General features: G+C 44.6%; 1 protein-coding gene across 2 annotated transcripts; it reads left to right on the top strand.

Moving 5' to 3' along the window:
• The first annotated feature begins 27,040 nt into the window (after nt 1-27,040).
• SYT10 (synaptotagmin 10) lies at nt 27,041-130,512 on the top strand. Of its 2 annotated transcripts, none has more exons than XM_063446700.1 (7): nt 27,041-27,716; nt 53,167-53,524; nt 71,166-71,727; nt 106,961-107,081; nt 110,560-110,731; nt 128,186-128,315; nt 130,169-130,512. In XM_063446700.1, exons 1-7 carry the CDS (start codon nt 27,575-27,577, stop codon nt 130,235-130,237), a joined length of 1,554 nt encoding a protein of 517 aa, XP_063302770.1. In that variant the 5' UTR covers nt 27,041-27,574; the 3' UTR covers nt 130,238-130,512. The 2 variants fall into 2 exon arrangements, with proteins under 2 accessions (XP_063302770.1, XP_063302768.1); XM_063446698.1 differs by having other exon boundaries at nt 130,166-130,512.
• Nucleotides 130,513-144,179: the final 13,667 nt, after the last annotated feature.

Here is a 144,179-nt window from a genome sequence, read left to right as displayed (position 1 = left end):
ACTGCCTTTTACAGCATCTAGGCAGGAAGTTGTCATCGGACACTCCTCCGGAACGACCTGTCACTCAATTGCTGCAGGACCAATCAGGACGCCTCGGAGGCATGGTTACTGCTCTGAACAGGGTATTTAACAGAGCTTCTTTCATTAGCTCATTGCCCTGTCGTGGTTCTAGCTTGTTCTAGTCACTCAGTGCTTGTGTATTCTATTATTCCCTTTTGGTTTTTACCCGGCTTGTTTACCTTACTCTGCTTATCTCAGTTACCCTTGATTCGGCTTGTCTCTCGCTTACCTGTCTTCTGTTACCCTCGACCTCGGCTTGTTTTTGACCATTCTATACTGTACTACTACTACTACTTACGTTAGTCCGGCCATTCTAAGGTCCGGTATACGTATCTGGCTACTGTTTGTACTCTGCGTGTTGGATCCCTGTCCCGATCCTGACAGAAGGGGGTGGTAATACCCCATAGCAGTGAGAAAGGAACCAGCTACAGCCCCTAATACCACCAAGTAGTTGGTGGCCCCCAAGAAATATCGGTATGAGCTGCTGAAGCAAGCCGGCGATATCCCCTTGGCAGGTCATTTGGGAAGGAGTTGTACGTGAGCAATATATGGGCAGAGACTGTGGCTGAAGCCCTGATGCGGGTGTTCTCCCGGATGGGTTTTCTCATCTCCTGTTCGCTTACTGGGTTTTCCTCGTTCTAGCTAATATTTGGGCGGAGAGTGAGGGGGACCCTAGACCGAGTTCGGGAACACTGGGAGAAGGTTGGGGATCAGTAAAGGACCCCCATCATCCTATATGTGCTGGAGTTTAGGGACCGACTACGGGAACTCACCCATCTAGTAAGGGAGAACCTCCAGGAGGCCCAGAGGCGCCAGTGCGCAAGGTATGATCGGGGTGCCAGGAGCCGGAGCTTTCAGGTTGGGCAGAAGGTTTTGGTACTGAAAGGGCCCATACCGGGTAGTGGAACAAAAAGAGGACACTACCTATGTGATCGGCCCGTGATTGGGTACCGGAGTCCGACGCCTGTTACATGTTAACATGATGAAGCCCTATCACTAGTGGACAGAGGATGTTGCCGCCATTTGTGCGCCAGCCTAGGAAGATTGCGGCAATCTTAGAATCTTAGAATGGTTGTTTGGAACGTTCGCACCTAGTTAACGAGGTGTGAAAACCACAAACCGCAAGGGAAGCCTCAGCACGTGCTGACCCTGGGTGGCATCCAGGAGGAGCATTTGCGGATTGCTCCCCCCCCCCTGCCGAACAGGGACCCCCTCAGTGCCCCTTGGAGTGTACACACCAATCAATTAGAACGTTGGCAGTTCACAACATAACTATGAAACCGCAAGGGAAGTAATTAGTGAGTGCTTCCCTGGGTGCCCGCCGATCGTATAGACGGACGGCAGCCAGGGGGAGCACTCGTGTCCCGAACAAGGACGCTTCCGTTGCCCAGTTTCACCTAGGAATCCCACGAACGGAGGCAGTTACCGTTCGGGGGGATCCCTGAGATTGGTGGGGACACTCTCTCTTGGGGACAATGGCGGTTTGGCGAGCTTTCTGGGCCTGGGAGCCCAGGAGGTGGGAATCTTGGGAAGAAGACCCCTTGGCACGGGAAGTGGGAAACCCTATATTTGGGTGGCGGGAACTGGGGACAAAGGGACTGGAGTCCCTGTCACACGCACAGGCCCCTGTCTTCAATTGTCTTCAATTAAACTGTTAGCAAGTTTTTATCCCCCACCCCCATGACTCCTCTCCTGCAACTGTCAAAAATTACCTACTAAGCCCTCAGTGAATACTTTTCTAGCAACCTACTTTGTACCCCTACTTTTACCCTTTGTGTCACTATACTCCACTCGCTCTAGAATGTAAACTCATTCAGCAGGACCCTCCACTCTCTCTGTTCCTGTACGTCCAGTTGTCTGGTTACAATTACATGTCTGTTAGTCCACCCATTGTACAGCGCTACGGAATCTGATGGCGCTATATAAATAATAAAATAAGTATAATGTGTGTGCCACCCCTTGTATGGGGAAAGTATAAAGCCTAGTGTGGTCAATAAAGTTGTTGTTGTACCCTTGGAACTGCGTTTCCGGTTACTGGGGAAAATGGGTCCGTCCTCCCTTACTAGCAGGGGTAACAAGCCGGGTTACCCAGATCCTGCTACACAATGTTCTAAAAAAATTCAATAAACAATATAAAATAAATAAAAAAAATGTATTCCATAAACCGTATAGAGGCTGATTTATACCATTAATAAAATAAATCATTGTCTGGAAACTAAAAACACTTCTGAGAGCTACCAGTGAATACATTCCATTCACACATTCAATGTGAGTTGCCGCTTTAAATATCCCAGCATGCCCCGCCTTCTCTATGTAGCCGCTCTCAGTAATTGTATCCACGTGTTTCCCTCCCTGCGCTCTGCTCTCCTGTCATTGGCCAACCGGCTCGCTGGGCTCAGCTATAAAGCGTTGCTAAGGATTCCCAGCTCAGCTGCAGACAGAGGGAGCTTCACGGTCCTGGCGCCCAGTGCATGCAGAGCAGCTCTCTCTTACCCAGTGCATGCAGAGCAGCTTTCTCCTAGCCAGGTGCACGCAGAGCAACTCTCCCCTACATAGTGCATGCAGAGCAATTTTCTCCTATCTATTGCATGCAGAGCAGCTTTCTTACACAGTGAATGCAACCAACCCCAGATTGCCCCTTGCTTTGCCCCGTGCATGTAGCCAACTCCAGATTGCCCCTGTGCATGCAGCCAACTCCAGATTGCCCCTGTGCATGCAGCCAACTCCAGATTGTCCCTTGCTTTGCCCCGTGCATGCAGCCAACTCCAGATTGCCCCTTGCTTTGCCCCTGTGCATGCAGCCAACTCCAGATTGCCCCTTGCTCTGCCCCTGTTCATGCAGCCAGACCCAGATTGCACCTGTGCATGCAGCCAGCCCCAGGCTGCTCCTTGCTGTCTCCCCAGTGCATGCAGCCAGACCCGGAGTGCCCTTGCCCTTGTGCCCGGGATGCTGTGGCTGAGCATGGCATAGTCCGCCGGGGACATGAGTTTTCACAAGGAGGACGGGGTCAGCCTGTGCCAGAAAGCGCTGCACTTAGTGTCCGAGCTCTGCCGAGGGGGGCAGGTGGATTGGGACAAGTGCACTGGGATCTTCCCCAGGACCAGCCAGGGTGCAGGGAGCACAGGTAACACACCTAGGGTGCATGGAACCCGCATACATGACTTCGAACATACTTGAGACACAGGAAACCCACATACATGTTTCCGAATATACATGGGGCACATGTAACACGCATACATGTCTCTGAATTCACTTGGGAACAGTTATACCACATTCATGTGGCTAAACATACTTGGGGTACGGGAAACCCACATACATGTTTCTGAACTCCGAGACAGGTTTATTGAAAGTACATGCCTTTTTTGTACATGAGCTGCACGAGTCTGATTATACAGGCATCATAGCTTTGCAACATGTTTTATACAGAGAGTGCAGGGCTGTTGAGGAATTGGCTGTCTGCTATGTACTATAGACCTGTTGATGGGGGGGAGGGGGTACATTCCATGAATCCGGGAACAATCTATTTCATATGATCTATGTTGTGTTCCCACTCTTTATTAGCCATATGTGTGTATATAGAGTGTGCCAGGTGTGTATGACGAATGTAACTAGTGCATGTGTCATTTGTGTATATCCTATGTGCAGTGCATGCATGTACTGTGTACAATGTATCGAAGTGCTGTTTACTATGTGTGCATACCTGTTAACACTTGTGCATATGTTCCAGGTATAATTTGCACATGTCACACAGGGTCTGTTTGGGGGTATTTAGCATGCTTTCTTTCAGACATCGTATGAAGTAGAAATCCATAGAGAAACCATCTTTTACTGAAATTCCTTATTAGATACAAATTTTACTTATTTTAACCGAGCCACTGCTAGGAACTTTTTTTTCTTTTTCTTGTAATCCTGTCAAACCATTGCAAACCAAATAAATAAATAAATCGGATATCATTCATATTGCTTAGGAATATTCACAATAATTTCTAATGAAAATGCAAAATAAAACAATAATACAAATAAGTTTGGTTGTAATAATATACAGATTAAGGCTGCCGTATATGTGTAGATATACATTTATTTGATTTGCGGTCTTACTGGGTCTTCTGTGCCTGGGGGTGCAGAGCCTCTCTGTGCCCAGGGTGGATTTTAGAGCCTCTCTGTGCCCGGGGTGGATTTAGAGCCTCTCTGTGCCCGGGGTGGATTTAGAGCCTCTCTGTGCCCGGGGTGGATTTTAGAGCCTCTCTGTGCCCGGGGTGGATTTAGAGCCTCTCTGTGCCCGGGGTGGATTTTAGAGCCTCTCTGTGCCCGGGGTGGATTTTAGAGCCTCTCTGTGCCCGGGGTGGATTTTAGAGCCTCTCTGTGCCCAGGGGGGTGCAGAGCCTCTCTGTGCCCGGGGTGGATTTTAGAGCCTCTCTGTGCCCAGGGGGGTGCAGAGCCTCTCTGTGCCCGGGGTGGATTTTAGAGCCTCTCTGTGCCCGGGGTGGATTTTAGAGCCTCTCTGTGCCCGGGGTGGATTTTAGAGCCTCTCTGTGCCCGGGGTGGATTCAGAGCCTCTTTGTGCGGGGGGGGGGGGGGGGGGGGGGGGGGGATGCAGAGTCAGTCTGCCCTGTATCCCAGGTGATGAATGCTACAGAGGTTTGGTAATATCACTCGATGCTGGTTTGACATCCAGATCAATGGCTGTGGGATTCTTACTGTCACTGTTGGCTTCTTGGTGTTGTCTAATTATTACTGGGGTACTACATACGCAAGGAATAAAGACCTATTCATATTCAATGTGAAGCTGCTATAGTAACCAGCCTATTGTCATCACAATAATTGAATGCTTCTTCTGTCATTGATTTGTGAAGGGTGGTTTGCTTGTCGTGTGTGTGTGTGTGTGTGTGTGTCAAGCTGCTTTATAAAGAGTTTAATCAATATCTGTTCTCAATATATGTAATGAAATCAGCGCCCTTTTGATGAACTGGGGGCATAACCACGAAATCAGTTATGGGTGGTAGCTATTTTACAGATTAACCCCATTACCAGACCATTAATTACAATGACCACCACTCTTCATGTATGAGGATTGTGTTCTTGTATGCAGGCAACTGCCCAACTTCAAACAGGTGGAGACAGTTGGACAGTCACCATGGAAACCAATGGAATGTTTTTGCAGATTGCTCCACTTTTATAACTTTGCATTTAATACAGATGATTTTTATAGAGCCACGTCTTGAAACCCACACTCTTGTCCCAGAATTACTTGTCCATTTATAGCGACAAATAATGCTTGAGATAAGTTGTTACATGTTTATTCATAGCTACCTCCCAAACATAATCAATTGTATTACTTGTAGGGCAATATCCTAGTCATATTCCTGACAGCCTACAGCCACTACCTTACCTACCTGATATAACCAATTTCAGTCATTACAAAACAGCCACAAATCTGCTCACAGCCACTACCCAAAATAATTACTGCAAACAAAAAAAGTGTTTTCAAAAGATGCTGGTTTTTGGTTAACGTAACCATAACTGTGCTGGCCCTCCCAGCACATTAAAATAAAGCTAAAAATGACCTCCGTTCCAGCGAAGAGGCCAAGTTTCCCCATTATTATTATTTATTGCCATTTATATAGCGCCAACCGATTCCGTAGCGCTTTACAGTATTTAGCTGGATGCTCCTCTGCTGATGTTACTGAGATCAGACTGAGGGGAGAACGTCAGCATGCTGACATCAGACTTCATCTAATATGTGCAGAATTGGCATTAGTTAGACCGGCTGGCTAATAATACCCTAATGACACTGCCGGTGGTGGAGTTACACCTCCGGTACTAATAAGCTAAACTCTGTATGTGCAGTGTTTCACAGCAAAACATTGCACATACAGAGTGCAAGCAACATGATCACGTTAAATGACTAAAGTGGACCTAGTGTTTGGAGTAATCGTTTAACCATCACAGGGTATAACTAATCATATGCCTTACATCCCGGCTATATAAACTACCTACAAGCATTACATTACAGGTGCACACCTCTAAATAAATATAATTTTATTGGAAGCTGGAAAAAATTACAAACGGCTACATTCATAAAAAAAAACATGCTGTTCTAGCACACAAGCTCTTCCATAGCAACTCAGTCGGGAACCACTACGAGTTATTGTAAACTTGTATAACTTCAAACACGTACTTAGAGAAATCACTGCACTGTGTGTACTTTCAGAGGAAGGTTTTGTCACCAGTGGTCCCAGAAATAACGCCCGTGTGTTTTTTTTTTTTTTTTTTTTGTTGTGTTTTGTTTTTTATTTATTTAAATTTTCATGATGCACAATATACCCCAAAATACTTGCACCTTTGTCTTCCTTACTGAACAGGAAGTTGGAGATAAGGTACAAGCACAACTATAACTGTATGTTCCATAAAGTGTTTCCACTCATACTTTGACATGCTTGTTGTTCATCTTTTATTTTTTTACAATGAATAATGAATGCTCCTAGTTCTGTACTGATCAATACAATGTTTGCGGTCATATCCCCCTACATTTAGCACTCATATTGAAAACCATGGGAGCATCAACGATAGCTGAGAGAATTCCTGCTTTCTTTTGTTAATGCTGTGCATAGAGTGATGCTTTAGATGGTTGTCATAGAAACATAGTCAACAACAACATCTCCGTTGGTAGTTTCCGCCCTTATAATACAAATATTATTATTATTATTAGCATTTGGCTGTTGATTTATGTAGTTCACCTGAGAAGAATCAAGCACATTCGTCCTGCAACTGCACTTTGACTGTTGGAATTGTGCTCCTGGCTCCCAGGTTTTTGTTGGTGGGCTTTTATGAAGGTGATTTAACTCCTGTTATAGCACCTGGTGAATTGGCTCATTTATTAAAAGGGAAGCGCCAGCAATTTTTATATATATATATATATATATATATATATGTGTTTGTACTGGCATTTGGAAACCATTTACTTATTTATTTTTCTTAATTTTTTTTTTATTCCAGACATAATTCCTTTTATTCTTTTGTCCATTCTTTCTTACTCACACTTCTATTCCATCACCCCTCCTCCTTACTCACACTTCTATTCCATGGCCCCTCCTCCTTACTCACACTTCTATTCCATGGCCCCTCCTCCATACTCACACTTCCATTCCATCGCCCCTCCTCCTTACTCACACTTCCATTCCATCACCCCTCCTCCTTACTCACACTTCTATTCCATCGCCCCTCCTCCTTACTCACACTTCCATTCCATCGCCCCTCCTCCTTACTCACACTTCTATTCCATCGCCCCTCCTCCTTACTCACACTTCTATTCCATTGCCCCTCCTCCTTACTCACACTTCCATTCCATCGCCCCTCCTCCTTACTCACACTTCCATTCCATCGCCCCTCCTCCTTACTCACACTTCCATTCCATCGCCCCTCCTCCTTACTCACACTTCCATTCCATCGCCCCTCCTCCTTACTCACACTTTCATTCCATCGCCCCATCTCTTTACTTAGTAGTAATTAAAATCAATGTGCCTTATTGAGCATTAGTAAGTAGGTCCTCCCCCTTTAATACTGTGACAGATCCATCTGTACAGACTAGTAATACTGGTTCGTCTGTTTGCCCTTATTTTGTTGGATTTCCTGTCCGTATGCCCCTGTTCGTGTGGTTCCGGGATACCGATTGAAACTACCGAACGGACCCAGGAGAGGAGTGTGCTGCTGGTTAACCTCTTGGCCCCAATTAGAACGTTGTGGTTAACCGCAGACACCTCTCCATTCCATTCGTACGGGTGGTCGACGTTCATATGCCGACCACGAGGCGGCGGACATTTTGGGACACGAGGAAGATCAGCGGTGTTTGGTGTCGATCCTATGGTGTTTGGTGTCGATCCTATACGTAATATCGATTGTAGGGGTGTACCAAGACACCGCTACCCACCAGTTCCAGTGTAGGGTGTACCAAGACACCACCACACCCTCAGGTTGGAGCCACCGATGGGCTCGAACCTACCAACCACGTGCAACACTGCCTAATCCACACTAAACCTCATGAAGCCCACTTTCTCCTCCATCTACCCTCCGATTTTAACCAGGCCATTCCCCGCCACAGCTCAGGACTTGACACCTAAAGCGCCTGAGCGACCCCCACCACACCGGCATAAGGCCTGTTGAATTTCTTCCTGAAGGCCCAATTTAAACAGATCACACCTTACATCCGAAAACGTACCCCATCCACCCTGGAGTACCCAGGGAGCTTGCCTCCCAGTTTGTTGTGTCGCACTGTTGCACCACCACCAAATCTGATAAATACAGCAATAAATATTTTATTAATTCGTCCTCGCCACCGAGAACGGGTACCTAGTATGTCTCCAATGTAACCGAGGAACCATCTCGGACCGCACCACGACCACACCTGTGGCCAGCTCCCATAGCCAGTCCACCTCCTTCTGCCTCCACCTGTTCAATTCCTTTTCCGGGACCATGCCGATATCCTTCCTGCCCTTGCGGATTACCAGAATGTCCTGGACAGTACCCCTTGTTACCTTCCAGAAAATTTTCTCCACTATTGCCTTGCCACCAAAACCCCCGAAAACCAAAACCACTCCAGCTCCACCAATTCCAAAGGAAAGCCCAGTTGCGCTTGACCCGAACCGCGGCTCCCTTCTGCGCCCCTTAGATGTAAGAGTGGCCCACCAACCATGTCACCAAACCTGAAACGAAAGTAATTAGCGACAAGGCATAGCCCCAAACACAAACCCATACGTCCATAGCCTTTAAACCAAACAGACCGCCCGTAAACAGGACTTAAACTGTACTGACTCCCACCTGCCTAAACGTTTCCCCAGGTCCTCACTTAAAACCAGGCAGGAGGCCTCTGTCGCCACCATTATCCGGGAAGCATGGACCCCAAAGTGCCCGGGATCCAAACCCAACATTGTCAAACCCCTCATAACAAACCCCTGCAGGAATTGAATCGTGACAGCAAGCCACCCGGGATGTCCGGGCAAAGCTCCAAGTAACATGATGCGCTTGACGCCGGGCGTAGCCCTGACCCCGGCAAGGAATATAGCTTTACCAAACCTCCTTTACCAGACACATCCGTTCTCGTACAACCCTACCGAATCATTACTTTAACCGACTGAGGTTCGACAACCGAGCGTAGAACCCCCCAACAACCGCCTGAAAGGCACTCACCAGCTCCCCAATCCGAATTGCTCCAAGCCCCCGAGAAGGCCACCGCAAACAAACTCACCGCAAAAGTAGAGTAACACACCACCAGGCGTTGCGTTACCCAAGGAAACCAGCCGCCCGGCACCAACATATTTCATACCTTTCCATAAGACCCGCGATGCCTGACGGACGTGACAACATTCTGTCACTTCCTCCCAATCGGTCAGTTTGAGCCCTAACGCCAATGCCGCCATGCTCCTGTCCGTTGCTGATGGAGCTAACGCTGAAAGAACAAGTGGCTTAGGAACCACAGCAAGGTATCCCTTCGCCCCTCCTTTGACTGGGACCCCCCAGTGAAACCAACCGCCTCGTCCCACATATGCCAAACCTTCACATAGGCAGTCCCCGTGCCCGGTGCCCGGTGCCATAGGATTCCGTATCAATCCTCCAAGCATGGCGTCTCGAGCTGCCACATTTTCTCCAGACCGGCCTGTCCCTTCTCCCGCGCCCCCTGGGGCCGTCATTCGCAGCTTGTCCCCTTGGGCACGAGCCAAGTAACCAGCCCCTACCTTCCGCCAACCAGGCACGTGGCGTGCCTGCACCCAATATTAAACGACCTGCACAAAAATATGAGTCGCCGCCATTGGTGTACCTCCTGAACCGAGGACCCGGCTGGATGGTAAACCGCATGAACCCCGTCGTATTGTCCGTGAATTACGACTTTTTGTCCCTTAATCCTTCACCTTTTAGAGCCACGGCCACTCCCAATGGAAATAACTCAAAAGATACCAACTTCGAACTAGAGGACTTACCTTTCATGCCTCCTGCCACCGCTCCGCGCACCACCTGCCTTCCAGGTATGCCCCGGAATCTATGTTCCCAGAGGCATCCGTGAACAACTCGATACCACCCGCAATGGCTCCACAAGTAGCCTTCGCCATGAAACGGCTACAGACCCATTCCTCGCGACTAACCTGACATGCGAACTTGAAACTGCCTTATGAACAACTGCGATTTCTCAGCGTGACCTTCTTGGACCTGTGAACCTTCACCCTGAACTCCCGAAGTGCAGTCAACTGATCCCCAAACAATTGACACTCTCCTACCACCGAAACAATTTCCAGCCTAAGCTAAGACGCGCGGTAGGATTCCCGCGACCGTAAGGTATGTCCACAACGGCCCGGCCCAGCTGAGCCCACACAGCAAGCTATCTTACAGATAATGTACTAAGGAACCCCTTCCTGATTCCTCTTTCACCACCCACTCCCAGACGGAGACAACTTCCTGAAGTAGGAACATGAAATGGAACTGCCCCTTGGCAAGCAGAGGTTACCGATAGGCACCTGCAAACATGCAACCCAAAAGATGGACGGGTCATCAATAATCGAACGCGTCCCGCTCCCCCGAACCAACTCGACGGCAAGGCCGAATGATGCCAAAGATACAGAACAGGTCCGTGTCGATGTCCTAATTTACCGATGCCCCTTTCGGGTTTTGTATCAGACGGAATTTGCCTGCCCCTTTCTAGGGGCCACCCCCACGGAGACACCCACAGATCCGCTAATGGCGGGATGTAACGGACCCGCCATCTCCCCAATTGGGCTTCCTCGCGTGACCACTCGACTTTGAATGGAAAAGCGAAAACCCCCCCAACAATCCCAGCCATAAAACTAGCGCCTTCATGGGAGGCTTACCGCCTTAGCCACGGCAGCAACGCACTGATCGTCACCGGTGCCGCTCCGAGCTGAAGCCCCGGCGAGTACCCCTCCTGCCTTTGGTTTTTCTTTCTTGACGCGTCAGTTGACACCGTGACTCCCACCTCCACCGGAACACCCGTATCCAAGCCTACCCGACGGTCCCCAGTGGCATTGACCTTTCTTCTGGCCGGCCAGCACCGCACCTCCTGGGGGCGCGCCGGCAGCCCCCGGAAAGAGCGAATTTCCTGCACCATCATTAGGAACCGGGTACCTTACCCCGATTACGCCTACTAGGATACAAAAGCCCTAAGCCAATTCCCAAAGTCTTCAGTATCTTGCGATACTTCTGCCTTTCCCCTCCTCTTCTTTTCCGGCCTCCTTCCTATCATCCCCTTTTAAAATCAAGGAACTCCTCTAGCGGAAGAAAGGAAAATGTATTTATTCATTTTTTTTAGAAATCCCCTTAATCAAATCTTATCCTCCGCCTTCAAGTGACCCCCCCAATGTCCCCGCGATGGACACATGCCCATTTCGTCGCGCCGCGCCTGGAATATTGCCACACATCTAACTGTTCTCCTGCCCCGTCAAATGTCCCCAGTACCGGTACACCGTATTCCCCTTCCCGGCACGCCATCACCACCGCCCTAACTTCTGCCTCCCGACCGCCCTCCGGTAACCCCACCCTTCCGCACCGCGGGGACGGACCCTTTTTTCCTTGATCATGACTCTCTAAAAGGATTTTTGCAATTTAAAAAGTGTTGGTGTGTTTATTGACTCACTGCTGGGAGAAGATAACCTGGGTAGTCTGTTCTGATATAGCCTTACCAGCCCTTCCTCCCTGCGTTCTGTTCTGTCGTCCTAATCTCTGCTCCTTCTTGCTGCCTGACCTTCCTGGCCGCAGGCGTCACACCTCTGCCCTAGTGAAATCCTGCCAGATGAAGCTGAAGCACTGCACTGAGACCTCCTCCTCTCCCAGGAACTGGACCACCTCCTACCACACCGACTTCTTGACGGGCTCCTCATCTGCTCCTCCATCCCTCATCCGACCTCCTGCTGCTGTTGTGCCTGTCATTGTCCCTGCGCTGCTCCCTCCCGTACTCACACCTGCTGACGCTCCTCCTGTGTTCCTGCTCCTGAGAACGCCCCCAGGGGGCTCCCGCTTGCCTCTGTCCCTTACGTCCATTTCCACCCGTCCTTGTCCTCTCTTCTGCCCTCTGCTTGCAGTACCTGGCCTCTCCCCGGCCGCCTCATCCACTTGTGGCCCCTTTAATTAATCCTGGTTGCTGGCCTTCCCCTCCATAGCTGCTCTGCGAAGACTCCGCCTGCTGCTTTCACTATCCCCTTCCTTCACCTCTGACCTGACCCTGGCCCCATCCAGGGCCGCCTCCGTCTGTGTCCTGCCGACCTGGACTCCCCCCTCCCCGCCTGCCCATTGGGAGGGGGACCGCTTTTACACTGCTGGCCCCTTGCATCATTCCCCCTGTCCCTCAGGTATGCCACCAGGGGCAGACTCACCAGGACGCCTCTTGCCGCTCTCCCTTCCCGGCAGCCATCATGTCATGCTGGATTCCGCTGTCCTTTGTGCTTTCCCGCCTTACGGCAGGGGGCGCTCTTACTGTGCGGCCTCATCATGGCCTGCCACCTTGCCTGACCGGCGCCGCGTCGAACAGACTGCGCCGGCCGCCCTCCAACTCCAGCCTGCTTTCCGACCTTGTTTTCAGCTGTCCCCTTGCCGCCTCCTGACAGGCTCTTGCGCTGCCGAACTGCCGATGTCACTCCCGGGCTGCCGCTGGGACGGCCTCACTCTCCTTGCCGGCCTCCGTTCCGTCGCTGCGTGTGGGGGGAAAGCAGACGTGCTTGGGGCCCCCCAGCTGCTCCTGCAGCCACCAGCCACGATTTCTGCCACAACCTTTGTGTCCAGGATGGTTGCTTGCTTGGAGTTCTGTCTGAGGCTGATGGGAGTGAGCATATACAGGGTTATGGTACCGTGCACTATGATACAGCAACACACTATTAACACTCTCGCTAGACGGCTGAGCTCGCGCTATCTAACAAGATATACACTTTACTAAACAATCTTTAACACATTTACAATCCCAACTAAACTATTGGCCAGTACCTTGAATGGACTACCTAAAACTATATACATCCGTTTTGGTTAGCCACACTGCCCAAGCACCACATATAGCGAGCTAGAGGACCGAATTTACACAGACGCCTCTTAGTCGATTACTATCAAAAATCTAGTGGGTTCCAAATTTACACGCCTTCCCACTTAGCCAAGATAGGTTGAGAGCTAGCGAACCGAATTTACACAGACGCCGCTTAGTCTCCCGGTCCCTCCGACCTAGCGAACGTAATATACACCCTAGAACGCTAGTCTAGACAAGACACCGGTGTCCGGCTAGGGCTATTTACACCAGAACCCCGCCTGACTAACCAAATCAAACGGTCTTACTAAAGAGCGTTCGATTGAGCGGTGCGCCTTCGCTCCTTCCCTCCGACAGAGGGGGCAGATTCCATACACAGATTTAAACCCCTTTTGGGCCTACCGCACAATCGGTATACCCCTAGTGGGTCTGCCGTCTAAAACAGCAGTTGTCTTACCTCCTCGTTCCTGAACCTGGGTTCACACTCATCGACGGGGACACCCCAGCACTTACTACGTAGAGGCCGATGATCTCCTGGACAAAAGACCAGTGGCGCCGAGACGAAGGGAGGTCCACGCAGAAGTTCAGGGGTGCAGCCGTAGAGAACGTGGGCAAAGATAGACCGTCTCACGCCTCTGCTTCTCAGCTACCGTTGAACGATGAGCTTCCCGGCCCAATGCACCAAATGATACCGGAGAAACTGACGGAAGCCAAGCACAGAGAGATGGACACAGGTTTCTTCAGGAAGGAAGAGATTCTTTATTCGATTCACCGACCGGGGCTCAGAGGGACTTATGTCACCAAAATACAACAAGATCTGAGCCCAGAACTAACTGTGTAAATGCATGATATAGACATATAGCTCCTCCTATAGTTAACTCTACCCCCATATACTCTTTACACAATCAGCTGAACAAAGCCTAACTTCCCTTACTTATTAGACCACATGGCTCACCCAGAACAATGGAGGAGGGGGGAAGTGTTTTCAGTTTCTGCATTCCTGCATTTGCTCAATACGGTGTTGATTGTATCTTAGCTACGTGAAACTAACTAACTGATACACCATTTACACATATGCCACATGGCAATCTTGTCCTAGTAAATTTATTTTTACTGAGATTCCACCACACAAGTATTACCTATTTCATTAGCAGGATTGGCCTTCCTAAATAAACAAACCCATAAGGGGAGCCTAGTAGGGGGGCAGTTCTGGGCTATAGCCCTGAGTGTGCCCCAAAAGACCCAGGTCTAATTTCAGAAATTCATTCATGTTTGCCCCAAGTACCCTGTTCTGTGCTAGCCCAAAACATGGTTCTCAGTCCTCACAGTGCTAAATTGCAAAATGCAGAAATAAATGGGGTGGTTGGAGGGACAAGAGCACCTCTGCTGGGAGCAGACTGCTGGCATGGCTTCCATGGGCTCTGGCTGTTCAAAGCATTGCCGTAGGTTACCATGGCAACGCTCTGAAAATCGGAGCTCGCGAGATGAGCAATTCCTTCACCTGATGGAGGTGCAAGGCAGATACACTGGACCACGATGTGAGTGTAATATGTGTGTAATAATGTGTGACTTTGTGAGTATGTGCAACAGTTTGTGTGTGTAAAGGTGTATATGTATCTATCTGTGAGTTTGTATATGTGTAATAGCGTGTATTTGTTAGTATGTGTATCTGTGTGTCTATATGTGTAACACTGTGCGTATCTGTAAGTATCTATGTGATGGAGCCCCTGTACTTCAACTGAGTGCCTTTGCAAGGTCAGCTTCTTCACTGCTACCAGGGGACCCAGTCGCCAAAGCATGTCTGGAGTCAATGAGGACCTCTTCCACCAGACCAGCTGCTCCAGTTATAGCTCTGCAGAACTTCTTTCCTATAAAGCAGTGATAATAGCCTTTCCCACAACACATTTGGTTGACACTGAATGTAGGGGGTAGAATGATCTTTATTGCACATAACACAGCTATTTATACAGAGCAGTATTGACTCTCTCTACAGTGGCTCCTCCATACTGCGCAATACACTCTACAAATGTCTCTCCAACTATGTCTGGGGGCTTAATTACATTATCCCCAGCTAACACAATAGGATCCTTGCTGTGCCCTCATGGTGCAAGAGGCACAGCACACAAAATGCTGGCCAATACCTAATTAACTTGGACCATACCCCACACAATATATATCATGAATGCTCGTCACCCACCACTCTCTCACTGTCCAAATAAGGCCCTGATTGTGAAATCTGCGTCTGATTATCAGCATGTTAAACTTTTACTAGGTCGCGGCTCTTCTCCGATCTTCCAGGCGTGAGGATTTCCAGGCATGAGGTATTTTAGGCCCAGTCTCACAGAAGGGGTTCCTGGACCTCTGGGAAGTGCCAGGTATCCTCTGATGCTTTCTCACCTACTTGATCGAGCAGTACCGGCTTAAAGGGACACTATAGTCACCTGAACAACTTTAGCTTAATGAAGCAGTTTTGGTGTATAGAACATGCCCCTGCAGCCTCACTGCTCAATTCTCTGCCATTTAGGAGTTAAATCCCTTTGTTTAGGAACCCTAGTCACACCTCCCTGCATGTGACTTGCACAGCCTTCCATAAAAGCTTCCTGTAATGAGAGACCTATTTAGGCTTTCTTTATTGCAAGTTCTGTTTAATTAAGATTTTTTTTTATCCCCTGCTATGTTAATAGCTTGCTAGACCCTGCAAGAGTCTCCTGTATGTGATTAAAGTTCAATTTAGAGATTGAGATACAATTATTTAAGGTAAATAACATCTGTTTGAAAGTGAAACCAGCTTTTTTTTCATGCAGGCTCTGTCAATCATAGCCAAGGGAGGCGTGGCTAGGGCTGCATAAACAGAAACAAAGTGATTTAACTCCTAAATGACAGTGAATTGAGCAGTGAAATTGCAGGGGAATGATCTATACACTAAAACTGCTTCATTTAGCTAAAGTAATTTAGGTGACTATAGTGTTCCTTTAAAGATTTACCAGAGTGTGGCACAGTGCCGATCCGTGTAACAGTTCCAGAGTGTTTCAGCCAGGGTATCTCCCGAACAGGCACTCAATATGTAAGACGAGTCTAGGCGATCCACAGAGGTCCCTTAGTCTGGCTGGGAGGCACAATAAGCATCTGGGGCCCCCATATCCCTCCCCACAGTGAATGTGTTAGTGCACGATTGTGTATTTGTGTAACAGTGTGTGCATTTGTAATTTTGACATTCTTTGTTTATGTGTGTAAGCCAGTAAGAGCATGTGCTTTATTTTTGGCCATTTACTATACATATAAACAATATGGGCTTAACATGCAGTCTCTCAGCTTTAATTTGAGGGTAGAGGGGTGTTGGTTGACATAAGAAGTCTTTATAGTTAGAAAGATTTTTTGGAGTATCCATTTTTTTAAAAAACTTCCGTCTTGTGTTACCTCCTTTTGTAGAAGAACGAAAAGAGGGGACACTTATAACTTCTTTCCCTCCTTTAATAGTATGTCCCCCTTTTCGTTCTTCTACGAAAGGAGGTAACACAAGACGGAAAAGTTTTTTTAAAAAAATGGATACTCCAAATAAAATCTTAATCTAAAAAGAATTGTCAATCGACAACCCTCTATTTCTATTAGATCTAAAGAGACTCAGGATGTTTTTTTAGACAAGGACCGAGACCAAAAGCAAGACCAAATTCATCCATTATTCCTCTCCCAAAGCAGATTTCAAAGTCTAAGAACCGCACTTAATTTCAGGGTATTCACATCCAAATTGGCAGAAGGGTTTAGGAATTACAGCTTTTTAATAAGTAGTCCCCTCTCTTTCAAGGGACCAAAAGTAATTGGACAATTGACACAAAAGCTGTTTTCATGGTTTTCCTTTGTTATTTCTTCATCAATTAAGCAGGTAAAAGGTCTGGAGTTAATTCCAGGAGTGGCATTTTTATTTGGAAGCTGTTGCTGTGAACCCATAACATGGGTCAAAGGTGCTCTCAATACAGGTGAAACAGACCATTCTGAGGCTGTAAAAAAATAATCCATCAGAGAGATAGCAGGAACATTAGGAGGGGCCAAATCAACAGTTTGGTACATTCTGAGACTCTGTAATTTGCATATTCAGTATTTTGTGTTAGTTATTGTTTTCCACACAACTTTATAAATATGTCATGGTGTTATTGTGAGTTCCTAGTTGTTTCCCAATATGATTTGATTATTTGTATTTCATTGAGTTGTTACTGTAAGTTTAATGTAATGTGCATATGGGCTAGTCCTGAGTTAAACTAAAGCTGTGTGTGTTAGTTCCATTTGGAACTGTGTGTCCTGCTGAATTTGTTCAGGGACCCCAGTAACAGTCTTCAGACCTCTGTAGCCCGGCACAATTCAAAAATAGAGCTAGGACTGAGAGCCACATGTGCCTTTATAAAGGCAGAAGCTAGTCACATTACAGGCAGAGGTGTGGATACCCAGGGCCAGCGCTACCATCAAGCGGCCGCCTTAGGGCGCACCGGCCCTGGGGGTGCAATGTCAGGCTGTCCGGCAGGGAGAGCATTCGTGTCCTGAACAAGAACACTTTCCTTGCACGGTTTCACCCAGGAATCCCACGAACAAAGGCATTTACCATTCGGGGGGATCCCTGAGATTGGTGGGGACACTCTCTTGGCGACAATGGCGGTTTGGCGGGCTTGGGAGCCTAAGAGGCGGGAATCTTTCCCACGCTGGGACTCCCAGATACAGAGGGTCTTGGGAAGAATACCCCTTGGCACGGGAAGTGGGAAACCCTATATTTCGGTGGCGGGAACTGGGGACAAAGGGACTGGAGTTCCTGTCCCATGCACAGGCCGCTGGCACAGGAACCCTGGGAGGGGGCATTGTCTTCATGTGTGTGCCACCCCTTGCATGGGGAAAGTATAAAGCCACCTGTGGCCAATAAAGTTGTTGTTGTACCCTTTGAACTGTATGCCGTCCGGTTACTAGGGAAAATGGGTCCCGTTCTCCCTTACTAGCGGGGGTAACCAGCCGGGTTACCAAGATCCCACTACAACTGGTGGCAAGCGGCGGGATCTTACATCTCAGCCGAACTAACCCATGGACTACACGTCCCTAAAACGCCCAACACTACAAGATCTGTGTGAAGCCAGAGGGATAACCCCTGGCCATTGTACCAAGGCGGAATTGACCGCTGCCCCCATGGAAGACGACCACGCATGCAATGAGGAAGCTACCCCCTAGCCAGGGGCCAGAGAAGAAGATGAACTACATAAGGAGGTGGCCCGGCGCCTGGCATATTACAAAGAGCCACCCTCAGAGGAATCTGTGAATTGGATTTAGTCCAAGTTGCCCTTTGCCGCCTTTAAGGAATTCAAGGAGGCAGAAGAAGGCATCAATGATTTCCTGCAGGATTTTGAGCGCCAGTGCTTATTGCAGGAAGTCGCCCCGCAGACTGGGTCAGTATCCTGGCCAGGACCCTAACAGGGAGGGTGACAGAGGCTTACCAAGATGTACCAGCAGACAAGACCCAAGAGTACGAATCAGTCAAAGAAGTCTTCCTAGCCCGGTATGCTGTAACCCCGGAGGTGTACCACAGGAAGTTCAGGGGGACCAAGAAGGACTCCCATGCGGAGTGGGCATGCCGCATCATCCGAGCCACCCACAGCTGGTTGGCCTCGCACCAAGCCAAGAACCCCGAAGAGATTCTCCAAGTGGTCATGCTTGAGCATTTCTACTTCGGGGTCCCCACCGAGGTACAGGAATGGGTGAGAGACCGGTAGCCCAAGACCATGACTATAGCAGCCAAACGGGTTGAGAGTATGCAGATACTCGCCAGCCCCAATGCCCTGCTCCCTCTCCCAGCTACCGACCCCCCTCCCATTCGACCTCCTACAACCAAACCCCACTACTCCGGCCCCCCTTCGTGGCTTCCCGGTCCGGTCACCCCTCCAGCGAACATTCCCCGGGGCAGACTGGTGGTGCTACCAGTGCCTCCGGCCTGGCCACATCAAGCTGAACTGTCCCTAAAACCAATGCAACTCCAGCTCATCCCCGAAAAAGAAAGGACGTGTGAGTACCGTCACCGTCTGGGTGGCCGGAGGGAATGTTCACTACCTACCCATTGGCCATGTTCAACTGGATTGGGGTGCGGGGGCCCTCATGAATTGACTGCTTGCAGAGGTACTGCTCGGCAATGACCTGGGACACCTAGCCTCCACCTTTGTCTCTGTCCAGACCCTGGAAGAAGCCTACCCCGTGATGACCTGGCAGCAAGACTGCACCACCCAAGGCGGCTCACACTCTGAGGCTCAGGTAAGCGAGCCCCCCATGTCAGTCCCCCTCCCTCTGGGCGCCATTCCTGTCCATACACCTGGGCCGCCCGTACTCATTACCTACCCCCAGAGCCCCGGGATACTACCCCTGACCCGGGTCCCATACTCTGGAATACCCCAGCTGAGTTTGAGAGGGAGGTAGCCTCTGACCTGACCCTGCAGAGTTACAAGGAGAAGGCAACCACAGGGGAGGTATGTAAAGAGGGGGAGAGGTACATCTGGGAAGGTGTCAGGGTACCTGCGGTCTCTACCTCCGAAAGAGGTAGAGACTTAGCTGTTCCTCCATCCAGACGGCCTGATGGCTCCCTTTCCCACGGTCTATCCGGTCATGCAAGGCTGGCCGCGAGGGAGTGACTGCCTTTTACAGCATCTAGGCAGGAAGTTGTCATCGGACACTCCTCCGGAACGACCTGTCACTCAATTGCTGCAGGACCAATCAGGACGCCTCGGAGGCGTGGTTACTGCTCTGAACAGGGTATTTAACAGAGCTTCTTTCATTAGCTCATTGCCCTGTCGTGGTTCTAGCTTGTTCTAGTCACTCAGTGCTTGTGTATTCTATTATTCCCTTTTGGTTTTGACCCGGCTTGTTTACCTTACTCTGCTTATCTCAGTTACCCTTGATTCGGCTTGTCTCTCGCTTACCTGTCTTCTGTTACCCTCGACCTCGGCTTGTCTTTGACCATTCTATACTGTACTACTTACGTTAGTCCGGCCATTCTAAGGTCCGGTATACGTATCTGGCTACTGTTTGTACTCTGCGTGTTGGATCCCTGTCCCGATCCTGACATTACGACAGGGCCAATGGATCCTGCGAGTACAAACAGTCAGCTTGCCTCTCCTGATCCTAGGTTTGAAGCCATGGATCACAGAATGGATCAGATGGCGCTTGCGCTACAGGCTCTATTATCTCGTGCCAATAACCCACCAGAGGAAATACGTAATACCCCTGTTTCTCCTGTCGGTTCAGGTCTAGAGGTAGCCACAGTGGGTGCTTCTTCTCGCATTACCCCCCCAGTACGCTATGGTGGGGTTCCTGAGAAGTGTCGTGGTTTCTTAAACCAAATTAGTATCCATTTTGAATTGCAACCTCGCTCTTATCCTACAGATAGGGCAAAGGTAGGATTTATTATCACCCTACTTATTGAGAAAGCTCTGAGATGGGCCAACCCATTATGGGAGAACGATAACCCATTAGTTTATAACTATAACGCCTTTGTAGCTGCTTTTAGAAGAACATTTGACCCTCCAGGTAGAAAGGTTAATGCAGCCAGATTACTGTTGCGTCTGAGACAGGAGAACCGAACACTGGTGGATTATGCACTAGAGTTCAGGTCTCTGGCGTCAGAGGTCAAGTGGAATGAGCAGGCGTATATGGATGTATTTTTGAATGGCTTATCTGAAGTAATCCTTGATGAGGTTGCTACCAGAGAACTCCCTGAGAATTTAGAGGATTTAATTTCGTTCATCTCTCGTATAGATGAACGTTTAAGAGAGAGACAGAACACTCGAGAGAGGAACCGGAGACCTTCTTTTAGGTTAGGCCCCGCTTTTCCAAGTCCTGACTCCACGGTATCTTTGCTTCCTAAACCTATGCAGATAGGGTATACCCGCCTCTCTGAGGAGGAAAGACAGTACAGGAGAAGAGAGGGTTTGTGTATGTATTGTGGAGCTAAGGGTCATTTACTCTCGAACTGTTCTAACCGCCCGGGAAACGCTCGCACCTAAGTCTCTCTAGAGGACAGGCCTTGGGTGTTTCTATTTTGTCCTCTACTCCTAATTATAAAGATCACAGGCTTCTGCTACCAGTTTCCTTAACTTGCGGGAGGGAAGTAGTAAGGGCTATGGCTTTGATAGATTCCGGTGCGGCTGAGAATTTTATCGACCAAGCCTTTGCTAGTAAAAACAATTTCCCATCCCAGCTAAGGGAGACACCCTTGGCCGTTGAGGCCATAGATGGTAGACCATTACTAGACCCTGTTATCTTTCGTGAGACCATACCCATTGAGTTAAATGTTGGTATCCTACACGTGGAGAATTTATCTCTTCTGCTCATTTCGTCTCCTTCCGTTCCCATAGTTCTGGGGTACCCCTGGTTGAAAGAACATAACCCTATTATTGATTGGGAGTTAGGGGAGATACTCTCGTGGGGCCAGGGCTGCCAGGATCGGTGTTTGTGCAAGGTTTCTCCATTAGCTAATATTAACATACAGGAGAATCCTACTCAGTCCACAGAAAGACAAATACCAGACCTTTACCTAGACTTAAGGGCAGTGTTTGACAAGAAGAATGCAGATTCTTTGCCGCCACACAGGTCATTTGACTGTAAAATTAAGCTTCTACCCGGGACTATGCCTCCGAGGGGCCATGTATATCCTTTGTCTGTTCAGGAAAACTCGGTTCTAGAGGAGTATATTCAGGAGAATTTAGAAAAGGGATTCATCAGGAGGTCTTCTTCTCCGGCCGGGGCGGGGTTCTTTTTCATTAAGAAGAAGGATGGCACGCTGTCAGAAATGCCTATCCTATCCCACTGATTACCGAGTTATTTGATCATCTTAAGGGCTCCAAAATCTTCACCAAGTTAGATCTCAGAGGGGCTTACAATTTGGTGAGAATCCAGCAAGGTCACGAGTGGATGACGGCATTCAATACCCGGTATGGCCATTACGAATACACTGTTATGCCATTTGGACTATGCAATGCTCCTGCAGTATTTCAAGAGTTGATTAATGAAGTACTTAGGGAGTTTCAGCATGATTGTGTTATTGTTTACCTGGACGACATACTAATACACTCTAAGGAGATTGAGACTCACCATAGACAGGTCAGAAAGGTGTTACACAAACTTCTGCAACATGGTCTATACTGCAAATTGGAAAAGTGCAGTTTTGATCAGTCTCAGGTAGACTTTCTTGGGTACGTGATTTCTGGGGAAGGTTTTAAAATGGATCATGGTAAACTCCAATCTATTTGAGACTGGCCTTTGCCCAAAGGACTCAAGGCTATCCAAAGGTTTATTGGTTTTTCCAACTACTATAGGCGCTTCATTAAGGGTTACTCCTCTATCATTGCGCCTATTACCAATATGACCAAACAAGGGGCTGATACTAAGTTCTGGTCTGAGGAAGCTCTTGGTGCTTTTAAGACTCTCAAGGAACTTTTTGCCTCAGCTCCCATTCTAGTTCATCCTGATACGACTCTGCCTTTCTTGCTCGAGGTCGATGCTTCTGAGACAGGAGTTGGGGCTGTTCTGTCTCAAAGGTTAGGGGTGGATAAACCATTACACCCTTGTGGTTTCTTCTCTAAAAAATTTTCTGGGCCTGAGAGCAGATATGACATCGGGGAGAGGGAACTGTTAGCGGTCATTAAGGCTTTAAAGGAGTGGAGACATTTACTGGAAGGGACACTACACCCTGTTACTATCCTAACGGATCATAAGAACTTGTCTTATATTGGGGAGGCTAAGCGCTTGTCCGCCAGGCAGGCTCGCTGGGCTTTGTTCCTCACTCACTTTAATTATGTACTAACGTATAGACCTGGTTCTAAGAACTCTAAAGCCGATGCTTTGTCTCGTCAATATGAACCATCCACTATAACTGAACCACTTCTGTCCTCCATAGTTCCTAAGGGGAATATCATCGCGAACACGAATCTCAGGATTCACTCTCCATTGCTTTCTGAGATCATGAAGTTTCAGCATTTGGCACCCAAACAGACTCCTGGGGATCGACACTTCGTTCCTGCCGCTCTCCAACTGGAGGTGCTACGCTGTCTCCATAACAGCAAGGTGGCTGGGCATCCTGGCATCCGCAAGACTTATGCGCTGGTCTCTAAAGATTTTTGGTGGCCTGACTTACACAAGGATATTGAAGAATTCATCGGGGCATGTGAAGTTTGTACCAAGACCAAGCTACCCCATTCGCTTCCATGCGGATTTCTGCACCCTTTAGAGGTTCCTGAAAAGCCTTGGTCCTGCCTGGCAATGGACTTCATTGTTGATTTGCCTATCTCTAAAAAGCAGACTGTCATCCTCACTGTGGTAGACAGATTTACTAAAATGGCTCACTTCATTCCCTTACCTAAACTCCCATCTTCGCCCGAATTAGCGGAGATATTCGCCAGGGAGATTTTCCGTTTGCATGGGATACCTTCCCAAATTGTCTCTGACAGAGGCTCCCAATTTGTTTCCCGTTTTTGGAGATCATTCTGCTCCCAACTAGGCATCAAATTGAATTTCTCCTCTGCCTATCATCCTCAGTCCAATGGAGCTGCTGAACGCACTAACCAAAAGGTTGAACAATATTTACGTTGTTTCGTTTCAGAACACCAGGACGATTGGGTCGGTTTGATTCCTTGGGCGGAGTTTGCACATAACTATCTCATTTGTGATTCTACGCATTCTAGCCCTTTTTTCTTGAATTATGGCTTTCATCCTTCCTTCGGAGTCTTCTTCTCAAGGGATACCGTCGGTGGATGCTCATGTTGCCAATTTAAGAGAGTTGTGGGATCAAACTCGACAAATCCTTTTGCACAATTCTACGCTGGTTAAAAAACACGCTGACAAACGCAGAAGGGCAGCACCGGTGTTTGTTCCAGGCGATAGAGTATGGTTAAGTACTAGAAACATTCGGTTAAAAGTGCCGTCCATGAAGTTTGCTCCTCGATATATTGGACCTTACAGGGTACTGCCTCAAATTAACCCAGTTGCGTATCGTTTAGCGTTGCCTAATGCTTTACGCATTCCTAATTCATTTCATGTTTCCTTGCTAAAACCATTAATATGTAACAGGTTCTCCTCCACGATCGCCCCTCCCCGCTCAGTTCAGGTGGAGGGTCAGGAGGAGTATGAGGTCAATTCCATCGTTGATTCTCGAATCTCCCGGGGGAAACTGCAATATCTGGTCGATTGGAAGGGTTATGGTCCTGAGGAGAGAAGTTGGGTACCTCAGGAGGAGGTGCATGCTCCCCGTCTCCGCAGGGCGTTTCACTCTCGATTCCCTTGTCGCCCTGGTGTATTCCGCCCGGTGGGCGTATCTGAGAGGGGGGGTACTGTCAGGGTACCTGCGGTCTCTACCTCCGAAAGAGGTAGAGACTTAGCTGTTCCTCCATCCAGACGGCCTGATGGCTCCCTTTCCCACGGTCTATCCGGTCATGCAAGGCCGGCCGCGAGGGAGTGACTGCCTTTTACAGCATCTAGGCAGGAAGTTGTCATCGGACACTCCTCCGGAACGACCTGTCACTCAATTGCTGCAGGACCAATCAGGACGCCTCGGAGGCATGGTTACTGCTCTGAACAGGGTATTTAACAGAGCTTCTTTCATTAGCTCATTGCCCTGTCGTGGTTCTAGCTTGTTCTAGTCACTCAGTGCTTGTGTATTCTATTATTCCCTTTTGGTTTTTACCCGGCTTGTTTACCTTACTCTGCTTATCTCAGTTACCCTTGATTCGGCTTGTCTCTCGCTTACCTGTCTTCTGTTACCCTCGACCTCGGCTTGTTTTTGACCATTCTATACTGTACTACTACTACTACTTACGTTAGTCCGGCCATTCTAAGGTCCGGTATACGTATCTGGCTACTGTTTGTACTCTGCGTGTTGGATCCCTGTCCCGATCCTGACAGAAGGGGGTGGTAATACCCCATAGCAGTGAGAAAGGAACCAGCTACAGCCCCTAATACCACCAAGTAGTTGGTGGCCCCCAAGAAATATCGGTATGAGCTGCTGAAGCAAGCCGGCGATATCCCCTTGGCAGGTCATTTGGGAAGGAGTTGTACGTGAGCAATATATGGGCAGAGACTGTGGCTGAAGCCCTGATGCGGGTGTTCTCCCGGATGGGTTTTCTCATCTCCTGTTCGCTTACTGGGTTTTCCTCGTTCTAGCTAATATTTGGGCGGAGAGTGAGGGGGACCCTAGACCGAGTTCGGGAACACTGGGAGAAGGTTGGGGATCAGTAAAGGACCCCCATCATCCTATATGTGCTGGAGTTTAGGGACCGACTACGGGAACTCACCCATCTAGTAAGGGAGAACCTCCAGGAGGCCCAGAGGCGCCAGTGCGCAAGGTATGATCGGGGTGCCAGGAGCCGGAGCTTTCAGGTTGGGCAGAAGGTTTTGGTACTGAAAGGGCCCATACCGGGTAGTGGAACAAAAAGAGGACACTACCTATGTGATCGGCCCGTGATTGGGTACCGGAGTCCGACGCCTGTTACATGTTAACATGATGAAGCCCTATCACTAGTGGACAGAGGATGTTGCCGCCATTTGTGCGCCAGCCTAGGAAGATTGCGGCAATCTTAGAATCTTAGAATGGTTGTTTGGAACGTTCGCACCTAGTTAACGAGGTGTGAAAACCACAAACCGCAAGGGAAGCCTCAGCACGTGCTGACCCTGGGTGGCATCCAGGAGGAGCATTTGCGGATTGCTCCCCCCCCCCTGCCGAACAGGGACCCCCTCAGTGCCCCTTGGAGTGTACACACCAATCAATTAGAACGTTGGCAGTTCACAACATAACTATGAAACCGCAAGGGAAGTAATTAGTGAGTGCTTCCCTGGGTGCCCGCCGATCGTATAGACGGACGGCAGCCAGGGGGAGCACTCATGTCCCGAACAAGGACGCTTCCGTTGCCCAGTTTCACCTAGGAATCCCACGAACGGAGGCAGTTACCGTTCGGGGGGATCCCTGAGATTGGTGGGGACACTCTCTCTTGGGGACAATGGCGGTTTGGCGAGCTTTCTGGGCCTGGGAGCCCAGGAGGTGGGAATCTTGGGAAGAAGACCCCTTGGCACGGGAAGTGGGAAACCCTATATTTGGGTGGCGGGAACTGGGGACAAAGGGACTGGAGTCCCTGTCACACGCACAGGCCCCTGTCTTCAATTGTCTTCAATTAAACTGTTAGCAAGTTTTTATCCCCCACCCCCATGACTCCTCTCCTGCAACTGTCAAAAATTACCTACTAAGCCCTCAGTGAATACTTTTCTAGCAACCTACTTTGTACCCCTACTTTTACCCTTTGTGTCACTATACTCCACTCGCTCTAGAATGTAAACTCATTCAGCAGGACCCTCCACTCTCTCTGTTCCTGTACGTCCAGTTGTCTGGTTACAATTACATGTCTGTTAGTCCACCCATTGTACAGCGCTACGGAATCTGATGGCGCTATATAAATAATAAAATAAGTATAATGTGTGTGCCACCCCTTGTATGGGGAAAGTATAAAGCCTAGTGTGGTCAATAAAGTTGTTGTTGTACCCTTGGAACTGCGTTTCCGGTTACTGGGGAAAATGGGTCCGTCCTCCCTTACTAGCAGGGGTAACAAGCCGGGTTACCCAGATCCTGCTACACAATGTTCTAAAAAAATTCAATAAACAATATAAAATAAATAAAAAAAATGTATTCCATAAACCGTATAGAGGCTGATTTATACCATTAATAAAATAAATCATTGTCTGGAAACTAAAAACACTTCTGAGAGCTACCAGTGAATACATTCCATTCACACATTCAATGTGAGTTGCCGCTTTAAATATCCCAGCATGCCCCGCCTTCTCTATGTAGCCGCTCTCAGTAATTGTATCCACGTGTTTCCCTCCCTGCGCTCTGCTCTCCTGTCATTGGCCAACCGGCTCGCTGGGCTCAGCTATAAAGCGTTGCTAAGGATTCCCAGCTCAGCTGCAGACAGAGGGAGCTTCACGGTCCTGGCGCCCAGTGCATGCAGAGCAGCTCTCTCTTACCCAGTGCATGCAGAGCAGCTTTCTCCTAGCCAGGTGCACGCAGAGCAACTCTCCCCTACATAGTGCATGCAGAGCAATTTTCTCCTATCTATTGCATGCAGAGCAGCTTTCTTACACAGTGAATGCAACCAACCCCAGATTGCCCCTTGCTTTGCCCCGTGCATGTAGCCAACTCCAGATTGCCCCTGTGCATGCAGCCAACTCCAGATTGCCCCTGTGCATGCAGCCAACTCCAGATTGTCCCTTGCTTTGCCCCGTGCATGCAGCCAACTCCAGATTGCCCCTTGCTTTGCCCCTGTGCATGCAGCCAACTCCAGATTGCCCCTTGCTCTGCCCCTGTTCATGCAGCCAGACCCAGATTGCACCTGTGCATGCAGCCAGCCCCAGGCTGCTCCTTGCTGTCTCCCCAGTGCATGCAGCCAGACCCGGAGTGCCCTTGCCCTTGTGCCCGGGATGCTGTGGCTGAGCATGGCATAGTCCGCCGGGGACATGAGTTTTCACAAGGAGGACGGGGTCAGCCTGTGCCAGAAAGCGCTGCACTTAGTGTCCGAGCTCTGCCGAGGGGGGCAGGTGGATTGGGACAAGTGCACTGGGATCTTCCCCAGGACCAGCCAGGGTGCAGGGAGCACAGGTAACACACCTAGGGTGCATGGAACCCGCATACATGACTTCGAACATACTTGAGACACAGGAAACCCACATACATGTTTCCGAATATACATGGGGCACATGTAACACGCATACATGTCTCTGAATTCACTTGGGAACAGTTATACCACATTCATGTGGCTAAACATACTTGGGGTACGGGAAACCCACATACATGTTTCTGAACTCCGAGACAGGTTTATTGAAAGTACATGCCTTTTTTGTACATGAGCTGCACGAGTCTGATTATACAGGCATCATAGCTTTGCAACATGTTTTATACAGAGAGTGCAGGGCTGTTGAGGAATTGGCTGTCTGCTATGTACTATAGACCTGTTGATGGGGGGGAGGGGGTACATTCCATGAATCCGGGAACAATCTATTTCATATGATCTATGTTGTGTTCCCACTCTTTATTAGCCATATGTGTGTGTATATAGAGTGTGCCAGGTGTGTATGACGAATGTAACTAGTGCATGTGTCATTTGTGTATATCCTATGTGCAGTGCATGCATGTACTGTGTACAATGTATCGAAGTGCTGTTTACTATGTGTGCATACCTGTTAACACTTGTGCATATGTTCCAGGTATAATTTGCACATGTCACACAGGGTCTGTTTGGGGGTATTTAGCATGCTTTCTTTCAGACATCGTATGAAGTAGAAATCCATAGAGAAACCATCTTTTACTGAAATTCCTTATTAGATACAAATTTTACTTATTTTAACCGAGCCACTGCTAGGAACTTTTTTTTCTTTTTCTTGTAATCCTGTCAAACCATTGCAAACCAAATAAATAAATAAATCGGATATCATTCATATTGCTTAGGAATATTCACAATAATTTCTAATGAAAATGCAAAATAAAACAATAATACAAATAAGTTTGGTTGTAATAATATACAGATTAAGGCTGCCGTATATGTGTAGATATACATTTATTTGATTTGCGGTCTTACTGGGTCTTCTGTGCCTGGGGGTGCAGAGCCTCTCTGTGCCCAGGGTGGATTTTAGAGCCTCTCTGTGCCCGGGGTGGATTTAGAGCCTCTCTGTGCCCGGGGTGGATTTAGAGCCTCTCTGTGCCCGGGGTGGATTTTAGAGCCTCTCTGTGCCCGGGGTGGATTTTAGAGCCTCTCTGTGCCCGGGGTGGATTTTAGAGCCTCTCTGTGCCCAGGGGGGTGCAGAGCCTCTCTGTGCCCGGGGTGGATTTTAGAGCCTCTCTGTGCCCAGGGGGGTGCAGAGCCTCTCTGTGCCCGGGGTGGATTTTAGAGCCTCTCTGTGCCCGGGGTGGATTTTAGAGCCTCTCTGTGCCCGGGGTGGATTTTAGAGCCTCTCTGTGCCCGGGGTGGATTCAGAGCCTCTTTGTGCGGGGGGGGGGGGGGGGGGGGGGGGATGCAGAGTCAGTCTGCCCTGTATCCCAGGTGATGAATGCTACAGAGGTTTGGTAATATCACTCGATGCTGGTTTGACATCCAGATCAATGGCTGTGGGATTCTTACTGTCACTGTTGGCTTCTTGGTGTTGTCTAATTATTACTGGGGTACTACATACGCAAGGAATAAAGACCTATTCATATTCAATGTGAAGCTGCTATAGTAACCAGCCTATTGTCATCACAATAATTGAATGCTTCTTCTGTCATTGATTTGTGAAGGGTGGTTTGCTTGTCGTGTGTGTGTGTGTGTGTGTGTGTCAAGCTGCTTTATAAAGAGTTTAATCAATATCTGTTCTCAATATATGTAATGAAATCAGCGCCCTTTTGATGAACTGGGGGCATAACCACGAAATCAGTTATGGGTGGTAGCTATTTTACAGATTAACCCCATTACCAGACCATTAATTACAATGACCACCACTCTTCATGTATGAGGATTGTGTTCTTGTATGCAGGCAACTGCCCAACTTCAAACAGGTGGAGACAGTTGGACAGTCACCATGGAAACCAATGGAATGTTTTTGCAGATTGCTCCACTTTTATAACTTTGCATTTAATACAGATGATTTTTATAGAGCCACGTCTTGAAACCCACACTCTTGTCCCAGAATTACTTGTCCATTTATAGCGACAAATAATGCTTGAGATAAGTTGTTACATGTTTATTCATAGCTACCTCCCAAACATAATCAATTGTATTACTTGTAGGGCAATATCCTAGTCATATTCCTGACAGCCTACAGCCACTACCTTACCTACCTGATATAACCAATTTCAGTCATTACAAAACAGCCACAAATCTGCTCACAGCCACTACCCAAAATAATTACTGCAAACAAAAAAAGTGTTTTCAAAAGATGCTGGTTTTTGGTTAACGTAACCATAACTGTGCTGGCCCTCCCAGCACATTAAAATAAAGCTAAAAATGACCTCCGTTCCAGCGAAGAGGCCAAGTTTCCCCATTATTATTATTTATTGCCATTTATATAGCGCCAACCGATTCCGTAGCGCTTTACAGTATTTAGCTGGATGCTCCTCTGCTGATGTTACTGAGATCAGACTGAGGGGAGAACGTCAGCATGCTGACATCAGACTTCATCTAATATGTGCAGAATTGGCATTAGTTAGACCGGCTGGCTAATAATACCCTAATGACACTGCCGGTGGTGGAGTTACACCTCCGGTACTAATAAGCTAAACTCTGTATGTGCAGTGTTTCACAGCAAAACATTGCACATACAGAGTGCAAGCAACATGATCACGTTAAATGACTAAAGTGGACCTAGTGTTTGGAGTAATCGTTTAACCATCACAGGGTATAACTAATCATATGCCTTACATCCCGGCTATATAAACTACCTACAAGCATTACATTACAGGTGCACACCTCTAAATAAATATAATTTTATTGGAAGCTGGAAAAAATTACAAACGGCTACATTCATAAAAAAAAACATGCTGTTCTAGCACACAAGCTCTTCCATAGCAACTCAGTCGGGAACCACTACGAGTTATTGTAAACTTGTATAACTTCAAACACGTACTTAGAGAAATCACTGCACTGTGTGTACTTTCAGAGGAAGGTTTTGTCACCAGTGGTCCCAGAAATAACGCCCGTGTGTTTTTTTTTTTTTTTTTTGTTGTGTTTTGTTTTTTATTTATTTAAATTTTCATGATGCACAATATACCCCAAAATACTTGCACCTTTGTCTTCCTTACTGAACAGGAAGTTGGAGATAAGGTACAAGCACAACTATAACTGTATGTTCCATAAAGTGTTTCCACTCATACTTTGACATGCTTGTTGTTCATCTTTTATTTTTTTACAATGAATAATGAATGCTCCTAGTTCTGTACTGATCAATACAATGTTTGCGGTCATATCCCCCTACATTTAGCACTCATATTGAAAACCATGGGAGCATCAACGATAGCTGAGAGAATTCCTGCTTTCTTTTGTTAATGCTGTGCATAGAGTGATGCTTTAGATGGTTGTCATAGAAACATAGTCAACAACAACATCTCCGTTGGTAGTTTCCGCCCTTATAATACAAATATTATTATTATTATTAGCATTTGGCTGTTGATTTATGTAGTTCACCTGAGAAGAATCAAGCACATTCGTCCTGCAACTGCACTTTGACTGTTGGAATTGTGCTCCTGGCTCCCAGGTTTTTGTTGGTGGGCTTTTATGAAGGTGATTTAACTCCTGTTATAGCACCTGGTGAATTGGCTCATTTATTAAAAGGGAAGCGCCAGCAATTTTTATATATATATATATATATATATGTGTTTGTACTGGCATTTGGAAACCATTTACTTATTTATTTTTCTTAATTTTTTTTTTATTCCAGACATAATTCCTTTTATTCTTTTGTCCATTCTTTCTTACTCACACTTCTATTCCATCACCCCTCCTCCTTACTCACACTTCTATTCCATGGCCCCTCCTCCTTACTCACACTTCTATTCCATGGCCCCTCCTCCATACTCACACTTCCATTCCATCGCCCCTCCTCCTTACTCACACTTCCATTCCATCACCCCTCCTCCTTACTCACACTTCTATTCCATCGCCCCTCCTCCTTACTCACACTTCCATTCCATCGCCCCTCCTCCTTACTCACACTTCTATTCCATCGCCCCTCCTCCTTACTCACACTTCTATTCCATCGCCCCTCCTCCTTACTCACACTTCTATTCCATTGCCCCTCCTCCTTACTCACACTTCCATTCCATCGCCCCTCCTCCTTACTCACACTTCCATTCCATCGCCCCTCCTCCTTACTCACACTTCCATTCCATCGCCCCTCCTCCTTACTCACACTTCCATTCCATCGCCCCTCCTCCTTACTCACACTTTCATTCCATCGCCCCATCTCTTTACTTAGTAGTAATTAAAATCAATGTGCCTTATTGAGCATTAGTAAGTAGGTCCTCCCCCTTTAATACTGTGACAGATCCATCTGTACAGACTAGTAATACTGGTTCGTCTGTTTGCCCTTATTTTGTTGGATTTCCTGTCCGTATGCCCCTGTTCGTGTGGTTCCGGGATACCGATTGAAACTACCGAACGGACCCAGGAGAGGAGTGTGCTGCTGGTTAACCTCTTGGCCCCAATTAGAACGTTGTGGTTAACCGCAGACACCTCTCCATTCCATTCGTACGGGTGGTCGACGTTCATATGCCGACCACGAGGCGGCGGACATTTTGGGACACGAGGAAGATCAGCGGTGTTTGGTGTCGATCCTATGGTGTTTGGTGTCGATCCTATACGTAATATCGATTGTAGGGGTGTACCAAGACACCGCTACCCACCAGTTCCAGTGTAGGGTGTACCAAGACACCACCACACCCTCAGGTTGGAGCCACCGATGGGCTCGAACCTACCAACCACGTGCAACACTGCCTAATCCACACTAAACCTCATGAAGCCCACTTTCTCCTCCATCTACCCTCCGATTTTAACCAGGCCATTCCCCGCCACAGCTCAGGACTTGACACCTAAAGCGCCTGAGCGACCCCCACCACACCGGCATAAGGCCTGTTGAATTTCTTCCTGAAGGCCCAATTTAAACAGATCACACCTTACATCCGAAAACGTACCCCATCCACCCTGGAGTACCCAGGGAGCTTGCCTCCCAGTTTGTTGTGTCGCACTGTTGCACCACCACCAAATCTGATAAATACAGCAATAAATATTTTATTAATTCGTCCTCGCCACCGAGAACGGGTACCTAGTATGTCTCCAATGTAACCGAGGAACCATCTCGGACCGCACCACGACCACACCTGTGGCCAGCTCCCATAGCCAGTCCACCTCCTTCTGCCTCCACCTGTTCAATTCCTTTTCCGGGACCATGCCGATATCCTTCCTGCCCTTGCGGATTACCAGAATGTCCTGGACAGTACCCCTTGTTACCTTCCAGAAAATTTTCTCCACTATTGCCTTGCCACCAAAACCCCCGAAAACCAAAACCACTCCAGCTCCACCAATTCCAAAGGAAAGCCCAGTTGCGCTTGACCCGAACCGCGGCTCCCTTCTGCGCCCCTTAGATGTAAGAGTGGCCCACCAACCATGTCACCAAACCTGAAACGAAAGTAATTAGCGACAAGGCATAGCCCCAAACACAAACCCATACGTCCATAGCCTTTAAACCAAACAGACCGCCCGTAAACAGGACTTAAACTGTACTGACTCCCACCTGCCTAAACGTTTCCCCAGGTCCTCACTTAAAACCAGGCAGGAGGCCTCTGTCGCCACCATTATCCGGGAAGCATGGACCCCAAAGTGCCCGGGATCCAAACCCAACATTGTCAAACCCCTCATAACAAACCCCTGCAGGAATTGAATCGTGACAGCAAGCCACCCGGGATGTCCGGGCAAAGCTCCAAGTAACATGATGCGCTTGACGCCGGGCGTAGCCCTGACCCCGGCAAGGAATATAGCTTTACCAAACCTCCTTTACCAGACACATCCGTTCTCGTACAACCCTACCGAATCATTACTTTAACCGACTGAGGTTCGACAACCGAGCGTAGAACCCCCCAACAACCGCCTGAAAGGCACTCACCAGCTCCCCAATCCGAATTGCTCCAAGCCCCCGAGAAGGCCACCGCAAACAAACTCACCGCAAAAGTAGAGTAACACACCACCAGGCGTTGCGTTACCCAAGGAAACCAGCCGCCCGGCACCAACATATTTCATACCTTTCCATAAGACCCGCGATGCCTGACGGACGTGACAACATTCTGTCACTTCCTCCCAATCGGTCAGTTTGAGCCCTAACGCCAATGCCGCCATGCTCCTGTCCGTTGCTGATGGAGCTAACGCTGAAAGAACAAGTGGCTTAGGAACCACAGCAAGGTATCCCTTCGCCCCTCCTTTGACTGGGACCCCCCAGTGAAACCAACCGCCTCGTCCCACATATGCCAAACCTTCACATAGGCAGTCCCCGTGCCCGGTGCCCGGTGCCATAGGATTCCGTATCAATCCTCCAAGCATGGCGTCTCGAGCTGCCACATTTTCTCCAGACCGGCCTGTCCCTTCTCCCGCGCCCCCTGGGGCCGTCATTCGCAGCTTGTCCCCTTGGGCACGAGCCAAGTAACCAGCCCCTACCTTCCGCCAACCAGGCACGTGGCGTGCCTGCACCCAATATTAAACGACCTGCACAAAAATATGAGTCGCCGCCATTGGTGTACCTCCTGAACCGAGGACCCGGCTGGATGGTAAACCGCATGAACCCCGTCGTATTGTCCGTGAATTACGACTTTTTGTCCCTTAATCCTTCACCTTTTAGAGCCACGGCCACTCCCAATGGAAATAACTCAAAAGATACCAACTTCGAACTAGAGGACTTACCTTTCATGCCTCCTGCCACCGCTCCGCGCACCACCTGCCTTCCAGGTATGCCCCGGAATCTATGTTCCCAGAGGCATCCGTGAACAACTCGATACCACCCGCAATGGCTCCACAAGTAGCCTTCGCCATGAAACGGCTACAGACCCATTCCTCGCGACTAACCTGACATGCGAACTTGAAACTGCCTTATGAACAACTGCGATTTCTCAGCGTGACCTTCTTGGACCTGTGAACCTTCACCCTGAACTCCCGAAGTGCAGTCAACTGATCCCCAAACAATTGACACTCTCCTACCACCGAAACAATTTCCAGCCTAAGCTAAGACGCGCGGTAGGATTCCCGCGACCGTAAGGTATGTCCACAACGGCCCGGCCCAGCTGAGCCCACACAGCAAGCTATCTTACAGATAATGTACTAAGGAACCCCTTCCTGATTCCTCTTTCACCACCCACTCCCAGACGGAAACAACTTCCTGAAGTAGGAACATGAAATGGAACTGCCCCTTGGCAAGCAGAGGTTACCGATAGGCACCTGCAAACATGCAACCCAAAAGATGGACGGGTCATCAATAATCGAACGCGTCCCGCTCCCCCGAACCAACTCGACGGCAAGGCCGAATGATGCCAAAGATACAGAACAGGTCCGTGTCGATGTCCTAATTTACCGATGCCCCTTTCGGGTTTTGTATCAGACGGAATTTGCCTGCCCCTTTCTAGGGGCCACCCCCACGGAGACACCCACAGATCCGCTAATGGCGGGATGTAACGGACCCGCCATCTCCCCAATTGGGCTTCCTCGCGTGACCACTCGACTTTGAATGGAAAAGCGAAAACCCCCCCAACAATCCCAGCCATAAAACTAGCGCCTTCATGGGAGGCTTACCGCCTTAGCCACGGCAGCAACGCACTGATCGTCACCGGTGCCGCTCCGAGCTGAAGCCCCGGCGAGTACCCCTCCTGCCTTTGGTTTTTCTTTCTTGACGCGTCAGTTGACACCGTGACTCCCACCTCCACCGGAACACCCGTATCCAAGCCTACCCGACGGTCCCCAGTGGCATTGACCTTTCTTCTGGCCGGCCAGCACCGCACCTCCTGGGGGCGCGCCGGCAGCCCCCGGAAAGAGCGAATTTCCTGCACCATCATTAGGAACCGGGTACCTTACCCCGATTACGCCTACTAGGATACAAAAGCCCTAAGCCAATTCCCAAAGTCTTCAGTATCTTGCGATACTTCTGCCTTTCCCCTCCTCTTCTTTTCCGGCCTCCTTCCTATCATCCCCTTTTAAAATCAAGGAACTCCTCTAGCGGAAGAAAGGAAAATGTATTTATTCATTTTTTTTAGAAATCCCCTTAATCAAATCTTATCCTCCGCCTTCAAGTGACCCCCCCAATGTCCCCGCGATGGACACATGCCCATTTCGTCGCGCCGCGCCTGGAATATTGCCACACATCTAACTGTTCTCCTGCCCCGTCAAATGTCCCCAGTACCGGTACACCGTATTCCCCTTCCCGGCACGCCATCACCACCGCCCTAACTTCTGCCTCCCGACCGCCCTCCGGTAACCCCACCCTTCCGCACCGCGGGGACGGACCCTTTTTTCCTTGATCATGACTCTCTAAAAGGATTTTTGCAATTTAAAAAGTGTTGGTGTGTTTATTGACTCACTGCTGGGAGAAGATAACCTGGGTAGTCTGTTCTGATATAGCCTTACCAGCCCTTCCTCCCTGCGTTCTGTTCTGTCGTCCTAATCTCTGCTCCTTCTTGCTGCCTGACCTTCCTGGCCGCAGGCGTCACACCTCTGCCCTAGTGAAATCCTGCCAGATGAAGCTGAAGCACTGCACTGAGACCTCCTCCTCTCCCAGGAACTGGACCACCTCCTACCACACCGACTTCTTGACGGGCTCCTCATCTGCTCCTCCATCCCTCATCCGACCTCCTGCTGCTGTTGTGCCTGTCATTGTCCCTGCGCTGCTCCCTCCCGTACTCACACCTGCTGACGCTCCTCCTGTGTTCCTGCTCCTGAGAACGCCCCCAGGGGGCTCCCGCTTGCCTCTGTCCCTTACGTCCATTTCCACCCGTCCTTGTCCTCTCTTCTGCCCTCTGCTTGCAGTACCTGGCCTCTCCCCGGCCGCCTCATCCACTTGTGGCCCCTTTAATTAATCCTGGTTGCTGGCCTTCCCCTCCATAGCTGCTCTGCGAAGACTCCGCCTGCTGCTTTCACTATCCCCTTCCTTCACCTCTGACCTGACCCTGGCCCCATCCAGGGCCGCCTCCGTCTGTGTCCTGCCGACCTGGACTCCCCCCTCCCCGCCTGCCCATTGGGAGGGGGACCGCTTTTACACTGCTGGCCCCTTGCATCATTCCCCCTGTCCCTCAGGTATGCCACCAGGGGCAGACTCACCAGGACGCCTCTTGCCGCTCTCCCTTCCCGGCAGCCATCATGTCATGCTGGATTCCGCTGTCCTTTGTGCTTTCCCGCCTTACGGCAGGGGGCGCTCTTACTGTGCGGCCTCATCATGGCCTGCCACCTTGCCTGACCGGCGCCGCGTCGAACAGACTGCGCCGGCCGCCCTCCAACTCCAGCCTGCTTTCCGACCTTGTTTTCAGCTGTCCCCTTGCCGCCTCCTGACAGGCTCTTGCGCTGCCGAACTGCCGATGTCACTCCCGGGCTGCCGCTGGGACGGCCTCACTCTCCTTGCCGGCCTCCGTTCCGTCGCTGCGTGTGGGGGGAAAGCAGACGTGCTTGGGGCCCCCCAGCTGCTCCTGCAGCCACCAGCCACGATTTCTGCCACAACCTTTGTGTCCAGGATGGTTGCTTGCTTGGAGTTCTGTCTGAGGCTGATGGGAGTGAGCATGCAGCAGCAGCTCACTCCAGCCTCTCCTGTACCTCCATGCTGCCTCCTGCCTCAATACTGCTCTGTTCTTCCATGCTGCCTCCATGCTGTTGCCTTCTCCCTCCAGGGCAGGCAGCTTTCACAACTGACAGGTAAGCTTAGGTTCAGTTAAAATGGCCACTTCATATAATGGCTGGTGTAAATACTCCCCTTATGGCTCCGCCCTACCCAGCATGCTAGCTGTCACTAACTTCCTGTGGCTGCTATGCCTACCTCCTGGCTCTGTCAAGGCCTATTCCTCTTAGCTGCGCTGATCCATGGGCTACAGGAGGAGCAACAGACGGCTCAATGAGACAGAGGGAAAGACTATGATGCAGCCAAGATGGCGCTGAGTCCCAGAGTTCATTATGTAGATGCGGTGGGGCACCGCCTTAAATCGTTGGGGGGCCAGTCATGTGACTGGTTCAGCCAATATATACCCAGGCGCTTTCGTCAGCCAGTGCTTGGTTGTTCTGGTACCTTGCTATTGTCTCCTGGTGATTTGTGCTTTACTTCTACAGTTCCTGTCCTTCCCTCCAGTATTGTGATTTTTCCCACTTTTGACCTTTGGCATTGATCCTGGCTTTGCTCACTAGCTACCTGCCTTTGATCTGCATGACTTGGATTCCCTTTTGGATGCCTCACATTTCTGTCCTTTAATTAAAAGCCCTCTGTGCCACCATATATCTCACAGGTTTCTGTACCACTTCCAGGTGTACCAGCGGAGGTCGTGTTTTGTAAGGGGTGCTACAACCGAGTTCCTCTCCAAACACCCTAACCAATAGGTTGTCACAGGAAGCAAAGTGAGAAAATCGGAAATTTTAATTTAAAGTCTAGAGCAAACTATTATTTTTTTTTAATTATTATTCTTTACTGGTAAATAAATGTTTGTCATTGTTTTATCAAATCCCATTTACCTTGGAAATGCCATTCGAGATGACCTTTGCAGTGATTCCATTATTCATAGAAGGTTCGGCACATTGAAAGACTATAAGTACATGGCACAGAGAGGAGTCGTGATCACTGCTAGTCACGCCATCTCGCTATATTACTGGATTAACTGTGTGGAACTAACTAGAATGGGTGAGGTCACGAAGTTCATTCTTCTCTTAATTGACTATATAATTATTTAAACATTGCTTTGCTCTTATTAACCTCCATAAAATTCAGAATTTAAATTCTAAATGCTCTCCCACCTTAACATATCTCCAGACCTGTCCTGCGTTTGCTGACTTAATTGAATCTTTTTAGGATTTCTTTCCCTTTAACGTTAAACGTAACCCCTTCACAACCATGACCTTGTCATTAAATAAATGTAAGGATTATTGTTTTAATTTACTTATTTTTAAGCATGGTGTACATAGCGAGCACATAAAATTAAAACAAAGTGGCAATTGGTATAGTTTCAAGAAATCCTAATAACTAAAGCGATTTTAAACTTACAGAATTGATTGCTTTTCATTTATCATTCTTTACAGAAATGTTGTATGTTATATAACTGTATCACATGCCTTACATTACCTCATCCTGGCTCCAAAATATTAGGGAGAAGCAAACTTACCTTTATAACATCCTGTAGTTGTGACAAAAAATATTAATAAAAATCTGTTTGCGGTTATTTTTGTGGTATATTGATAAGGAATTTGAAAATTCAGAATCTCAAAATCTCAGAAAAAAAAGTGTCAAATCAAACATAAATACAGGTGCCTGTCTAAAACCAGGGCATTGTAATCTGGTCGTGGCATCTGCTGAAATGTTCAAATGTGTGCCAAAATTCCTGTCTCCACTTCCCTTCTCTTCGTGAGCCATGCACACATTGATGCAAGCAAGTTATTCTACAGGGCAAAAGGTGACTTTGTTTACAGACTAGTGACCGTTTTTAAAATGTATTTATTTTTTTGTGCAATGCAGCTTTTCCATATGTATGTAGCTCCCTCAATAAAATGGTGATGCCATCTTCATTTTTCCCTTCTTGCTGCCCATTTCAGCTTCTCTCCTCAATTCGTTTGTCTCCTGCACTCACTTTATGTAACTAGACCATCGCTCCCGCTCTCTTATGCTGCACTTACTTTTCTCCCATTATTTCCTCTTTTGTTCCCTCTCTCAGAATCTGTTTCTCTTTCATTCATTTCTAATCTAGTTTTCTTTAAAACCTAAGATAAAGTAGCGACTTCTTTGTAGTATGTATTTTTCCTACGCCTCTCTGACCCAAGGAGGAGTCTAAGTCCGCTCATTTTCCTCTCAAGGAGAAGATTGAGTACTTTCTCTGACACAGAAAATGGAGATGACTTAAGCTCTTCCTTTGGTCAAAGAAAGTCAAGCGTAGGAAAAATACATAATTCAAATAGTCGCTACTTTTAGATTAAGTTTTAAAGAAAACTAGATTAGAAATGAAGAAAAGAGAAAATAGGCGGAAGGTGAGTTCAGCATGACAGTGCCACTTTAAGTCCTGCTACACGTCTACCAGCCCACTCTCGCTCACGGTAACATTTGTTGCTGTTTCGGTCACCATAGCAATTCATCTTTATATACTGAATTGCTATTGCAGCAGTTTTTGATTCTATCAGAACAATTTTCAACAACATTATTTATCTTTTAAATCAGAATTTTACACAATGCGCACTTGACTGCTTCCTCAATGAATGTTCATTTATTATCCTTACAAATCTTTGTAGCTTGGTTTCATGTCTGACTCCAGAATTGGGAGCTCTTCTCTGTATTTACATTTTACCTGGCAGGACCCCAATCGTATATTTTTAGTGGAGCTAGCTTAACTCAGCCTTTTCCAATTTGAATAAAATATATTTATTAAGTTGGGAAATAACATCTAGACCTGGGGTGTATTTAAAAACTCTATATCCGGATCTGATAGTTGTTGTAGACACACATTGAACGGTTTGAGTATTTAACAATGGATTAAAATCATATATTAATTTAAAGTATTAAACTATAACACATTAACTGACTCCATCAGACTGTGATTGATTGACCTGCATTGAGCCATTCTGTTTGTAAAAATAAAAAAGGGAGAAATAAACATTAAGGCCATATGCCCTAAATGGAAAAAGAACAAGTGTGCAAATAATAAAGCTGGATAAAAGTATAGTAATAATAATAAGACCGGTACTAGGAACTAAAAGGAAGAAGATAACACCTTGTTAATAAATATGTTCAGCAATGCCCAGATAATGATTTTGCAGAGTTGTATAAATCAGGTAGGCAGGTTAAAGCAGAGATGTAGGTTATCCGGGTCGGTATGAAGCAGGGTTGTATAAATCAGGTAGGCAGGTTAAAGCAGAGATGTAGGTTATCCAGGTCGGTATGAAGCAGGGCTGTATAAATCAGGTAGGCAGGTTAAAGCAGAGATGTAGGTTATCCAGGTTGGTATGGTGCAGGGCTGTATAAATCAGGTAGGCAGGTTAAAGCAGAGATGTAGGTTATCCAGGTTGGTATGAAGCAGGGTTGTATAAATCAGGTAGGCAGGTTAAAGCAGAGATGTAGGTTATCCAGGTTGGTATGGTGCAGGGTTGTATAAATCAGGTAGGCAGGTTAAAGCAGAGATGTAGGTTATCCAGGTTGGTATGAAGCAGGGTTGTATAAATCAGGTAGGCAGGATAAAGCAGAGATGTAGGTTATCCAGGTTGGTATGTAGCAGGGTTGTATAAATCAGGTAGGCAGGTTAAAGCAGAGATGTATGTTATCCAGGTTGGTATGAAGCAGGGTTGTATAAATCAGGTAGGCAGGTTAAAGCAGAGATGTAGGTTTTCCAGGTTGGTATGAAGCAGGGCTGTATAAATCAGGTAGGCAGGTTAAAGCAGAGATGTAGGTTATCCAGGTTGGTATGGTGCAGGGTTGTATAAATCAGGTAGGCAGGTTAAAGCAGAGATGTAGGTTATCTAGGTTGGTATGAAGCAGGGTTGTATAAATCAGGTAGGTAGGTTAAAGCAGAGATGTAGGTTATCCTGGTTGGTATGAAGCAGGGTTGTATAAATCAGGTAGGCAGGTTAAAGCAGAGATGTAGGTTATCCAGGTTGGTATGAAGCAGGGCTGTATAAATCAGGTAGGCAGGTTAAAGCAGAGATGTAGGTTATCCAGGTTGGTATGGTGCAGGGTTGTATAAATCAGGTAGGCAGGTTAAAGCAGAGATGTAGGTTATCCAGGTTGGTATGAAGCAGGGTTGTATAAATCAGGTAGGCAGGATAAAGCAGAGATGTAGGTTATCCAGGTTGGTATGTAGCAGGGTTGTATAAATCAGGTAGGCAGGTTAAAGCAGAGATGTATGTTATCCAGGTTGGTATGAAGCAGGGTTGTATAAATCAGGTAGGCAGGTTAAAGCAGAGATGTAGGTTTTCCAGGTTGGTATGAAGCAGGGCTGTATAAATCAGGTAGGCAGGTTAAAGCAGAGATGTAGGTTATCCAGGTTGGTATGGTGCAGGGTTGTATAAATCAGGTAGGCAGGTTAAAGCAGAGATGTAGGTTATCCAGGTTGGTATGAAGCAGGGTTGTATAAATCAGGTAGGCAGGTTAAAGCAGAGATGTAGGTTATCCAGGTTGGTATGGTGCAGGGTTGTATAAATCAGGTAGGCAGGTTAAAGCAGAGATGTAGGTTATCCTGGTTGGTATGAAGCAGGGTTGTATAAATCAGGTAGGCAGGTTAAAGCAGAGATGTTGGTTATCCGGGTTGGTATGAAGCAGGGCTGTATAAATCAGGTAGGCAGGTTAAAGCAGAGATGTGGGTTATCCAGGTTGGTATGGTGCAGGGCTGTATAAATCAGGTAGGCAGGTTAAAGCAGAGATGTAGGTTATCCAGGTTGGTATGAAGCAGGGCTGTATAAATCAGGTAGACAGGTTAAAGCAGAGATGTAGGTTATCCAGGTTGGTATGAAGCAGGGCTGTATAAATCAGGTAGGCAGGTTAAAGCAGAGATGTGGGTTATCCAGGTTGGTATGGTGCAGGGTTGTATCAATCAGGTAGGCAGGTTAAAGCAGAGATGTAGGTTATCCAGGTTGGTATGGTTGTATAAATCAGGTAGGCAGGTTAAAGCAGAGATGTAGGTTATCCAGGTTGGTATGGTGCAGGGTTGTATAAATCAGGTAGGCAGGTTAAAGCAGAGATGTAGGTTATCCAGGTTGGTATGAAGCAGGGTTGTATAAATCAGGTAGGCAGGTTAAAGCAGAGATGTAGGTTATCCAGGTTGGTATGGTTGTATAAATCAGGTAGGCAGGTTAAAGCAGAGATGTAGGTTATCCAGGTTGGTATGAAGCAGGGTTGTATAAATCAGGTAGGCAGGTTAAAGCAGAGATGTAGGTTATCCAGGTTGGTATGAAGCAGGGTTGTATAAATCAGGTAGGCAGGTTAAAGCAGAGATGTAGGTCATCCAGGTTGGTATGAAGCAGGGTTGTATAAATCAGGTAGGCAGGTTAAAGCAGAGATGTTGGTATGAAGCAGGGTTGTATAAATCAGGTAGGCAGGTTAAAGCAGAGATGTAGGTTATCCAGGTTGGTATGGTGCAGGGCTGTATAAATCAGGTAGGCAGATTAAAGCAGAGATGTAGGTTATCCAGGTTGGTATGAAGCAGGGTTGTATAAATCAGGTAGGCAGATTAAAGCAGAGATGTAGGTTATCCTGGTTGGTATGAAGCAGGGCTGTATAAATCAGGTAGGCAGGTTAAAGCAGAGATGTAGGTTATCCAGGTTGGTATGGTGCAGGGTTGTATAAATCAGGTAGGTAGGTTAAAGCAGAGATGTAGGTTATCCAGGTTGGTATGAAGCAGGGTTGTATAAATCAGGTAGACAGGTTAAAGCAGAGATGTAGGTTATCCAGGTTGGTATGAAGCAGGGCTGTATAAATCAGGTAGGCAGATTAAAGCAGAGATGTAGGTTATCCAGGTTGGTATGGTGCAGGGTTGTATAAATCAGGTAGGTAGGTTAAAGCAGAGATGTAGGTTATCCAGGTTGGTATGAAGCAGGGCTGTATAAATCAGGTAGGCAGGTTAAAGCAGAGATGTAGGTTATCCAGGTTGGTATGGTGCAGGGCTGTATAAATCAGGTAGGCAGATTAAAGCAGAGATGTAGGTTATCCAGGTTGGTATGAAGCAGGGTTGTATAAATCAGGTAGGCAGATTAAAGCAGAGATGTAGGTTATCCTGGTTGGTATGAAGCAGGGCTGTATAAATCAGGTAGGCAGGTTAAAGCAGAGATGTAGGTTATCCAGGTTGGTATGGTGCAGGGTTGTATAAATCAGGTAGGTAGGTTAAAGCAGAGATGTAGGTTATCCAGGTTGGTATGAAGCAGGGTTGTATAAATCAGGTAGGCAGATTAAAGCAGAGATGTAGGTTATCCAGGTTGGTATGGTGCAGGGTTGTATAAATCAGGTAGGTAGGTTAAAGCAGAGATGTAGGTTATCCAGGTTGGTATGAAGCAGGGCTGTATAAATCAGGTAGGCAGGTTAAAGCAGAGATGTAGGTTATCCAGGTTGGTATGGTGCAGGGCTGTATAAATCAGGTAGGCAGATTAAAGCAGAGATGTAGGTTATCCAGGTTGGTATGAAGCAGGGTTGTATAAATCAGGTAGGCAGATTAAAGCAGAGATGTAGGTTATCCTGGTTGGTATGAAGCAGGGCTGTATAAATCAGGTAGACAGGTTAAAGCAGAGATGTAGGTTATCCAGGTTGGTATGGTGCAGGGTTGTATAAATCAGGTAGGTAGGTTAAAGCAGAGATGTAGGTTATCCAGGTTGGTATGAAGCAGGGTTGTATAAATCAGGTAGGCAGATTAAAGCAGAGATGTAGGTTATCCTGGTTGGTATGAAGCAGGGCTGTATAAATCAGGTAGGCAGGTTAAAGCAGAGATGTAGGTTATCCAGGTTGGTATGAAGCAGGGTTGTATAAATCAGGTAGACAGGTTAAAGCAGAGATGTAGGTTATCCAGGTTGGTATGAAGCAGGGCTGTATAAATCAGGTAGGCAGGTTAAAGCAGAGATGTAGGTTATCCAGGTTGGTATGAAGCAGGGTTGTATAAATCAGGTAGACAGGTTAAAGCAGAGATGTAGGTTATCCAGGTTGGTATGAAGCAGGGCTGTATAAATCAGGTAGGCAGGTTAAAGCAGAGATGTAGGTTATCCAGGTTGGTATGAAGCAGGGCTGTATAAATCAGGTAGGCAGGTTAAAGCAGAGATGTAGGTTATCCAGGTTGGTATGGTGCAGGGTTGTATAAATCAGGTAGGCAGGTTAAAGCAGAGATGTAGGTTATCCAGGTTGGTATGAAGCAGGGTTGTATAAATCAGGTAGGCAGGTTAAAGCAGAGATGTAGGTTATCCAGGTTGGTATGGTTGTATAAATCAGGTAGGCAGGTTAAAGCAGAGATGTAGGTTATCCAGGTTGGTATGAAGCAGGGTTGTATAAATCAGGTAGGCAGGTTAAAGCAGAGATGTAGGTTATCCAGGTTGGTATGAAGCAGGGTTGTATAAATCAGGTAGGCAGGTTAAAGCAGAGATGTAGGTTATCCAGGTTGGTATGAAGCAGGGTTGTATAAATCAGGTAGGCAGGTTAAAGCAGAGATGTTGGTATGAAGCAGGGCTGTATAAATCAGGTAGGCAGGTTAAAGCAGAGATGTAGGTTATCCAGGTTGGTATGGTGCAGGGTTGTATAAATCAGGTAGGTAGGTTAAAGCAGAGATGTAGGTTATCCAGGTTGGTATGAAGCAGGGTTGTATAAATCAGGTAGGCAGGTTAAAGCAGAGATGTAGGTTATCCAGGTTGGTATGGTGCAGGGCTGTATAAATCAGGTAGGCAGATTAAAGCAGAGATGTAGGTTATCCAGGTTGGTATGGTGCAGGGTTGTATAAATCAGGTAGGTAGGTTAAAGCAGAGATGTAGGTTATCCAGGTTGGTATGAAGCAGGGTTGTATAAATCAGGTAGGCAGATTAAAGCAGAGATGTAGGTTATCCAGGTTGGTATGGTGCAGGGTTGTATAAATCAGGTAGGTAGGTTAAAGCAGAGATGTAGGTTATCCAGGTTGGTATGAAGCAGGGCTGTATAAATCAGGTAGGCAGGTTAAAGCAGAGATGTAGGTTATCCAGGTTGGTATGGTGCAGGGCTGTATAAATCAGGTAGGCAGATTAAAGCAGAGATGTAGGTTATCCAGGTTGGTATGAAGCAGGGTTGTATAAATCAGGTAGGCAGATTAAAGCAGAGATGTAGGTTATCCTGGTTGGTATGAAGCAGGGCTGTATAAATCAGGTAGGCAGGTTAAAGCAGAGATGTAGGTTATCCAGGTTGGTATGGTGCAGGGTTGTATAAATCAGGTAGGCAGATTAAAGCAGAGATGTAGGTTATCCAGGTTGGTATGGTGCAGGGTTGTATAAATCAGGTAGGTAGGTTAAAGCAGAGATGTAGGTTATCCATGTTGGTATGAAGCAGGGTTGTATAAATCAGGTAGGCAGATTAAAGCAGAGATGTAGGTTATCCTGGTTGGTATGAAGCAGGGCTGTATAAATCAGGTAGGCAGGTTAAAGCAGAGATGTAGGTTATCCAGGTTGGTATGAAGCAGGGTTGTATAAATCAGGTAGACAGGTTAAAGCAGAGATGTAGGTTATCCAGGTTGGTATGAAGCAGGGCTGTATAAATCAGGTAGGCAGGTTAAAGCAGAGATGTAGGTTATCCAGGTTGGTATGAAGCAGGGTTGTATAAATCAGGTAGACAGGTTAAAGCAGAGATGTAGGTTATCCAGGTTGGTATGAAGCAGGGCTGTATAAATCAGGTAGGCAGGTTAAAGCAGAGATGTAGGTTATCCAGGTTGGTATGAAGCAGGGCTGTATAAATCAGGTAGGCAGGTTAAAGCAGAGATGTAGGTTATCCAGGTTGGTATGGTGCAGGGTTGTATAAATCAGGTAGGCAGGTTAAAGCAGAGATGTAGGTTATCCAGGTTGGTATGAAGCAGGGTTGTATAAATCAGGTAGGCAGGTTAAAGCAGAGATGTAGGTTATCCAGGTTGGTATGGTTGTATAAATCAGGTAGGCAGGTTAAAGCAGAGATGTAGGTTATCCAGGTTGGTATGAAGCAGGGTTGTATAAATCAGGTAGGCAGGTTAAAGCAGAGATGTAGGTTATCCAGGTTGGTATGAAGCAGGGTTGTATAAATCAGGTAGGCAGGTTAAAGCAGAGATGTAGGTTATCCAGGTTGGTATGAAGCAGGGTTGTATAAATCAGGTAGGCAGGTTAAAGCAGAGATGTTGGTATGAAGCAGGGTTGTATAAATCAGGTAGGCAGGTTAAAGCAGAGATGTAGGTTATCCAGGTTGGTATGGTGCAGGGCTGTATAAATCAGGTAGGCAGATTAAAGCAGAGATGTAGGTTATCCAGGTTGGTATGAAGCAGGGTTGTATAAATCAGGTAGGCAGATTAAAGCAGAGATGTAGGTTATCCTGGTTGGTATGAAGCAGGGCTGTATAAATCAGGTAGGCAGGTTAAAGCAGAGATGTAGGTTATCCAGGTTGGTATGGTGCAGGGTTGTATAAATCAGGTAGGTAGGTTAAAGCAGAGATGTAGGTTATCCAGGTTGGTATGAAGCAGGGCTGTATAAATCAGGTAGGCAGGTTAAAGCAGAGATGTAGGTTATCCAGGTTGGTATGAAGCAGGGTTGTATAAATCAGGTAGACAGGTTAAAGCAGAGATGTAGGTTATCCAGGTTGGTATGAAGCAGGGCTGTATAAATCAGGTAGGCAGATTAAAGCAGAGATGTAGGTTATCCAGGTTGGTATGGTGCAGGGTTGTATAAATCAGGTAGGTAGGTTAAAGCAGAGATGTAGGTTATCCAGGTTGGTATGGTTGTATAAATCAGGTAGGCAGGTTAAAGCAGAGATGTAGGTTATCCAGGTTGGTATGAAGCAGGGTTGTATAAATCAGGTAGGCAGGTTAAAGCAGAGATGTAGGTTATCCAGGTTGGTATGAAGCAGGGTTGTATAAATCAGGTAGGCAGGTTAAAGCAGAGATGTAGGTTATCCAGGTTGGTATGAAGCAGGGTTGTATAAATCAGGTAGGCAGGTTAAAGCAGAGATGTTGGTATGAAGCAGGGTTGTATAAATCAGGTAGGCAGGTTAAAGCAGAGATGTAGGTTATCCAGGTTGGTATGGTGCAGGGCTGTATAAATCAGGTAGGCAGATTAAAGCAGAGATGTAGGTTATCCAGGTTGGTATGAAGCAGGGTTGTATAAATCAGGTAGGCAGATTAAAGCAGAGATGTAGGTTATCCTGGTTGGTATGAAGCAGGGCTGTATAAATCAGGTAGGCAGGTTAAAGCAGAGATGTAGGTTATCCAGGTTGGTATGGTGCAGGGTTGTATAAATCAGGTAGGTAGGTTAAAGCAGAGATGTAGGTTATCCAGGTTGGTATGAAGCAGGGCTGTATAAATCAGGTAGGCAGGTTAAAGCAGAGATGTAGGTTATCCAGGTTGGTATGAAGCAGGGTTGTATAAATCAGGTAGACAGGTTAAAGCAGAGATGTAGGTTATCCAGGTTGGTATGAAGCAGGGCTGTATAAATCAGGTAGGCAGATTAAAGCAGAGATGTAGGTTATCCAGGTTGGTATGGTGCAGGGTTGTATAAATCAGGTAGGTAGGTTAAAGCAGAGATGTAGGTTATCCAGGTTGGTATGAAGCAGGGCTGTATAAATCAGGTAGGCAGGTTAAAGCAGAGATGTAGGTTATCCAGGTTGGTATGGTGCAGGGCTGTATAAATCAGGTAGGCAGATTAAAGCAGAGATGTAGGTTATCCAGGTTGGTATGAAGCAGGGTTGTATAAATCAGGTAGGCAGATTAAAGCAGAGATGTAGGTTATCCTGGTTGGTATGAAGCAGGGCTGTATAAATCAGGTAGGCAGGTTAAAGCAGAGATGTAGGTTATCCAGGTTGGTATGGTGCAGGGTTGTATAAATCAGGTAGGCAGATTAAAGCAGAGATGTAGGTTATCCAGGTTGGTATGGTGCAGGGTTGTATAAATCAGGTAGGTAGGTTAAAGCAGAGATGTAGGTTATCCAGGTTGGTATGAAGCAGGGTTGTATAAATCAGGTAGGCAGATTAAAGCAGAGATGTAGGTTATCCAGGTTGGTATGGTGCAGGGTTGTATAAATCAGGTAGGTAGGTTAAAGCAGAGATGTAGGTTATCCAGGTTGGTATGAAGCAGGGCTGTATAAATCAGGTAGGCAGGTTAAAGCAGAGATGTAGGTTATCCAGGTTGGTATGGTGCAGGGCTGTATAAATCAGGTAGGCAGATTAAAGCAGAGATGTAGGTTATCCAGGTTGGTATGAAGCAGGGTTGTATAAATCAGGTAGGCAGATTAAAGCAGAGATGTAGGTTATCCTGGTTGGTATGAAGCAGGGCTGTATAAATCAGGTAGGCAGGTTAAAGCAGAGATGTAGGTTATCCAGGTTGGTATGGTGCAGGGTTGTATAAATCAGGTAGGCAGATTAAAGCAGAGATGTAGGTTATCCAGGTTGGTATGGTGCAGGGTTGTATAAATCAGGTAGGTAGGTTAAAGCAGAGATGTAGGTTATCCAGGTTGGTATGAAGCAGGGTTGTATAAATCAGGTAGGCAGATTAAAGCAGAGATGTAGGTTATCCTGGTTGGTATGAAGCAGGGCTGTATAAATCAGGTAGGCAGGTTAAAGCAGAGATGTAGGTTATCCAGGTTGGTATGAAGCAGGGTTGTATAAATCAGACAGGTTAAAGCAGAGATGTAGGTTATCCAGGTTGGTATGAAGCAGGGCTGTATAAATCAGGTAGGCAGGTTAAAGCAGAGATGTAGGTTATCCAGGTTGGTATGAAGCAGGGTTGTATAAATCAGGTAGGCAGGTTAAAGCAGAGATGTAGGTTATCCAGGTTGGTATGAAGCAGGGCTGTATAAATCAGGTAGGCAGGTTAAAGCAGAGATGTAGGTTATCCAGGTTGGTATGAAGCAGGGTTGTATAAATCAGGTAGGCAGGTTAAAGCCGAGATGTAGGTTATCCAGGATGGTATGAAGCAGGGTTGTATAAATCAGGTAGACAGGTTAAAGCAGAGATGTAGGTTATCCAGGTTGGTATGAAGCAGGGCTGTATAAATCAGGTAGGCAGGTTAAAGCAGAGATGTAGGTTATCCAGGTTGGTATGAAGCAGGGTTGTATAAATCAGGTAGGCAGGTTAAAGCAGAGATTTAGGTTATCCAGGTTGGTATGAAGCAGGGTTGTATAAATCAGGTAGGCAGGTTAAAGCAGAGATGTAGGTTATCCAGGTTCGTATGAAGCAGGGCTGTATAAATCAGGTAGGCAGGTTAAAGCAGAGATGTAGGTTATCCAGGTTGGTATGAAGCAGGGTTGTATAAATCAGGTAGGCAGGTTAAAGCAGAGATGTAGGTTATCCAGGTTGGTATGAAGCAGGGTTGTATAAATCAGGTAGGCAGGTTAAAGCAGAGATGTAGGTTATCCAGGTTGGTATGAAGCAGGGCTGTATAAATCAGGTAGGCAGGTTAAAGCAGAGATGTAGGTTATCCTGGTTGGTATGAAGCAGGGCTGTATAAATCAGGTAGGCAGGTTAAAGCAGAGATGTAGGTTATCCAGGTTGGTATGAAGCAGGGTTGTATAAATCAGGTAGGCAGGTTAAAGCAGAGATGTAGGTTATCCAGGTTGGTATGAAGCAGGGTTGTATAAATCAGGTAGGCAGGTTAAAGCAGAGATGTAGGTTATCCAGGTTGGTATGAAGCAGGGCTGTATAAATCAGGTAGGCAGGTTAAAGCAGAGATGTAGGTTATCCAGGTTGGTATGAAGCAGGGCTGTATAAATCAGGTAGGCAGGTTAAAGCAGAGATGTAGGTTATCCAGGTTGGTATGAAGCAGGGCTGTATAAATCAGGTAGGCAGGTTAAAGCAGAGATGTAGGTTATCCTGGTTGGTATGAAGCAGGGCTGTATAAATCAGGTAGGCAGGTTAAAGCAGAGATGTAGGTTATCCAGGTTGGTATGAAGCAGGGCTGTATAAATCAGGTAGGCAGGTTAAAGCAGAGATGTAGGTTATCCTGGTTGGTATGAAGCAGGGCTGTATAAATCAGGTAGGCAGGTTAAAGCAGAGATGTAGGTTATCCAGGTTGGTATGAAGCAGGGCTGTATAAATCAGGTAGGCAGGTTAAAGCAGAGATGTAGGTTATCCTGGTTGGTATGAAGCAGGGCTGTATAAATCAGGTAGGCAGGTTAAAGCAGAGATGTAGGTTATCCAGGTTGGTATGAAGCAGGGCTGTATAAATCAGGTAGGCAGGTTAAAGCAGAGATGTAGGTTATCCAGGTTGGTATGAAGCAGGGTTGTATAAATCAGGTAGGCAGGTTAAAGCAGAGATGTAGGTTATCCAGGTTGGTATGAAGCAGGGTTGTATAAATCAGGTAGGCAGATTAAAGCAGAGATGTAGGTTATCCAGGTTGGTATGGTGCAGGGTTGTATAAATCAGGTAGGTAGGTTAAAGCAGAGATGTAGGTTATCCAGGTTGGTATGAAGCAGGGCTGTATAAATCAGGTAGGCAGGTTAAAGCAGAGATGTAGGTTATCCTGGTTGGTATGAAGCAGGGCTGTATAAATCAGGTAGGCAGGTTAAAGCAGAGATGTAGGTTATCCAGGTTGGTATGAAGCAGGGCTGTATAAATCAGGTAGGCAGGTTAAAGCAGAGATGTAGGTTATCCAGGTTGGTATGAAGCAGGGTTGTATAAATCAGGTAGGCAGGTTAAAGCAGAGATGTAGGTTATCCAGGTTGGTATGAAGCAGGGTTGTATAAATCAGGTAGGCAGATTAAAGCAGAGATGTAGGTTATCCAGGTTGGTATGGTGCAGGGTTGTATAAATCAGGTAGGTAGGTTAAAGCAGAGATGTAGGTTATCCAGGTTGGTATGAAGCAGGGCTGTATAAATCAGGTAGGCAGGTTAAAGCAGAGATGTAGGTTATCCAGGTTGGTATGAAGCAGGGCTGTATAAATCAGGTAGGCAGGTTAAAGCAGAGATGTAGGTTATCCTGGTTGGTATGAAGCAGGGCTGTATAAATCAGGTAGGCAGGTTAAAGCAGAGATGTAGGTTATCCAGGTTGGTATGAAGCAGGGTTGTATAAATCAGGTAGACAGGTTAAAGCAGAGATGTAGGTTATCCAGGTTGGTATGGTGCAGGGTTGTATAAATCAGGTAGGCAGGTTAAAGCAGAGATGTAGGTTATCCAGGTTGGTATGGTGCAGGGTTGTATAAATCAGGTAGGCAGGTTAAAGCAGAGATGTAGGTTATCCAGGTTGGTATGGTTGTATAAATCAGGTAGGCAGGTTAAAGCAGAGATGTAGGTTATCCGGGTTGGTATGAAGCAGGGCTGTATAAATCAGGTAGGCAGGTTAAAGCAGAGATGTAGGTTATCCTGGTTGGTATGAAGCAGGGCTGTATAAATCAGGTAGGCAGGTTAAAGCAGAGATGTAGGTTATCCAGGTTGGTATGAAGCAGGGCTGTATAAATCAGGTAGGCAGGTTAAAGCAGAGATGTAGGTTATCCAGGTTGGTATGAAGCAGGGCTGTATAAATCAGGTAGGCAGGTTAAAGCAGAGATGTCATATGGCAGCATGTACCCAACTAGGACATGGTTGCTTGTACCCCACTGTCACATGGCAGCATGTACTACTTATGTTCTGCCCATTTGACATTCACCAAAATTCACACTTCCCTTGAGGAAAAGAATTCCCACTTGTCTTGTGTTTAACTAAATATGATGTTTGTCCAATAAAAAAGGTACCATTGCATGCTGCATTAATCTGGTATTTTGGCATTTTAAAAACTAAGGTAAATTTCCAAAAATAGGAAAAAGTAGGAGCACAAAGTTGATTTATTAAAAATAAAGCCTACAAAGTGACTGCTGCTTTATCATTCGGTTTTCTGCAGGGTATCAGCCTGCTAATGGCTGCCTTTCTATGACGCGCTTTTGGTCAGGGCATCGATCACTCGTTGTTCAGTGGCTGGGATTGGTGTAGCATAGAATATATTTCCTGTTGCTCTATTACTGGCTCATGTTGGGTGCACCAGCCACAGTTCTGGGCAATACAGCTAATGAACGTGCACAGTTGAGTGACTGAAGGCCTGACCAGTAGCAGATCAGAAAAGAGCCATTGACAGGCTAAGATCATGCAGAGAAACTTATTTTAGAGCAGGAAGTGCTGGGGAAGGTATCTGTTATGCTTATTTGCATTACAAATTTAAAACTGAAATGGTCACCTTTTTTGGATAGGTTGAAATCTATTACAGGCACTCCTCACTTAGCGACCGGGTTCCGTTCTTTGATTAGGTCGTAAAACTAATTGGTTGGTAAGTGAGGATGCACTACAGAGCATGCGCACCAGTGCAGGTCTATGTCCGGGGACATTTCCACAAACCTAGATAAACACACCAGCGCAGGGAATCCGGCAAATCTATGTTCGGGGAAATTTCCTGTGCTGGAGAGCTAGTTGTAAGTCTAAGCCGTCATCAAATGGGTCAGTCGTAAAGTGGGGGCTACTGTATTAAAAGCATCTTAATAAATAGAACTGGTTAAACCACCGTTTGCAATACACTAACTTAATGTATTTTAATGTAACTTTATTAATGGTTACAGATTGGTTAGCCAAATGAAATCAGATTATTGCATATTTGTACAGGTCAAACTACTTATTTATGCTCGGTGTCTGCATGCATTTGTTCTCAATCTCTTTCCATGTCTAGGAAAATATATGGTTTGTCTATCTTTGTCTCTGATTCTTTGCAGATATATCAGTCAGTCTTCTTGCCGTGGTAGTTAGTTTCTGTGGCATTGCTTTGCTCATCGTCTCCCTCTTCGTCTTCTGGAAGCTTTGTTGGCCATGTTGGAGGAGAAAGCCGGTGACATGCACCACGCACTTGGTCCCACCTTGCATCCCTAGCGCACCTCCAGAAGTTGTGGAGACTAATGAGAAAAAGGATATTAAACAGAACGGGAAACACTGTGTGAAAGTCATGGAAGCCGCCATGAAAATCAGTCACACGTCGCCCGATATACCTGCTGAAGTCCAAAACGCGTTGAAGGAGCATTTGATAAAACATGCACGGGTTCAAAGACAGACCACTGAGCCAACCTCTTCCTCAAGGTAAGGAAACACACATCATTCTTAATCTGGTCACACAGGTCCCTTTAATTTTATGTGATTTTGTTGGCATGTCTGTGGTGTTGGTACAGTTTAGGATTGTGAGATTTATTCTGAGATTAATAACTGTGCATCCTACTCAACGATTCTCGAACTATACAAATACTGCTTGATCGTTGAATTTGCTAGTAATTTTTCTAGCACTATGTATAGATATTTACCCCAGTTAGTCATCCTATCATGTAAATTACAGTGCCAGCGTATTTGTTTAAATTACTCTGTGGGTTACAAGATTTCAACATGTATCCTGGAGAAGAAATGGCGGGTTTCACACATGAATACGGAAAGCCTCTTGTCAGCCACCCATAAGTGCAATAGAAATTTACTGTTTTACACTGACATTCAGTGTCTCCACTCTCTGCATGCAGATGCTGAACTTTCCTCGTAGAAATGCAGTGATTCATTACATCTCTATGAAGAGATGCTGATTGACCAGGGCTGTGTTTGCCTTGTGCTGGCTCTGCCCCTGATCTGCCTACTTGACAGTCTCAGCCAATCCTATGGGGAAGTATTGTGATTGGCTTAGGACAGGGGTCCTCAAACTCTGCCCCCCCAGATGTTGCTGAACTACAACTCCCATGATTCTTTGAATTACATAAATAACCAGAGAACCATGGGAGTTGTAGTTCAGCAACATCTGGGGGGCCAGAGTTTGAGGACCCCTGGCTTAGAACAAAACTTCTGATGTCAGCCAAGTAGGCATATGAAGGGCAGAGCCAGCAGCTGCACACTTGAATACAAGTAAGACTTTACTATTATTAGGGTGGCAAGGGGGCATTGTAAGGGACTAGATGGTGGTTTTAACACTATAGGGTGTTACAGTGCTTTTCCCTGAAACAGGATCCACATGCTCAATTAATCGGTCTGGATTAAGTGGTCCATTAAAGTAATACATTGCCATTTTACAAAAACAGCAATGTTTTCCTTGAAGGTTAGATACGACTCTAGTGGCTGTCATGCTGAAACTAATGAAAGGCCAAAAATTATCCAAGCTGGCCTTTTTAAAAAGTTTTTATTTTTTTTATTTTTTTATTTAGGTGTGTCTCTTATGTGCCAGCACTAGATCCATTTACTTTAACTCTAAAAGTTTCCAATTTAAGGCATAATTGAGCAAAATACATCTTGGAAACTAGCAATTTGTCTCATTATATAAATACAGTTACTGCTCTCTTTACTCAAACAGATATATTTTAACACAAATGTCCACCCCGAATAGTAGTGTGTGTCCGTCCGTATAGATGACCGTTCCTCCTCCAATCGCATGGGAAAGTTGTTTCTATTACTTTTTTTCCCATGCCTAGTCAGTCTTGCCGCAACTGGCCCATGGCTTTCATAATCAATCTTGATGATCTCAGCCAATCCATTGCTTTTCCATAGGAAAGCATTAGGAGGCTATTGTGCATGCAAGGCAAAACGCGGTGACATTCAGCTTCTCCTTAGAGATGTATTAAACCAATTCAATGCAGAGCGTGGAGACGCTGAACGTAGGTGCTGCAGCTCTGAACTAGAAAGCATCTCTAGTGGCCTTCTGAGGTGTTACTAGTAGATAGGCAGTGTTTTACATTGAAAAACCTGCAAGGACCGGTTATAGACACTAGAACTACTACATTAAGCTGGGGACTATAGTGTCCCTTTAAGAATTGTATTGTTATCGTTGAAAATAAAGCTTTGTTAGTTTAAAAAAAACCTGGCTCCTAACTTGTTTACTTGGCTTCTAGATTCAAAGCAAATTTCTCAAGCCATGTTTTAAACTGTCAAATTAGTAAAAACAAACAAGATATGTATATTTCTTTTTTTTTTTTTTTATTCTTGTGTATCTAAGTGGATGTGGTTTATACTTCAACATTGAATACACACTGTGTACCTTTCTTACAGTTAATACCGTGCGTCAGACAGACTGCTTTCAAATATCATTTCTCAGTCTCCTAGTGCCACTAGTTATGATTCTATTGTCAGTGCAGATAAAAAGCAAAATAAATATGGTGTAATGACAAAAGAGAAATGTCTGAACGATTCCAGGATCATTTATCAGGCCAACTGTTTTATGACTCGGAGACCACTGGAGGCTCAGGGTGATTAGGATTTTGGCATAACACAGTAAACATTCCATTGCGTTTTGCATCTACAAAGAACAAACCTGCAGATGTTGTGTTCTGCTTTCCAGCACAAGACTAAGCAATTACTGGGTAATCAGCACCAGTTACAGTTGCAGTTGGAATTGTATGTTGTGGATCTTGTTCCACGTAAAAGGAAGAGAAGTCTGATTGTATGAGTCAGTTTGCTCATTCACCGTTTTTCTTACCATTCATTGGGTTTTATTCCATTACTGCACAATCCAGCGTTTCTTACTAGCTGAATGTTGCTTAAAAGGACACTCCATTGTCCAAATACAAAATAAATAAAAAATCACTGTTTAGTAGATATAACCCAAACTAATACTTGCATTCATTTCATCCTCTTTTATTTTTCATTGGAGTTATAGCTAAAAACAGATTACAAAAACTGATGATATTTTGTCTGCAGCCTTTCCAAGCCCTCCCTTTCTTATCCCGCCCAGACTTTCTGTGACCGTCCAATCACAAACTTACCAATGCAGCTCAATGAGAAATCTTTGCAAGGCAGGGGCTCTGGACAATTGCTGCATTTTGAGTTCAGTGCAACTAAGCTAACCAAACCAGAAAGTAACAGGGCTGGTTTTCTGCTTGAAAAGCCAGGGGGTGTTACCAGTATAATTTATAAAAGTGTCAAATTCTATTCAATCTGTACTTTTTTCAAAATGAAAAAATAGGACACACTCTTCACCCATAAAGCTTTTCAGAAGGCTAAAGAGCTTTAGGTGTCTGGAGTGACCTTTTAAATGTGCCTGCGAATATTACAAGTCGTCTGACAAAAAATAGAGCAACACATGTTTGTAGAACGTATTCTGCAGTTCTTCAGCTGAATACAGCCAAGAAGATAGAACCAATGCTACAAAACCATTTGAGATGCAAAATATTTATTTGGATCCAATCGTTTGTTCTGGACACTCAGAATTTTACTGAATTAAAATTAAAATTGCTAAATTAGCCAACATAAGCAGAGTTAACTGGGCATTAACTAAACATTAACTGGGCATGCGAACGGGAATTTCATTCATTAATTCGTCAGCATGACGGATATATTAATAGAAATTTCAAACGAATGAACGAAGACCTCTTTGTTCGTTTGGTTTATTACAAGGAGGGTGCTCCCTGCCACTTCCTAAGCCCTCCCATGTCCTCCCTCACTCTATGGGGGTCAATATGACCCCCATAATAGCATAGGGGAGATTAAAATCTCCTGAATGCCCCTACTCGCTATGCCGCAAGTGAGGGCTGCTCGCTGTTTTTTTTTTGTTTTTTTTAAAAAGGCCTCTAGTGACCCGGGTATTATGGATTTTTTATTGGCCTTTTTTGGGTCTGAAAAAAGTTTTTTTTAGAAAAGACCTTATATGGTAAGTTTGTTGTATTTAGTTTTATTGTGCAACATTATGTACAGTAAAGCGTTATAAGGCAAAATGACAGACAAGCCCCTTCACTAGCTCATAGCTTGTAACCGTATGATAGTATTTGAAAACAAGTACCGCTGCGTTAACAACTTTCCATTACCGAGCATGGATAGAGATAGCAAAGGAAAAGAACAAGAAGAAAGTAGGGAAAAGAAAGGTTAGTGCTGTAGAAAGCTGAGAGCTGACCATGTGTATTAGTCTATTGGGTGGGGGTGTTAGGGGGGCAGGGCCACAGGGAGTTGCCCAGGCTACTATTCGGTGCTTTGCGAGAAAAACTGTGCCTTTTCCAGTGACTACGTGTGCGGCTAGAGCCAGCTAGTCTTTACAGGGGTATTTACCGGAATGCCTGCTACCTGAATCCAAAACTCTCTATATCCCTCACCTGCATACGTGGTTGTAGTGGCTTGTGTATGGGAGGTTTTCCCATCTCCGTGGGGAGGCAGAATATAACTGATAATGTTGTGACTGTTTTTTATTTTATTTTTTGTTTGTTTGCTAACCCTAGACTACCTGCGTAATCTCATTCCCCTCTCCAGTGCCTCTGGCGTAATCCTTTCAGGATGGCCAGGCCTCCATTATACCCTGGCCTCTGTTGGAACTCCTATATGCCACTTTCTTGTTAGCTGTAACCTGTTGGAGCACCTCCTCCCTCTGTGGTGTCGTGGTCGACTTCCATCTCCTGGCTATCGATAAGTTTGCTGCTACCAGGACGTGGAAAGTGAACATATTCTGTGGTTTCGATAAAGTGATAAGACAAAAAAGTATACGTAATACGTCAAATTGGAGTGATCCCAAGTGTACCTAACTAACACCAAATAGATAAATAGCTAACCGAAAGTGGGGGGAAAACACCCAATAGGCGTATAAAGAATACAAATACAACCTGGAAAAATGAATCCAAGGCAGAAAAATTCTATGCAAGAATTCTAAAGAATATAGAGTAATAAAGATACATATCATAGCGTAACACAATTTGAAATAAATATGAAAATGTGGTGCTAGTAGCAAACTCACAAACGTAAGTGGAAATCAGGCTTGTCACCTCCCTGGGGTTAAATAAAGTCTACAGTAAAGCGTGCGGTGACGCGCACAGATGGTATCTATACAAAAGAGTGTATACTGTTGCCATAAGAGTATACAAAATATAAATCCAGAAAACGATAAATACAGAATTCCACATTTTTACAGGAACTAAAAAAGTTATTAGATATTGGTCTAGAGAAAGAAATCCTTAACAAAAAATAATTCAATGTAATTTTCAACCCCATTTGCAAAATAGCGACCTTTTACTTCTTGCCGAAGATTCATAAAAATCTTTCAAAACCTCCTGGTCGCCCCATCATAAGTGACATTAATTCTCTATCTTGCAATCTTTCTGAGTATGTAGATTTTTTCCTTCAGCCTTATGTTTCCCTAAGTGATACCTATGGTAGAGATACCAGACAAATTTTACAAGATTTAATACCAGTTAAATGGAAACCAACTTATATTTTAGCCACTTTGGATATTGCAGCCTTATATTCCAACATTCCACACCAAAAGGGCATTTTGGCCATTAAAGATATACTCAATTTTCATCAACGCCTTCAACCCATTCAAACTGATTTTTTGGTGCAATGTATGTCATTTGTACTTACGAAGAATTTTCTTTTCGTTTGATGGAAAATATTTTTACAAAAATGTGGCGTTGGTACCAAATTTGCCCCTAGTTTCGCCAATATGTACGTTTGCCATTGGGAACAACGTCATGTTAGGCTAGGGGTTCATCCGGGGGGCAGTTTGGTCCTATGGTGATGCTACGTAGATGACGTATTGCTTATATGGGAAGGCACAACTGAAAGTCTAAATCTTTTCTTCGAATGTATCAATCAAAACGACTACAACCTCAAATTTACTTGATCTCACAATCTATATAGACCAAAATCAATTAAAACCAAAAACATTTAAACCAACAGATTGGCTCTCTAATATTCCAAGAAGCCAACTCATCCGCCTTGGAAGGAACTGCACAGATGATATAGTATTTTTACAACAAGCACAGACCATTAAAAAAACGTTATACAGACATAGGTTATAATTGTGAGAAAAATAACATAGATATACAAACTATATTAGACATGGACAGATCTCACCTTTTAATAAACAACCATAAAAAAACATCAAGATAAGAAAAATCTTTGCTTACCATACAAGGCTTTTTTTTTTTTTTTTTGCTGTGGTCATTGTTCCACATGCAAACACCCCCAAAAAATATACTTTTTATAGGTACGCATAGAAAAAAGCATAGAAAAAAACACACCAAATTAAGAAACCTATTCAGTGTTCCTCAACATTTGTAGTTGATTTACTACAATGCGGATGTGGAGCCCAATATGTGGGCCGCACCATCCGAAAACTCCATATTAGACTTCTGGAACACTTTAATAACCTAAAAAAAAGGAAAACTCGACCATAGTGTACCTAGACATTGCAGTACATGTCCTCTTTTTCGTTGGGACAATTTCCAGGCCTTCGGCATAGATCGCACTATACTAGGCTGTAGAGGAGGCGATAAACTCCAGCAATTACCGTATTTTTCGCTCCATAAGACGCACTTTTTTTTCCCCTCAAAAGTGAGGGGAAATGTCTGTGCGTCTTATGGAGCGAATATGAAGTTTTACTTACCTGTCTTGCAGCGTTGGGCGGCAGCACAGGGCGCACCGCGGTAGTGGAACTTGAATTTCATGTTCCGGTTTCCGGCGGGACTGAAAGGAAGTGTGCACAAGCTGAGTGCGCACTTCCTTTCAGTCCCGCCGGAAACCGGAACATGAAATTCAAGTTCCACTACCGCGGTGCGCCCTGTGCTGCCGGCCAACGCTACAAGACAGGTAAGTAATTATGGGACAAGGGGAGGGGGACAGTATGGGAGAGGAAAATATGGGGAGGGGGATGAAGTCTATGGGGGGGGGGATGAAGTCTATGGGGGGGGATGAAGTCTATGGGGGGGATGAAGTCTATGGGGGGGGATGAAGTCTATGGGGGGGGATGAAGTCTATGGGGGGGGGGATGAAGTCTATGGGGGGGGGATGAAGTCTATGGGGGGGATGAAGTCTATGGGGATGGGGGGGATGAAGTCTATGGGGAGGGGGTGGGTGAAGTCTATGGGGAGGGGGTGGGTGAAGTCTATGGGGAGGGGGTGGGTGAAGACTATGGGGAGGGGGTGGGTGAAGACTATGGGGAGGGGGTGGGTGAAGACTATGGGAGAGAGGAGAAGACTATGGGAGGGGGGACACTATGGGACAGGGGAGAAAAAAAATATTCTGTACAAACTGTCCCATAGTAAGAAACACTATGGGACAGTTTGTTCAGAATATTTTTTTTCTGGGTTTCTTCCTCTAAAAACTAGGTGCGTCTTGGGGGGGCGGGGCCGGACCGCCAAGCTGGCAGGTCGCACAACTGAACGGCTCCTGCAAAATTTTCAGTTTTCTCCTTAAAATCGGATCCTACACCTACCAAACGACCGATAACGGCAGCCCTGTGTGAAGGGACACCCTGGTTCCGAGGAGAGGCTTGTAGCTCAGCTCTAGTCCCTCGGTGAGAATACCTCCGTCTCTCGTGATGGGGAATGCTCGGGCGGTGAGTGGCATGGACGGCCGCCATCCCGCTATCCTGCCCACCAGCGGTCGGACCACAGCACGAGGTTAAGGGGGTCCGGCCCTGTTCCCCCCCCTCTGGACCGGCGGGGGTGATCCCGGTCCCCACCCTGGACCCACCAGTGAGCGGACACACCAATGAGCCGGGCGGTGTCAGTGCGGATCCAACGCTCGGAGGCCGCACCAAAATGGCGGACGTCGCATGGCGAGTAGCCCGCGCCAAAGAGGGCACACAACGACAGTCGGCCTAACAATCAGCCTGGGTCACACCACCCGGTGCAGGAGCAGACAGACACCACGCTGACTTCGGGCGGAAGGCTAGGTGCAGGACCAGCGAGAACCCCACAGTCCTGACCACCCAAGAGAGCCCACATAAGGAGCTACACCCAGCGATGAAGCCCTGCAAGCTGAGCCTCTCCCAGCAACTAGCAGAGACCGACACACCCGGACCGACAGCCCGCAACCACGAAGTCCAACACGACAACCAACACGGCTGCAAGGTCCTGGCTTCCACCAGAGGCAAGCACAGGACAAAAAAAAACCGCAAGTACACCACCTGGGGACTGTCACCAAGCCACTTGCCTGGACTATGCACCCTGGCTCCCGTCCTTCTGCAACCCACATGCTCCACAGGCAGACACCACAGCGACAAACCACTGGCCTCTGTCTGGCAGCTGGGGGGGGATTACCCTGGGGTGGTACAAAGCATGTCAAAAGCTACTCATATCCCAGCGATGGACTATTGTATTGTATTCTACCTGTATTTATCTGTTTTCGGGGGTTAGCCTGCTAAGCAACTTTTCTAAAGCGACCCAAAAGCATTCTCTCGTATGCCCCCCTGCTGGCAGTACCTAATACCCAATACTAGCAAAGCATACAACACAACCACTATGTATACACCTTGATTATGCCTTGTTTTAATGAAGATGCCAGTGTAGCTAAGTGGAATTACTTGTCCTCTTGTAATCTGTGCTCTCACTTTATATTTTTTCAACAGTTATTTGACAAGCACTGATTTTATTTAGCATGCATGTTCTCCATCTCAAACGCAGACTAAACGAGTAAATTTAATTGTAAGGTGTAAATGCATAATTATCTTAGCATGTCATATTGCAAGAATGAGCAAGTTATTCCTAAGCCATGTTTATAACCAACCTGATGTCAAACCATATGAATATATATATATAAAAAAAAAGTGCATTGTTTCTCTATTCCCCACTGTAACTAATGTCTTGCAACCTGCATATGGATTGCTGTTGGGGTACCATATGTATATGTATGCCTGTGATCAATATCTGCACTGCAAAAATAAAGAATTTTAAAAAAAAACTAGGTGCGTCTTATGGTGAGGTGCGTCTTATGGAGCGAAAAATACGGTAATTCGACAAGAGGCCTTTTGGATATATTATTTAAAAACTTTACAATATGGTCTCAATGCTGAAATAGACCTACAAGGTCTGATATAAATAAAACCTTAGAATATGGTCCTAATACTAGAATAGATTTTTACAGCCTCTTCTTCCTCTTATATTTCTTATATATGGGCATAATGCATTTCATTGTAATGTATTCTGTCATTGTATATTTAATGGATAGTCCCCATTGTCATGTGATTAGTTTGTTATACAGTATACATGTTTTGTATGTGTACTCAATTATCCTTATTTAAGGCCATATATTTTATTTTTCATTTTTTTTTTATATTTTAACTCCATTTCATTTTCTATTTACAATTTTTTAAAATATATTTTACACCTATTATATATTTTTATATATACTTTTTAATTTTTTTATATTTTTTTTTTTTTTTTTTTTTATATTCTTTATTTTTGTTGTGCATGAGAGAGCATACGTATGTTTACAATGTCACAATAGCATTTACAGGTTTGGAAGCAATTAATAGATAGCAGTTACATGACATTCTGAGTATCGCACAGTTTTTGGATTTATAAAACAAGCTAAATACAAGCTGGATAGTTACAGGCTTAGAGCGTTAAGACATGCAGTATTTCTTAGGAGTATAAGGGTATGTATGGGCATACACATAGTTTTAGACTAGAAGGGTTTTTCAACTTGGGTAGCTTAAGTTGGGCTGTGTCCAAGACACACGCTCTGATATTACAGGGTATTCAGACTTATAAGGTTTAATTCACATAATATCGTGCTGCTAGAGATCATTACTGATTATCAGGTACATTATGCAAGATTATGCAAGATATGCTTGGGGGTGCTTTGTCACCAATGCTGCTCCTGTTATGGGAAGTAAGCCTCCCCTATGGAGCCAGGTGCCTCCTAGTAATATGTGCCATTATTTGCTGCCTAGCACCACAGTGGAGGATGTGGAGTATGCACTGAAGAACAAAAGAGAGAGGGAAAAATAAAGAAAGCAAAACCAGTATAGAAGGAAACATTGCATTTCGATTAACTGTAGATGGATGTGCCACTGGAGTCTCTCAAGGCAGGCCGCGCAGACCTCCCGGCTGTGTCGCGGATAGCAAGCTGACAGTCCCGCCGGATCTTGCTACCTCATTCCTGTTACTCTGAGTGTCCGACCTGCACGCCCTGTGGAAAGTTAAGAGGTTGCCAGTCTCTGAGCGCACATGAGCGCACATCGCCTGTGTCTCCGGCTCCACTGCCAGGGATGGTCGGTAGGTGTAGTCAGGCAATGGTGCAGGGATGGTCATCAGGGTGCTCCAGGTCCCGGTGGGCGGTTGTTTGGACCGGGCTTAGGTGCCATGGACAAGGGCCGGTCAGCCAAGGCAGATCTGCTGCTTGGCAGGGTGAGTTACAGCGATAGTCCAGGGTTTGAAAGTTGGGTCTGTGTGTTACAGTACGCCACGTGAGCGCCGGTAGCGCGGTCAGCCGCCATCTTGTTGGTCGGGTGCTTAGGTCTGTTAGCTGCGCGGCCCCGCAATGAGGCCTACTCGGTGTCGGCTTCTTCCAGTGGAGGCCGGGATAACCCCCGCCGGCCCACAGGGGGGGGGAACTGGGGCCTGTGAGGGGCATCACACAGTCGCTGGGTGATTGTCAGGCGTACGAGCAGGGCAGCGGCCGCCTGCCCCGCTCCTCTCCCATGTAGGCCGCATTCTCCAAAGTCTTGTACCACCTGTAGGGCCCCCAAAACTCCCGATCTCGGAGTCCGCAGTGTCACCAACAGCTTCTTGTACCCTTGGGTATCCGTTACAGCTTAATTAGTCGTAGTGAGATTATAAGTTTTGCTGATAAGGCCAAGCTCAGCAGGAGCCTCTGCAGCATGCGACCGGTCAGCATTGCTGCCAGGCCCCGCCCCCTTTTTTATATTTTTATATGTGTGTGTGTGTGTGTATATATGTGTATATATATGTGTGTGTGTATAAAACCAAAGGGAAATTGTGTGTATATATATATATATATATATATATATATATATATATATATATATATACACAATTTCCCTTTGGTTTTTTTATTCACATGACTTGGGTACCCTCTTAACATGCTATCCCTTTTTTGTCATTGCTATTTCACATTTATGTGGAATTCTGTATTTATCGTTTTCTGTATTTATATTTTGTATACACTTACGGCGACAGTTCGCCTGTATTGTGTATTCACTCTCTTTTGTATAGATACCATCTGCGCGCGTCACTGCACACTTTACTGTAATCACGGATTAGTGTTTGGAACTCTACTCCTTACAACGCATGCGTCAACCATTCACCAAGACGCTACAGGAAGTACGTCACTGCGTTCCAACGATGGAACGCACGCCACCAGTGAAATGAATTAAGAACAACGGGTATAAGAAGCTCTTTAATTAGAAGAATTACCATACATCCCTGAAGAAGTCCTTTCTACTCCTCAGATTAAATGCGTCGGATTTACTGACTTTGCTTTGTTTTATTTATTTGTTTTATTGTGTATATTTCTTGTTTATTTTTCATATTCCTGCGGCCAGAGTTGGATTTCCAGACCCACCATACTGCGTTTTTATTCCACCTGGAGTGGAGCTATGCCTGTTAATATCTACCTGTCTGTAAGTGCAATCAAATAAATCGTTTTGAACTTTTTATACATACTTCACCATGTATGGTTCTCTTCCTTTATTCCTTTGAAGATATTCATATCATCAGGCTCTACTATCAATCCCAGACTTTATTTAACCACAGGGAGCTGACAAGCCTGATTTCCACTTACGTTTGTGAGTTTGCTACTAGCACCACATTTACATATTTATTTAAAATTGTGTTACGCTATGATATGTATCTTTATTACTCTAGATTCGTTATAATTCTTGCATAGAATAAATCTGCCTTGGATTCATTTTTCCAGGTTGTATTTGTATTCTTTATACGCCTATTGGATGTTTTTCCCACTTTCTGTTTGCTACTCTGGGGTTTCGTTAGTGTCCAGCAGCATAAATAGCCGGAAACATTCAGCCGACGGCTGCACCATCCGACCAGTTACTGTCGTCACCACATCCCCTATCAACTTTAAGAAATGGCGTATTTTCGAGCACTCCCACCTCTGCAGATTATCGACCCTTTCTCTAGGCCACATCTCCAACATTTTGTCCGAGGTGTGTTGGAACATATGTACTAATCTAGTCGGTAACAGATACCACCGTGTTGCAATTTTCCTCATAAATTCTAAGTGTGACATGCACCGGGTATATTTTTTGTGAATGAAAAAAGCCTTGCACCACTGTTCCTTGGGATATTGTGTCCTAGGTCTTTTTCCCATTCCTTAGTGTATCTAGGTAAAGGGGATTTTGTATTGTACAATAGAGCGTCGTAATATACCGAAATGCCTTTCTTTTTGGGTACTAGGCCGACACACATTTTCTCTATTATCGATGGATCAGAGGACTGAGATTCAATAGATGTTGCGTGTCTGTCTGGCTGTGCCCCAGGAGAGTGGATCTCAATTGAAGGTAAAACCGGAACTGGATGGGTGTAAGTATCTCTGTAAGCGATTTTAGGCTAGATCCCTCCCACAGGTGGATTAAGTGCGTCAGTCCCCTATCCTCCCATTCCCTGCTGTCAAACGTGGGTATCATGTGTTTGAAACACACTAAGGGTGTAGCCAATGATATTGGGCCCCAGGTGGTTATTTTAATTCTATACTTGACCCAAGTGCAGTAGTAGGTAGAATGCCTGTCACGAGTGGTCTGATGGGCTTCAGTATCCACAGTAAGGAGGGAATACCCCCGGGTGGTGCCCAGTGTGATTCAATCTCCGCCCATTGCGGAGATGTCTTTGGGTCCGTGGTTGTAATTGCCTGAGTAAGCAAGGAGGCGCTGTAGTATAGTAATAAGTGTGGAGTCCCCATCAACTTTCTCATCGCCGTACGCTTGGGAATCCTCGCTTCACATCTCCCGTACACAAACCAGTTCACCTGTTTCTGAATTGAGGGTAGATAGGGGGATGGCAAAGCCATTGGTAGTGATCTAAACATGAACTGTAGCTGTGGAAGAAGAATAACCTTAAATGCCACGATGCGACCTATCCACATTATGTTTATCTTTCCAATTTTCTAAGTCTGATCGGATTGTGGATGCAAGTGTGCCGTAATTGGCCGTAAAGAGGTCCTGAGGGTATTTGGTGATCTTCACCCCTAGGTATACAATGTAGTCCTCCCTCCAGACGTAGTGGTAAGTTTGTTTTAGGAGTTGTATCGCATCATGTTCTATGTGTATAGGTAAAGCCTGGGTCTTGGTCGTGTTCAGTTTGTAGTATGAGAATTTACTGTAGTCCTGTAATATCGTCGTTGGGGCCGAGATGGAGGTCAAGGGTTTTGCAAGTGTCAAGAGTATGTCGTCCGCAAATAGTAGTTTATGTTAACTATCTCCAATTTTGATGCCGGTAATTTCAGCTATCATCTTTAATTGTATGGCCAGTGGCTCCAAAACATACAGAAGGGGCGACAGGTGACATCCCCGACGCGTGCCGTGCGTTATTTGGAATAGCTCGGATAGAAAGCCGCTATACGCTACACTGGCTGTTTGGTCTTTGTTTTTGTTTTTTTGTTTTTTACTTTGTATTCGTAAATTTGGCTGAAAGACCAATTGCCTTCAATTTGATGTGGACTGTAGTTTTCCCATGCTTCTCCCAGGCAGTATAATTTTAGAAGCTTTTCCCCAAGCCAATGCTATCTAAACTGCCTTTAATGGTGCATCAAATCTGTCTTTGCAGGGCTTTGCTAATGTGACACTGACATTTGAAATTATTTTTATTTTATTTTTTTTATTGATCAGTGTAATGACTGTATGCTGCTTGTTGGGCACTGCAGCAGTCTCAGTGCCCACCGGCAAACAAAGCAGATGTCACCTAGTTCATTGAAGAGGTCAGTTTTATGTAGATCGCCAGTGATTAGTTAGGCAGTGGTCATATGGACCACCATCACATTGACACCAGTTGCAATGAATATCACATGTTTAACCCCTTAAGGACACATGACGTGTGTGACACGTCATGATTCCCTTTTATTCCAGAAGTTTGGTCCTTAAGGGGTTAAAAGCTCTTACCAACAATTTCATCCATCACAGCTACAGAGGGATGAGCAACACTTTCTGGTAACACTGGGATCCTTTCTAGCAATGCTATAATACGTCTGAATATCTAAAACAGAAATATATTAAAGGGACAGCCATGCCAAATAATGCCGTCCTGTGATTTTAGTTATTGTAGCAGAGTTCACCGAGAATCTCTTAATAAGACACTCCACAGCCTGAAAACAAACAAAAATAGAACTCACTAAGTAGATAAATCCCCTTAATGAAAACATACATTTAATTTTGCATTTTTTAAAAAAATTGTGGGTATATCTAAAACCAGCTTGCAAAAGCTGCATATCTTCTGTCTGCAGCCTTTGCAAGCTCTCCCAGACTTTCTGTGTCTGTCCAATCACAGACTTCCCAATGCAGCTCACTGAGAAGTCTGTGCAAGGCAGGTGTTCTGGGTAATTGCTGCTTCTTGAGTAGGGATAGACCGATAATTGTTTCGGCCGATATTCAGAATTTTGGCAAATATCGGTATCTGCCACTAATGATACCGATTTTTGCCGATAATGTGAGCGGAGGCAGTGGAGGCGGTGGCCCGGCACGTCCATCAGGTGGCTGCCTTGAAGCGCACTGACTCTAGGGGCGCAAAAATCTAGTGACCGGCAGGAAGGAAGAACACAGCACTCCCCCTACCAGTCACTCAGTGTCCCACTGATTGTCTTAACAAGGTTAATTTATAAAAGTAAAATTTGTTTACTGAAATCTGCCCTTTTTGTTTAATGGAACAAAAATAGGACACCCTGTTTACACATAAAGCACTTCAGCAATCTAAATATGCTTTAGGTGTGTGGGGGTGTCCCTTTTATAGAGCCAATAGGTAGATCAAGTCAGTAAAATCTGCAGGAGTTCTCTCCCCATTGATGATATGATAGTCCAACGGACCAATTAGGGGGCTACGTCCTAGAGCTGGTAAATGGTAAAACGCTATAAAATAACCTTAAGGTCATGGATGTGCCTGTTCTGTGTAGGGTGTCATGCTGTTCCTTTAATGTGTGCGTTTAATTGTTATTGAAACTGAGCGTTTGGGAAACAGAATAAATGAGATGGGGATTTTTAACATAATAGTCCTGACAGCCGTGAAATGTTTGTTAAACTAATTACATGGAAATCGCTAAAGATTCAGACAATGTGCGAAAAAGTTAAGCTCATTTCTGAAAGATTCAGGCAATTTCTTTATGGTAATTGAGCAGACAAAAGAGCAACATTAATTAGAATGAACAATGTCATACACTTTTATAAAAATATAAAAATTGCTTTCTAAACCTATATTTCATGTGTCAGATATCTGATATAGAGTCTGACCAGTTATAACCCACTGAGTGCCTTGAGGCTGTGTAAAACACTTCCTCACATCTCGCAATATGACGTGAGCATACACTATGACCAAAAGTAAAAGGATATCTGAGCAATGTTCCATGCTGACGATCTAGAAGATTCTACAATTATGCTTATGTGGGATTACAGCTGATCAACATGTGTGCACCTCCTAATGTAATACAGACTTTGATACCGTGTACAAAACAACAGTAAATAGTGCAAAATCCACAAGAGCAATTAACAAAAAGAGGAGGAAAATACAGTGTGATATTTAAAAAAATATTCCTTGTATTGCTGTCATCATGGATCGGTGCTGCTGTTCCCAATCAGCTCTACAATAAAATAAATTCGAAAGAGAAAAACTATAACTAGTAGGTTTGTATTTTATTAGCGAAATATAAAGCTATTTAGGTGCAGTTAAGATCAATAATCAATGCATGGTTTCGTTTAGACCCCAGGAAGAAGTCAAACCATTCTGGAATGGTTTTACGGTTTACAATGGACACTTGGGACACAACACTCTGCTAGGTATCTTTAAAGGTTTGTGTTGGTTGTTTATATAGATTAAGATCTATCTCCACTTTTATTATATTTTTGTTTCCAAGGCTATTCTGACACAATTTGGCATCCTGTGCAGTTTCCAAATTATTATTTATCCATCTCTGGCTGTTTGTGTGTGGGTAAACATGGGAAGACAATGGCCAGTATACGTATGTGTCTGCAATGCACCTTGGGAAGATGGCGGCACCGCTCACCCAGAGATTAATTAACTTATTTTTTAACATTCTTACCTCTAGTGCACAACTCACCCCAGAAAATACTTTAACAGCTTTTACTAAGGTGAAAAAAATAGGAACTGTCAATAGCAGACGAATGAGAGGATTTCCACATGACTGTAAATCCTATTTAATGAGGTTTAATTCTCATATTCCTCTTGTAATGGAAACAGCTGTCTATATTAAAGCGTGCCATCCGTTACTGGGAAATTACTGTATACGTGCTTGAAATGTAAATTATAACTACAGCATAGTTAATGTTACCAGAAGACACGTCTAATGCAATTAACTTATTTTTTTTTATTGATTAGATTAAGCCATTAATGTAACTCCCGTTAGCAGCATTACACGTGCATTATGAATGAAATACATTAAAAGGGAGAAAAAAAATCATGAAATAGCAAAGCAATTAAGATGGATGTAATAAAATTAATTTTAAAGTATGCTGTCACTTCCCGGAATCTTTAATATATATAACCTTTACCCCAATATTTAAAGGGATAATGGAGACCCCTAAAGCACTTTAGCTTGCTGAAATACTATGTGTGAAGAGTGTGTCAAAAGTGCAGACTTCAATAGAAATTACAACTTTTATAAATTCACATTGTTACACCCCCCCGGCTGTCAGTCAGACAACTGGTCCAGTTACTTCCTGGTTTGGTTAGTCCCTCATGTGCCAACATTTTATCCAAAGAAACAAGGTACCCAGCGCAAAACCTATAACAAAGAAACAATCCACTCCATGGATTTGATGAAGAAAAAGTGTATTCGCATGAATTGATCAACGTTTCGGCCGACAAACCGGCCTTTATCAAGACTGATAAAAGCCGGTTTGTCGGCCGAAACGTTGATCAATTCATGGAATGTGAATACACTTTTTTTTTTTTTTCTTCAAATCCATTGAGTGCTCTCGTTGTTTCTTTTTGTTTTGTGCTGGGATAGCATCTTGTTTCTTTGAAGCAGACTCCACTCACATGGCTGCTGCCAAAATGCGACTCCAGAGTGCGGCCTCTGGTATACCCCAAACTGCGCCGTCCACACCCTGTGCCAAAGCGGATCCTCCCGCTACTTCTTGAAACCCTGTGAAGGTGGAGCACGTCGACATTACGTTGGAACGTGACATGGCATTGCTTGCCTCCATGCACCTCCAGGTGCTCCACTTTTCCAGCCACGTTCATCGCAGCACTGACCGACACACACACTCTCACTGGCAGACACACTCACATCATTGTATTTATCTCTGGGGTCCAGTGGGGATCTTCTATCTGGATATCTCCTTCCTGCTGCTCCCTCAGGCATGCAATTTAGTGATGCCAGGTGCCTGAATATGACGTCATATTCCAGCACCCGGCATCACTACAGACGGCGTGCGCGAGGGAGCAGTAAGGAGCAGGAAGAATGAGCTCCTCTAGCGACCTCTCAGAGTCCCGGCTGGGTAAATTTTAGCAGAGTAGGCACCCGCAATGTGGGGAGAGCAGGTGCCTACTCTGCTTTAACACTAAACATGTACTTGCGGTTCGCCGGGCCGCAGAGATGCCCATTGTGGGCCGCATGCGGCCCACGAGCTTGACATGCTTGTCCTAGGGTGATCAAGAAAACTGTATTAATACAAATCCCAGTCTAGACAAGAAAAAGTAGGTTTGCAAAGCAAAAAACAATCTGTGAATAAAAAAAAATAGAATGTGAGTGTTCCAAAATTCAATAACATAAACAATTTTGAAACTTTGACAGTACAGTATGTTTTCTCTCATTATGAAATGTTGTTACTGTAATATTTACCTTTGTGATTCAGGCACAATTCATTCAGAAGGCATTTACCCCGGCAAATGCAAGTCTCCAGTGTGGATTTTAGCATGGGAGTGGAACCATTACAGCGCCGGGAGACAACCACGAGCATTGGACGTATAAAACCTGAACTCTATAAGCAGAAATCGGTTGACTCTGATGACAACAAAAAAGATGTAAAGATCTGCGGAAAGCTAAACTTTACACTCCTTTATGACTATGAAAATGAACTTCTAGTGGTCAAAATCCTAAAAGCGTTTGACCTACCAGCTAAGGACTTATGTGGGACCTCCGATCCCTATGTGAAAATCTATCTCCTGCCTGACAGGAAAAAGAAATTTCAGACTCGCGTGCACAGGAAGACACTAAACCCTGTGTTTGAGGAAACCTTTCAGTTCCCTGTTGCCTATGATCAGCTCAGCAGTAGGAAACTGCATTTCAGTGTGTACGATTTTGACCGATTCTCTAGACATGACATGATTGGGGAAGTGATTGTTGATAACTTGTTTGAAGTCTCAGACCTCTCCAGAGAAGCCACAGTGTGGAAGGACATCCACTGTGCCACATCAGTAAGTATATTGTCCCCCAAGTCTTGACATTCCAACTGTATCTGTATTTTCTTCCGTAAAGCAGATGGCAGTGGGCTGGGGAGTCACGTGGGTGGCAGAGATCTAAATTTGCTCCGCAGTAAATATAGTCTGCTTGTACTACAGGGGACCAGGTGATCAAATTACAATTTGACGATGTGACATTATTGGTTGTATTGTTTTTGATCTAATGAGAGGATAAAAACCTTCATATTAATTTTAGAGTATTTTAGAAGTTGAATAATTTACTTTTGAATATTTGAGCATATTGAACTCCCTTTTTAGTGTGTTTGATTTTGTTTGTGTTCCAAGTATTGAATATTCACTGCATGATGACTATTTGCAACTCTCTATAAATTGCCTCTGCCTACTTGCCCAAAGGCATTCTAATGCTATAGTGGCCCTGTCCCTATGTAGAATAGTGTGTCCCCTCGTTTTTCATAAAAGAAAGCGTTTTACTCCGTCATTCCAGTGCCAAGGCTCCCTTGGTGCTGCTGCTTCTGCTATGTCACCGAAGAGGCATGGCTTCCTCCACCTATGGCCAGTCAAATGCTTTTCATAGAGGAGTGTTGGAGAAACTTGGCAAGTGCCAGGAGCGCCTCTGATGCCCCTCATAGAAAAGCACCACGTGACCGAATGTTTACATTGCAGCTTGAAGTCTGCCCTCAGTGGCTGTCACTAGAGGGCTTCTGGAATCGTAACAGACTTTTGGTCCATTATCTGACGCTGGACCTCCAGTGCCAGATTTTTTTCCCCATAGGAAAGCATTGATTTAATGCTTTCTTATGCATAGGTCTATTGCACGCACTGCACTTGCCGTGCATGCGCATTAGCACCTCTCGTTGTGGGACGGAGGGGGCGGAGATTTGACCCAGCACCAAGGAACATCGACACTGGGATAAGGTAAGTAAATAAAGGGTTTTTAACCCTTTATTTACCAGGTAGGAGGGGGTGCGAGGAATGGGGGAGGCAGAGGGATCATACGTGCCAGGAATACAGCTTTGTACTGTATGACTACAATGACTACGTTATTGAGTTTTCGTGGTCTTTTAACTCTAAACTAATCAGTTACTTGACATATTTGAATAATTGGTGCACTTCTCATATCAGATCCTGAAGTTCCTATTGAGCTTCTGCTTGGACATCAGAAATGTTTGGTGAATATTCAATATATTGTACCTGTAAACTGACTGACTGATAATCAAACCAGGAAGTGGCTGAAAAACCTCCAGCCAATCCCAGTGCTTTTAACAGAGCTGTATGAGAGTGACCGTTTAAGGACTTGAGGGCTCTGTAACCACTTCATTGCAATGAGTGAGTGGTTGGAGTGCTTACATTTCCCTGCTGCTGTTTTTGATTGATTTGATACTGAAAGAGCCTCCATGGATGTCTGTGGCATTGCCACAGTTTAAAAAGTAAAACTTGCAGGTCACTGGCTTTATTTAGATTTTTTCTTTTCTTTGTTGGACTGAATCTCCATTTCTTGGCACAGCAAAGTTGTTCTCCTCTGTCCATGATGCCGCAGTTTGCCATCTGTGGGATGCTATTGACTGATTTTGGATAAATCAGGGTAGCATCTAAAATGGAACTCTGCTTAAGTTCTGCCCATTGCCAGAAATCACACTTCGCAAAACAAAAAAAATAAGGTGAATTTTATAAAAACAACAAGAAATAGAGGGGTAAAAAATAATGGGGTTAAAAGCAAACCTGGAAAGAAACACCTTAAATAGACAGGAAACCGTTTAGCACTGAATCGTGGCATGGCCCCAGGACTCAAGGTACTATAGGCAGTGGTTATGGTGCCTAGTGTCAATTTAATTTATAAAAATCTGAATTGAGCTTAATTTTTATTTTTTACAGTAACAGTTTCATTAATATTTTTTCTTGAAATTATCTGTGACGTAGTTTGTCACTCACTTTATACCTTTTTACTAAACATTGTATGGCTGACTTGACTGCAATTGGCTTCATTCATAAAAATCATGAATGGAGCTATTTGGCCTATTATTAGAAGCAGCATTTTGATGTCTTAAATCTTGTTTTGTTTTTTTCTTCTGTTTAAGGATGGGCAGCATTGTTTGATCTTGGGAACGGCACTGCACAGTGCAGCAAACCATTAAAAACCCACTCAATGCACATTACTTGTGTTTTGTTGCTGTGAAACTCTGTACTGAAATGTGGATTGTATATGTGTAAAAAAGTGTTCTTCGGCAATAAAACTCACACACAGTACGTTACTACACAATACTGTATCAAAGGACTCTAAAAAAGAGTTGTGCTGTTACTTTTACTGCTAGAGAGTTTTGTGATACACCCATAACCTATGACATCACAGTAGCCGTGATGCTGTGTGCCATTTCATCCTACGCTGTGTCCTTCTATTTTGTATCTTGATACGCCATGTCATTTTACCCGTAATCTCATATGTAATACCAATTTATATCTCGCCCCATGATCCCATACACGTCATATTTTCCCCATGATCTCTTACTCCATTTCATGTCATATTTACCCTGTGATCTCATACTCCATATTGTGTCATATTTACCCTGTGATCTCATAATCCGTATCGTGTCATATTTACCCCGATCTCATACTCCATATCGTGTCATATTTACCCTGTGATCTCATACTCCATATCGTGTCATATTTACACTGTGCTCTCATACTCCATATCGTGTCATATTTACCCTGTGATCTCATACTCCATATTGTGTCATATTTACCCTGTGATCTCATACTCCATATTGTGTCATATTTACCCTGTGCTCTCATACTCCATATCGTGTCATATTTACCCTGTGATGTCATACTCCATATCGTGTCATATTTACACTGTGATCTCATACTCCATATCGTGTCATATTTACCCTAGTATCACGTACACTGTGCAGAACATGTAGGGTACCATGAGAAATAAAACATTGTGGGTGGGAGGCACTGGGGGGAATTTGTTGGGTGGGAAACAATCTAGATCACCAGGTAGAGGCACTGGGGACACTGTTGGGAATAAATTGGAGGGCTGGAAGAATTGATTGGCATTGCAGGGAACAAGATCGACCTCTATAGTATTTTTCTCCAAAGTGCCGTCTCTTCTCCCAGCCTCCAACTTATTCACATCAGTGTCAACCTCTCAACCACCCACCATGTCACGTTCTGATCTAAATAGCTTGCAATTTGTTATTTTGAAGTAAACATTCTGATTACATTTTGAAAGGGCCCACCAAATGAAGTGTTCCCTTTAATTTTAGTGCTGCTTTCCCCTATATTAGTGTCCTTGTGGCTTATTCTTTGACTTAGCATGATGCCCAGACCGATCTTGCAAAAAATATAAGCCAAATATCAAGAAACTTTACAGATTTACCATTTTAAATACTATTAAACCAGTGAATACACCTTGCCTCCGAAGGATGTGTTAATCCTCCAGTATTATTTATTCCTTTACATTGTCATTGTAGTTTATGCACCGTGTAATTCAGTAATGCATAATCTATAGATTTCTTTTTTATATATATATATATACAGTAATGGGCTACAGTTCATATTCCTGTCATTTGTGATCTTCTATCTGTTCCTTCTGAAATAAATTTGTCATGTTTTGTCTTGTGTACATTTACTACTTTGTGCTGTGTCTGTAAGTCCATCTATGTGGTTACATTTATTTGTAATGAATTGTATCGCAAAGTGCCCCCTAAAAATGCAGTATAATCATAGGAGCTGTCATGTTATACTATTTAGTATTTTACACTTTTATGTAATGTGGGGCAATCACCATGGTAACTAGTGAATTATTCCAGCTGATTGTTCCACATTAAGCATTTTAAATGTGTTGCTTCCCTCTCCTAAAAGATCATGATTTTATCATAGGAGTCAAATTAGAATAACCCTGTGCACTCTTTTTATTATTTTATTTTTGTTTGCCTGTACCCCTTGCAGCTGCGTTTTGTTTTATCCTGGAACATCTAGTGATCATGATGTGTGATAACTTTATACAAATAAGGCAGATGGTACATTTGTTTTGTAACCTTTTTGCAATTAAATGTTTTCAAACAAAAGAGAATAGTCTTGGAATTTATTCTGTAACTAACCTTGTTCTCACAATACAGTAACAGCAATTCCTCTTTACACACAAATGTAACTGAATCGTAATAAAAATGAGCTGTGATTTATATTTCCTTGTCACTTGAAAATTGGTGCTAAACTGTGTGTATTTGGAAATAGGTGGCTTTATTGACAAGAAGAACAACTTATTTATTTGGAGATATATTTCTCCAATTTAACATTTATCTTGCAGTTGAAACCATTGCCTCATAACCCAGTGGATACACTGACTTCATTTTTGTTTTGCTTTGGAGCAAGAGGAAATGTAATGGGGGCTTTACAAAGGTGTTCTTTGCAGACAGACTGGAAATGCTGCTCCCGTCTCTCTATTACATCCCATTTCCCATCATGAAACTCATCAGTTTTTTTTTTTTTTTAGGTGTATAATGGAATATACATTTCATAGACATAAATACAAGATTGCTTCTACTGTTGCAGTCATGGGGATATATTGGTATAAATCCAGGACCAGGGGGACCTTAGGTGTACAGATGGATCGAAAATTATCCAAAATGATCAGACATGTCTGACAATGGAAAATAAAAGTGGGTTTCGAAGTGTAAAGAGGGGTCAATAGCAATTGCGAGGTCTTATCTGGTCAGAGTCTAGAACTGGCGGAGGGTTCTGGCATGGTTAAACATGTCTGAAGTAGACAAGGAGTCTGAAGGGAGCACAGTGATCTGAAATTGGAAGTCGCCCTGTAGCATTTAACCCGCACTGCTCTGATTGGTCATATTCAACTGCTGTGACTTGAAAAAATGGTAGACTTGGTATTACGACTATACCCATACCAGTAAACTTGTACCAACTTATTCCCAACTCGTTGCTGAGCTACCATCAGGCAAATAATATATATTTTTAATGAAGCTTTTAAAATAAATAGCAGATTCCAAAACACCTTGCTCAACAGATTTTCACAGTCCCCTTATGAACAAGCATACCCCCTCAATTGATTGATCCACTCTGAGAACAAGATGATTTGTCCCTCAGTAATAGGGTGGAAAGAAAAATGTGTGGCAACATTGTGGTTTAATTAGTTTTTTTTTTTTTTTTTTGTCCCATCTTACCCTTATCTGGAGTCTTTGTAGTCTGTTTAGTCCTAATTTGCTCCTCCTGGACATGTAACATTTTGTAAGCCGTGTCCCTTTAGCAGTCTGCACTAAAAGAGCTATGAGGATCAGGTTAGTATGTTTGTGCTTGTCTTCATTCACCTGACCTGCTTTCAAATAAAGGTTGAAAGTCTTAATGTAATACAAGGACTGCAGTGAGCTGGAATGAGTTAAAGGGAATCTCCAGTGCCAGGAAAACAATCCCACCCCCCAATCCCCGGTTACTGAAGGGGTGAAAACCCCTTCAGTGGCTTACCTGAGGCAGCGACGATGTCCCTCATCGCTGTCTCCTCCTCCGCGCCGCTCCTCCTTCTAACTCCGTCGGCTGGTGGGCGAGACTGCCCACCGGCATGCCCATTAGGTCTCCCCATAGGAAAGCATTGAAAAAGATTTTCAATGCTTTCCTATGGGGAAATGAGCGACGCTGGAGGTCCTCACACAGCGTGAGGACGTCCAGCGACGCTCTAGCACAGATAATCTGTGCTATAATCCAGGAAGTTCCCTCTAGTGGCTGTCTAGTAGACAGCCACTAGAGGTGGAGTTAACCCTGCAAGGTAATTATTGCAGTTTATAGAAAACTGCAATTATTACACTTGCAGGGTTAAGAGTAGTGGGAGTTGGCACCCAGACCACTCCAATGGGCAGAAGTGGTATGGGTGCCTGGAGTGTCCATTTAACAAGTGGGAAAGAGAAAATATGGAAAAAAAAATCACATTTTATAATTAAACTATTTTATTGTTCATTCTTAAACCTTTTTAAACTCCTGATTCATAGCTCTAGAGCAGGCTTCCCCAAACTCCGGCCCTCAAAATGTTGCTGATCTACAACTCCCATGATTCTATTAATGAATTCGGCTGAGAATCATGGGAGTTGTAGATCAGCGACATCTTGAGGGCCGGAGTTTGTGGAAGCCTGCTCTAGAGTTTGTCAGCTAATTAGTCTTTCTTTTTATCTGCCTGTCTCTGTCTGTATCTGTGACTGTGCATATCAATGTCTGTGTGTCTCCATTGCCGGCTTGTCTCGCTTTCTATTCATATCTTGATTGGTATAGTAAGAGGAGAACTGGATTGGAGGCAGACTTACATAACTGGGAGACAATCCAAAAGAGTGCACATGTTGTAGGTAAAATGGTGCTTAAGGAAAAGAAGGCGAGTCCCCAAAAAGTGTAAATAGAAGAGACAGTTGGGGCACACTGTGTACTTTCTCAAAGAGCCAGTCTTTGCTTAAAGAACAAGTACAGCATTTCAGCTACTGTATTTAGCCTTTGTCAAACCTTGATAAAGACTCAATACAGGAGCCAAAACGTTGCTGTACCTTCTTCCTTTGGAAATCTACTTGGTGTGCCGCAGCTGTCTCTTCTATTTATCTATAACATGGAGGCAGACTTACCTGTAATTGGGAATCAGACCAGTTTTATAAGTAGTGGTGTGATTAAATGGAAACCAGGACAGGATATGGCTGGCCTGTAGTCAGAACGCTATTACCATTCACCCTGATCTCTAGCTGACCATACTGGAGGATTGAATGAAGGCATCATATCCAGTGATAATTTAACTACTTTGGGGAATATTGCAATTGAGCACCTGGCAATTTGATGGGTAGACCGCAGACACAGGTATTGGGGAGAACATGTTTGCAGGAAATCCCACCACAACTGGTTCTCAGGGGTGTTGAAATTAAAAAAAATACTTTTCCAGGGGACTAAGGCGTTTACCCAATCTACTTGTCCTACTTGTTTTTTTTAATTTTTTTCATTCAAAACCATATATAAATAAGATCTTTATTGATAGTAATTTAGGAGACAGACCTGGTGTAGTGCACATAGTGTGAGGTGATAAGGATGTAGTGTGGTGTGGGAAATGGATGGCATAGTGAGAGGTGGAAGGGGGTGGCAGAGTGAGTGAGGTGGTGACTGAGGGGAGGTGGTGACAGAGTGAGCGGGTGACAGTGAGGGAGGGGGCAATTGGTGACAGTAAGGGAGAGAAGGGTGACTGGCGACAGTGAGGGAGGGGGTGACTGGTGACAGATGGAAGGGGTGACTGAGGTAGGGGGTGACTGGTGACTGCGTGAGGGAGGGGTTGACCGTGACTGAGGGAGAGGTTGATATAGTGACTGATGGAGGTGTGCCTGAGCGAGGAGATGACTGGTGACCGTGACTGGGTGAGGATGTTAGAAATACTTTTTTTTTTTTTTTTCTTTTTCATGGTGGCCCGGTGGGCTATCTCTCCAGTATGCAGCTCCGCCGGGAGTGAGCTGCAGACTGTGCTGTATCTCCAGTCAGAGCGTTGCTGTGGTAACCCTCTGCAACGCTCTGATTGGCCAGAGATCGTGAGTTACAGCACAGTCTGCAGCTCACACCCGGCGGAGCTGCAGACTGTGCTAGCTCTCTTCCCAGGTAGACGGGAGGGGCCTGGCACCCGGTGGCACACAGGGCAAGCCGTCTGGTCCTCGGTCCACCAGTCACTCTGCAGCTATCCCAAAGCAGGGCTAACATAAAACCATAACGACCTGCCTGGTGCCTGAACTGCATGTCCCGGGTGTTGGGCGATAAAATTCTGCATCCCTGTGGTTCTACTCTAGCTGTGGAGACACACTGTCAATTTTAGATCAGACTGGGAGCTCTTTATAGCCCGTTGTGGGTTTTATAATGAATTGCAAGCTCTTTGTAGTGCATTGTGTGCGTATTAAGAATTAGAAGCTGCGCCAACTAATTCAGCAGCGCTTTATCTAGAGCATAATTTAAGGTGTAAAATAGATGGCAAACCCCGTGGCACATACTGAAGGCAGATTGCATTTTCTCACAATGTATGATGGTTTTTGTACAAAACGCAAACTCTTCAGAAAACGTGGTGAAGTTTGAAATAGGTTTTCACCATAATATGCTACTTGATTAATAGCACAAAGCAGACCAGTCACTGTCATTATAAACTCGTGAGGTTAACTGTCGGGGAAGCAATAAGTAAAATCTTATTGGTTATCAGTGGCGTAGACTCGATCCATGGGGCCCCCCCACCCGTACTCTGCGCGGGCCGGGGCCGCAACAAATGGCGACGGGCACCTGGTCGCAGGGCTGCGATCCCTGCGACCGCGGTATGTACGCCAGTGCATGCAGATACACTTAAAGGGCCACTATAGGCATTCAGATCAATTAAGCTCAAGTCCCTCTAGTTTTAACCCTGCAGCTGAAAATATAGCAGTTTCAGAGAAACTGCTATGTTTCACTGAGGGTTAATCCAGCCTCTAGTAGCTGTCTCACTGACAGCCGCTAGAGGCGCTTCCGCGATTCTCACTGTGAAAATCAAAGTGAGAAGGTGCTGGACGTCCATAGGAAAGCATTGAGTAATGCTTTCCTATGGGCGGTTTGAATGCGCATGCGGCTGTTCCCGCGCATGCGCATTCGGAGCTGAGAGGCGGATCGGAGCGGAGAGATCCCCAGCGCCAAGTGAGCCCGGTGCTGGATAAAGGTAAGTGCTGGAGGGGTTTTAACCACACACACACTCTCACGAACAGACGCATACACACTAGCTAACAGACACACACTCAGTGACAGACATACATACACACTCACTGACAGACACACATACTCACTTACAAACATACACTCTCACTGACAAACACACACTCACTAACAGACACCAAACAGGCTCACTAACAGACACACACAAAGTAACACACTCTGTGACAGACACATACTCACTGACACACAAACTAACACACACACACTGACACTCACTAGCAGACACACAAACTAACACACACACAAAAACTAACACACTCACTAGCAGACACACACTCAATAAAAAACACACACACAGTAACACGCACACAGTGACAAACAAAAACTAACACACACACACACTAACATAGAAACATAGAAACATAGAATGTGACGGCAGATAAGAACCATTCGGCCCATCTAGTCTGCCCAGTTTTCTAAATACTTTCATTAGTCTCTGGCCTTATCTTATAGTTAGGATAGCCTTATGCCTATCCCACGCATGCTTAAACTCCTTTACTGTGTTAACCTCTACCACTTCAGCTGGAAGGCTATTCCATGCATCCACTACCCTCTCAGTAAAGTAATACTTCCTGATATTATTTTTAAACCTTTGTCCTTCTAATTTTAGACTATGTCCTCTGGTTGTGGTAGTTTTTCTTCTTTTAAATATAGTCTCCTCTTTTACTGTGTTGATTCCCTTTATGTATTTAAATGTTTCTATCATATCCCCCCTGTCTCGTCTTTCCACCAAGCTATACATGTTAAGATCCTTTAACCTTTCCTGGTAAGTTTTATCCTGCAATCCATGAACCAGTTTAGTAGCCCTTCTTTGAACTCTCTCTAAGGTATCAATATCCTTCTGAAGATATGGTCTCCAGTACTGTGTACAGTACTCCAAGTGAGGTCTCACCAGTGTTCTGTACAATGGCATGAGCACTTCCCTCTTTCTACTGCTAATACCTCTCCCTATACAACCAAGCATTCTGCTAGCATTTCCTGCTGCTCTATTACATTGTCTGCCTACCTTTAAGTCCTCAGAAATAATCACCCCTAAATCCCTTTCCTCAGATGTTGAGGTTAGGACTCTATCAAATATTCTATACTCTGCCCTTGGGTTTTTACGTCCAAGATGCATTATCTTGCACTTATCCACATTAAACATTTTTACTTTTTTTTTTAAACCCCCCCATCCCCTACCTTTGGGAGTGCTGAGGGGGTTCCAGCTTTCCCTGGGGTCCAGTGGGGCTGCTGCACGGCCGATTGAGCACTGATCCTCCTGTTCAGCTCCCTCGTGCGTCGCTTAGTCATGCCGGAGCCAGAGTGACGTCTTATTCCGGCTCCGGCATCACTGCGGTGCGCACGAGGGAGCTGGGCAGAGAGAATGCTGCCTCGCGTGCCCACCCTGTGACACCACTGCCAGCCTCGGGGGCCCTGAGGTGGCCAGCTCCTTGGCCCCCCAGGAGAAGAAGCTGGCAAACTGGCGAACATACCCGGTCGCATTTCAAAGACCCTAAAATGTATAGAAATCTTAATTATTGAGTTGTGTGTCAACCAATTGATTTGGAGGAATTTAAAATAGGTATCTGATGCTGAGGTTGAATGCTCTTTATCTTTTGGGAGGTTTTTTTTTTTTTTTTTTTAAACTTTAGGGTATCCTAGTGCTACCCATTTTTAACTTGTCCTGGTGATGGCAGCTTATATAATAGAAAAAGTATGGATGGTGTTAAGAGGGATTTTTTTAAATCATATTTTGAATGTAGTGCAGACAAATAGTGATTTTTTTAACCTTTTCACCAAGTGAAGCAATTCACGTGCACGCTTTGTCGTGGTGGTGTCAGTGACATCTGCTTGCTAGTGTTACAGCTCTGTGGAGTACTGTATCAGTGTGCAGTGGATGCTGGAAGCAGGACAAGGTCTAGGGGGCAGAAGAGAATAAAAGGCAAGTCAAGTCAGTGACTGATGGAGGTGTGCCTGAGCGAGGAGATGACTGGTGACCGTGACTGGGTGAGGATGTTAGAAATACTTTTTTTTTTTTTTTCTTTTTCATGGTGGCCCGGTGGGCTATCTCTCCAGTATGCAGCTCCGCCGGGAGTGAGCTGCAGACTGTGCTGTATCTCCAGTCAGAGCGTTGCTGTGGTAACCCTCTGCAACGCTCTGATTGGCCAGAGATCGTGAGTTACAGCACAGTCTGCAGCTCACACCCGGCGGAGCTGCAGACTGTGCTAGCTCTCTTCCCAGGTAGACGGGAGGGGCCTGGCACCCGGTGGCACACAGGGCAAGCCGTCTGGTCCTCGGTCCACCAGTCACTCTGCAGCTATCCCAAAGCAGGGCTAACATAAAACCATAACGACCTGCCTGGTGCCTGAACTGCATGTCCCGGGTGTTGGGCGATAAAATTCTGCATCCCTGTGGTTCTACTCTAGCTGTGGAGACACACTGTCAATTTTAGATCAGACTGGGAGCTCTTTATAGCCCGTTGTGGGTTTTATAATGAATTGCAAGCTCTTTGTAGTGCATTGTGTGCGTATTAAGAATTAGAAGCTGCGCCAACTAATTCAGCAGCGCTTTATCTAGAGCATAATTTAAGGTGTAAAATAGATGGCAAACCCCGTGGCACATACTGAAGGCAGATTGCATTTTCTCACAATGTATGATGGTTTTTGTACAAAACGCAAACTCTTCAGAAAACGTGGTGAAGTTTGAAATAGGTTTTCACCATAATATGCTACTTGATTAATAGCACAAAGCAGACCAGTCACTGTCATTATAAACTCGTGAGGTTAACTGTCGGGGAAGCAATAAGTTAAATCTTATTGGTTATCAGTGGCGTAGACTCGATCCATGGGGCCCCCCCACCCGTACTCTGCGCGGGCCGGGGCCGCAACACATGGCGACGGGCACCTGGTCGCAGGGCTGCGATCCCTGCGACCGCGGTATGTACGCCAGTGCATGCAGATACACTTAAAGGGCCACTATAGGCATTCAGATCAATTAAGCTCAATGAAGTGGTCTGGGTGCCAGGTCCCTCTAGTTTTAACCCTGCAGCTGAAAATATAGCAGTTTCAGAGAAACTGCTATGTTTCACTGAGGGTTAATCCAGCCTCTAGTAGCTGTCTCACTGACAGCCGCTAGAGGCGCTTCCGCGATTCTCACTGTGAAAATCAAAGTGAGAAGGTGCTGGACGTCCATAGGAAAGCATTGAGTAATGCTTTCCTATGGGTGTTTGAATGCGCATGCGGCTGTTCCCGCGCATGCGCATTCGGAGCTGAGAGGCGGATCGGAGCGGAGAGATCCCCAGCGCCAAGTGAGCCCGGTGCTGGATAAAGGTAAGTGCTGGAGGGGTTTTAACCACACACACACTCTCACGAACAGACGCATACACACTAGCTAACAGACACACACTCAGTGACAGACATACATACACACTCACTGACAGACACACATACTCACTTACAAACATACACTCTCACTGTCAAACACACACTCACTAACAGACACCAAACAGGCTCACTAACAGACACACACAAAGTAACACACTCTGTGACAGACACATACTCACTGACACACAAACTAACACACACACACTGACACTCACTAGCAGACACACAAACTAACACACACACAAAAACTAACACACTCACTAGCAGACACACACTCAATAAAAAACACACACACAGTAACACGCACACAGTGACAAACAAAAACTAACACACACACACACTAACATAGAAACATAGAAACATAGAATGTGACGGCAGATAAGAACCATTCGGCCCATCTAGTCTGCCCAGTTTTCTAAATACTTTCATTAGTCTCTGGCCTTATCTTATAGTTAGGATAGCCTTATGCCTATCCCACGCATGCTTAAACTCCTTTACTGTGTTAACCTCTACCACTTCAGCTGGAAGGCTATTCCATGCATCCACTACCCTCTCAGTAAAGTAATACTTCCTGATATTATTTTTAAACCTTTGTCCTTCTAATTTTAGACTATGTCCTCTGGTTGTGGTAGTTTTTCTTCTTTTAAATATAGTCTCCTCTTTTACTGTGTTGATTCCCTTTATGTATTTAAATGTTTCTATCATATCCCCCCTGTCTCGTCTTTCCACCAAGCTATACATGTTAAGATCCTTTAACCTTTCCTGGTAAGTTTTATCCTGCAATCCATGAACCAGTTTAGTAGCCCTTCTTTGAACTCTCTCTAAGGTATCAATATCCTTCTGAAGATATGGTCTCCAGTACTGTGTACAGTACTCCAAGTGAGGTCTCACCAGTGTTCTGTACAATGGCATGAGCACTTCCCTCTTTCTACTGCTAATACCTCTCCCTATACAACCAAGCATTCTGCTAGCATTTCCTGCTGCTCTATTACATTGTCTGCCTACCTTTAAGTCCTCAGAAATAATCACCCCTAAATCCCTTTCCTCAGATGTTGAGGTTAGGACTCTATCAAATATTCTATACTCTGCCCTTGGGTTTTTACGTCCAAGATGCATTATCTTGCACTTATCCACATTAAACATTTTTACTTTTTTTTTTAAACCCCCCCCATCCCCTACCTTTGGGAGTGCTGAGGGGGTTCCAGCTTTCCCTGGGGTCCAGTGGGGCTGCTGCACGGCCGATTGAGCACTGATCCTCCTGTTCAGCTCCCTCGTGCGTCGCTTAGTCATGCCGGAGCCAGAGTGACGTCTTATTCCGGCTCCGGCATCACTGCGGTGCGCACGAGGGAGCTGGGCAGAGAGAATGCTGCCTCGCGTGCCCACCCTGTGACACCACTGCCAGCCTCGGGGGCCCTGAGGTGGCCAGCTCCTTGGCCCCCCAGGAGAAGAAGCTGGCAAACTGGCGAACATACCCGGTCGCATTTCAAAGACCCTAAAATGTATAGAAATCTTAATTATTGAGTTGTGTGTCAACCAAGTGATTTGGAGGAATTTAAAATAGGTATCTGATGCTGAGGTTGAATGCTCTTTATCTTTTGGGAGGTTTTTTTTTTTTTTTTTTTTTAAACTTTAGGGTATCCTAGTGCTACCCATTTTTAACTTGTCCTGGTGATGGCAGCTTATATAATAGAAAAAGTATGGATGGTGTTAAGAGGGATTTTTTAAAATCATATTTTGAATGTAGTGCAGACAAATAGTGATTTTTTTAACCTTTTCACCAAGTGAAGCAATTCACGTGCACGCTTTGTCGTGGTGGTGTCAGTGACATCTGCTTGCTAGTGTTACAGCTCTGTGGAGTACTGTATCAGTGTGCAGTGGATGCTGGAAGCAGGACAAGGTCTAGGGGGCAGAAGAGAATAAAAGGCAAGTCAAGTCAGTATACACAGTAATTAATCAGAAAGTACTAGGCCTAGAGAACTCATAGGACAAGTGAGCACTGACTGCTGATATAGGAAAGCGGGTGAAGTCACTTCTCTTGGGGATGCCTGCTTGGGAGTAAGTCCCCCCCCCCCCCCCCTCCCTTCATTGTAAACCCCTCCACCATGTGATTACCCTGGCCCCTCTACATTATAAACCCCTCCCCCATGTCATTACCCTGGCCCCTCTCCATTGTAAACCCCTCCACCCCATATCATTGTCTTAGCCCCTCTCCATTGTTACCATCCCGTCCCCTGTGTCATTACCATTACCCGTCTCTATTGTTAACCCCACGGTGGCATTGCCATGGCCCAATGCCATTGTTAAAACCTCCCTGCCCCCTATGTCATTGCCATGACCCCTCTCCCTGCCCCCTATGTCATTGCCATGACCCCTCTCCCTGCCCCCTATGTCATGTGTACAGTTGTCATTTATAAACTAAACCTCCTCGCAATTCAATCCTCAGCAGTTATTTTATTACATGTACACTGATAATGATGACATAATACAAATATCAAAATCTAATTAAAAGGGATTTCTTTTTTCTATAAATGCTAATGTGCTTTTCTAGCTATGGATGTTAACTGGAATGTGTATGTTCCCAGCTGTTAATGATCTGAATTCAGATTCAGAGTTGGAATCTGGGTTACAGGGAGAGATTACATGTCAATCCATATTACAGGTTAGATATATTCCTGTTTTAATCACTTCTTACATGTTATTTTCGGTAGATTCGGTAAGCGACACCAAATTAACAAAGGGGCTATTGGAGCGGCAGCTACAGGTCCAAGTTTTAAAGTGTTACTCCAGCCAAAAAATTTGTTTTAATAAAACAGTGTTTCTTGTCAGAGTAAAACTTTCTGACTCCCCCCATGAAAAATAGAAATGGAACGAGAGTAAAACTTACCTACGCGTGCATACATTTTAAAGGGAAACTCCAGTGCCAGGAAAACAATCCGTTTTCCTGGCACTGGAGGGTCCCTCTCCCTCCCACCCCCCAATCCCCAGTTGCTGAAGGGGTGAAAACCCCTTCAGTCACTTGCCTCAGGCAGTGACATGTCCCACGTCGCTGCCTGCTCCTCCCCCGCCGCTCCACCTTCTTCCTCCGTCGGCGGGTGGGCGAGACTGATCCCGCCCACCGGCCGAGGAGTCACAATGCGCATGCGCGGCAAGGCCGCGCATGCGCATTGGCGCACCCCATAGGAAAGCATTGAAAATGAATTTCAATGCTTCCCTATGGGGAATAGAGCGACGCTGGAGGTCCTCACACAGCGTGAGGACGTCCAGCGACGCTCTAGCACAGATAATCTGTGCGATGATGCAGGAAGTGACCTCTAGTGGCTGTCTAGTAGACAGCCACTAGGGGAGGACTTAACCCTGCAAGGTAATTATTGTAGTTTATAAAAAACTGCAATAATTACACTTGCAGGGTTAAGGGTAGTGGGAGTTGGCACCCAGACCACTCCAATGAGCAGAAGTGGTCTGGGTGCCTGGAGTGTCCCTTTAACCCACTTACGTGGGAAAAACTTCCTTCTGGGACTCTGCAGTGCAAGTTTACATTGGGCTCAGCAATAAGGCACCTGTAACAGGGAAGGGTGCAGAACTAGAGACTGGAGTCTGGAATCCCAAATTTCACCCTTTTATACAATTCACTCTACATTAGATTGCACTGTTTCTTGGCCCATTGTATCCCCTCTGCCATGTCCCTTAATGTACAGATGCTTTAGCAGGAATTTTTGCACCCCTTTTCCATTCCAGGCCAGATCTGGTGGTAGAAAGGATCACAGCCCATGACTGTTGTTTATATTGTATATAATTAATGAATTAAAACAAATATAGAGCTCTTGGACTTTGAAGCTTCTAAAAATCCCCAGGATCATCTGCACTGACTTCAACCTAAACCAGGAAGTGGCTGAATATTCCCAGGCAATCCTTGGCGTCAATGGACGCTCTGAGCATACGCCATGAACCACCATGTTTTCACGGGACCTCCTCCATCCTAACCTGTACAAGAAAGTTTGGCAATAGGTAGGGGCTAGGTAACATATTTCAGTTTGAATCTAGAGAGCGCTAGGCCTGCGCCTGCTTCTGCCCATACAGAGACACATTGCTAATACTTAACTAAAGTTTTAATTGACGTTATATTTTCCCTTAAATAGTCCGTGCCCCACTGTTACACTTTCACACAATCAAATTAGTGAGACTAAGAGAGAGAATTAATATCAGCTTGAAGCTGATTAAAAAAGGACAAGTTTACTTCTACTTATTAACAGGCGCATAACGAGAATTTGCTGTGGATTTTATTAAGCCATATTATTTTCCTTTAATTATATTGTAATGATTTTTCTTTTTTTAAGGTAAATACAGCATGAGGATTAAATAGAATATCGTAGGGGGCATCCCACACTAGCATCTACTTATTTATAGTGTACACAGGTGTGCAAGCAACAAGAGGTAACCTTTTCAGAGCCAGAATATTCTGTGTAACTTTTGGCCATTTGTCAATTGTCTGATTGGACACAGCTGTCTCGCTTTTCGCTTTTAGTGGGACAGCTGTCTCGCTTTTAGTGGGACAGTCTCTGTTCTAGGATCCTATCTCATTGTCCCAATTTAGTTCCCTGGTGTCCTGCGTTTAGGGACACCAGGGAACTGTTCCCAGACATCACTGTGGTCTTAAATTTGTAGATTTCTCTAAAAGTCACAGGAATAAATGCACTATTATTATGTTTATCCTTAGCTTTTTTTTTTTTACGTGGTTTTGGAATAAATATCAGCATGTGGATCACACGGTAGGGATTGACCGATTATCGGTTTTGCCGATATTATCGGCTGATATTCCGATTTTTTTGTAAGTATTGGTATCGGTCAATAATCACCGACAATATGTCAGGGTACCTGAAGTCTCTACCTCGGAGGAGGTTAGACTTTCCAACGGCCGTCCTCTCAGGGGGGCTGATTCACCCAATCCTCACAGCTCTCATAACCGTTCACACGTCGGCCGCGATAGCCCCGCTTCCTTTTATGACGCGGCGCTCAGGAGCCGACGTCATGACGGCAATCACATCCCGACCTGTCAATCTAGTTCTGAACAACGAATCAGGACTCGGCAAGGGCGGAGTCATCAATTAAAGAACCAAGGTATAAAAGAGGGATGTGTGTAATGGTTCATTGCCCTGTCGTGGTTCTAGCTTGTCTGGTCCCTCAGTGCTCTTATTACTATTGTCTATTTGGTTTTGACTCGGCTTGTACTTTCGTTCCTGTTTATCTCTCGTGTCCTTTGACCTCGGCTCGTCTCTCGCTTACCTGTTCTCTCGTTCCCTCGACCTCGGCTTGTCTCTGACCATTCTTTGCTTTCTCCTTACGTTAGTCCGGCCATTCTAAGGTTCGGTATACGTACCTATCTCCTGTTTGTATTCTGCGTGTTGGATCCCTGTCCCGATCCTGACATTACGACAGGGCCATGGATCCTGCAGGTACAAACGCTCAGATTGGTTCTCCTGACTCGAGGTTTGAAGCCATGGACCATAGAATGGACCAAATGGCTCTAGCGCTGCAAGCATTGCTATCCCATCCGAGTAATCAAGCAGAGGAGATGCGTACACCACCCATCTCTCTTGCTAACACAGGCCTAGAGGTAGCCACAGTGGGAGCCTCTTCCCGTGTTACTTCCCCTTTACGGTATGGCAGTTCTCCGGATACCTGTCGAGGTTTCCTAAACCAGATAGGGATTCATTTTGAATTACAACCCCGCGCCTACCCTACAGACAGGGCGAAGGTTGGATTCATAATCTCGCTACTCATTGACAAAGCTCTTAGATGGGCTAACCCTCTGTGGGAAAATGATAATCCAGTAGTCTATAATTATAAGGCATTTGTTACTACTTTTAGGAGGACTTTTGATCCTCCAGGAAGAAAGGCCAGTGCAGCTAGATTACTATTACGTCTTAGACAGCATAGCCTAACCCTTGTGGATTATGCGTTAGAGTTCAGATCCTTGGCGGCAGAGGTCAAGTGGAATGAACAAGCCTATATGGACGTATTTCTGAACGGATTATCAGATGTGATCTTAGACGAGGTTGCCACAAGAGATCTTCCTGAAAATTTGGAAGAATTAATTTCATTTATCTCTCGAATAGATGAACGCATGAGACAGAGGCAGAACACTCGTGATAGAAGTTATAGACCTTCCTTAGGACTAGCCCCCGCATTTCAGAATTCTGAATCTACTACTCTAGCTCTCCCAGAACCTATGCAGATTGGTAACACTCGTCTCTCAGAAAATGAAAGACAATATAGGAGAAGGGAGGGTCTGTGTATGTATTGTGGAGTAGGAGGCCACCTACGCCTAAATTGCCCTAACCGTCCGGGAAACGCTCGCACCTAAGTTTCTCAAGAGGACAGGCCTTGGGTGTTTCTATTTTGTCCTCTACATATGATTACAAGGATCATAGGCTACTGTTACCTGTTTCTTTAACTTGGGAAAAGGGAGTACTTAATGCTATGGCATTAATAGATTCCGGAGCAGCTGAAAGCTTTATTGACCAAGCCTTTGTCAAGAACCACTCTATCCCATCTCAGCTAAGGGAGACACCCTTGGCCGTTGAGGCCATAGATGGTAGACCATTATCAGATCCTGTTATTTCTCGTGAGACTATACCAGTTAAGTTGACCATTGGTATTTTACACGAGGAGGATATTTCTCTCATGCTTATCTCATCTCCTTCAGTTCCTATAGTCTTGGGGTACCCCTGGCTTAAAAAGCATAACCCTATTATTGATTGGGAACAAGGGGTGAGAGTCTCCTGGGGTCAGGGTTGCCAGAAAGGTTGTTTACAGAAAATCTCACCGGTTTGCGTAGTGGACACACCTAGTAACTCTAACCAGCCCACAGATTTACGGATACCATCTCAGTACCTGGATTTAAAGGCAGTCTTTGATAAAAGGAGGGCTGATACTTTACCCCCACACAGGTCCTTTGACTGTAATATTAGACTCCTACTTGGTACTATGCCTCCGAGGGGTAATGTATATCCTCTATCCACTAAGGAGAACTTAGTCTTAGAGGAATACATACAGGAGAATCTAGACAAAGGATTTATTAGGAGATCCTCTTCTCCAGCCGGGGCCGGTTTCTTTTTTGTAGATAAGAAAGACGGCACACTACGGCCTTGCATTGATTATCGGGGCTTGAATAAGATAACGATCAGAAATGCTTATCCTATTCCCCTGATTACTGAGCTATTTGATCGCCTGAAAGGCTCCAAGATTTTTACCAAGTTAGATCTGAGGGGAGCTTATAACTTGGTGAGAATTCAGCAGGGTGATGAATGGAAAACGGCTTTCAATACCCGGTATGGCCACTATGAGTATACGGTAATTCCCTTCGGGCTTTGCAATGCTCCTGCTGTATTCCAGGACTTAATTAATGAGGTTCTTAGGGAATTTCAACATGAATGTGTTATAGTTTATTTGGATGATATACTAATACACTCTATAGAGCCTGAGACTCACCACAAACAAGTCAGAAGGGTATTGCATAAGCTTCTACAACATGGTTTGTACTGCAAATTGGAGAAGTGTAGCTTTGACCAATCTCAGATAAACTTTCTTGGTTACTTTATTTCTGGAGAGGGGTTTAAGATGGACCCGGTTAAACTCCAATCAATCTTAGATTGGCCATTGCCCAAGGGAATCAAGGCCATTCAGAGGTTTATCGGATTCTCAAATTACTATAGGCGCTTCATTAAGGGGTACTCGTCTATTATTGCTCCTATTACCAACATGACTAGACAGGGTGCTGATACTAAGACCTGGTCTCCTGAGGCGCTTGTTGCTTTCAGTACTCTCAAGGAACAGTTTGCCTCAGCACCGATATTAGTTCATCCTGACACCTCTTTGACGATTTTACTCGAGGTAGACGCCTCAGAGACAGGTGTAGGCGCTATCCTGTCCCAAAGGCTAGGTTTGAATAAACCGCTGCACCCATGTGTTTTTTTTTCCAAGAAATTGTCTGGGACTGAGAGCAGATATGATATTGGTGACAGGGAACTATTAGCGGTCATTATGGCTTTAAAGGAGTGGAGACATTTGTTGGAAGGGACTTTACACCCGGTTACTATTTTGACGGATCACAAGAATTTGTCATATATAGGGGAAGCCAAACGCTTGTCCGCCAGGCAGGCTCGTTGGTCTTTGTTCCTTACTCATTTCAACTACGTGCTCACTTATAGACCTGGTTCTAAGAACTCTAAGGCTGATGCATTGTCCCGCCAACATGAACCTTCTACTATGTCTGATATGTTTTTTTCTTCTATAGTTCCCAAGTGTAATATTATTGCCAGCACTAGCATCAAGATTCACTCTCCGTTGCTGATTGAGATCAAGAAATTACAGCATCTGGCACCCGGACTTATTCCTGGGGATCGGTACTTCGTTCCTCCTAAACTCCAACTGGAACTAATGCAGTGTTTTCATAACAGTAAATTTGCCGGACACCCTGGCATACGCAAGTCATGTTCTCTGATTTCTAAAGATTTCTGGTGGCCTTCGTTACGTAAGGATGTGAAGGACTTCGTCGGGGCATGTTATCCTCACAGTAATTGACAGGTTTACCAAAATGGTTAATTTTGTACCTCTGCCTAAATTGCCCTCTTCTCCCGAATTGGCTGAGATTTTCGCGAGGGAGATTTTTCGTTTACATGGTATTCCTTCTGAAATTGTTTCTGATAGAGGGTCCCAATTTGTTTCCCGGTTTTGGAGGTCCTTCTGTTCTCAACTTGGCATCAAATTAAATTTTTCCTCTGCCTATCATCCCCAGTCCAACGGAGCTGCCGAACGCACCAACCAAAAGGTTGAACAGTTTTTGCGTTGTTTTGTTTCTGAACACCAGGATGATTGTTTGCGATTCTACTCGTTCTAGCCCCTTTTTCATGAATTATGGCTTCCATCCTTCCGTTCTTCCGTCGGTCTCCCCCTCCCAAGGGATACCGTCGGTTGATGTTCATGTTGCCAATCTGAGAAAGTTGAGGGTGATAGGGTATGGCTGAGTACCAGAAACATCCGCTTGAAGGTTGCTTCCATGAAATTTGCTCCTCGTTACATAGGCCCTTACAGGGTTCTGTCTCGTATAAACCCGGTTGCGTATCGTCTGGCTCTTCCGCCTGCCCTGCGCATCCCGAACTCCTTTCATGTTTCCTTATTGAAACCTTTGGTGTGTAACAGATTTTCCTCCGCTGTGTCCTCCCCTCGTTCTGTCCAGGTTGAGGGTCAGGAGGAGTATGAGATCAAGTCCATTCTCGATTCTCGAATTTCTCGGGGGAGGGTGCAATATCTTGTTGACTGGAAAGGTTATGGTCCTGAGGAAAGGTCTTGGGTGGTCCAGGAAGATGTGCATGCTCCTCGCCTCCTCAGGGCTTTTCATGCTCGTTTTCCGTCTCGCCCTGGTTCCTTCCGCCCGGTGGGCGTTTCTGAGAGGGGGGGTACTGTCCGGGTACCTGAAGTCTCTACCTCGGAGGAGGTTAGACTTTCCAACGGCCGTCCTCTCAGGGGGGCTGATTCACCCAATCCTCACAGCTCTCATAACCGTTCACACGCCGGCCGCGATAGCCCCGCTTCCTTTTATGACGCGGTGCTCAGGAGCCGACGTCATGACGGCAATCACATCCCGACCTGTCAATCTAGTTCTGAACAACGAATCAGGACTCGGCAAGGGCGGAGTCATCAATTAAAGAACCAAGGTATAAAAGAGGGATGTGTGTAATGGTTCATTGCCCTGTCGTGGTTCTAGCTTGTCTGGTCCCTCAGTGCTCTTATTACTATTGTCTATTTGGTTTTGACTCGGCTTGTACTTTCGTTCCTGTTTATCTCTCGTGTCCTTTGACCTCGGCTCGTCTCTTGCTTACCTGTTCTCTCGTTCCCTCGACCTCGGCTTGTCTCTGACCATTCTTTGCTTTCTCCTTACGTTAGTCCGGCCATTCTAAGGTCCGGTATACGTACCTATCTCCTGTTTGTATTCTGCGTGTTGGATCCCTGTCCCGATCCTGACACAATACCGATAATGAATGGGTTGGCCGGCGCGTCCATAAGGCGGCACAAGTGGCCGCCTTAGAGCGCACAGGCCCGGGGGGGGGGGGGGGGGGGATGTTAAGGATCACTATGGAATGGGGGTGGTTGAACACTATGGAGCAGGGGGTTGGGGTGGGGGTGGTAAGGAACACTATGGGGGGGGGGGTGGAAAGACACTATGGGAAGGTGGAAAGGAACACTATGGGACAGGGGAGGGCGTGAAGAACACTATGGAACGGGGGGGGGGGAGAAGAACATTAAGGGAGGACACTATGGTACACTAAAAGAGAAGGGAGAGGAACAGGGAATGGGGGATGGGCACTAAGAGACAGGTAAGGGGTGGGGAGGAGGTGAGTTCCTACCCCATATATTTACACACAAACACACTGCATCCACTACACAACCACACACTGGATCCACTACCCACACCGCATCCACTACACAAACAAGCACACTGCATCCACTACACAAATACACACTGCATCTACTACACAAACACATTGCATCCACTACCCACACTGCATCCACTACACAAACACACACTGCATCCACTATACAAACACACACTGCATTTACTAATCAAATACTCTTACTGCATCCACTACACACACCTATAAATATTCTTGAAAACATTTTAAAAAATCCGAATGGCATGTATATTTTGTGCATTTACCACTTAATAAAAAAAAAAAGATTTGCAAAAAAAATATGGTATCGGCTAACTGCTTGAAAGTTCACAGATTATCGTTATCGGCTGCGGCTCTAAAAAAAAATCAATATCGGTTGATCCCTAGATCACAGTATGCCAAAAATCCTCAATATGTTGCTACAAAGTAATCACTACCATAGTGACTGTATTGCTGTCTAGATCTGAAAACAGCGATTTAAGCTGTTACAGTGCGCACGCCCCCGTCACATCGTATTGTGTAGAAGGGTGCAGCACAATAAACACAATCTGCCGTTATGCCTGCATTGTCTGCCATCTCTGAAGTACATGAGGAAACTGCAATTTTATATAATTATACTTTTCAAAACACAAACACATTTTCTTGAATTCTACAAGTAGCGAGGGATACTGTTCTGGTAAATCAAAGATGGTTTAACTCAGAATAATAACCCCTTAGCTACTGAAACACCAAAAAATTAATTCTTCTAGTTTTTGTTCTCCGATGATATGGTAAACGTGACTTGTTATTACCATACATAATACAGTGTGTTGGCCAAATTGCCAGGCATATATTGATAAAGTGTTATTAAAATTTTTAGCATTTCTTTTATTGATGATCTTCATCTTTACTGCTATGTTGTTGTGATATTAAAGCTATGGCAAACACACGTGGCTGAGTACCGCAGTACCTCAGCTAAGTCATAGAACAGGGGTGGGCAACCTTTGGTACCCCAGATGTTGTGAACTACATCTCCCATGATGTTGTGTAGTCCACAACATCAGGGCTGCCAAGGTTGCCCAGCCAATGCCCTAGGAATTGTTGGATTCCTATGTAGGGGTTGGAAGGCTGTGGATTGGCATGTCTTTCCTGTTCCCTACATCCTGGTGTTGGGGTATGCAAAACCCGCTTAATGGATTACAATATCACTGTCTATCACTTTATCTGCATGAAGTGTAGTTTCCTGGTACCTGTTTGATATTCTGCACCGCTTCGGGAGTAAAGGATCCTACAAGTAGGTGCACAATGCCAGGGATATAGGCATGGAGAGCAGTCACTCCGTTACAAATCTCCAGTTGGATGGAGTGAGCTCAGCAGCCTAGGAAGGGAGCAGCCAGCCTGGTCTTCCCTTCGCTTTGCTCAGTGTGGATAAAATTGGGGTGTAATCCTCAGGAGTTGATCCGTCCGAATGGTAAAAATATCCGTATATGTGGAGAGACAAAGGGGAGATAAAAAACAACCAATAGTGCAATACGCCAAGATCCAGGGATAAGTAATATAGCAAAAGCAGGTAGCACACTCACATTTAAAAGAGCTATAACCAGAAGAAGAAGCCACATATGGTGAAACACGTTATGGTTTTAAATTGTGTATTTTAGCAATAAAAGTATTTTGGTCACCTAAGCTGTACCAATTTTCTTTTCATTGTGTTTTATATGCACGTTTTTATTTTACCTACTTTTATCCTTCCTGGCAATTTTATCTGTTCCTGAACTCAAAGAAATCTGAGGTGGGGATCATTCCACCAATGCCTTATCAATAGAGCAGTATTCTCTGCTCTATACTTGAGTATAATTTTAATTATTTATATCTAATTTTTTATCATATTGAGAGCACTATTGTTGTCTTCTCATCATTAATCGGAGCCGTGGATACCCAGACTGTATTGACGACACACCCTTCGTGTATATCCTTTAAGTGGGGATCATACCACTGTACGCCCTCTACTCCAGAGCTGGTTATAGCTCTTTTAAATGTGAGTGTACTACCTGCTTTTGCTATATTACTTATCCCTGGATCTTGGCGTATTGCACTATTGGTTGTTTTTTATCTCCCCTTTGTCTCTCCACATATATGGATATTTTAACCATTCGGACGGATCAACTCCTGAGGATTACACCCCAATTTTATCCTGTTATAACAGTGAGACCTTTTTTTTTTTTTTTTTACTATCAACTCCTGAGGATTCCACCATACTCTATCCTGCTACATTAGTGAGACTTTAACCTTATTGGCGCAGCCTTTTCTGGCTTTGTACTATTTATTGTCTTTTTGAAGGGTTAGAGGGATTCCCTTCTTTGGGGAGTGTTTGTAAATTAGCGCTTACCTTCTGTTGTTTTTTTGTGGAGCTGTAGAAATGACTGTCCATGCATGTACCTGAAAGAAGGAGCTTGTCATAGGAAGTGAGTAATTCTATAGTAAGTGTGAGGGTTGGTCTTATAGCAGTGTATCCTAGTATGAAGGAGACAAGGATAGGAAGCTGCAGTTATTACATTGTCCTTATCCAGGTCAGGGCTACAATTCTACACACTGCGCTCAGACCAGTTCTGTGGAAATTATCTCAATGTATGCCAATTGCACGAAAAATAAATCAGAGCACATACAATACACTTTGCAAAGCAACGTCTCTTGCTGTTCTTACTTTACCAAACTTAGCCATTCCTCTTTAGGATTTGTTACTATCAACCAGCCAGGCCACCCCAACCAAATTATTATAGGTTTACAAACAGACAAGGTTTCCTGGGTATTGATAGGAATTACGAGCCCTTAAATGATCTGATACCTAGGCAGGTAAGCCATTTGTTAAAATGTAAGCAATTATTGTCATTTTCATTCCCCAAGACTACGCAGTGAATAGATTGCAGGTCTCACAAAGCTCGCTAGAATTCTAATTACATTTTATAGTCTCCTGGGACGAATTTAGAAATGTCAAGCCCATTAGATGTGATTGTACTTTTCCTCGTTTGTCTGAAAGTTCATCCCTATAAACAGATCTATCTTGGTTTAACCACCAACACATTTATTCATACAGAAATCAGATTCATCTTCACCTGCCGAAATAGAGGTGAAGATGAAAAATGAAGGAGGTAAGAAGGGCTCTTAACTCTTGGAGTGTCAGAGTGGGTGGGCAAAACCCTAGTACCTTGCTAAGATCTCTGAAATTCTCCTTGGTATAATCCACAAGGTCTTTTTTTATCATTCAGCCGAGAATATAGCATTATTACCTCTGTGCACATTATCTTTCACTATGTCAGTGCTTTATTATGCTCTCATATTTAAATCATAAGCAGTTCCCTCTATTTGTGGATCTCTGCAGAAAGATTAGGATACAGACATTTACTGAGTCATGAATCTTCAGCCAATGTGCTCAAATTTGAGTGCCTGGAGGTGCCCATTTATAGGGCCAATTAGTGGATTTAGAATGTGTAATAGGAATGCCGGAGCTTTGGGGATTAACAAATATTGAAGGAGCGGAGAAGATTTCATAGATGGATCGGTGCTAGAATATCAGAAAATGAGCAGCAAAGGTCCCTCTACAGAGGGAGAGAGGGAAATGTAATGGTATAATTGTATCGCAATTAATGAAAACCCCTTGTGGCAAGATCTGAAACTGCATATATCTAACTCCACCCAAAGGTGATGGACAGTTTTCTATTGCACAAAGATAACTATTTCTAAATCTATGGAATGAAAATTCAATGCATGGATTTGTTACACCCACTTTTGCATTACTGTTTATTATTGTTACATTATCTAGAAACATGACCTGAAAGCAAACATTTGTCCATCTCAGCTACTTTAGTGAAAAATAGTAACTATTTTTTTTATTGTAGTGTATAAATCGAGAGGTCTTTATCCGTCAATTGTCTTCATCCATCATCAATCTTTATCTATCATCCATCATCGGTCATCACCACTTATTATCAATCATCATCGTTAGTAATACTAAATTATCATAATTCATAATCACTTCAAAAAACCCTCATTCATTATTAGTTTTCATGTGTTTTCAATTCAAAATAAGCCAATAGAAGATAAGATAATTCTTGAAACCCAATGGAGCATCACACTCTTTCAATTCAGTTTTCTTTTTTTCTGAAACACCTTTAGTGGGAACAGTGTATTCTAACAGTAAACTGAATACTCCCTTACAAAATGAAAACTACCCAAGTGACACAAAGTTTGATTAGAAACACTCGGGGCGATGACCGGATATTTAAGAATAAAATTTAATTAGTCCAATTGAATGCAAGTAAATGGTAGTTTTGACAACCTGAACAATTTTTTTTATATCCCTGTAGGGTCTTTAGTTACCTGCCACTGGCAAACAGCTAACGGAATGCTATATGTTCGGTTTAAGTACAATCTAATTGAACTTCCGTGTGACATTGTTAAAAAAAATATGTGCGGTGAGGAAAATTATAGACTGACAGCATTTTTGCCCTCTGATGTAATTTATTTTGGCTGTAGGTGTTCACACTTTCTTCCAAGGTTTGAATTAATTGCATCTCCTCTCCATACTCAATATTGAAAGGCATAAAATACTAGGGCTCATATCCAACAATGGCACTACTGTTTACTGGTAATCCGTGACTCACTAAGGTGTTTGTCACTACCGGTAGCAGACAGAAGCTGTTCACTGACTGCACAGGTTCACCAGTAACGACAGAGAGTTATCGGCTGCTGTTACTTTAAAACAGTTGTTAAAAGGACACTATAATCACTAGCACAACTGCAACTTATTGTATTTGTTCTGGTGAGTATAATCATTCCCTTCAGGTTTTTTGCAGTAAATGCTGTCTTTTCAGAGAAAATGCAGTGTTTACATTACAGCATAGGGATACCTCTAGTGGCTACTCCTCAGAAGGCTATTAGAGGTGCTTCCTGGGGCAGTGCTGCACAGTATGACTGCCATTCAGTGTCTCCACCCTCTGCATGGAGACACTGAACTTTCCTCATAGAGATGTATTGATTCAATGCATTACTATGAGGAGATGCTGATTGGCCAGGGCTGTGTTTGGCTTGGGCTGGCTCTGCCCCTGATCCGCCTCCTTGACAATCTCAGACAAATCAATGGGAAAGCATTGTGATTGATAATGAGCAACACTTCTGATGATGTCAGCCAGCAGCAGCAGACTAGAATAAAAGTAGGGTTTTGCTATATTTAGGGGGGCAGGAGGACTAGAGTAAGTAGTGGCTAATAACATTATTCTCATTGTGTGTCCACATGAAAAGAGAGCAACTTTGGCGCTTACAGGCACCATGGCAGCCTAGCCTGAAACAAAGTAACCTTCTGCATTTACAATAACATTGTTGTATTTATTTTGTGTTAGTATTAGTATTTTTTTATTTATTGCAAAAGCATTTCTGTTGGTCCTTAACCTCTTCCCCCCACCCCCCTTTTACCAAAAATGTATATATATGTTTTTACTGTCAGGGAGCAGCAGGTAAGACGTCAAACCCTTCTAAATCGGTTTGGGAGCGTTACAACAGGGAGCGTTCTGACACTCCTGGACCATAACTACTATAGCAAACTGTAGTGGTTGGATTGTATCTTTAACTGTTTCTCTGGCAGAATTCTTATTATGCATAACATTGCATACCGGTAGTTCAGTATTAATTTGCAAATAATTTAATTTTATCTTTATAAGCTGTGCCTGACATAAAATTAGAAAATGCATAGCTTACCAGATGTATAAAGAAAATACTTCCACCTTGTATTCTGTATATGATTTTCCTGGAATAAAATAACAATATAAATCTATATTTAACTAAAGTCAAAATTGCTTAGAATTCATAGTGAGTTCAAAGCATACAGTATTTTTCCATGTATAAGATGCCCCCGTGTATAAGATGACCTATATTTTTTAAACCAAAATTAAGAAATCAATATTTTAGACATGAAATAGAACAACTTTGTTGTTTTAGAAGTGACTTCCAAGGAAAACAACACACTTCTGATTCTCATGCCTTCCCTATGCTACGGTACTGTGTGAAGTTAATGGCTCTATAGTGCGTGCTGGGAGACTGCAGCTCCCACAATACAGCTGGCGGTGTGAGGACGTGCTGGGAGACTACAGCTCCCACAATACAGCAGGCGGTGTGAGGGCATGCTGGGAGACTGCAGCTCCCACAATACAGCAAGCGGTGTGAGGGCGTGCTGGGAGACTACAGCTCCCACAATACAGCAGGCGGTGTGAGGGCATGCTGGGAGACTACAGCTCCCACAATACAGCAGGTGGTGTGAGGGCATGCTGGGAGACTACAGCTCCCACAATACAGCAGGCGGTGTGAGGGCGTGCTGGGAGACTACAGCTCCCACAATACAGCAGGCGGTGTGAGGGCGTGCTGGGAGACTGCAGCTCCCACAATACAGCAGGCGGTGTGAGGGAATGCTGGGAGACTGCAGCTCCCACAATACTGCAGGCGGTGTGAGGGCATGCTGGGAGACTGCAGCTCCCACAATGCAGCAGGCGGTGTGAGGGCATGCTGGGAGACTACAGCTCCCACAATGCAGCAGCTTGGGACATCACAGCACTATTCCCTCTGCTCCCTGATCCCCTTTTTCTCCCCCATAAATATAAATCAGAAAGCAAGACCTACCTGAGGTGGAGCATATCTTAATATGGCTGCTCCTTTTATGGTGTTGCATGTCTCTGGAGCTCCGTTGGTGGTACGTGCTGATGTCTGCTGCAGCTCCCACGCATATAGGGACCTCTTCCTCCTTGTCACAGCATTCAGAAGTGGATCGACGGGAGAGAGGCCAGGTATGTGTGGAGGATGTGGCACACTGAAATGCGACAGGCGCCATCTTAACATAGGCCCCGCGCACAAGTGTTTTTTTGTTTTTTTTAACTCCTGCAGTGACATTCTGTGTATAAGATGACCCCCAACTTTACACTAAGGAAAATTTAGAAAAAACTTTTTTACATGGAAAAATACGGTAATTCAAATTTAACGCCAAAATAAAAAACTGAAAATAACTGAATTGGAGAATTTTTCGTCTCTTTTTGCATAAATTTTGAAATTCTCTTTGAGTGAATAACCCTGATAGAATCCATCCATACAGGCCCCCTCCCAGCATGCTCGCAGATCCATCCCAGAATGCTTATGGTCAGGGGCGGACTGAGAACCCTCAGGGCCCCCGGGCAAAATAAATCAAGGGCCCCTTACAGGCCCCACCCATACTCCGCAGCAAGCGCCACCCATGTCCCGCCTCCATGCACCGCCTCCAGCCACACCCTACACAATCTTTAGACACAAGGAACAAAAGTGCAATAATCCCTTCAAGGCCCCAGTAGAGACTACAATGGGCCATGGAGGGGGGTCTTTCTAGCAGAGGCTATCTCAGTGTCCTTTAGAGAGTGTGTTAGAAAGAATCCCCTCCAGGCCCTATTAGAGACTACAATGGAGTCTAATAGGCTTGGAAGGGGGTCTTTCTAACAGAGGCCATCTCAGTGTCCCTGCTGGAAACAGTCGCCTCCAGGCCCCAGTAGAGACTACAATTGAGGGCTAATGGGCCATGGAGGGGGGGAGCATTCTAGCAGAGGCTATCTCAGAATTTCCTCCAGGTCCCATTAGAGACTACAATGGAGTCTAATGGGGCCTGGAGGGGGGTCTCTCCAACACTCTGGTTCCTATTCACAATATAGCAACACAACATAGCTGATACCTAGGCCAAGTTGGCTCCTCTTACCTTAATTACTGTTGCTGACTGGCAGTCTGTGGGCTTGCTGGAAGGCTGTGGGCTTACTGGCTGCGGCTGGCAGGCTGTGGGCTTGCTGGCAGGCTGTGGGCTTGCTGGCTACTGCCGGCAGGCTGTGGGCTTGCTGGCTTCGGCTGGCAGGCTGTGGGCTTGCTGGAAGGCTGTGGGCTTACTGGCTGCGGCTGGCAGGCTGTGGGCTTGCTGGCAGGCTGTGGGCTTGCTGGCTACTGCCGGCAGGCTGTGGGCTTGCTGGCTGCGGCTGGCAGGCTGTGGGCCTGCTGGCTGCGGCTGGCAGGCTCTGGCTTGCTGGCTGTGACTTGCTGGCTGGCAGGCTGTGGCTTGCTGGCTGCGGTTGGCAGGCTGTGGGTTTGCTGGCTTTAAGCCTAACTGGTGGCCTGTAGGCTGGCTGGCTGTCTACTGGCCAGCCTGTGGGCTGGCTGGCCTGTGGGTTGGCTGGCTTGCTGGCTACTGGGGCACTCGTAGATTATTTAAAGAAATAATCCATGCACAATAACCACTACTACTCTGTGTAGTCGTTATGGTGCCAGGAGGGCCGGGCCCCCCTCCCAGAGTAAGTAGTCAAACCGTTTAAGAACAGTTTGACAACTTACCTGGGGTCTGCTGGGATATGAGGCTGTAGTAGGGTATAGGAGCAGTGGTGCAATGTGTAAGGGGTGCAGTGTGTGTGAAAGGTTCAGTGTGTGTGAGGGGGTGTAGTGTGTGAATATGTAGGGTGTGTGGGGCAATGTGTGTACGAGGGGGCTGTGTATGTGTGGCAATGTTAGTATGGGGGGCTGTGTGTGTATGGGTGGGCAGTGTATGTGTTTGTGTGTGAGGCAATGTGTGTAAATGTGTATGGTGTGTGTGGGGGCAGTGTGTGTGTGTATGGGGGGCAGTGTGTGAATGTGTATGGTGTGTGGGGGCAGTGTGTTTATGGGGCTAAAGTTCACTCTCACCACTGCGACCACCAGGAATACCTGGTGGTCGCAGTGTTGAGAGTGAACTCTAGCCCGTAGCTCCAGGGCTAGAGTTTACTCTCGCAAGAGCCGTAACGTTGCCGTGGTAACCGCGGCAACGATCTGTGCTTGCGCAAGAAGGACCCAGAGGAGCTGCAGGCTGAGCTCCTGGGTCCTCTCTTCCTCCCTCCCCTGCCGGCTGCCCGCACGGTGCCTGCGGACAGGGGAGGGGGCAATTGCCCTCCTCTTACTCCCCCCTCCCCCTCTTCTTACCCCCCTCCCCCTCTTCTTACCCCCTTCTTACTCCCACTCTCTTCTTACCCCCTTCTTACTCCCCCTCTCCTTACTCTCCCCCTCTTCTTACCCCCTCCCCCCTCTTCTTACCCCCTTCTTACTCCCACTCTCTTCTTACCCCCTTCTTACTCCCCCTCTCCTTACTCTCCCCCTCTTCTTACCCCCCCTCCCCCTCTTCTTACCCCCTTCTTACTCCCACTCTCTTCTTACCCCCTTCTTACTCCCCCTCTCCTTACTCTCCCCCTCTTCTTACCCCCTCCCCCCTCTTCTTACCCCCCTCCCCCCTCTTCTTACTCCCCCTTCCTCTTTTTACTCCCCCTCCCCTCTTCTTACCCCCTTTACTCCCCCCCTCTCTTCTTACTCTCCCCTCTTCTTACCCCCCTCCCCCTCTTCTTACTCTCCCCTCCCCCTCTTCTTACTCCCCCCTTCCTCTTTTACTCCCCCCTCCCCCTCTTCTTACCCCCTTCTTACTCCCCCCTCCCTTCTTACCCCCTCTCTCTCTTCTTACCCCCTCCCTCTTCTTACCCCCCCTCTTCTTACCCCCTCCCTTCTTACCCCCCTCCCTCTCTCTTCTTACCCCCTCTCTTCTTACCCCCCTCCCTCTCTCTTTTTACCCCCCTACTCCCCTCTCTCTTTTTACCCCCTCACTCTCTCTTTTAACCACCCTCTCTCTTTTAACCTCCCCTCCCTCTCTCTTTTAACCTCCCCTCCCTCTCTCTTTTAACCTCCCCCTCCCTCTTTTAACCCCCCCCTCCCTCTCTCTTTTAACCCCCCTCCCTCTTTTAAACCCCCCTCCTCTCTCTTTTAACCCCCCTCCCTCTCTCTTTTAACCCATCTCTTTTAACAACCCCCCCTCTCTCTTTTAACCCCCCCTCCCTTTTAACCCCCCTCCCTCTCTCTTTTAACCCCCCCTCCCTCTCTCTTCTAACCCCCCCTCTCTCTTTTAACCCCTCCCTCCCTCTCTCTTTTAACCCCTCCCTCCCTTTTAACCCCTCCCTCCCTCTCTCTTTTAACCCCCCCTCCCTCTCTCTTTTACCCCCCTCTCTCTTTTACCCCCCCCTCTCTCTTTTACCCCCCCTCCCCCTCTCTCTTTTAACTCCCCCCCTCCCTCCCTCTCTCTTTTTACCCCCTCCCCGTAGCGTGGCCGAGCTGCTCTGCGTCCGCGGTGCCGGCCGGATTGATAGGAAGGTGCACACACACACTGAGTGTGCACCTTCCTGTCAGTCCGGCCGGGAGCTTTCCTCCTCCTCCTCTTCTTCCTCGCGACGTCATCGGCTGAATGCGAGGCTCTGGAGGCTGGCTTAACCCTCAGTATAAACATAGCAGTTTCTCTGAAACTGCTATGTTTATAAAAAAAAAGGGTAAAAGCTAGCTGGACCTGGCACCCAGACCACTTAAGCTGAAGTGTTCTGGGTGCCTAGAGTGGTCCTTTAACATTTATTAATTGCACATGTTAGGTCAATACAGTACAATATAAAACATCTTCAGTCCCGCTATTTTCCATGAAATAAAATTTAAAAAAATAAATAAAAGCTGCGCCAATACAAATATACTATTCTTTCTTTATTTGTTACACTCTAGTGAACATATTACACTATTTTGGTTATTTGTTTTATCTTTTCTTATCATTGGATTTACCTGAGGAAGGACAACGAGGACACCGTTCCCCATCCATCATTGTATAGACTATCCTATCTAAATAAGATCTATTCAGCTAAGACTTTACTTATTTTATTTGGACTTTCTCTTTTATTTGGACTATTTTATATTTATTTTTATTGACTGACTTTCATTTTGTATTGGCGCAGCTTTTATTTTTTTATTTTATTTAATTGTGTTTTAAGGGTTTTGAGGGATTCCCTTTTAAAGTTGCTGCCTGGTTCTGTTTTAAAGCGCTAACCCTTTTTCTCCCTTCTTTTTACCCGCTATTTTCCAGCCTGGGTATTTTCATTTTTTTAATTTTTTTTTTAGATTTTATGGGAGATTTATGAGAGTCTATCCTCCCTGTTTTTTTTTTTTTTTTACCTCACATGTTAAATTCCCTTGTCACTTGTCCACATTTACAGTCTAGGGAATAAACCACTAAATGACAATTACAATTTATGTAGTGCCAACATATTAAGCAGTACTGTACAATAGGTAAACAAAAAACCATTTAAATGGACAATATAGGCACCAAGACCACTTCATCTGATTGAAGTGGTCTAGGTGCAGCGCCTCTATCATTCTTATCTCTGCAATGTAAAACATTGTTTACTTTGCAGTATTAAGACTGCCTCTAGTGTCTGTTTACCAGACAGCTGATAGAGGCACTTCCTGGAGTTTTGCATGAGGATGTCCAGCATCTTTTAAATCCCTGTAGGAAGGCCTGATGTACGCATGATGCTTGCCTTGCATGCTCACTAGGTTCCTCCCATCAACTAACGTCAGCAGAGGAGGAGCCCGATCCAGTAATGAGGGACCTCAGCGCTGGAATCAGGTAAGTGTAGAAAACTTTTTTTTATCCCTTTCATGGTGGGAAGGGGGAGCTGCTGATTCAGAGGGGCACTTTAGTGTTAGGAATACATGTTTTACATACCAGAACATGTTTGATATACCAGAACAGTATGTGTTCCTGCCCAAACAAGCTTACAAATGCCTCCTCTCTTTTATCATAAGTATAATTAATTAATAAAGCACCATCAGATTAAAGGAACACTATAGTCACCAAAACAAACTTTATCCTAACGAAGCAGTTTTGGTGTATATACCATGTCTCTGAAGTCTCGGTGTTTTGGTGACTATAGTGTCCCTTTTAGCGTGCTGCCAGATAAGGGGATATAGACACCATGGTAACCTGTCGAAGGCTGAGATAACTGGTTTTAAATCCTTGCTCACTAAACTGTACAAAGGAAACGTAACACATTTCTTTGTAAGTAAACTGAAATTGGTAGCAAATAGGAAAGTATTATCTGAATATTGTTATATATAAGGACGTCTGTCTTCTCGTGCACGTGGAAACTGATGTGTATGTATTTATTGGAAATGTAAAAGGAAGAATTGATAAGAGAATTGCTCAGCATGTCCAAGCACTATGGGAAATGTACTTTATTCATGTGTTTGGTGTCACGTTTACCCTTCAGTGCAGTAGAAGCGATGTTACAAAGTATTTGTTTTGAACAATGAATGGGGATAGTTTGCCCAATATGCTTATGGTGTTGAACACCATGACCTCTTGGCTATGGGTTGAGTGCATGATGTTTAAAGGGACACTATAGTCACCCAGACTACTTCAGCTCAATGAATTCCACTCCACTCAGGAGCCAACGTCGGAGGGGGAGGAGAGGTCACCAGTGCCGAAGGAGCCTGCCGCTGGATAAAGGTAAGGGGCTGAAGGGGTCTTAAACCCTTCAGCGCCAAGTGAGGCTGACCCTGAGGGTGGGGGAGTCCTAAGGATGCTATAGTGTCAGGAAAACGAGTTTGATCCTTTAAATAAACAAGTCAGGGTGAATTTGGGTGAAGTGGCTAGCGCCCACCATCTTTAAATATCACTAGCCACTAGTGGCAAATTTAATTCTAAAATTAAGTGTTTAGTTTGAGACGAACACAAAATCAAACATTTTAGTTATTATTAATGTTAATTATTTAATATTTATTGTGCAATCACTAAAATCTAATTTTTTTTCTCTCTCTCTCTCTATCCAGGAAAGTGTAGACCTTGGTGAGATAATGTATTCCCTGTGCTACCTACCCACGGCAGGAAGGATGACCTTAACGGTCATCAAATGTAGAAATCTGAAGGCCATGGACATCACGGGTTCCTCCGGTATGTTCTCTTTGGGACTGTCCTAGAAATCTTAAACTCTAAATATGTTGCCATTGTGCAAAGCCTAGCAAAGTATGAACAACTCTTTGGAAATGGGAGCGACACAGGTAACCACAGGACACAATTACTTACTAAACCTTGAATTCTTCAAAGTTCATCCAGGATGCTATTTTAGTCTAGAATATTAAATGCAGCTCCAACAAATCATGAATCATGGCTTAACGGGTAAACCTGACGAGAAAAATAACATAAATCAGGGACTTGAATTTCCAATGCACCAACTGAAAACACATATCAACACTTACTGCGATTTAATAATTCAGTAATAGTCTTCGCAAAAGTTATGTGTCTTTAAATTTTTTTTTTCAAAATAAGAATGCTTGCTGAGCCTTTATTTTGATTTTGGTTGTCTTTTGGAACAGCAAACTACTCTTACACAGTGGTAATGCCCAGGAAAACATTGCAAAGCTGGACTGCGTTTAACAACATGCCTGTGCTATACTTATGACGATGTACCAGAAGGGAAACATGAGAAATATTTGGGATGCTAAACACAGGTCACATTTTGCTAGACACAGGTCACATTTTGCTAAACACAGGTCACATTTTGCTAGACACAGGTCACATTTTCCAAAGGTCTCACCCATACCATATCATACTTGCCAAACTCAGTACTGCTGCCAAGTATGATATGGTATGGGTGGGACCTGGAAATTAGAGAAATAACACTACCATGCAGTGGAACAGACCAACCACAATTAAACAGTATGTCTAGCACTAAAAAATACTGCTGGTCCAGTTTCTGTGCGGTGCTGAATCCGGGTGTCTCCTACAAATTCCAAAACGTTAGAATAAATCGGGATAAGGCAGAGAAATCAAGACGGAGGGCAGAACACTGACCTTTTCGACAATGAAAGCAGTGATTCTATGAGAGGCTGGCTGGGCTGATGGATTTGACTTTGCATAAACTATCACCACATCTGCGTCAGGCCCGTTTGTAATCCAGAACTTGTTTCCATTAAGAACATAATAATCGGGGGGTGGAGCCAAGCAGCCAAGCACACCGGACGCACATTACATGGGCTCCGTGTAGGAACGAGCACTTTTGAACGAAAAATCACCCACAACGACCAGAAAAAAACGTCAGGCTTACCTATGGGGCGCAAAAGTAAGAAGCTTAAGCCAGATAAGCCCAAAACGAGCATGCACATTGGGGAACTCCTGCGACGAACGCATGGCGCGAGCGGACCCAAGATGGCCGCCGACTATGCAGACTACTCGGACTCCTCGGGTGAATCGCTTCTAGACAGGGAGTCACCTCCAATGCCACGCCCCTACAGTACCCAGGCACTACCACAGAGTGCTGACACCCAGCCTGTGACAACAGCCACCCTAAAGGAACTACTAGCAGGCCTCCAGAAAACGCTGCAGGCCGACATGGCCTCCCTGCGCTCTGAACTTCTGGGCCTGGTGGGACGCATTGAGAACGTGGAAACAACGGCCACGCAACAATCCACGCAGATCACCTCGCTAGGGGAAGAAGTACAGCGCCTGCAAAAATAGCAGATAACCTTTGAACAGAGGTTTGCCCTCATGGAAGATACACGGCGCCGAAACAACATCAAGGTACGAGGGGTTCGGGACGAAATCCCGGCAGGGGAACTACCACACATGATGCGGAGACTGCTCTGTGCCCTACTGACCCCCAAACAGGCTAAGAACGTCCACATAGATGGGATTTTTAGGATTCCAAAGCCACGCCAAGCACCTGTAACCACCACTGGAGACATAGTGGTACGACTTACCTGCAACAGAGATAACGCAGCAATAATGGCGGCACTGAAAGGACTGTCGCCATATAGGTTTGAAAATATGTCGCTGACGTTCTACAATGACCTCTCAGGGGACACACTCAAGTGGAGACATTCCCTGCGACCCTTCACAACAGCACTCAGAAACGGTGACATTCCAAACAGATGGCGCACCCCTCAGAAACTACAAATTACACAGGGAAACATCACCCACGAGATCCGAGATATAGATGAAGCAGCTGCCATGCTGGCAACACTGGGCCTCCCAGAGGACTCACTTACCGGGCTTGGCACAAGAGGGACCACAAAGCCGTCGCATGTCTGGGACCCAGCAAGAATCACCCCCTTTATCCCGGCAGATGGACGTGCCACAGAAGCAACCTGAGCAGATCGTTTATTTTTTTTTAATTACTTGCTTTATTAGTTTAAACTTGTTCATGTATATATGTTTATGTTTACGTTGACTACTTAGCCAACACAACCTAACAGCCACTGACGTGGGTCGCTATGGCCCGACAACAGAGAACCCATAATCTCTCCCCCCCCGCCTCTGCACCCCAGGACAACACCAAACCGACTTAAACTATACACAGAGGCGTAAAATCTCTGAGACCCTGCAAACCACGCAGATATTGACGACGCACCAACCCAAAACAAGTGCTCCAGAATTGACGCAGTCTCCAGCCTACACACTATGCTATCCCCTAACATTGACCTCCCACATAACTTTAGGAGCATAACGAGGCCCATACAGAGGCCACAATCCAGCCGGCATAGGAGACAAGGGACCAAACACTTCCCTAGCCCTGACAGACCACACCACTTAGAGTACGCTAGAGCCTCAGCCACCTTATTATGCACAACCCAATTGAACCTTTTTGACAACTAAAGATATTAACGCCACTTATGCTACTAAGCACTCGTAAAATACTAACCCTGGCTCCTCAGCCAAGCACAAGCTCTCTGTCCACTATACACGTTGTTATCGCAGCTGCGGATACCCATTACACAGCTATGTTTCTACTTCAATGTTATGTTCGTTTTAAAAACCTAAAATGTGCAACTCAATCCTGTCACGATAATGTACCTGTTGATAAGCCTGTCCTGCTATCGTGGCACTTCAGGCCTGTATGTACATCCTATTGCACGAAAAAATAAAGAATAAAAAAAAATAAAAAATACTGCTAAGGTAAAGACATAACCTTGAAGTGTAAAATCAAGATTAGAGACAGTCAGTAGTGTCAGTACTAGAGGCTATGAAAGGACAAGAGATAATTGGTGAGACCTGCAGATGAGTCCAAGACAACGTTTGACAATAGGTTTCTGATTATATAATGTCACAGCATCCAATTACCGCCTGCACTACAGAAAAGGAAATAACTGGAAATGTTTCTGAAAAGTAACAGCAATTTATGTAATCAATGAAACATGATTACAGAGACGCAGGATTAGAAGGACACAGGGATTTGGTTTTTGTGTGTTACTTGGCATGTGCGTTGTTAAATTAACCAGAACATATGTGCAAATGTTGCAGCAAAGTGTATTTTTTGGTTGTTTTTTTCTTTCTGCAGACCAAAACAGCTGAATTGGATATTGTTTCTAATTCATTTATTGTGGACTAAATTTAGCATTTTTCATGTCTTTCTTAATGAATTCCTCACAAACAGATCCCTACGTCAAGGTATCTCTCATGTGCGAAGGTCGGAGACTGAAAAAGCGAAAAACCACTACAAAAAAGAATACTTTAAATCCAGTCTATAACGAGGCCATCATATTTGATATCCCTCCAGAAAACATGGACCAAGTCAGTCTCTCCATCGCCGTGATGGATTATGATAGGTATGTCAGGCATTATTAAAGAGCTGCAATCATGTTTTCTTTGCGTGTTCCTTTCCTTGTGCCCATGTGTATCTAAATTATTTCACTTCCCTCTTTGCCACATACCTTTATATATATCTTTATTATGTTGTCTTCCTTCTTCTGGGTCTTAAAGGGTCCCTGTCACCTGAGGTGCTTCCTAGGTCCATGTGCAGCACTGAGGTTCAGCATCTCCATCCTCTGCATGTAGATACTGAACATTCCTCATAGAGCTGCATTGATTCAATGCTGATGCCATGCATGCGCAATAGCTTCCCAATACTTTCTTACGGGAGAGCATTGGATTGGATGAAATCATCAAATTTGACCCGAGAAAACCATTTAATGGGGTCAGGGGGGCTGGGGACTTAAAAGGCTTTTTTAAACCTATAGTGTCAGAAATACATGTTTGTATTCATGACACTATAGTGTTCCTTTAATACCAGGGCACCTCCATTTTGTTCTCCTGTGCCGATAAAGATTGCAATTTGTGGGATCATTTTGACTGATGGATTGCTGGTAAATCAGCTTAACAACTTTGGTGCAGTTCCACCAATATATGCCACGCTCCCCGTGAAAAAAAATACTCCCTGCTATGTATAACTAATGAACTAAGGGAAATTCACAAAAACAAAGAGAAACAGAGGGACAAAAAAGGATTCATTTAAAAGCAAAACCTGCATATTTGTAATTTAACCCATGGACAATCACTTATTTCATTTAAAATGTTTTCTTTTTAGGTACATTTTCTTTTTTTTTTTTTGACAATCTTTATTTCGATTTACAAATGATAGGTAACAGAAATGAAATGCAATTGTACGTAACTTCCGTAACAAGAGAGGTTAGCGTAATTAAACGGTGTAAGGATTTACCTCACGGCACATTAATATCAAGTAAGAGTCATAAATGGGGTGCCTCAGACTTAACGTAATAGGGAACTAATAGATTTTTAAGTTTATGTGACTGTAAATATCTATTGTCGCATGTGAGTGGCCTAGGCCTTGCTATGTAAGGGAAAGACGGGGTATCTCGAACTAAAGGGGCGTATGAAGATATTCCCCTAACTGTGGCTTGTGGCAAGCAACGAGCGGGTTAGGGGTTATGGTATGTAGGGGGAAGTGCTCATCCATTCCGCTGCGTATGGTCGAGAAGGTGGATGCGGGGTAAGTCGGTAAGTTTGGGTAGGTATTGTCGGGGTCTGCGGTCGAGGGATCTGGGTCGTGCAGGACCCGTAGGAGCGTATGGTCATCAGTGGTGGGTTCAGTGTGAACAAGAGCGTATGGTGTCGACGTCTCTGTGTCCGACCTAGGGGTGCGGGTGTCAGAGGATTAGGGATGGTCAGAGCTCGGGTGACGGATAGCCCGTACCTCAGATCAGGTGAGCGGGGAGGGTAGGGGGGGAGGAGTGTGAGGGGGGAGGGGAGGGAGACCCTCGGTTCCCCGCCCCGTCCATCATGATGTACCACAGCCATGGCATCCAGGTGCGGTCACATTTCTCTAGTCTGCCCTGCAGAGCTGCCGTGAGTGATTCCATGTGGTGTATCTCTCCCACCTTGTCTAACCACTGCCGGAGGGTAGGCGCATCCTTTTGTTTCCACGTAGTTGGGATTATCGCTAAGGCTGCGGTCAGTAGGTGTTTAAGTAGGGATTTTTTGTAGGCTGAGATGGACATGTCTGTGTGATGTAGGAGCATGGTGAGGGGATGGAAGGGAAGGGTAATATCCGTTATGAGGCGGATGGACTCCCTGATCGTCGTCCAGAAGGTTACAACACTCGTCTGGAATCCCAGGATCTATACGATGTAGGACATCAGGGGTCCTATACCAGCGCGTGAGGATCTTAAAGCCTGTCTCCTGAATTTTGGAGCTGATGGAGCATTTGTGTGTCAGTGTAAAGATCTTGTCCAATTCCTGGTCTGTGAGCGTGGTCCCTATCTCTTCTTCCCACCTTGTTACGTATCTGGGGTGTGTCTGGTGTTCGCTGTTTAGGAGTGTTGCGTATAGCAATGAAACTCCTTTTTCAGGGTGGGTTCGGGTGATGCACAGGGATTCAAACTGCGTGAGGGGTCTGTGTAGGCACTGTTTGTTTGGGAAGGATGCATAGTAAGCCTGTATTTGAGTATAGTGAAAGTGATCTAGGCCAGTAGGTGTCTTGTCACCCATGATGTCTGTGAAGGGTCTGAGTTGGTGTCCCTGTAGTAGCTGTCGGAAGCTAAGCCAATCGGAGTTGGTAAATGAGTGTAGGTTTGATGGCGTGAGTCCTCCTCCTACCCTCGGGTTGTGTGTAATGGGTGTAAGGGGGCCGTCAGTGGTGGTGAGTTGACGTGAATACCGCAATGTGCACCAGACCCGTAGCGTAGCATCGATCAAAGGGTTGCCTGTTCGCAGCGATGTTAGTGTGAGGGCGCTGAGCCATAGACGGGAGGGGAGCGTGCCCCCACAGTTTGGCCGTGGGGCGGGCGTGCCAATCTATCACCCTGAGTAAGTGTGCAGCGTGGTAGTATCCCAGAAGAGATGGTAGACCTGCGCCCCCCTTTCTTTTGGGGCGTTCTAGTAGCGCCCTGCTGACTCTGCTCGCCTTCCCGTTCCAAACGAACTGCCGTATAGCTGTGTTCAGTGATTGGAAGAATGTTCTGGGGATAGTTATGGGGATAGCTTGGAACAGGTACAAAAGGCGCGGGAGCACATTCATCTTCACTGCATTGATTCGGCCGAACCAGGAGACGTAGAGGTTCCTCCAGCGTTGTAGGTCCGTCTGTAAGACCGCGAGTATGGTGAGGAAATTTAGTTGAAATAGGTGTGTTAGGTCGTTGGGCAGCCATACGCCAAGATATTTGAGTTTGGAGTCGCACCATGAGAAGTGGAACTGTGATTTTAGGTGTGTGACTCTCTCTGCTGTGAGTGAGATCGGCAAGGCTTCTGACTTGCTCATGTTTAGTTTAACCCCTTAAGGACCAAACTTCTGGAATAAAATGGAATCATGACATGTCACACATGTCATGTGTCCTTAAGGGGTTAAGGTTGGAGATTTTGCCAAAGTTCCTGAAGGCTCGGAGGAGGTTGGGGAAAGAGATTGCGGGATTGTCCAAAAAAAATAACATGTCATCCGCGTAAGCGGCTACTTTATGAACTGTGTGGTGGAGCCCATACCCGGTGATACCCCTGTCCCGTCTGACCGCCTCTAGGAAGGGTTCTAGAGTGAGGGCAAACAGGAGGGGGACAGGGGGCAGCCCTGTCTGGTTCCGTTGCGGATAGCAAAGGGAGCAGAGAGTGCGCCGTTGATCCGAATGCGGGCCGTAGGGTTTGTATATAGGGAGAGGATACAGGAACGGATATCGGGACCAAATTGCATGTGACGAAGGGTAGCTTCGAGGTACTGCCAATCTACCCGGTCGAAAGCCTTTTCCGCGTCGGTGGAGACCAGGACTAGGCTTCTGTTCGTCGACCGGGCAGAGTGGATCATGTGCAGGGCTCGGATGGTGTTGTCTCGAGCCTCACGCCCCGGAATGAATCCCACCTGGTCCGGGTGGACAAGGGTAGGGAGCACACGGGAGAGTCTCATGGCTATGGTTTTGGCGAAAAGCTTGAGGTCGGCGTTGAGGATAGAGATCGGCCTGTAGCTCCCGCAGTCAGTGGGGTCCTTCCCCTCCTTCGGTATGACCGTTACAGTTGCGCGTAGGGAATCTGTTGGGAACTGACCTTCTTCCAGCAAGGAGTTGAAGCCCTGTACCAGGTGTGGGAGCAATACGTCCCTGAACCTGCGCAGGTATGAGACCGGCAATCCGTCAGGGCCCGGGGCCCTGTGGGACTTAGATCTTTTGAGTGCGGCGGCTAGTTCTTCCTCCATGAGTGGTTGTTCCAGTTCCTCGGCCAGGTCTTCTGGGAGCGTTCGGCCTATGTGTTCCGAGAGGAAATGGTCTATTTTACGTAGGTGTTGGGGCGCGTCTGCACGCCGCGTGGCAGTATCCAAGTTATATAGCTCCTCATAGAAGAGCCTGAAGCCCTGTAGGATATCCGTCGGGGTCCTTTTCATTGTCCCATCCCGCCCCTTGATCTGATGTATGTGGTGTTGTCTCTGTCTCTGTTTCAGGGTGCGTGCTAGTGTCCTACCGCATTTGTCAGAGAACTCATAGAAGTGTCTGTTGGATTTGCGAATGGTGTGTAGTAAGTTCTGGGATAGTAGGTCCCTGAGCTGTCTACGTGTGTCTGTGAGGTGGCGGTAGGTATCGTCTGTTTGGTCCATTTTGTGTCGTGTCTCTAGGTTAGCTATCTCGTGCGTCAGTTCCTGAATCTTGGCGGCGTGTTCCCTTTTCCGCTGGGTGCAAAGCTTGATCAGGTGTCCCCGTATCACGCATTTATGTACCTCCCATACTGTGAGGGGGGCGATGTCTGGCGTGACATTATCTTCAAAGTATTGAGTCAGTGTTTGGGCTATTTGTGTGGTAATGTCGTTGTCTGTCAGTATGTTTTCATTGAGTCTCCAGTGGCGTTCACTGGTTTTGAAGAGCGGTGATTTAATTGTGACTTGGACCGGGGCGTGGTCTGAGTCGTGCTGAATTCCAATGGAGGAGGCTATCAGGAAGGGAAGGTATTCCTGCGCTAGGAAGATTTAGTCTATCCTGCTATACCTGGTGTGGGCTGCGGAGTAGCATGTGTAATCTCTGTCATCGGGGTGCGCCATCCTCCAGCAGTCAATCAGACCTGATCTAGCCAGAGCTTGTTTGGCCTGACGTATACAGTGTGGGGGAATGGTGCTGGTGCCCGCGGATGAGTCCATCCGGGGGTCCAGGGGGATATTGAGATCACCGGCCAGGATCAAGGTTCCTTCGCGGAATCTCTCCAACAGTGTGAGGGTTTTTGCTAGGAATCGGTGCTGTCCCTTATTGGGGCAGTATATCGTGGCGAAAGTGTACGTGTGGTCAGTGATCGTGCCTTTAACAAATAGATACCTGCCCAGGGGGTCTGCCTGTGAGGCAGAGCTAAGGAAAGGGGTGCTGTGGGAGAAAATGATGGCGACCCCCGCTCGTTTAGCTTCGGGGTGATTGGCGTAATAACCTAGGGGGAATCGTCTGTCTCTGATCTGGGGGGCGTCTCTCCCCTTTAGGTGCGTTTCCTGAATGAATGCTACAGGGGTCCTTTGTGACCAGAGGGAGCGTAGCAGGTGTCGCCTCTTTTCGGGGGAGTTAAGGCCTCGGACATTGTGTGTCCTTAGGAGTAGGGGCGAGGGCAGGAAGCCCGATGCCATGGCTGAGCACTGGTACGAGGCGCGGGGAGGGGATGGTTCGTCGGGGCTCCGGTGGGGGGGGGGGAGGGGATGGAGAGGTTAGAGGGGTTGGTAGGTTAGGGTGGACTCCTGATGAGGGGTCAAGAAGTGTAGGCAACCGTGGCCCTAGGTCGTGTGAGGGTGACCTAATATACAGGTGGGTCTGTTGCTGGGGGACAAGGAAGTCAAACGTGTGTGGTCTGTCCGTAGAGACCGGGGACCGCACTCCCTCGGACCACGTCTGGGTTGGCTGGAACGTCAATTAGGGGTCATGGGTTTTAGTGCGATGAGGGTGGACAGGATATTCGGACTTAGCAATCCTATTAGGGGACCCAATCAGGAGGGTGGGTCTCAATCACGTCCAGCATACCTCCAGAGGAGGGGCGTCTCCTGGGGCGTCTCGAATATGGTGGGGAGGGTGGGGCGCTAATAGCGGCCTCGTCGCCGGGGCCTTGGGCTGTCTCCAGTCGGTCGGGGAAGGGACGGGGAGGGGGAAATACTGCGGTGGTACATGTCAGCTGGAGGAGCAGAGAGAGTGCATACAATACGGTGAAAGGAGAACAAGTTTGCAAGTACATTACATTTCAGGCAACATTTCACAAATCGTGCAACATTTTAACCAAGTCTAGCCTCCCCTAGGTCCCACAACTCCCCACAACCTAGCTATAGGGTGATGCGGACTGCACTGTCTCCGTCGGGGGGGTCCGCAGGAACCCAGGGGCATTAAAAACTGCGGCAGCTTGGCAGCATGGCAGGCGTGGTGGCTGGATAGGCCAAGAAATGCATATAGCATGGTCGGACGTGAGCGAATTAGTGTGTACATTATATTTCAGGCATCATTTCACGTAACCTCTAGCTAAATCAGCATCCCACTGGTCCCCCACCCCTCCCCTACCCCCCTCCCCACCCCCACCCAACCAAGGAATGAAATGGACTGCCCCGTCTCTAGTAAGGGGGGCCAGCCGGAGTCCGGGGGGCAAGAAAATAGCGGTAGCATGGCAAACATGGCGTTTGTATAGGCTGAGAAATGCATGCAATAAGTTTGAGGAGAACGAGTTTGCTTGTACCTTACATAACAGGAAACCATTCACAAGACATGCAATATTCCACCCAAATCAAGTATCTCCCAAGTCCCTCATTCCTCCCAACACCCAACCCCAGCCTGATGCGGAATCCCCCAGCTCTAGCAAGAGAGTTGGCAGGCGGCTCCTGGGAGCAGTGTTTACTTGTGGGGGTCCTGCCGGATATTAGGGATGGTCGGTCGATTATGGGCTGGGCCGTGGATAGGGTCCCGCACACCGGCATTGTAGGTGTAGGAGGCACAACGGGGATGTTGCGCCCCGGCTCCCTGGGCATGAAAAGATCCGCTGCGAGGCTGGCCCGGGGCATTACTGTAAGGTCCCACACCCGCCCCCTCCCAAGAGCCACACAAAACGTGGAAAGCACAGTCCCCCCCGACTGTCCGGAGTGTCCCCAACTGTAGACCCCGGGGCCCCCCTAGCCCGTGTGGTGAAGGTAATGGTAATGTACCCCTTATGGATTTTAGTGTGTGTACTTAGCTGTCATCGTGGAAGCCAAGGGGGTACTTCAGCAAGCGAGGTATACTCGGGAGGGCCGGGAGGCACCGGGGTCGGAATCAGCGCGGGTTCAGCTATTCTTCGGGCCCATTAGGGCCTCCCCAGCGGGTAGGCTGCGTGTCTCTTCGTATTTGGTTACGGAGTGGTTCGGGCACCTCAGGGTGGTCCGGGCATGGCGGAGGTTGATCCAGTATCCAGTTGCGGATGGTGACAGGTGGCAGATCCATCGTTCTCAGGAAGCTGGGTACGTCGTTGGGCCACCTCAGTGAGCACCACGTGTTCCCCCGCTTGGCCTGGAGGCTGAAGGGGAAGCCCCATTTATAGGGTATGCGCTTCTCCTGGAGGATGTGCGTGAGTGGCCGCAGTGCCCTCCTTGCGTCTAGGGTGAGAGCGGACAAGTCCTGGTAGAGCGAGATTGCGGCATCATGGAAGGTGATGGTCTGAGGGTGCGCAGCTCTCATGATGGCGTCTTTGAGCTGGAAGGACAGGAGGCAGCAAATGACATCACGCGGGAGGCCATCTCTTCTGGGGGGACGAAGGGCCCTGTGGGCGCGTTCTATCTGGTAATCTTCTGGGGCTTCCTCGCCCAGGATGTGGGTAAAAAGCTGTGTGAGACCTGCGCCTAGGTTTTCCTGTTCAGCCTCCGGCAGGCCCCTGATTCTTATGTTGTTACATCGCCCCCTGTTGTCCAGGTCCTCTACTTGCCTGCAGAGCTCGAGTAGGACTGAGCCTTGCCTAGCTGTGGCATGGTCAGCGGTTTGGGAGTGTTGGATGGCCCTGATGTTCTCCCCCTCCAGCTCTGTGACCCTTTCTTCCAGGGCAGTGAGGTCTCTGCGCACCTCCTGTATCTCTTCTCGGATCGCCGCCCTCAGTTCCGTCACTAGCGCAGTTTTGTCGCTCTTTGAGAGCATGTTGGCAGATATAGTTGCCAGTTCGGCGGTGATGTGTGTTAGCTGGTCACCCCCCGTCGGGCCCGGCTCTGGGCCTGAGTTGCTTTCCATCTCTGGGGATGCGGCCGCCATCTAACAATCTCCTCTCCCATGCATACTTCCCGTCTCTGCGGAGGGAGACCGACTGTCTCTCCTCCCAGCACAGAGTCCTGCTGTGGGGGAAAGGGGGCTGGGCTCTCTATTCCCTGCTGGATACTCTGCCGCTGGGGAATGGAGACCGGGCTCCCAATTCCCAACAAATCACACTGCCGCTGGGGAGGGAGGACGGCTCCTTCAGCTCCCTGTAACTTGGGCGCAGAGACCACGGTCCCATCTGCGCTGGTGTGGGGCTTACGGTCTCCCCTTGGTGGGTTAGGCTGCCGCTGGAGAGAGGGTGTAACAAGCTCCTCTCTCTGAACTGTAACCTGCCGCTGGGGATCTGGGCCGACTGCCCAGCATCCCTGTAGGGCCGGTAGAGAGACCTCGATCCCATCTCCACCTGCCATCTGTGGGTCTCTCCAGGACCAGTCTATGAGGTCCCCTACTTCTGCAACTGGTAGTGAAGCAGGGGGTACCTCTGCCGCGTTTTTCCAGCTATAGGCTAGCAGGTCTGGGTCTGCCACCCAGTTTTCCCGGTCTGCGTCCCTGCTCTGCGGCTGGCAGGAATTTAATAGTTCTACATAGTCCATCTCCAGCTCTCGTTCCATGGCAGCGAAACGGCGGAGGTCTTCTCCCAGCCAATAGATCTCGGGCCCTGTATCATCTCACCTCGGTAATGAAAGATAGCCCAGTACCGTGACTCTGCTGGACTGCCGAAGTCGACATCCTCCACTAAGGCTTTCCACAACAGGCCAGGGCTTGTGTAGTTCTCCCCCTCTGGCTGGATGCCCTCTAACCTCCACGTCTCTGGCTGGACAGTGCACCACCACAGTGCCCGGTATGAGGCGTCCAGGCTCAGTTCCCTTTCCACGAGGTACTCGAGTTGTCTTACCCGCTGCCCTCCAGGTTGATCTCCCAGAAGTGGCATCCGCCAGGCCATTTGTTCCTCCAACTGGTATGCGACACCAGGAAGGCGCTGCTGCCGTTGATACTGGACTTCCTCCAGGGCATCGTACCATAATTCTTTCCGGGCATTATCTCTCCATTCTAATTCACTCTCTTCCTCAGGTGTGTGTGTTGCCCAGGGGTCTACGAACCCCATTTTCCCAAATCTTTGTGTAGACAGGGACGCTGTAGGCACACTAGCGTCGCCCTCAATTTGTAAATCCAAACGTACTGTGTCTCCGAGCTGCTTTACCTCGCACTAGGACGCCATCCCACCGCTGCCACCAATGTAACGGATCACCTGGCACCCCGACTTGGTACCTCCGTTAATGGATGCTCCTAGTGCTTCCTGAGGACTCCAAGCACTCTGGCAGACACCACAATCACCGAATCCGAGAAACCTTTTAAATTCTCCCAAGCATATGAATGCTGTAGACCGTTGAATAGGAACCATACGAATAGGCTTACACTCCTAGCAGTCAACTGGAACAGCATACCATAAATCCTTCCCCCAATAATGACGACACTTCACTTTGAGGGTAAAACAGGAACTCTGGACTGGCTCATCCAGCCTGGCTTTTATTTCCAACTCACACATACAGGCCACACCCAGGGGGAGGCATAAAAGAACCAATGACATAGATGTTACCTCCCACACATCCCCTCCCCTTAGTGTGACACATAATCCCATTATGCATACAGTGTAAAATATACTTTTACACAACTTTCATAACTTTAAAACCATACATCACATTCACATAAAAATACATATCCACAATCAATCCATTCAGGGGAACAACATATTAAAAAATGGCATGAATCCGACCAGGGGTTCAAAAGTTACTAAAAGTATCTTTTGTTCCTTTCTGGCTGGCAGAAAAACATCCCCACAATGCACCCTGGTTTCCTCCCTTCTGCCCTGGAGTTAATTGGAGAAGTAATCCAATTACCCAGGACTAAAGGCAGACTCCATTAACCACAGAGCTTGGTTGCTTCTTCTAAGTGTTGCTTCTAAGTGTCTGTGGTTGGAGATATTCTGGAGAGTTTTACAGAAGCTTCAACTGTCTAAGAGTTGTGCTAAGAGTTTTCTTTTTTACTGTTACAGGTAAGATTCATCTGTAGGAAAAGGTTACTGATTGCACAAGGTTTGATTTCCTGTTGGTAATTATAAGGCATTTGATTGGATTAGGTAGCTACTTGCTATTGATTGCTGTGTAAATTAGCTATTGTTTGCTAATAAGCAGAGGCCTACCCAGGTGTTAAACATTCCTAGTGGGAGGTGATTTTAGGAGTATATAAGGGCTGTTGTCATTAGCTTGGCTAATAGAGCTTGGTTGCTTCTTCTAAGTGTTGCTTCTAAGTGTCTGTGGTTGGAGATATTCTGGAGAGTTTTACAGAAGCTTCAACTGTCTAAGAGTTGTGCTAAGAGTTTTCTTTTTTACTGTTACAGGTAAGATTCATCTGTAGGAAAAGGTTACTGATTGCACAAGGTTTGATTTCCTGTTGGTAATTATAAGGCATTTGATTGGATTAGGTAGCTACTTGCTATTGATTGCTGTGTAAATTAGCTATTGTTTGCTAATAAGCAGTGGCCTACCCAGGTGTTAAACATTCCTAGTGGGAGGTGATTTTAGGAGTATATAAGGGCTGTTGTCATTAGCTTGGCTAATAGAGCTTGGTTGCTTCTTCTAAGTGTTGCTTCTAAGTGTGTGTGTGGTTGGAGATATTCTGGAGAGTTTTACAGAAGCTTCAACTGTCTAAGAGTTGTGCTAAGAGTTTTCTTTTTTACTGTTACAGGTAAGATTCATCTGTAGGAAAAGGTTACTGATTGCACAAGGTTTGATTTCCTGTTGGTAATTATAAGGCATTTGATTGGATTAGGTAGCTACTTGCTATTGATTGCTGTGTAAATTAGCTATTGTTTGCTAATAAGCAGAGGCCTACCCAGGTGTTAAACATTCCTAGTGGGAGGTGATTTTAGGAGTATATAAGGGCTGTTGTCATTAGCTTGGCTAATAGAGCTTGGTTGCTTCTTCTAAGTGTTGCTTCTAAGTGTCTGTGGTTGGAGATATTCTGGAGAGTTTTACAGAAGCTTCAACTGTCTAAGAGTTGTGCTAAGAGTTTTCTTTTTTACTGTTACAGGTAAGATTCATCTGTAGGAAAAGGTTACTGATTGCACAAGGTTTGGTTTCCTGTTGGTAATTATAAGGCATTTGATTGGATTAGGTAGCTACTTGCTATTGATTGCTGTGTAAATTAGCTATTGTTTGCTAATAAGCAGAGGCCTACCCAGGTGTTAAACATTCCTAGTGGGAGGTGATTTTAGGAGTATATAAGGGCTGTTGTCATTAGCTTGGCTAATAGAGCTTGGTTGCTTCTTCTAAGTGTTGCTTCTAAGTGTCTGTGGTTGGAGAGTTTTACAGAAGCTTCAACTGTCTAAGAGTTGTGCTAAGAGTTTTCTTTTTTACTGTTACAGGTAAGATTCATCTGTAGGAAAAGGTTACTGACTGCACAAGGTTTGATTTCCTGTTGGTAATTATAAGGCATTTGATTGGATTAGGTAGCTACTTGCTATTGATTGCTGTGTAAATTAGCTATTGTTTGCTAATAAGCAGAGGCCTACCCAGGTGTTAAACATTCCTAGTGTGAGGTGATTTTAGGAGTATATAAGGGCTGTTGTCATTAGCTTGGCTAATAGAGCTTGGTTGCTTCTTCTAAGTGTTGCTTCTAAGTGTCTGTGGTTGGAGATATTCTGGAGAGTTTTACAGAAGCTTCAACTGTCTAAGAGTTGTGCTAAGAGTTTTCTTTTTTACTGTTACAGGTAAGATTCATCTGTAGGAAAAGGTTACTGATTGCACAAGGTTTGATTTCCTGTTGGTAATTATAAGGCATTTGATTGGATTAGGTAGCTACTTGCTATTGATTGCTGTGTAAATTAGCTATTGTTTGCTAATAAGCAGAGGCCTACCCAGGTGTTAAACATTCCTAGTGGGAGGTGATTTTAGGAGTATATAAGGGCTGTTGTCATTAGCTTGGCTAATAGAGCTTGGTTGCTTCTTCTAAGTGTTGCTTCTAAGTGTCTGTGGTTGGAGATATTCTGGAGAGTTTTACAGAAGCTTCAACTGTCTAAGAGTTGTGCTAAGAGTTTTCTTTTTTACTGTTACAGGTAAGATTCATCTGTAGGAAAAGGTTACTGATTGCACAAGGTTTGATTTCCTGTTGGTAATTATAAGGCATTTGATTGGATTAGGTAGCTACTTGCTATTGATTGCTGTGTAAATTAGCTATTGTTTGCTAATAAGCAGAGGCCTACCCAGGTGTTAAACATTCCTAGTGGGAGGTGATTTTAGGAGTATATAAGGGCTGTTGTCATTAGCTTGGCTAATAGAGCTTGGTTGCTTCTTCTAAGTGTTGCTTCTAAGTGTCTGTGGTTGGAGATATTCTGGAGAGTTTTACAGAAGCTTCAACTGTCTAAGAGTTGTGCTAAGAGTTTTCTTTTTTACTGTTACAGGTAAGATTCATCTGTAGGAAAAGGTTACTGATTGCACAAGGTTTGATTTCCTGTTGGTAATTATAAGGCATTTGATTGGATTAGGTAGCTACTTGCTATTGATTGCTGTGTAAATTAGCTATTGTTTGCTAATAAGCAGAGGCCTACCCAGGTGTTAAACATTCCTAGTGGGAGGTGATTTTAGGAGTATATAAGGGCTGTTGTCATTAGCTTGGCTAATAGAGCTTGGTTGCTTCTTCTAAGTGTTGCTTCTAAGTGTCTGTGGTTGGAGATATTCTGGAGATAAACCGGAGGTAATCTGAGGTATTCAGGAGGATAAATAAAAAGTTAAGATTCGTTTGATTTAAATAATTGATCTCATTGGAATGGCAGACTTAGTTCAGTGTAATAGTTGCTATGCATTTGTTTCGCGTTCCACTTTTTGGAGGTTTAGTTGTTGTCTAATCTGTAGACAGTTCTCTATCTTGCGGCAGGAGATTGTATTTTTGAAATCTGAGATATGTAAATTATCTGGTAAACAAACTCAGGCTGGAACTGCTGCAAAGCCACTGCCACAGAGACATACTAGGAATGGCAGATGGATTACTGTAGGATCTGGTCGACTTAGAGTTGTGGATAAAAGGCATATTGCACAGTCTGTTGTTCTACATAATTCATTTTCTGCACTTTCAGAGTGTAATGGTGTCATGGAGACAGGCACTGAGGCTAGTGGTGTTGTGCAGAGAGGCACTGAGGCTAGTGGTGTTGTGCAGAGAGGCACTGAGGCTAGTGGTGTTGTGCAGAGAGGCACTGCGGCTAGTGGTGTTGTGCAGAGAGGCACTGCGGCTAGTGGTGTTGTGCAGAGAGGCACTGAGGCTAGTGGTGTTGTGCAGAGAGGCACTGAGGCTAGTGGTGTTGTGCAGAGAGGCACTGAGGCTAGTGGTGTTGTGCAGAGAGGCACTGAGGCTAGTGGTGTTGTGCAGAGAGGCACTGAGGCTAGAGGTGTTGTGGAGAGAGGCACTGAGGCTAGTGCTGTTGTGGAGAGAGGCACTGAGGCCAGTGGTGTTGTGCAGAGAGGCTTGAAGACTATGATGAGGCCTAATAGAAAGCAGTTGTTGTTGGGGGATTCCATCATAAGAGGTGTGGAGATGGACAATGGTGGTCTTGTGAGGTGTCTTCCCGGAGCTACTGCTCACAGAGACAGGAGACGTATCTGTAATATTGTTAAGCAAGCAATGCAGGAAGGGGAATTGGATGTACTTGTCCATTTAGGGACAAATGACTTGGCTTGCAATGAGGTTTCAGAGGTTAAGGAAGTTTTTAGTGTTTTTGCCAATGATATACGGCAGGTTGCTTCCACACTGTCATTCTCTGAAGTTCTGCCTGTGCATAACACTCAGAATGACAGGCGGATGCGTATTAGGGACTTTAACTTGTGGCTTGGTGAATGGTGTCGGGAGCAAGGATTCGGCTTTATTGCTCATGGTAGCTCTGTTTGGAATGGAAATAAACTGTACAAAAAAGATGGTTTGCATCTTTCTCAAAAGGGAACAAATGTTCTCAGTGAGCAGTTCAGAGGTTTTGCTAAGATGTATTTAAACTAGGATGGGGGGGCAAAAGGGTGATAAAACATCAATCCAATTGTCCCCCAAAACAAGGACAGAAGGTGCCTGTAGCAAGTGTGTTAAAAAATGATAAGCTTAGAGTCATGTCTACAAATGCTCGCAGTTTAGGGAATAAGATCCATGAACTTGTGGCAATAATGGCAACTGATAGTGTAGATTTAGTCGCTGTTACTGAGACATGGTATAATGAAAAAAATGACTGGGACATAGCAATACCAGGGTACTCTTTATATAGAAAAGACAGGGAAGGCAAGAAAGGGGGAGGGGTGGCCCTGTATGTGAAGGATAGCATAAAATCTAGCCTAATAAAGGTTAGTGAGACGAACATAGAGTCCATTTGGGTTACGTTAGAATTTGGTAATCACACAGTAGTGTAATAATCTACTAGTAGATAATCTACTAGTTGAAGAAATAGCTAAAATGACAATGAAGGGGGAAGTTATCACCATGGGTGACTTTAATCTTCCTGATGTGAATTGGAAAACAAAAATAGCTACTTGTGCCAGAAGCACACATATTCTAAACTCCCTACTGGGATTGTCTCTAAAACAAGTCGTTGAGGAGCCAACTCGTAAAGAGGCCATACTAGATTTAGTGTTAACAAATGGAGATTTGGTATCAGATATTACTGTAGGTGAAAGTTTAGGATCCAGTGATCATCAGTCAGTGTGGTTTAATATAAGAACAGTGACTGAGTCACACCACACAAAAACAAAAGTTTTAGACTTTAGAAAAACAGACTTTTCTAAAATTAGAATATGTGTAAAGGAGTCATTATCAGACTGGAGCAATTTAAATGGAGTCCAAAATAAATGGGATTATTTAAAAGCTGCACTACTGAAGGCAACAGAAAATTGCATTAGGCTTGTCAGTAAAAGCAAAAAATTCAAGAAACCACTGTGGTACTCCGCAGATGTGGCCAAAATAGTAAAAAACAAAAAGTTAGCATTTAGTAATTATAAAAAAACCCAGAGTGAGGAAGACAGAATGACCTATAAGATTAGGCAGAAAGAGGCTAAGCAAGTTATAAGAGCTTCCAAATCACACACAGAAGAGAAAATAGCACAGTCAGTAAAAAAGGGGGACAAAACTTTTTTTAGATACATAAATGAGAAAAGAAAAGTAAAACAAGGATTAGTTAGATTAAAAACAAAAGAAGGAAGGTATGTAGATGAGGATAGAGGTCTAGCTGACTGCCTCAATGAATATTTTTGTTCGGTATTTACAGCTGAAAATGAAGGAAAGAGACCTCTGTTAAAAAAAAGGATAAATGAGTCATTTATTACACGTGAGTTTACAGAGGAAGAGGTTCTATTTCAACTGTCAAAAGTAAAGACAAATAAGTCAATGGGACCTGATGGAATACACCCAAAGCTATTAAAAGAGCTTAGTGGTGTACTAGCAAAACCATTAACAGATTTATTTAACCAATCATTGTTAACAGGAGTAGTCCCAGAAGATTGGAAGTTAGCGAATGTTGTGCCCATTCACAAGAAAGGTAATAGGGAGGAGTCGGGCAACTATAGGCCAGTAAGCCTTACTTCAGTAGTGGGGAAAGTGATGGAAACCATGTTAAAGGATAGGATTGTTGAACATCTAAAAACACATGGATTTCAAGATCAGAGACAACATGGGTTTACTTCAGGGAGATCATGCCAAACTAATCTTATTGATTTTTTTGATTGGGTAACTAAAATTATAGATCAGGGTGGTGCAGTAGACATTGCTTACCTAGATTTCAGTAAGGCTTTTGACACTGTTGCACATATAAGGCTTATCAATAAACTGCAATCTTTGAGTTTGGATTCCAATATTGTTGAATGGGTAAGGCAGTGGCTGAGTGACAGGCAACAGAGGGTTGTAGTCAATGGAGTATATTCGAAGCTTGGGCTTGTCACCAGTGGGGTACCTCAGGGATCTGTACTTGGACCCATTCTCTTTAATATTTTTATTAGTGATATTGCAGAAGGTCTTGATGGTAAGGTGTGTCTTTTTGCGGATGATACTAAGATATGTAACAGGGTTGATGTTCCAGGAGGGATAAGCCAAATGGCAAATGATTTAGGTAAACTAGAAAAATGGTCAGAGTTGTGGCAACTGACATTTAATGTGGATAAGTGCAAGATAATGCATCTTGGACGTAAAAACCCAAGGGCAGAGTACAGAATATTTGATAGAGTCCTAACCTCAACATCTGAGGAAAGGGATTTAGGGGTGATTATTTCTGAGGACTTAAAGGTAGGCAGACAATGTAATAGAGCAGCAGGAAATGCTAGCAGAATGCTTGGTTGTATAGGGAGAGGTATTAGCAGTAGAAAGAGGGAAGTGCTCATGCCATTGTACAGAACACTGGTGAGACCTCACTTGGAGTACTGTACGCAGTACTGGAGACCATATCTTCAGAAGGATATTGATACCTTAGAGAGAGTTCAAAGAAGGGCTACTAAACTGGTTCATGGATTGCAGGATAAAACTTACCAGGAAAGGTTAAAGGAACTTAACATGTATAGCTTGGAGGAAAGACGAGACAGGGGGGATATGATAGAAACATTTAAATACATAAAGGGAATCAACACAGTAAAGGAGGAGACTATATATAAAAGAGGAAAAACTACCACAACAAGAGGACATAGACTTAAATTAGAGGGACAAAGGTTTAAAAATAATATCAGGAAGTATTACTTTACTGAGAGGGTAGTGGATGCATGGAATAGCCTTCCAGCTGAAGTGGTAGAGGTTAACACAGTAAAGGAGTTTAAGCATGCGTGGGATAGGCATAAGGCTATCCTAACTATAAGATAAGGCCAGGGACTAATGAAAGTATTTAGAAAACTGGGCAGACTAGATGGGCCGAATGGTTCTTATCTGCCGTCACATTCCATGTTTCCATGTTTCCATGGTTGCAAAACAACATAAAACACTTTAAAATACATAAAGTCACATTTACACATAACACACAGACATTTCACCTATCCCCAGATAGCTGGGATCTGCACGCACAAAACTACCGAATAGCGCGCAGATCCTACTCACACAGTACAATTGCCATGGAGCTAAAGTCTTTCCCATAGTCTTTCATTATATGAATAGGCTCCATGGTATGGCTATCTGGGGTATCACATCGCCATAAAGTCTGGTCCATAGTCCAAAGGCAAGAGGCGGGCAATCAGCCCCCTCCAAGGACACGTGGCGAGGTCGGTTTCGCCACATGCTAAAACTGCCCTGTTTTGCCTTGATCAATGTGTCCATTTTGGCACCTTAGAAAGTCACTTTTGTTACGCCAAAAATGGTGACACGTGAATAGATGTAAAGTGTTTTGAAATTTGTGTCACTAGATTAACAATTAGTGAGATATACAATCTATGGAGTGAAGCTGGTGTCCACAAAATTCCAATCAATATAATTTGATATCCTGTGAACATGATGTAGAGAGGGTTTTAACTCTGTTGTGGATGAAACACATATAATCAGGAAGATGAAAGCCATCCCTAACATTTTGTACCTCCACAGGGTTGGACACAATGAGGTAATTGGAGTCTGCAGAACTGGATTGGATGCTGAAGGGCTCGGTCGAGACCACTGGAACGAAATGTTAGCTTATCCACGAAAACCGATTACTCACTGGCATGGATTGGTAGAGGTAAAACCACCCGAAAGTGTGTTCTAACAAGATAGCTAATAAAAACGCTAATTTCAAATATATTATCTGCCTTTGTCTTGAAAGTGATAGCTAATATTAAAACTACAATTTGGCCATAGCTCCCACATTTCCATCACTATATTTAAAGATACTGTAGGCATTAAAATTATTTAATCTCATTTAAGTGGTTATAGTGCCCTGGGCGCTGTCTCTCCATTCAGTGTTAAACAATTTATGAGCAGTTTAACATTAAATAAAGGTCCCAGTTAGCCATAGCTCCGCCCCCACTGGAGTTGTGGCTCAGGCAGAGATTACACATGTCCTTCTAGCTATACCAATTCATACCAGCAATGGGTGCTGTGATGGTCTGAAAGTAGGCAGCAGGCACTTTTGTCCAATCACAGCTGCCCAATGCTACTTCGTTATTCCAATTAGCAGAGGGTAGACTGGCTGCTGGGAACTCTTGTTAAAGGAATGTTAGTCACCCTGACCGTTGCATCTCACTGAAGGGGTCCGGGTGCAGTGTCCCAGTCCCACTTAGTCCTGCAATGTAAAATATTGCAGTTTTTGAGAAACTGCAATTATTACTTTGAAGGATTAAGACTGCCTCTAGTGACTGTCAGACTGCTAGAGGCACTTGCTGCTTGGTAACGACTTTTGGTTACCTAATTGACGCTGGACGTTTTCATGCTCTGCTTGAGATCATCCAGAGTCAGTAAAATCCCCATAGGAAAGCAATGACATTGGAGGAGGCGGAGTGCCGACCCAGCACTTTATGAGTGGGGGCAGGGTGGCACCACAGGGCACGATAGTGTTAAGAATACAGATTAGTATTTCTAACCCTTTAGAATCCCAATAAGCTTTAAACATTAAAAGCGGTTTAATAATGAACAGAACAACAGCTTCAGGAGTCTAAGGACACTGTAACCATTTCAACAGGATAAAGCAGTTACAGTGCCTACAGTGTCCCTTTAAACAGAAAGTTTCCAGGTTCTTTTGTGAAGGGTGGATATTTTTATTTTGCCTATGGGCGTCACACAGGGCTGTCTGGCATCTAATAGCTATGAATGGGTGTTAATATTGTGGCACCATTTTATTGAGTAGACCCCATTCTTGGAAATTACACCTCTGGCTATTCAAAACAGTCATTACCTTGAACTATATTGTCTTCCCAAATCTTACAATATTTGGGTAGACAATATTTCCCCACTTTCCTGGCTGAGCATACTAAGAGTTCAGTGTACAGTTGTTTAAAAAGCAAAAGATTTCGCCCATTTCTGTGCTGCTTAAAGTTCTGAGCAAGGTGCATAATACACAGATCTGGCTCTGTCGAAGAAATTCCACCATTAAATAAGTGAATTACAATTTAACAACCGTGCTTCACACTGTTAGAATGTCATTACATTTACTCAGCTAGAGGCTGTCAAGTTATCGTGGCTGTGTGAACTTTTAAAATATGACATTAAGATCAGATATATCCCAAGTTATAGCAGAATCTCATTTCTAAATCACTCAGCAGTTTGAATCAGAGTAATTTTTTGTTTTTACTAGAAATAGAGGGATCGGAAATAATCTGTGTTTCTCAGGTTCCCCTAATCTCATATAAAAAAAACTACAGTTTTAAATTAAAATTAAAAAAACAAACAAGTAAAAAAACAACAACTCAATTCTGACATAACTTTGTCCACCCACTTCATGGTCTGTCAGTTGTGTAGGATCCTTTGATTTCTACCCTTATTTAAACGATTCAGCTATGTTTACACTTCTGTTATTAGCGTACGAGTTGAATTCTTTTTTTTTATTATTGTAACCTTGGAGTTAACGGCTGTTTTTTTGTTTTTGTTTTTCAGCAGCCTGGCCGGGCAACCAGCTTTGATAGTCAAGGATCGTGCTCTTCACCTAAGCCCCCTCCTAGCCCATAGACACATCATACTGGGTTATTCTCTTGGTCTTACAAGGCAAGTTCATGCCGAAACTGAATATGTCCATTAAAGAGGAGCTGGTGGGTTTATCAACCAACTGATATTAGTTCCTTGTGCAGTGTAACATTCACATTGTCATTAGACAAAAATACCGCAGATACACGGATTGATAAATCTAGACAAAGGAAGAGCCGATGGCATGGAGTAGAATTCTTCACAAGAAGTGAGAGATTATTTATGGTTATTAAACCTGTAGACCATAAAATGTTTCCTTCTTATGGCTCTGTACCAACATGCCAGGTGGGACATTCGCGCATGAAATGGGATATTAGGGGCACTTCAATGTGACCTCAAAATCTCCAACATTTAGGTAAACAAATGAATAAATCAGCAAACAAACAACAATTCTTGCCCCTCAAAGAGGACTACAATGCAGGAAAAAAATCTAAAAACGTGTTTGTCCTGTAGCAGGAACAATGTCAATAACGCTTAATTACAGAGCTTGGAATCCCCATGAAAGAGATGTTTCGTAACATCTACTGTAACTTAAAGGTACACTGCACTGGTTCCAAGCAAAAAAAAGGACATGAACTGTGGGATCTGCAGTTAGAATACCTGCTCTGGGCTGAATACCTTTAATTAAATCTCAGTTATGAAATTAACCATTTATGCAGAATCTGGAAGGCCTGTCAAAAAGTAGCATTGTCCAGACTTAGAATTCCTGCTGGAGCTAAATTCTGTCTCATTCTTTCTTTCTGGAATGCCAGAATATCATATAATGGATCGAAAAAGAAATGAGGTATCCATGCAATGACTCCTTGTTCAGAATGCTCTATAGCAGAGGATTTGTTTGTAAATTGAAGTTAACGGTCATGTTCAAGGGAATATTTGCATTGTATTATACGATCTCTGGTTTATCCAGATGGATTGAGAAGATTGCTGGCACTTGTAAAATAATTTCATGTCATATAGGAGGGCAGGCCTGGATGGGACAGGTTAAGCCTTGTTCGACCTGCCTGTTTTCTCCCACAATGCTGATCTCACAGACTAGATTTCCAAAGATCCAGCAATGAATGTGACAGTAATTTATTTGCAGTGACATGGAGAGATCATGGAAAAGAGTTGTACAAATGTAACTTTATATAAAATAATGGATGCTGTAGGCTATTCCTGAGCAGCATGTAGCAAGGGTGTATTCAGATAGCTAATTAAATCACGTACATGAAAAGTTCTGGGCACAAATGCAAATTTTATCCTCAGAATGTTTTAGAGAGTTTTCATTATTACAATTACGCTGATAGGAGAATAGTCTGGAGGGAGAATATATGGTTTAGCAAAAAAAAAATTGATATCAAAGAAATGGGGATGAATTTGGAGTTTGCACCAATGCCAAATTGTGAGATCACATGAGAACTGTGCTAAATAACTTGGTCACCTGTTTGAAACAAAAATGCATACTTGCACCAAACAGTGTCTGTGTGTGTGTGGTACACTGTCAGTGTCATGTAACTAGCGGGTATGTTTGTCATAGGCACTAGCTCTAATTGATGCTCTTACTGGCCCATGAAATTACTGTAGGTAGAAACTGTGTTTGTAGAGACAAATCTGATCCAATTGGTGCATATCACTGACAACATTCTAAAAACTGTACTTGAGCTAAAAGTAGCTAACTTTGGGTGTATTTAGGAGAGTGAATACCATAGATTAATGACTTAATGAGAACTGATATCACCGCTGAAAGTGATTAGTAACCTAGATTAGTGTTTTTTACACTATTCCACCTGTGGCCAAAAACAATTCAAGTAATAGAGCTTTCTCTCTTATTGAATATTGATAGAACCTGGATGAGTACCGGTCCTTGTTGATTGGCTGGAGAACCAGTGACCTAGAGCATGACTTGATCTAAATGTTCCTCTTTAAATTAATTAGTTGATAAATTGGGCCATAAATGGGTTCTTTTGTTTGACTATAAATAACACAAACATAGCTTTACTGTAATACTGGATTTAGTAGATGAATAGGGTTATATAAGATTGTAGTTCCAGAGCATGAGTAGATATGATGAATATACTGAAGTCAGCTGATTATCAAGACACATACATATATGGTTGTTTGGGTGGAATCGATGAGTAGCATAGAACAGGATCCGAGTTATTGCAGTACTGTGGTAGATAATAACGCAGAACATGACAAGTTCAAATACAAGCTAAGGAATGTTCTGTCTGCTATTAATGCCTAACCTTGGCAGCCTTCATTGGCCATTATGGGAAATGTACATCACAATTCTGGATTATCAAGTTCAGCCATCACTGATTCTGGTGTACTTCAGTATGTTTAGACTAGGTTTGACCTAGAATATTAGATAAGACTGTTCAGTTGATAGCCAGTAAAATAAATCAGGTACATTGCTTTCCTTAACAAACAGTTGGTGAATGATCTAGAACAGGGGTAGGCAAGCTTTTCGCACTCCAGATGTTGTGGTCATAATCTCCCCCGATACTTTGCCAGCATTATAGCTGTAAGAGCATTATGAGAGATGTAGTCCACAACACCTGGAGTGCCGATGCTACCCCCGATCTAGAACATCAAATGCTCAGTTTTTGTTAACACCTGACGAACTAGAACATGTGGTGAAAACAGATAAATATCCCGATATGATTGCTGAAATTTTTACCATTGAAAAATCTCGATCATTAGAACAGGCACATTTACTTGAATTGGTCATAAATGGAGTTATGTTCAAAAGTGCGTTATTGCTAAACTTGCCTCGCTACAAAAAAACTCCTGGTGACATGAATGTACTTTTGAGCACAACCCACACAGTGCCTTAAATCGTAGCATAGGTTTGTAAATTAAGGGGACTCCTCGTTATTTTCAATGTGTCCTTATTCACTCCGTCTCAGATATATCAGAAGTCACCTAGTTTTCTAAAGCAAGGGATTTTATTTTTTATTCGTTAATTTATTTTTTATTTTATTTTTCGTTTTTAAGGGTGGGTTTCACAGCCAGGGACTACTAGGGCTATTTTTAGCAGTTGTTGACATCAAGGTCTTCATCTATTATAATCTCACTGAAAGAGCCAATTATTGCGGAGTCTGTTGCTATGACGAGCGTTGCCCCGCTCCGTCGTTGAATGCCATTGTGTCATTGCTGTGTTCTCTCTACATTAGTGTGCAAAGCAGAGAAGGACCCCACTCATAACATCATTATTCCAGTTTAAAAATAGACGAGGATTATATATAAAAATATATACACACAAACACCTAACATATATGTGAGTTTATTTATTAAACGTATATATTTTATATTACAGTTACAACTATTATTTCATTTGCTTTGTTTAGATAAGGTCATAATAGCAATGTTGTAAAAAAAACAAGATATCACAAGTGAGTTGAATATTTCTCTTTTTCCACGTTGACAACTCACCCCTACAACTCACTGTTTAGAAAATAATCCACTAAATGCCCCATAACAAGTCACCCACGCAACTGGCAGAACTGGTGGTGCTCTACGTAACCCTGTCATGCCACACACAGAACGTTCTGCTTTACATGATTCTCAGGATAAGTTGAAAACAGCCAACTTTTACTGCAAGCACCCATCAATGGGCGCCCTTAAACTCCACCATCTTTAATGCACCTTTCACTTTGTTGGCATTATTATTGCACACATCAGAAAAGTAACAAAAATCCAGTATCAAATTATTGTTCGATGAGATATATATATAAGTTAAAATTAATATTTTTGTAACCAGCGATGCAAAAAAATAAATAAATGAAAGGATCTAAAAACAGTATTATATATCATAATGATGGATATTGGGGGAGGGGTGGGTGGGATTTGGATCCTGCTGGTACTTTATAATTTCGTATGATGCTTGGTTTTAATGTAATTACGCGGTGCGCCTGTGCACTTTGTGTTCGAATATCACAATTTATGGTGACAGCAATATCACTTGACTGTTAAAAAGCAGCTCCAGCTGCGTAGCCGTTTACCAATACAAGCTGTGTTTGCGTTAGCCACTTTTGCTGGAAAGAAAGGGAATTTGCCCCGAGTAATAAGCACAATTTTATTTTTATTTTTTTCTTCACAAAGAAAACTTGAATTCCTCACTTTGAAAAATAGCATCAGCATTAGTTATGTAGCCTTAAAAAAGACAATTTAATGGCGTAGCCTGAAAGATGTACACATAATACTTATTAGTTTGATATATAGAGACCTGCAGGGATCAGTACGCAGTCTGTAAGGCTTCTGTGCTTATTTTATGGAGAGTGCTGGGCTCAATGCTCAGTCTATACTGGGTTCAGTGCCCAGTCTATAGAGAGTTCCTGGGTTCAGTGCCCAGTCTATAGAGAGTTCCTGGGTTCAGTACTCTATCTATAGAGGGTTCCTGGGTTCAGTACTCTGTCTATAGAGGGTTCCTGGGTTTAGTACTCTGTCTATGGAGAGCTCCTTGGTTCAGTACCCTGTCTGTAGAAAACTCCTGGGTTCAGTACTCTGTCTATGGAGAGCTCCTGTGTTCAGTACTCTGTCTGTAGAAAACTCCTGGGTTCAGTACTCTGTCTATGGAGAGCTCCTGGGTTCAGTACTCTGTCTATGAAGTGCTTCAGCGTTCTGAGTTTAATTTATAGAGAGCTGCAGAGCTCAGCGCTCAGTCTGTGCAAAGCTGCAGAGGTCAGCGCTCACTCAGTGCAAAGCTACAGAGCTCAGTGTTGAGTATATGGAGAGCTGCAGTGTTCAAGGTTCCATCTGTGGAGTTCTGTAGGGAGTTGTATGTGCTCTATAGTGAGTTGCAAGGTTCAGTGTTCCACATATGGAGAGCTGCCGCGTTAGGGGTTCAGTGTTCCACATATGGCGAGCTGTCACGTTAGGGGTTCAGTGTTCCACATATGGAGAGCTGCCGCGTTAGGGGTTCAGTGTTCCACATATGGCGAGCTGTCACGTTAGGGGTTCAGTGTTCCACATATGGAGAGCTGCCGCGTTAGGGGTTCAGTTGTTGAACTAAAAGCTTTACTGTTTCATCAATAGGCGTCATCTGCTGGATTCATTTTACGCACTACAGATATGTACAAGGTACTCAAGTCTTTATGAAACTTGCTATACTAAGTAGCGGACATCTACCTATATTTATGGATATCTGTCATGGTAGAAAGAGGTTTTCCAGGAGCTTTCCTATAAAGACTAACAGCTCATTCCAGGAATAGGACATTCCCTCTACATACAGACCTTGGCTGGAGCAGTATGGGGCAAAATCGCAAACATTGTTGGATTAGTGCTGACTTTTTGCACAAACAGAGTGGAAATCTTTGACTTGTTTGACACTGAGGCTCAGATGCTTATCAAACTGACGTGGAGACTTTCGATTTCCCAGATAATGGCTGAGACAAGCGGTGGAAGAAACACTTTTATTTCTGTGTGGTGGAAGTGGCTTGTAGTTCTGTCTACTCTAATACCACTTTTAAAAAAATCATGCACCACCCATTACAAGGTGGGTACACCCCTCCATGCACTCCGCTGCCCTGACCACCCAATTGCTTCTCGCATTGAGATACACCCGGGAGATCTTCAGGAAATGAATATGAAAGTTCCCAGCTTTGTTGTTATGTTTACATCCATGTTTAACCCCTTCTACCCAGAAGCTCCAGTACATTATCTAAGGGGCAGACTCAAAAGATTACATTTAGTAGTTAACCCTTTTGTGACCTGCAACCCCATTACACTGCCTAGTCTGGAGATGAAGTTACATTACAATAGTCTGCTGCATTGTGCAGTGCCGACTCTGAATCCATCAGACAGCCAGCCTGTCTGTAAAATATAAATGGCAATAATATATTACTATACAGCAACCTGCCAAGTATGTGTTATTAATGTTCATCTTTGTATCGGGTAGAGAACCTACATTGAATTAATCGCTCACACTTTATATACAATGTAAAATGAGCAAATTCACGTTTTGGTTGATTAATGAGCAACAGGGTGGTTAATATATAACAAAAAAAAAAAATACAGATTTGTAGCATAATAAATTTGGTGGAATGAGATCCTGTATTCCATGTCCGATATAGTTACTTCTGACTTAAACCACCCTTATATTTCTCGTGTGACTTGTCTTACGGACAGGAGGACAATATTTTAACAATGTGCCCATCAGCAGAGTTATAACCATCCATTTTATTTAGAGTTCAGATTTAATGATTGATGTTTAGTTGTTGTTCAGATGGCTTACTTTGTATGGAATCCAAGGAAGGGGAGAATCATGGGACATTGTTGTAATTTCTTCATTGTGGACATGGGTCGCTTTCTATAAAACAATTATAGAAGTAGAATCTTTAACATCTTAAGGCATCTGATTGCACATGTGGTTGTTTCTGTATTCTGCGTGTCTGCTGAACATTTTCAACGTACCATTCCAAACGATCGGAAATGGCTATAGCATGCCATCAGTATGGAGAACATTTTTAACTTACCATTCCAAACGATTGGAAATGGCTATAGTATGCCACCAGTCTGGAGAGCATTTTTACCTTACCATTCCAAACGATTGGAAATGGCTATAGTATGCCACCAGTCTGGAGAGCATTTTTACCTTACCATTCCAAACGATTGGAAATGGCTTTAGTATACCACCAGTCTGCGGAACATTTTCACCGTACCATTCCAAACGATTGGAAATTGCTATAGTATGCCACCAGTCTGGAGAACATTTTTACCTTACCATTCCAAACAATTGGAAATGGCTATAGTATTCCACCAGTCTGGAGACATTTTTACCTTACCATTCCAAACGATTGGATATGACTGTTGTATGCCACCTGTCTGGAGAACGCTTTCTCCTTAATCCACTGATTTGCTAACTGAAGGAAAACTGGATCTACAAATGTGATGTTGGAGGATGTGGACCTGTGATACCTACAAGATGGACAAAGATGTCAACTAGGGTGCACAGAGGTTGACAATGATGCCACCTGGTGTGGAGGGAAAGAGCTGGAGGATTGAGCCTGCTGATATTTGGAGAGAGTTAATTGAGTATACTAGTTGTTGTGTGTAGAGCGAGACAGACTATGATACCTGTGGTGTGTGGAGAGAGGGGGATAATTGTACCAACTGGTGTGTAGAGAAAGAGGTGGATAATGGTTCCAGCTGGTGTGCGGAGGTGGAGCTGGTCAGAAATATTCTGCTAATTGTACCAACCTTACAGTGATGCCTGTGTGCTGAAAGGGAGTCAGCTGATGATACCAAATGATGTGTGGAGAGGGAGACGGCAATAAAAACCTGCTGATATCATTGGAAAGAGTCGCTAAGATTGTTGGTGAATATGTGGTGAGGGCATCAGACAATAAAGGTGCAGGAGTAAGTTTCATCAATCTGTTTCCTGTTTGAACACGGTCTCTTTATCTGTTAAGTAGATCTTCAAGGCTTCACTGGCTTTTTCTAAATCTGAATAAATGTAAACCTTTCCTATTCATACAACCAACCAGGTGCAAATCTGACTAGATCCACTAAGGAGGTGGATGGCATTACCGATACAAATCTACTGACACGGTCGCCACATTGAAAAGAGTCAGGAGACCAAAGCAGAGTGACTCATCCACAGTGGATGTCGGGTTAGCTGACTTTCAGCGTATTTTCAAATAATCTCAGTACATTTCTGGATACCTGCTTTTCTTGACACTTTTGGCAACCTCAGATAGGGCCGATCCCATGAATGTATCACACGGTGTTTTCCCGGCGGCCTGCGGCGGTAAAAGAGAACTCTCTGTGTTCCCTCTTGATCAGTGCCTCTATTGTCTTTTCACGGGAGCCAGTAGCAGCTGTAGCAGCAGTGTAGCTGTATTCCACATCAAATTACACTCAGAAGCTTTCACCACCTTGACAGAAAGCCAAACTCGTGTGATAAGAAGCAAACAGAATCATTTTCTTCTGAATCAATGAAATATCATTTTGTAAATGTTTTCCACTTCTTCCAAATCGAATAACGTGCGTGCTATTTTCCTTAAGTGATTGTTGCTCTGAAGAAATTATATGTCTGTAGAAATATTAATTGTGATTTATTTCTGTATTGGTCGTTGTATTTATATTTAAATTGTAAAATGGAGGCAACAGGATAGTTGTTATTTTGCCAGGGAACAAGCTGAGCTGGGATAAGGCAAAATCATATAACAGTAAGGGTTTTCAGGTAGCTTGAAGTGCATCCATAACACGTGAGATAAGAGTATTTTTGAATTCAGAAAATGAATTGAAGTTATTACTTACGGTATTTATTTTATATATATATTTATAGTTTTGTTTTGTTATGAATTTAGTGTACCGTTATCTTCATCACCAGGTAAATTCCCTGAGCAAACTTCAGAGTTGAGTCTTCATTCAAATCTTGACTCAACTCTGAGTTGACATTGCCTTCAAGAGGAATCATGGGAACATATATTTGCATAAAGTTAGAACTCTCATTATTCAAAATGGCAGCAGCCATGATAACTGTATCAGTAGAATAGAATGTCTATAAACTGCAGTTATGAACCACAAAGAGGAGTGGGATTTATTACAGTAAGTGCATTATAAAACATCAGAATTAGAAACGGCAGCATTACATAATTAACATAAATTATGTCGCAAACTGAAATTGATATATTTTAATATAAAAAAAGACAAATAAACAGAACCTTATTGGAAGCAGCCATGTTTCTTACATGACGGTATACAATCTTTGTTTTTGTTTGATACTGTATCATATCTAAGCAGAGGTGAACAACACTAGAATGTGGGCCTTTCTAAAACGTTTGATTGGAAATGGCTGGATCTCGTATTTTATTAAAATCAATATTAAAATCTAAACTAAGTTATGCCACTTTGCCTGTCCACACTAAAAAAGGGACGTGTTTCTGGTACAGGTGAGCGACACCTTGAACAGATTTTGAGGGAAGTGGGTGTAAGTTTTGTTAACAGAGATAAACGTAATTTACAGATTTATATACCAAAGCACCTATGTAGTCTGCTAAAAAAGAAATACATAGATATGCCCCCTGTCACCTCATATCAATTGAATATGTTCTATACAAATAAAATTACTATAAAAAAAAATTACTTGAGGAAATGCAAAATACACTTTTTAAATTTTTTTACATCTTTGTGTCATCACATCGATAAGGTAATACAGACATATTGAGGTGATTTTTGTTAATATATGCCTATTAATCTATACCTCGAAAATATTTTATAACATTGCCCTTAATCCAGTTCGTGCAAAATATCAATCTATTTTTTTTACATTAGTGATATATTGATAGTATTTAATATATATTTAGGTGTTATCTTTACAAATTCAAATGTAATCCTTTTTCCCCAAAAATAATACACACAAATATATATTACATAATACAAATAATACAATCTTTTATTTAATCCCGGAGAGAAGTTGTTTTTTTTACTCTCTAAAAAAAATCCCTGATCTTAATGATTGGATTTATACCAACTTTTATTTATACTGTAACAGTGGCAAAAATACTTAAAATGCCAATTTGAATAACAAACTGTATACTGCTGGCACTCTGAAAACTGCCATATATTATTATTATTTTAAAAGTAGAATTCTATACATATATTATAAATAATATAAAAATTCTCTCATACTTAATTTAAGCACCATTTCCTAACATCATGACTTTTTATTTATACCCAAATGGTGTAAGAAGCGTGCACACCTGTAGCATTTATTTATTTATAATGTAAGACTCAAGAACAATATTTTGGACATGTCCTTGTTAATAAAACTATTTGGAATTAAAAAGAATATATAATTTATTTTTTAATGTATCCAGAACCTTGTGCTTTTTAAATCAGTATAAAAATTGTCTTAACAAGCTGCATCCTCTCAGGAATGTAGGATAAAATATAAAGAAACTGTACCTTTAAATAGGTTGTGGCGAGTTGAGAATTGACTTGCAAAATGAAGACTCAGCTGCCGCGGATGAAATCTTTAGTTCAGGGAATTTTCAGATTTATTTTTCAACGCAGCTTTTGCCGTATATCTTACAAGTTTTTGTCAAGTCACTACGTCCTCTGATCAGTGAGTGGACTCCAAGTGATACTTAGATTAATGAATCTATAGGAACCTCATGTGGACTTAGCTCCAGCAAATGAAAGGAAAAGAGAAGATTGTAACAGTAATTGAAAAATAAATAATAAAAAAAATCATGTTGCGTATCCGTGCTAAATGTCGACTGATTCATCTTAAAAAAATACTTGAGGTTTGTATTATTTTTTGTTGTGTTTCAAACAAAAATGTGAATTTTTAATGGGGTTTGTGGTTTGATACTCTTGCCTTGTAAAAGTCAATAACTCCAGCTTCTGTATTCAATTTACAAAAGAAGAAAAAAATATATATGTTTTTTGAACTTTGTGTATCTGGCTTTTTGTATGCGCTAATACATTTGTGTAACTTGAGCTATGGAGACTATATAAACAGATCTATTTATTGCATTACATGCAAACTGTCAATGTTTTGTTGTTTTTTGCACTAATTAAAAAAAAAAGATGTTTGCATATCAGTATTTTTAAAATGTGTGAATATATTTGTCATGAATGAGTACTGTAACAGCAAAACCTCAAAATTCCTTGTGATCTAGTGTACAGTTTGTGATAATTTTTCCAACAGCAAAACAGAGATATTTAAGTATAATATTCACTGGTTTCATATGTATTTTGAAGAAAGAATAAAGTGATTAAAAGCGTATGGTGTCTTAATATGATGAAAGATTCCATTTATTTTCATGTACCGAACGCAAGATTACAAAAATAAAATTCGAGCTTTCAGTCTGGTGAATTCAGGCGCTGGTCTCTAAGCGTAATTATCAGAGAAATTAGCCAAATATCTGCAGGTGCATCAGCAGTAGGTTATGTGTCTAAACGCACAATGGAAAGATAACACCGCTGAGCTCTGCTAATTAGTGGTTATGTACTGAAAAAGTCGCGGCTGATATCCCAGGTCTTCACCAACCTTTAAATTATCTATATGAAATAATTTATGTGTTATGTACAAATTAATGTGTGAAAACCCTATACCATGAGCATGCATTTACCAGTGCCTTGGACATATTTACAAATATAGGAAAATATGACTTCAAACAAAAATATTTTAGCACATACTACTGGCTGGGTTATTCAATTATAAATTGTTGTGGACAAAAAAGAGAAAAGGAAATCTGTTCCCACTCCCTATATCAGGTACACACAAACAGTTAAAAAAACTAGAAGAAACTTTATTATTGGATAAGAAACACCAATCTGAAAACAAACCCCAGCCGTAACTGCCTAACTAGACAAGAGTCAATAGCGGCAGTCAAAGCAAAGAGCACGAAAGAGAAATATAAATAAAACATTTGAAATAAATATAATACTAATAAAGATACGAATAAGTCAATAGATGAGTTTGTAAACGTCGCATATAGCGATAGAAAAAAGGTGACTAACAAAAAATGAGTGCTTAGAAAATACTCCAACTAGGTAGCCTAAATAGGCTTAATGGAAAAAATCCCACTAAGTGGAGCTGCACAATAGCGTTAGATAAAATTGTATCTTATGTGTCAGATAGAAGATACAATACAGAGGATCCCAAAAGGTAGAACTGCACAGTATCTTTGAATGTAATCGCATCTATATATCAGAGATAAGATACGATACAAAGTATCAGTGCAATTCAGCTCAAGGGAATTCTTCTACAGTCAATATAAAATCAGTCTATAATAGTAGTAGCAAATGAACGTGTTTGATTACAGTCTCTTCAGTACTTAATGTGTACATATATGAGCAAATATAATCAAATATAAGCCATATCAACATACTAAATTCGTATTGAAACGATCATAAATAAATCTGCTTGATCGTGAGAGTTGAAATACAGTGTTATCTCATACATGCCTGGTAAACTAAGTCAAAAAGATCTGAATGCTGATAATCAGAAGTGAACAGAATGGAGACAGATAAGAATAGTGCCTTCAAGGGCACCCGGTATAGGATAGGCAGTGAAGGGATATAGAGTGCTGATGCTGGTAAGTAACGGACTCAAGCCGTAATGAATGGAGAGATGCTGCAAGTTAATTCGCTACTAGCTGCTAATACCCTGATCGATATACAAGTCTATACAGGGAGTGCAGAATTATTAGGCAAGTTGTATTTTTGAGGATTAATTTTATTATTGAACAACAACCATGTTCTCAATGAACCCAAAAAACTCATTAATATCAAAGCTGAATATTTTTGGAAGTAGTTTTTAGTTTGTTTTTAGTTATAGCTATTTTAGGGGGATATCTGTGTGTGCAGTTGACTATTACTGTGCATAATTATTAGGCAACTTAACAAAAAACAAATATATACCCATTTCAATTATTTATTTTTACCAGTGAAACCAATATAACATCTCAGCATTCACAAATATACATTTATGACATTCAAAAACAAAACAAAAACAAATCAGTGACCAATATAGCCACCTTTCTTTGCAAGGACACTCAAAAGCCTGCCATCCATGGATTCTGTCAGTGTTTTGATCTGTTCACCATCAACATTGCGTGCAGCAGCAACCACAGCCTCCCAGACACTGTTCAGAGAGGTGTACTGTTTTCCCTCCTTGTAAATCTCACATTTGATGATGGACCACAGGTTCTCAATGGGGTTCAGATCAGGTGAACAAGGAGGCCATGTCATTAGATTGTAGCGGAGAGCTGATTTCTCGCAGCTATTCTCCACTTACGATCCTAGGGAGGCTCAGGAACAAGTCATTAGTAAATCCACAGCAGAGTTTCCAGCAGGTAAAAAGGTACAGCAATATCCCCACAGCACTCCCAATAACTGGACGACACACAGTTTCAGGAGTAGAACTGACAATCGTTTATTCCAGGGTTCCTTATAAAGCATGCTCCCATGCAAGGGAGGGATTCACATTAATTAGGACAGTAACCAATACAGTGCTTGTTACCTCCCACACATCTCCTCCCCTCAGAGTGACTCACAATCCCCTTAACTTACACAGTGTTTTACCCCAAACCTGGATGTACCCCTAAACCATCACATAACATTAATATTAGGGTACCGCTAGGTAGCCCTGATCTGGGTGACTATTATATCCAAAATTCACCCAGATCGGACCAGTGGTTCGGTAGTTACGTGGAGGTGAAGTTTGACCGACCGCACACGAGTTGGTATCCGAAAAGGGTTCCATAGGTTTGGGCCCTGTGGTCGGTCTCCGTTCGGCAGTTAAAACATACACTTATAATTGCCATCCATACTTCAATTCGCCTAGATATTGGTTCCCTCATTCGGTACTTTGTTTCTACCAAATGGGGATTCGTTAGGACTCTCCGTTCGGCAGTTACGGAGCTCTGGAGGTCTCAGCGGTGTTCGGTTGTTTGAGTGTCCGATTTGAGTTCCAGACACTCGACGACCAAACACCGCTGAGATTTTCATGCGTAAGATGGCCGCCGCCACGTGTACGCATGCCGAATGGCGGCCACCCAGATACAATCCTAACGAGCTTGTTAACTTGCGGTTTTAGAAATAATGCGAACCTTAATTGCTAACACACTTCTCTCTGGGGTGGTCCCTCAGTTCGGTAGTTTCCATATGCATATGGTACGGATGGAAACTACCGAATAGCATACAATTCACACAGAAAATATACGAATAGGAAAATGAACACAGGCAAAATATACCGAATACAGTCACACAGGCATGTTACAGGACAGGCTTACTGCATTCCGCTACATAGATTTTCTTCTTTTATACCCTTTCTTGCCAGCCACGCTGTGGAGTACTTGGACGCGTGTGATGGAGCATTGTCCTGCATGAAAATCATGTTTTTCTTGAAGGATGCAGACTTCTTCCTGTACCACTGCTTGAAGAAGGTGTCTTCCAGAAACTGGCAGTAGGACTGGGAGTTGAGCTTGAC

The sequence above is a fragment of the Pelobates fuscus genome, chromosome 3 (genome assembly GCF_036172605.1).
Source record: "Pelobates fuscus isolate aPelFus1 chromosome 3, aPelFus1.pri, whole genome shotgun sequence".
NCBI lineage: Eukaryota > Metazoa > Chordata > Amphibia > Anura > Pelobatidae > Pelobates > Pelobates fuscus.
The sequence above is the reverse complement of the archived record's forward strand: the minus strand, read 5'-3'. Positions and strand labels throughout refer to the sequence as shown.

Bases quoted from the DNA above. Each gene is read 5' to 3' on its own strand.
- SYT10 (XM_063446698.1), top strand. From the start codon at position 27,575: ATGAGTTTTCACAAGGAGGACGGGGTCAGCCTGTGCCAGAAAGCGCTG. The intron at 27,717-53,166 runs GTAACACACCTA...GATTCTTTGCAG, and splicing joins CCAGGGTGCAGGGAGCACAG to ATATATCAGTCAGTCTTCTT. The intron at 53,525-71,165 runs GTAAGGAAACAC...TTTGTGATTCAG, and splicing joins GAGCCAACCTCTTCCTCAAG to GCACAATTCATTCAGAAGGC.